Source organism: Saccostrea echinata, unplaced genomic scaffold, assembly GCF_033153115.1.
Source record: "Saccostrea echinata isolate AGI-Se365-2 ecotype Australia unplaced genomic scaffold, CSIRO_AGI_Sech_v1 ptg000009l, whole genome shotgun sequence".
In the NCBI taxonomy this organism is placed as follows: domain Eukaryota; kingdom Metazoa; phylum Mollusca; class Bivalvia; order Ostreida; family Ostreidae; genus Saccostrea; species Saccostrea echinata.
The window spans coordinates 8,264,939-8,409,117 of NW_026889758.1; the positions used below are offsets into that span (position 1 = coordinate 8,264,939).

The 144,179-nt window shown below is 33.8% G+C and overlaps 7 protein-coding genes and 1 pseudogene across 7 annotated transcripts; 1 reads left to right on the top strand and 7 right to left on the bottom strand.

The window, feature by feature from the left end:
- Positions 1-2,910: 2,910 nt before the first annotated feature.
- LOC133181527 (uncharacterized) lies at positions 2,911-4,012 on the bottom strand (annotated as a pseudogene).
- A 7,753-nt stretch (positions 4,013-11,765) lies between these two features.
- LOC133181528 (uncharacterized) lies at positions 11,766-12,889 on the bottom strand. The gene is made up of 3 exons (XM_061316014.1): positions 12,805-12,889; positions 12,305-12,634; positions 11,766-12,189 (listed from the first exon to the last, which is right to left on the bottom strand). The coding sequence occupies exons 1-3, from the start codon at positions 12,887-12,889 to the stop codon at positions 11,789-11,791; spliced, it is 816 nt and encodes a 271-aa protein (XP_061171998.1). The 3' UTR covers positions 11,766-11,788.
- A 14,045-nt stretch (positions 12,890-26,934) lies between these two features.
- On the bottom strand, positions 26,935-28,028 carry LOC133181529 (uncharacterized). The gene is made up of 3 exons (XM_061316015.1): positions 27,944-28,028; positions 27,468-27,797; positions 26,935-27,338 (listed from the first exon to the last, which is right to left on the bottom strand). The coding sequence occupies exons 1-3, from the start codon at positions 28,026-28,028 to the stop codon at positions 26,935-26,937; spliced, it is 819 nt and encodes a 272-aa protein (XP_061171999.1).
- Positions 28,029-42,367: 14,339 nt separating this feature from the next.
- Positions 42,368-43,456, bottom strand: LOC133181531 (uncharacterized). The gene is made up of 3 exons (XM_061316016.1): positions 43,372-43,456; positions 42,901-43,230; positions 42,368-42,771 (listed from the first exon to the last, which is right to left on the bottom strand). Exons 1-3 carry the CDS (start codon positions 43,454-43,456, stop codon positions 42,368-42,370), a joined length of 819 nt encoding a protein of 272 aa, XP_061172000.1.
- Positions 43,457-48,264: 4,808 nt separating this feature from the next.
- LOC133181532 (G-protein coupled receptor 84-like) lies at positions 48,265-49,794 on the bottom strand. The gene has a single exon (XM_061316017.1). It carries the CDS (start codon positions 49,792-49,794, stop codon positions 48,265-48,267), a length of 1,530 nt encoding a protein of 509 aa, XP_061172001.1.
- Positions 49,795-50,673: 879 nt separating this feature from the next.
- Positions 50,674-62,479, bottom strand: LOC133181533 (arrestin domain-containing protein 17-like). The gene is made up of 7 exons (XM_061316018.1): positions 62,362-62,479; positions 62,150-62,284; positions 54,200-54,414; positions 53,664-53,840; positions 51,277-51,459; positions 50,996-51,173; positions 50,674-50,890 (listed from the first exon to the last, which is right to left on the bottom strand). The coding sequence occupies exons 1-7, from the start codon at positions 62,477-62,479 to the stop codon at positions 50,724-50,726; spliced, it is 1,173 nt and encodes a 390-aa protein (XP_061172002.1). The 3' UTR covers positions 50,674-50,723.
- Positions 62,480-63,430: 951 nt separating this feature from the next.
- On the bottom strand, positions 63,431-88,162 carry LOC133181728 (F-box DNA helicase 1-like). Its single transcript, XM_061316301.1, has 19 exons — positions 87,857-88,162; positions 86,674-86,810; positions 85,384-85,516; positions 84,798-84,985; positions 83,921-84,034; positions 83,427-83,524; positions 83,192-83,270; positions 76,164-76,253; positions 75,835-76,057; positions 75,298-75,463; positions 72,901-73,037; positions 67,635-67,731; positions 66,806-66,933; positions 66,628-66,703; positions 65,966-66,154; positions 65,448-65,549; positions 65,143-65,255; positions 64,658-64,783; positions 63,431-64,090 (listed from the first exon to the last, which is right to left on the bottom strand). Exons 1-19 carry the CDS (start codon positions 88,082-88,084, stop codon positions 63,917-63,919), a joined length of 2,598 nt encoding a protein of 865 aa, XP_061172285.1. The 5' UTR covers positions 88,085-88,162; the 3' UTR covers positions 63,431-63,916.
- Positions 88,163-92,296: 4,134 nt separating this feature from the next.
- Positions 92,297-93,162, top strand: LOC133183253 (histone H1-delta-like). Its single transcript, XM_061318214.1, has one exon. It carries the CDS (start codon positions 92,336-92,338, stop codon positions 92,915-92,917), a length of 582 nt encoding a protein of 193 aa, XP_061174198.1. The 5' UTR covers positions 92,297-92,335; the 3' UTR covers positions 92,918-93,162.
- Positions 93,163-144,179: the final 51,017 nt, after the last annotated feature.

Consider the following 144,179-nt stretch of genomic DNA (forward strand, 5'->3'; position numbering starts at 1 on the left):
AAAGTAACTCAAAACAGTTCTGCGGTGCTGATGGCATAAAGGAGTAGACTTTACTGAATTTGAGTATTGTGTTGAACGTTTAATAACATCTATGAATAAATAAAACATTCATGGCTATATTTTCGTCGATAATTTGTTTTGGCAAATGTATTGCAAGGAAGAAAAATGAGGAGCAATTTTTCACGAAATATTTATTGAGTATCTTAAGAAATAAATGAAATTAATTATTTTTATTGACTTTCAAAATATTGCACACTTCATTTTGTAAAAGTATACTAAATCATCTTATCACATAGAATTTATGTTCAATCTTTAGTTTCTCAAGAATCTATAAACCTGTACAATTCCTCTGCACATTCCTAAGATGGGAAATACTAATCTGTTAAATGGCTTTTGAACAGCTCGAGAAATATTTTGGATGCAATGGAATTAGCAATTTATCATGTGTACGTATTTGAGTATTACACCAATTTGCAACATTTTAAACATGTTTTAATTTGAAATATATACATTTGTGGTATCTCTCTATTATATAAACATGCAGAGAGCAAATATCTTCATACCTGTATGAAGTTTTTCGAAGGTCATAGGTCATTACGTGACCTAATCACACAGCGCAGTAATATCTACATAAAAAGACACTCCACTAAGCAATATAGCATGTTTTTCATGCATAAAAATCTACAAAATACGCAAGTAAAATAATAATCATTTTATTTACAATGTAAACGAGTATTTTATACAGTTTTTGATCGGTTTTACATAGAGAATAGAAAACTACATGTTATAAGTTCCATGTCTGAGCTGCATAGTCTCAACGTTTAGCCTTATTTTTCTCGCAGACCTCTGAATGCTATACATTTTTTTTCCTTTAACTTTACTCACAATAAATTTGAAAATCTGTTGAAAAATATCAATGTAATGCAATCACGCCACAAACAGCTGATAAACATTGCACTTTGGAAGTTCGATAGGCACACCTCCATCATCGAGATCGTTGTGACGTTGTCTTAACAATGTAAGCTGTCGCCAGTGTCTCCATGTCAACATAATAAATTAATAAATATGCCTTACTGAAAGCGTAGATTTTATGTTTTTGATCAAATTTTGTACTTGATTTCAAGTTATCTGATCCGGACAAGTGTCTCCATCCATCCCTTTCCGACCGAAATTCCTCCAACTTTTTATTATCAAACATCGGACGTATTTCTTGTGTTTTTTAACATCGAATATGGGTTCTCAAGAATACAAAAATTCCCAGACACCAATATGCTCACTATAATTGATCACAAGTAGCCTTTCACAGAATATTCCCTTCAAAACAGAATCCTTTGCTAGATGAATTTGAAGCGTAACCGCTTTTCAAGCCGACTTACACCTAGCGTAATTTGTCAAAATCTACGACGTACAGTTAGTGCAATATTTATATTCGATTACATTCTATTGTCCATCTCAAATGTATATATAAGTAATAAATAACAAGATTCAAAACTTCAATGGGAATTGAAGTGGGTCGGTGCGTGATCAAATCTTCTGAGAAGGCCTTCGGCCTTCACAGGATTTGATCACGGGACCGACCCACTTCAATTCCCATTGAAGTTTTTAAACTTGTTATTTATTTCTTAAGTAAAAGTCGAGATTTTCACAACTTTCATTTAAATATTTTCTAAGTTTACAGTCTTTAGACCATCTTTTTTTTTTTTTTTTTCTTTTTTTTTTTTTGAGAAAGTATTAAATAATTGTGTTTGTAATTTTTTGTGTTTGACATTTGTAATTGTCAGAAACTGTTATTGAAAACATTAAAACTTACTATGGTTTCATTCTTGCCCCGAGATCATACCTTCAAAAAGTTAACGCAGTATTTATGTACTTTATGTAGGTCTGATCCGAAAGACCCGCAACTTTCACTCCAAAGTGCCGAGCGCTGAACGAAGGAACAGTTGCCACCTACATCTACTTTATCGACTTAGGTCAGTCGCGGCCGTTATTCGAACACACACCCTTCCTATCACGGATCGAGCGCTCTGCCGACTGAGCTACCGTGACGGTTAAAACTATGGATGATCAAAAGCATTCTAAAATGATCACCTGCTTGACTTTTCAAATCCTGATACGGAAAGAATTACAATGGGTTTTTTTTCCTAGGAAAGGTTTAGTCAAGATCGATTAAGACGTTTTCATGTCAAAATATGAACAAGCACTGAAAAAGTGCTTACACTTTAAATAGAATTAAAAAGAAATGCATTTTAGCATTCAGCTTTCTATTAATCAACTAAATTATAAAATTCAACTTTTCCCTTTATCATTTTTCAACATTCCCCTCACAAATACTGTATATCAGAAGCATTAGCTAAATAACTGACAGAATTTACTTCAGATAAGAATTAAATGGTAGGAGATTCTCTGTCATGAAGTCAATCATTGTTAATGAAAATACTGGATAATTAAAATATAATTCAAGTGAAATAACTAAAATTATATCCAACTTGTAGCTGAAAGTTAAAACGCTGCATTGCTCTCCAAAGGTTACTCTGTCCTCTGAAAATACTGATAAACTTCAGTATTATTTTTGATTCATTCAAAATAATTTGTCATTAAAATAAAGGGCTTTGAGCTGACCCGATCATTTCTTGGTTCATTAGAACTTCATTATGTTTTGTTGAGAGAACGATCCATATATAGAACAAAGTCTTGTTTGACACAAAAGGTCTTTTTTATTTAAAATCAAAGTCTTTGAAAAGACATTATTTACATTATTACATTCATATTTTCACAATGAGTTCTCTTGATGGATATACTTTTCTCGAAAATGTGTTCAACTACATGTACTTTAAAATCTTAGCATGTCTCTGTATTTTTTTTCTTCTAAATTTTAGCTTATTGTTCATCAACACACAATATAGTTGGGGTTTATTCGGCTGTTTTTGTAATGAGAAACGGAAACGGTTGTGGACGGAATCTCCCACAATCCGGGCATTCCCAGCGAATTCCAACACGACACACTCCATAACCCCTTCAGCCAGTTCCTCTGATCACGTTGTTGAAGGCCAAATAAAATGTGTTAGCTCTATCGTCGGGTTCCTGTCCATTGAGAGCAAAGAGGCATTTGTGACATGTCGTCATATCAAATCCTTGGTTATTCTTGATCCTGACATAATTGTTGGCAACAAAATGGTGACTTTTGTAACACCTGGTGCCAACAGAATGTCTTTCCATGCTTTTTTCTCATTTTTACAATAATCTGATTTTATTTCCCAGGTGTGGGGATGTAGTCCCATAAGCTCTGCATCGTGTTTAGTGTCACTCGCATCACCACCTATTTTGAGATAAATTCAACCATTAAAACATGACTTATAAATTTGTATATTCCAGAGTAAAAAAAGAAAAGAGAAAAATGAACTGAAACTCTTAACTTTTACACACCAACTTACCCCATCCGTCATTGCTTGGACTGTCTCCAAAGTTGAACATATAACCCCCGCGCTCTTTCCCCAGATACATGTCTATTCTAGGCATGCGTCGTCCACACAACGGGAATTTGAAACAACCATCTTCTTGCCAATCCTGAACGCAGTTTGTCAGATTCTGGAAGTTAGCTCTCAGGTCGACCATAACTCCACATTCCTCGATGTTTGACTGAGGTGTGAATACTGGCTGAGACACGCCCTCTGCTCCATCCCAGACTTAACCATTAGTTAGATCAAGGTACATACCATTACGACGTGGACAACATTGTTTACTAAATACACTTATCTGAGGTTCTGAAAGAAATCAGTTCTTTTATGCTACTTTTTGTAAAAGCAGATTGAGACAAGTTGAATAGGAATTTTAACTTCGAAATGTACATTTGAGGTCACTTAAAGAATTCGTTAAATAATGGTTTAGAAATATTTGTAAAAATGTGAAAAAATTGAGGTTTCCTCTTACTCAGTTTGCGTTCTTCGTTTTCTGATTCTTGACCAAGGCAATTTGACACAATTGCAAACATTCCCAGTACAGCATACACCTTCATCTTTTGTCTTAATGATTTCCTGAGATCGAACGCAAAAATAATAAATACTGTAAATTTTAAATGTTTTCATTATTACAATATATTCTCAAAAACTAATATCATTATTTTATTTTTGAATAATTAACATCACTTATCAAATGTTTGCAAAATTTATCAACTTTAAAATATCCTTCGCATTTATTTTTTATTATAAAAAAAACACTAATAACCTACCTTAATCTTTCTATCCACAGTATATGACTAGCTCCTGCAACTTTGTGCTGAATGTGGGCAAGTAAGTTTACCTTTATATTGTTTAAAAGATATTGTTTGTTTTGACAATTGATATCATACATGTACCTACCAAGTATTAACCAATAGAAACTTCTTCCTTAAATCATTTCCGTGCTCACGCAGATATCATCTATAAAGGATTATTATCAAGCGAAACCAACTTTTAAAATACCTATCATAAATTTTAATATTTTTTTAAAATCAACTTTTATATCTATTTCTTTACAATTATTTACAAAGAGTATGATGAAATAACATATTTCAAAAGATATTTAGTCAACTAATTTCTTAAACGTAGAACCCCTCAAAAGTGCTTTTTACCTAGCTGTTTGTATGCCAAATCAAAGATTGCTTTCACATAGTTGATTATAAGGAAATAGTTAAATAGAATTGAACAAAACTTTCCAAAGCTTTTTAGCCCTCTAGAACATGTTAACTTAGAACAATTTACATTTTTGACCAAAAAAAATCATTTTTTACAGCCCATATATAGCTTTTAATGTCACTTTCTTCCACAAAAAGCAGTCCTTATTTCAAATCTTGCAGTTCTCGTGGCCCAAAAATAGATAAAATTAGAAAAATTGCAAATGCAATCAATAATGTTGTCCTAAATCTGATCTTTTGATTTCCTTTGGAACGATGCACATTTTTAATAATGAATACAAAACTGCAGTTTCTGATTATTTTTACTGTGAAGTTTCATTAAGATTGTCCAAACCTTCTGTGCAGAAGATTAGTTGAAACAACCGATGTTATCTGGCCTGACAAAATAATGCGATTAAAATTCAATATCTTTGTAAAGTGATCAAATATTATCGTGTAATTTTTATAAAAATCAATATTTCAGATATAAGACGTTGAGAAAGAAAATAATGGACTGGATGCTTTCAGAAATTTATTTTGCCATTTACAGGTATTTCCTCTTTCGAAACTGCAGATGTCATACATTAGGACTTTTCTTTTAATACAAGTACGTACATTGTATAACTTATTCATTTATTGAGGGATAGTAAATAATTTTTTTTCATTTTCTTAATCATTAATTGCAAAATAGAATAATAAACTTTATTCGAGAAAAAGGATAAACACCATATTGACATGTCAAAATGAATATTATTCTACCTACTAATAACCAGTTTGCAGTAAAACCCCAAAAGAGGTCCTACTCAATATCATAAGTATGCAAAAAAGTTCGATTAAAATGTTTTCTACAAAACAGGTTTGTTAGTTTTTTACATTGAATTGTTAAGAGACGGAGAACATTTTTCCTCTCCCTTTGAAATTCTAAAAAAAAAAAAATAGAAATGATTTGAATACAATTTGAAATAAAATATAAGATTTTATTTATTTCTTAAGGACATACGCAATGTACCTCACCTACTGATAATTTTTCAAGATATTCTTAATTAGGGCTTTTCGCTTTCAGGCGAAAAGCCCTATTGTTTTCGTCTTGTTTTATTATTATTATTATTATTCTGACACTTTTTATGTCAAGGATTTAAAGAAATCTTTAAGAGATATATTTATTATTTTATAACCAACTAATAGACCATCCAAATGTCTCTAGAATGTAAGGTTTTGGACTTCCGGTTACGTCACTTCCGGTCTTTGGAAGTCAAAACCTATCTTTTTAATAGGAGCCAATATCTTTGTTAATTGGCAGACAATTTCTTTAAAATTTAAGGGATAGATTCTCGATAGTATTTCCTACAAAAAAGTTAGCGACAGTGATTTTTGACAACAGATACTTTTCGAGCTATAAGACTCCAAACATTGAAGAAGGGGGGATGAAAATTTCAAAAGTAATAAATGATGGTCGAAAAGATATACTGAGCATTGCAGATCGTTAAGAATGATAAATACAAGTTACACTGTAAGTTTCATGTCAGTCAGATCAGTACTTCCGGTTTTATGAGCCTTTGAAATTGTCTATGGGAGTTTCTATGTTAAATTTGAAATCACGCATTTCACGTTTTCTCTAAAAGTAAACAAGATATTCTTGTGAAATTCAGAATATAGAATGACTGTGACATTGTTCCGACCTGATTAACTTTTGAAATTGAAATTCGGTAAAGAAAGGGATTTCAAGGGGCCAAACCTAAAAACAGACTTTTCACTGTAACTTTTTTATTTCTTAACCAATTTTTAAACCGTTTTCGGTTTTGGCTTCAGCATTAAGAGTACAACGTAAAAATTATGGTCCGTGGGGTCACTTTTTGACCCCTTATAGGAGTTTCTGAGGACTGAAAAAAACGTAATTTGTATTTGTTAAAATAAATATAAAGTAAGAGTTATCTCTCTTTGCATGGTTGTTAGTACGCTTATTTACTGTACAGGATTCAATTTTGGTGCACATACAAAAAGTACTTCCGGTTTTATGAGTCTTTAAAAATTGTCTATGGGAGTTTCTATGTAAAATTTGAAATCACGCATTTCACGTTTTCTCCAAAAGTAAACAAGATATTCTTGTGAAATTCAGAATATAGAATGACTGTGACATTGTTCCGACCTGATTAAGTTTTGAAATTGAAATTCGGGAAAATAAGGGATTTCAAGAGGCCAAATCTGAAAACAGACTTTTCCCTGTTACTTTTTTATTTCTTACCCAAATTTTAAACCGTTTTCGGTTTTGAGTTTAGTATTAAGGGTACCATGTAAAACGTATGGTCCGTGGGGTCACTTTTTGACTCCTTATAGGAGTTTAAGTGGATTGAAGTACAGTACTTTTTGTTATTTTTTAAAATAGCCATGACAGAGTTATGTCTCTTTGAATAGCCCTTGATGGACATTTATACTTGTTATGTTTCCAGTTCAGTAGGGATCTCAAAGTACCTTTTGGTTTATGAACCCTATACATTTTTTATAATGGAAAATTGATTTCTCTTAAAGCTCCCAAATTTTTTAGGGGTTGAAAAGCCCTCCGTTTTTGTTGAACGACAAAAAAGGTCTAGTTTAAGATTATAATTCTATCAGATGTTCGTAGACAAAAAATCAGCATGCATTACCAAGGGTTTTGAAAAGATATCAACTGATGAAAATTCTTGAATGATTCAAAGAAAAATATATTAAAATTACTAAATACATATTCTAGATTTTTTTAAATCCAAGCTTGATTTCGAAGAAGTGTACAACACCATATATAGACATAAAAATATAGCACACAGTTCCTTCAAGTATTGGAACTCTTCAACTCCGTGGAAAAAGGCAGTAAAGTTCAAACTACGTTGCGTATGTCCTTAATATATGGGTACTTTTCACGGAGCCAGTTTAACTCTAAATATTACCTTACATAAAGCAAAATAATTTAAATCCTTAATTTGTACTAAACCTTGTGTTTATCGCTATTCACGAAAGAGTAAGAGGCAAAAGATCATCCGATATAATGGATTATAATCTAACTGGTCAATAAGGGTGAAGTGGATTACCATCCAACTGGTCAATAAGGGTGAAGACGGATCTGCCAGTATACAGGATTATACAAAACAACACCCTCCTTAACTTGACCACAGTTTAATTGGATATATAAATATAATTATCATGTTATTTATTGTTCCTGTCTTAACTTGTTATTCTGGTATTGTTGTGACAAAATCATTCCTACACTAAAAGATCTGCATAAAAGATAAATGGATGCATGTAAAAAATATGCAAATCTACAATTTTTTGAAAGTATACTTAAATGTTTCCAATATGTAATAGAAATTCTGCTATAAACGTATAAGATATGTCCTTCGCTTTCATGGTAATCAATTGTCTTATAATGTCAGAGATACAATCTTAATATTTTCATAATGTTTTCCCGTATTCTGACTTTCACTTCCCTAAATTTTATTTACAAAAGCGATGTTAAATGAACGGATGGCGTTTATCTAAAAACACCGATTTATTGAAAATGGTGAAAATGAAAGAAAAGTTCTGAATTTGATGGGCTGACAATCCGGCCAATCAATGAGGAAAAAGAAAGATTTATCTTTCACTGGTCCCAAATAAATCTGAATAATTGACTAAAGACAAATGAACTTTTATCTAGACTTGGACATTTGACAAAACGTCTCGTAACGTATCACTTACATACTGGAAACACCAACATAATTTCATAATAAGGGGAAATTCTAATTTCTAATAATAATTTGCCTGAATCATTTCATAATTCACAATACATATATCACTTGTGTTCCAAGCAGCACCTGGTCCAGTAGATGTATACATGTTGCAGACTGTTCTTGAAGAACTGCTTAAATATGCAGTGCGGTGTATTTTAGAAAGTCGGCCATCGTTATATGTCTCAAAAAGCTTCAAGATGAAAATTATTTACTGTTACTTTTTTAAAAGGGAATCCCAATTACATTTTAGGTATAAATGAATGAAAAAAGAAAAATACTTGAAAAGCGGTTCAGGACTTGGTTCGAACATAGCATCAAGTTATGTTACGGCGAAACCCTTTCTCTATTCTCACGAACATCAAAACATTTCAATATATGGTACATGGACGTACATCAGTTTGACCAAGTGTAGCTCTGCTCTTGTAAAAAAAGAACTTTAAATGATTTTCTTTAAATCCCTATGTAAAGTTTGAAACCTTATTTAGAGTCCGCATTGGACCCAGCTTGAAGGGAAAAGACAGACGGCAAAACGGAAATAAATTTTGATCAGAAAATCTCACTTGAGACTTCCACTACTTCCAATTCCATCATTTTTTCACATTGTGTACTTGATATTTTGAATTCTGAAAGCAGCAAGATTTTAATCAAATAACACTATATTCAGTTACAGTCACCCCCCCAAAAAAAATCATCCTCTCTTTCTCTCTCTCTCTCTCTCTCTCTCTCTCTCTCTCTCTCTCTCTCTCTCTCTCTCTCTCTTCAGGACAGATGATACAAATCTTTATAAAAAAAAATCATGAACCTAACAACTAAAGTCATGTTTCTAGAAGTAAAACGAAAAGTTTAACTGCAGAGATTTTAGTTTTTCATTCAAAGTTTCACAATAATGTGATATAAAGTAGCAAAAAGTATCATAGATTAATAATGATGGTTCTATAGAGGTAGAATATTGAACTTCATAGCAAGTTTACAATAACTTAATATTTTATAAATTTAATATTCACATCATTTACAACCAAAATACCTCTAAAAAATATACTCCAATCCAGGCATTCATTTGTTATTTAGTCATATGTCCTTAAAAAGAGAGAAATTCCAAGAATTTGTGACGTCAAAGTGATGAAAAATACAATTTTTCCAAATTTATATATATACATACGTCAAGCCTCAGTGACAACAGAGACGATGCATTAATGATTGCTTATTGAAAGAGAACGATAACCCAGGAAAGAGGTTAGTGCATCTGAGTATCGTGTTTAACGTTTAATACCTTCTATGAATAAATAAAACATACATGTCAATATTTTATTTTCAATATTTTATTTTGGCAAATGTCTTTCAAGAGAGAAAAACGAGGAGCAATCTTTCACGAAATATTTATTGAGTATCTTAAGAAATAGATGAATTTAATTATTTTTATTGACTTTCAAAAAATTGCACACTTCATTTTGTAAAAGTATACTAAATCATCTTATCACATAGAATTTATATTCAATCTTTAGTTTCTCAAAAATATATAAACCTATGCAAACCTTTACAATCCCCCCCCCCCCCCCCGCAAATTCCTGAGATGGGAAATACAAATTTGTAAAATAGTTTCTGAACAGCTTGTGAAATATTTTGGATTCAATGGAATTAGCAATTTATTCCGAAAAAAACACCCCTTGGCCATTTATAAAGATATATAGAGGATGTTATTAATTATTCATTAAACAATTGAACTAGTTTTCGAAATGTTTGAAGCCTAGCTCGAAGACAACAATTTTTAAAAATAAAACAAAATTTCTATCATCTGTACGTATTTGAACATTACACCAACTTGCAACTTTTTAAACATGTTTTTGAAATAAAAGTCAAGATACTCAAAATATTTCAATATTTTCTCACTTTACCGTCTTCGGAACAGCTTTTTTTTTTAAAGAAACTGTTAAATAATTGTGTTCTTAGAGACTGTTATGGAAAACATTAATACTTACTGTGGCTTCATTCCAGCCCTGAAATCATACCTTCAAAAATATTAAACTTCGCTGTATTTATTTACTTTCTTTGTGCTTTGGAAAAAAGCAAATTTGTAGCTTTCTTATATCTTTATGCAAAATTATTGCCACATTGTCCATCGAGTATTTTTCTTTTAATTTGCTTCGCAAAAAGTAAACTCCAGTTTAAAACTATGGATGATTGATAGATAGATTGATTGATTGATTGTGTGTTGTTTTACGTCCCGTTAGAGAATTTTTCATTCATATAGAGACGTCATCATATATCGGTGAAAGGCTTAAAATTTAGACCTTTACTCGGCACTCAGCGCCATTGAGCAGTGAGGGTTCTTTATCGAGCCAACGCCTACCATGACACGGGGTCTCAGTTTTTAAGGTCTCATCCGAAAGATCCGCAACTTTCACTTCAAAGTGCCGAGCGCTGGGCGAAGGAACAGTTGCTACCTATTTTTTTATCGACTCAGTCGCGACCGTGATTCGAACAAACAACCTTCCGTTCACGGAGCGAGCGCTCTACAGACTGACCACAGACTACAGACCGTGACGGTTAAAACTATGAATGATCAAAAGCATTCTAAAATGATAACCTGTTTGTCTTTTCAAAACCTTATGCGGAAAGAATTACAATGTGATTTTTTTTTTCTAGGAAAGATTTAGTCAAGATCGATTAAGACGTTTTTATGTCAAAATATGAACCAGTACTGAAAAAAGTACTTACACTTTCAATAGAATCCAAAAGAAATACATTTAGCATTCAGCTTTCTACTTACCAACTAAATTATAAAATTCAAGTTTTGCCTTGTTCATTTTTCAACATTCCCCTTACAAATATTGTATATCAGAAGCATAAGATAAAAACTGAAAGAATTTACCTCGGAGAAAATTTAAATGGCAGGAGATTCTCTATCATGAAGTCAATAATTGTTAATGAAGGTACTGGATAATTGAAATATAATTCAAGTGAAATAAATAAAATTATATCCAACTTGCTAGATGCTGAAAGTTTAAACACTGTATTGCTCTCCAAAGGTTAGTCTGTCCTCTGACAATACTAATATACTTCTGTATTATTTTTTATTCATTCAGAATAATTTGTCATTAAAATAAAGGGCTTTGAACTGACCCGATCAGTTCTTCGTTCATTAGAACTTCATCAAGTTTTGTTGAGAGAGCGATCCATATATAGAACAAAGTCTTGTGTGACACAAAAGGACTCTTTTTTAAAATAAAAGTCTTTGAAAATACATACTTTACATTATTACATTCATATTTTCACAATGAGTTCTCTTGATGGATATACTTTTCTCGAAAAAGGTTCAACTATATGTACTTAAAAATCTGATCAAGTCAAAGTACTTTTTAAATTTTAACTTATGTTCATCAACACACAATGATGGTTAGGTTTATTCGGCTGTTTTGGTAATGAGAAACGGATGTGGACGGAATCTCTCACAATCCGGGCATTCCCAGCGAATTCCAACACGACACACTCCATAACCCCGTCGGTCACTTCCTCTGATCACGTTGTTGAAGGCCAAATAAAATGTGTTCGCTAAATCGTCGGGGTCCTGTCCATTGAGAGCAAAGAGGCATTTGTGACATGTCGTCATATCAAATCCTTGGTTGTTCTTGATCCTGACGTAATTGTTGGCGACAAAAATGGTGACTTTTGTAACACCTGGTGCCAACAGAATGTCTTTCCATGCTTTTTTCTCATTTTTACAATAATCTGATTTTATTTCCCAGGTGTTGGGATATAGTCCCATGAGCTCTGCATCGTGTTTAGTGTCACTCGCATCACCACCTATTTTGAGATAAATTCAACCATTAAAACATGACTTATAAATTTGTATATTCCAGAGTAAAAAAAGAAAAGAGAAAAAGGTACTGAAAATCCTAATATTTGTACACTAACTTACCCCATCCGTCATTGCTTGGACTGTCTCCAAAGTTGAACATAAAACCCCCGCGCTCTTTCCCCAGATACATATCTATTCTAAGCATGCGTCGTCCACACAACGGGAATTTGAAACAACCATCTTCTTGCCAATCCTGAACGCAGTTTGTCAGATTCTGGAAGTTAGCTCTGAGGTCAGCCATAACTCCACATTCCTCGATGTTTGACTGAGGTGTGAATACTGGCTGAGACACGCCCTCTGCTCCATCCCAGACTTTACCATTAGTTAGATCAAGGTACATACCATTACGACGTGGACAACATTGTTTACTAAATACACTTATCTGAGGGTCTGAAAGAAATCAGTTCTTTTAAGCTACGTTTTGTAAAAGCAGAGTGAGATAAGTTGAAGAGGAATTTTAACTTCGAAATGTACATTTGAGGTCAAATAAAGAATTCATTAAATAATGATTAAGAAATATTTGTAAAAATGTGAGAAAAAAAAATTAGGTTTTCTCTTACTCAGTTTGCGTTCTACATTTTCTGATTCTTGACCAAGGCAACTTGACACAATTGCAAACATTCCCAGTACAGCATACACCTTCATCTTTCGCCTTTATGATTTCCTGAGATCGAACACAAAATTTATAAATACTGTAAATTTTAAATGTTTTCAATATTACACTATATTGTCAAAAAACTAATATCATTATTTTATTTCTGAATAAAAAACACCACTTATCAAATGTTTGTAAAATTTATCAACTTTAAAATATCCTTTGCATTTATTTTTTGTTATAATAAAACATTAGTAACCTACCTTAATCTTTCTATCCACAGTATATGACTAGCTCCTGCAACTTTGTGCTGAATGTGGGCAAGTAAGTACCCTTATATAGTTTCAAAGATAATGTTTGTTTTGACAATTGAGATCATACCTACCGAGTATTAACCAATAAAAACTTTTTCCTTAAATCATTTCCGTGTTCGCATAGATATCATCTATAAAGGATATCAAGCAAAACTAACTTTAAAAATAACTGTCATAAATTTTAATATTTTTAAATCAACTTTTATATCTATTTCTTATAATTTATTTACAAAGAATATGATAAAATAACAAATATCAAAAGATATTTAGTCAAATAATTGCTTAAAGTTAGAACACCTTAAAAGGGCTTTTATTCCAGCTGTTTGTATGCGGTATTCCATGTAAATCAAGGATTGTTTTCACGTAGTTGATTATAAGGAAATAGTAGAAATAGAATTGAACAAAACTTTCAAAAGCTTTTTTAGCCGTTCCAGAACATGTTAACTTAGAACAATTTACATTTATGACCAAAAAATCATTTTCACGGCTTATATGTAGCTTCTAATGTCACTTTCTTCCACAAAAAGCAGTCTTTATTTCAAATCTTGTAGTACTTGTGGCCAAAAAATAGATAAAATTAGAAAATTTGTAATTGCAATCAATAATGTCATCCTAAATCTTATCTTTCGATATCCTTAGGAACTATGACACTTTTTAATTATGAATACAAAACTGAAGTTTCTGATTATTTTTACTGTGAAGTTTCATTAAGATTGTCCAAACCATCTGTGGAGAAAATTAGCTGAAACAACCGATATTATCAGGGGTGACAGAATGATGTGACTAAAATTCAATATTTTTGTAATTTGATCAAATGTTATCGTGTAATTTTTATAAAAATTATAATTTCATAAGACATTGAGGAAAAAAATGGAAAATGGAAATTATTTTGTCATTTACTGGTATTTTCTCCTTTGAAACTGCAGATGTCATACATTAGGACTTTTCTTTTAATACAAGTACGTACATTGTATAACTTATTCATTTACTGAGGGATAGTGAATAAAAAATAGGTTTTTTCATTTTTCTTAATCAACCCCAAAAGAGAAGCTTTTTTCCTACTCAATATCATAAGGATACAATAAAAACTTGGTTAAAAAGTTTTCTAAAAACATGTTTGTTAGTTTTTACATTGAATTGTTTAGGTGGCGTAGAAGATGACCATTCTCCTCTTTAAAAAAAATAGAAAGCATTTGAATATCACTAGAAATAAAAGATAAGATTTTATTTATTTCTTAATATACGAGTACTTTTCAGAGAGCAAGTTTAACTCTAAAAAATTACCTTACATAAAGCAAAATAATTTAAATCCTTAATTAATACTAAACCTTTTGTTTATCACTGTTTACGAAATAGTGAGAGGCAGCCAAGTGAATGATGGTTTTGTTAAAGGACAAAAGATCATCCGATATAATGGATTGCCATCTAACTGGACAATAAGGATGAGGAAGGATGTCCCAGTATACAGGATTATACAAAACAACACCCTCCTTAACTTGACCACAGTTTAATTGGATATATAAATATATATATATATCTTGTTATTTATTGTTTCTGTCTTAACTTGTTATTCTGGTATTGTTGTGGCAAAATCATTCCTACACTGAAAGATCTGAATAAAAGATAAAAGGATATATTTAAAAATTTGCAAATTTCAACCTTTTGAAAGTATATTTAATTGTTTCCAATATATAAAATGATAAAAATTCTGCGATATACGTATAAGATATGTCCTTCGCTTTCATCGTAATCAATTGTCTTATAATGTCAGGAATGTGGTTTCGCTCCAATTACCTGTTCGCGCCGAGTGGTTTCGCGCGAATTCCCTGTTTGCCCTGAATGGGTTCGCCCCGCGTGGTTCAATGTACTTGATGTTTACTCAAGCAAAAGCTGTTTTGATTAGCGGGGGGTTTAATATTAATTATGAGCACTTTAATTACATTCAATTATAACTTGCCGATCAATTATTTCCGACTTTACGACAGTCAGATGATACGAACTTTTTCTTTAAAAAATCTTGAACACAGGGGGAAAATAACCCCTTCTATGTTTAAATATGTTTAAAAAATATGTTTAGTTGAATCGTTTCAATTTTATTCAAAATATATCTCCATTGAAGAATTAATTGTCATAGCAAACTGCCAAAGTACAGAATAATTATTGTAATGTCTTACATTCTGTATATTGTTATTTAGAATTGCAGATTATGCATTTTTAGGTACAGTCGCAAATGTGTCAATTTCTGAATGACTAAATACATTGTTCATTGTTCAAATTGTTTTTATAATCATATTCTCACGCTTGAATTTTGCTGACTGACCATAAAGTCCTGTCTGCTGTTTATGTTAAAGTCAAAATCTGCTGCGTTTTGTTTATTTAACTTTGGAGGGCCTGCAGTTTGATATTTATTTTAATTATGAAACTATGCTGTTTCCTGTGTGGATTTACTATTTAGTCTGTATTTTCACTCACACAATTTATTCTTGTAAAAGACTCAGAAATGTACATGTCCAGACGTTATTAATCTCGGAGAAACTGTGGCCGATCACAATGTAAGTTTTACAAGTTTTCAGTTTATTGTTTTTAAAGCTGCAACTTTAAGGCTAATGTAAAGCGACATTAAATACCTCTGTGAAAGTTCATGTGTACTTTAGGAAGCAAATCTGTGTGTCTAGTTTGTCAGGAATGTAACTTGATCTTGTTCATTTAAACATTGTAACATTTGTATTTGTTTATTATAGCTTTTTACCACTCACACACCTACTGTATATCGTCACCTATTGTAAACAGCGACACCTGCGCATATTAGGATCCGCGCTTCTATGTGAACTGTTGGTCAGGTGGCAATAACAGTGAATAAAGTAACTGGACTTACTGTAATCCGTGATATAATCTTCATGTGTTCCCATATTCTCAATTACACTTTCCTAAATTTTATTTGCAAAAGCGATGTTAAATGATGTCGTTTATTTAAAAACACAGATTTATTTGCGGTCAGAATGTTCTGAATTTGATGAGCTTCAAATCCGACCAATCAAGAAGGAAAAAGAAAGATAAACCTGGCACTGGTCCCAAATAAATCTGAATAATTGTCAAAGTACACATGTACTTTCATCAAGACTTGGACATTGACAAAATGTTTTGTAAAGTATCACATACATGTACATACTGTAAGCATTAACATAATTTCATAATAAGGACAAACTAATTTCTAATAAAAATTTGCCTCAATGATTTCATAATTCACAATACATATATCACTTGTGTTCCGAACAGCACCTGGGGCTCGCAATATAAAGCTTGCTAAGATTTTGACTTAAGTAGGGTCATACGTATGTTTTAGGAACAATCTTAGGACCTGCCTAAGTACTACTTAAGTATGTCTTAAACCGTAGCATAAAACGAACTAAGCCAGGTCTTAGCTAAGTCGAACTTATATTCGAAATATTTCTTAGGAATCACCCTAGTTTTTCACTTTATTTACATACATAGCTATAGTTTTGAATTAAATATATATTAAATTTGACGTCCTCACTTACCGATTTAAGTAACTAAGATAACAGATTTCGTATTAAATATATAATTCTGTTAAAAATTATCGATGTCACAAAGTGGCAAAAGTTGTTCAATGTAAATGATCGAGTTTTGTTTATCACTCGAGACTGCAATGTTTTCCGTTTACCTTTTGTTGTTATTCTTTTGTTTTGAAAAATGTTCACTCGCCTAGTCATTGTCGCAGACCTGGCACGATAACCGAACTTCTATCTGTCTATTTACTTGAAATAAAACTCTGTTAAAGAAGAGGAAACCATTTTCCCCACGATGTATCAGCGAATGTCAGCAGGGAAAGACTGTAGACGCTTTATGATATTTAAACACCCGTTACTATTACTTATTTTCAATTTAATCAAAAATCGAAGAGAATTGATTTCAGAAGATACTTTTTCGTATGTCTTAATCTATAAACATATCTCTCCCTCTCTCTCTCTCTCTCTCTCTCTCTCTCTCTCTCTCTCTAGGAAGGTAGTATGCCCTGCATGCATGTCTGAATCCGCGTTTGTCGGTTTCATATTCAATCTAATTTACAAACACTCTTAGCATTCTAGTCATCATCTTCTAACTCACCAACAATTTCTTTGTCTCTAAAAGTGTATTTCATCTCACATTTTCACAGTGAACATAAAATTCCATGATTTTCTTTGTCCAAGTTACATATAGTAAGTAGTGTTTATAACCTCTTCGATTTTTTCAAAAGTATCCCCAAAAATATAATTTTTCATGGACATAATTATGCCATGTTGAGAGTGTTATTAGAATCAGTGATCAATAAATCTGTTTTCATTTAACCCCCCCACCCACCCACCCCCCCAAAAAAATCTCAAAATCACATACCAGCATTACGCAGCGATAAATTATTTCTTTAATGCATACTATGAATAGAAGAATGTTTTAACGTAGAGATTCAACATTTAATAGTTCTAAATTTGTGTATAAGATAGTTAAGACATACTTAAGTCACCTCCACCGGCCGCCTAAGTTTTGCTAAGATTGTCAAATCTTAGCACGCCTTCAGTTTCGGTCTTAGGTCTAAGACTGTACTTAAGTCCTACTTAAGCATGGCCTTAGACTTAAGTACCCTTTATGTTACGACCCCCTGGTCCAGTAGATGTATATATGTTGCAGACTGTTCGTGAAGAACTGCTTAAATATGCAATGCGGCGTATTTTAGAAAGTCAGTCATCGTAATATGTCTCAAAAAGCTTTACGATAAAAACTTTTTACTGTAACCTTTTTTAAAAAGGGGCATCCCAATTACATTTCAGGTAAAAATAAAATTTAAAAAAATGGGGGGGGGGACACTTGGAGACTTTGGAAAGGCGGTTCTGGACTTGGTTCAAACATGAATCAAGTATCAACTTTTGTTATGGTCAGGATTCTCTTTAAATCCCTATGTTAAGTTTGAAACCTTATTTAGAGTCTGCATTGGACAAAGCTTGAAGGGAAAAAGACAGACGGCAAAACGAAAATTTTGATCTGAAAATCTCACTTGAGACTTCGACTACTTCCGATTCCACCATTTTCTCACATTGTGTACTTGATATTTTGAGGTCTGAAAGCAGTAAAATACTATATTCACTTACAGTCACCCCCTCCCCTCCCCAAAATGAGCATTTATTTTTTTCTCTTAAGGACAGATGATAGAAACCTTTATTAAAAAAAAATCATGAAAATAACAACTAATGTCATGTTTATAGAAGTAAAACGAAGTTTAACCCATAGATTTTAGTTTTTCATTCAATGTTTCACAATAATGTGATTTAAAGTAACAAAAAGTACTATAGATTAATAACGATGGTTGTAGAGAGGTAGAATTTTGAACATCATAGCAAGATTACAATTTCTTAATATTTTATAAATTTAATATTCGCATTATTAACAACCAAAATAGCTCTAAAAATATACACCAATCCAGGCATTCATTTGTTTTTTAATTATATGTCCTTAAAAAAAAGAGAAATTCCAAGATTGTGTGCCGTCAAAGGGATGAAAAATGCAATTTTTCCAAATTTATATATATAAGTCAATTTCGGTGACGACAGAGAAGATGCATGTGTATTGATTGCTTATTGAAGGAAAACGATCACCCGGGAAAGAGGTTAGAGCGATCGGATTGGTCAATTAAGTATAATTATGTTACACATCAGAAAAAAATTTGATTCAACAATCTTTATAACGTCATTGTTGCAGACCGGTTAACCTGTGCCTAAAAATAATGTACTCCATTTTCGTTGCTCCAAAGTTATAAAAATTATGAAACAAAAATACTCAGGATTAAGAAACGTTTTGGTACATACGCTCAAACGTTTATTCACATTGTTTTGTATTTAAAAATCGATTTGCATTCAAATTCGTTATTGGAGGTTTTGCTTTCTTTCAGGAGACCTCTATACATTGTATACTGTCTTATTTCCAACACTGTTGAAATTTACTCAACTTCTAATCTCTTCAAATGTGCTTCTCATTTTAATTGGGTTAAGATAAATCATATGACTACTTTATTTTCACACATTTCCCCCACTTAAGTAAGCCATCATGATTTCTATTCATCAATATTTTAATGTCTAATTTGAACATTTTCCTTTGGGTAAATGCCTGCTACCCTTTGTTGAAAATGAAATTGATAACGCTCAGTATGTGCATTTTAATGCAAAGTCATTTTCTCAATGTCAAGAAACATTTTTATTCACGCATAGAATATCTTTAACAAGAAATTCATTATACAGTGTACTCCTCAATAATGAACATAGTGAAGATAACGAACAGTGACCGATCTAAAAAAAAATCCACAAACGACTCCAATTTGTGAACTGAGAATAATTCTTATGCTGAATATTCCTTTTTTATTGTTATTAAGGTGAGGGTGAGACTATTTTTTCTTTATCGTATACATTTTCTTTTTTGTTCATATTTAGAGTTTTTTATTATTATTATTATTTTTCTTTTTAAACATCGTGTTTGAATTCCATCATTTTAAGATAATATAAACTTGATTTATTCGCAAATAATTTTAACCGATATTAGAAAAACAAAAGTAGAAAATAAAGAATGAAAAACATTGCAAATTAGAAGTTTTTGTCGTTTACTCACGTTTTCAAATGTTATATGCTTAAAATACAGCTATTGTTTGCCAATGTACAAAATAATATAATTCAGCAATAAATGCAATATGATAAACGTCCTTTACTTTCATTGAAGTCGTAAGAGATACAATCTTAATGTTTCTATAATGCATTTGGGTGAATTCAAAAAAAATGACAAAACGCATATTTATCAACCCACACTAAAAATACATGCAATGAAAATAGATTTCTTTGTCTCAGCATATGTCTTTAGATAGTGTCTAAATACCTGCCAAATATCTTGTTGATATCTCAATTAACAAAAAAGTTATGCCCAAAAATGATGCTAAAATTGTCAGGAGTGCAACAACACCTTTTTGTGACATTTTGAAATTTCAATATTTTTTGGAGATCTGAGAAATAAAAAATAATGCTTCATGTTGAAAATAAAGACTTTCCTGATAATATTCAAAGTACTGAGCTTTAAATGTGGGCTGTCATAACTTTTGTTTACTCAAGTTGTGGTCATGGCTGATGTTTAAAAAAATGCTATACCATGTCAGGAGTGCAGCAGAAAAAATGTAGTGTTGCCAAAAAAACATCAATTGTAAAATTCTCATAGAAAATTAAGACAAAAAAGAATTTTGGAAGTGTAAAATAATAACTGATATACATTTTAAAACTTAAAAATGTTATATAAATCACAAGCAGCATTAATGAGAGTAAAGTATATGTGCATACCCAAAAATGTCAGGAGTGCAACATTTGATGTTTTGCTCCCAAGCATGAAAAAACTATTATCATTATATGATTTTCTGATTTTTATTTTGGAAAATAAAGACACTAAGAACATTTTTACCAAATAGATTTATCAATTACAGGATCTGTCTGTGCTTCAGATCCATATTTCTATGGTCAGGAGTGCAACACATTTTTTTAAAGATTCAAGTTGTGTGAAGAAAAGACTTCTATTCATGCTTAGAAGTATTCATTAATTAATAATGATCTTTTTGTATAATTTAATGCTAAATTATTGACAGTTTTATTATTAAAATCCTTCCTTTTTCAATTTTATCAATTCAGATGTGTTTTTATCTTTTTTGTGATTTTTTTAATGAACATTAAAAATAAACACACTAAATCATTGTCCTTAAATTCAAGTAATTCCTCCTCAACTTCACTGAAACAACAGAACAAGTTCTTATGTAATTTTCACTTCACAATTCTACTTTAAAGACCCCACTGCTTTTGGTCAGGAGTGCAACAAATATGTTAGAATTATAAATCATCCAATAAGAATAAAAATAAAGAAAAAATGATCAGTAGAATTTTTCTGGTGGGTTACTGTGTTTGTCCTCTAAAGGAAAATATGCTACAAAAATATATTTTATCTTCTAAAATACATTTAAGCTAGTTTTTTTGGTATAAAATAGGGTATAATTCCAGATAAAATGTGAATTTTAAATACTTTCATCTGTTTAATTATGAAGTATTGGACTATAAGTATTGCACAATTTCATTACCACTTGATGTTGCCAACACTTTATGAATTTTTGTGTTCTATGGTTTTAATTTTAAACTTTACTGCAGTCAGGAGTGCAACAAAACTGGTTCATAATTACCGATGCTTTTTAACTATCTTTACTAAAAAATAAGTTGAAAAAAAATGCTTGATACTATTTGTTGTTCAAAACACTATGTCTATCAACAAATTACAGAAATTTTACAGTCAATTCAGGGAATAGTTTTCATCATTTCACATATATTTTAAATACAATTTATATATATTACACTTTGCAAATAATCATGTTTTAAGGTCTTCAAAATATGAAAAACCTGCTGTAAACGATGAAAAATATCAACACGACAAATTGATTTACAAAGTAAGAATGGGTTATTGTGTGTTATAATTTTTAAAACAATGTTAAATAAAATACATATCAGATGTCAGGAGTGCAACACAATAATGTAACATAGGGTCACTTCAAAATCTAATATTTTTTGTAAGAGAACTCGTATATAACAATTCTTTTTTGGCCTAGATTTAAAGAATTGACTTGAACGGACAAAAAAGTGAACTTTGGGGGATTTTATTGCTTCATATTTTTTTCATATTAAAACTTTTCAAACCAGAATTGAAAAAATAATGTAAAATAACAATCAAAAAACCAATTTTTTGTCACATGTACAAGAGAAGATACTCATTCAATGTCTAGATTTAATCATCTATACCCCTTTTACCATTTTGAAGCATAAAAAAGTATAATTTCTTGTGATTATGTATTTTAGAAAGTCTTTCAAGGTGTAATGATATTTTCTTTTTTCAAAAGAAATTTTACTAATAAAAATTCTGAAACTTTTTAATCCAATTGTCTATTCCATTGCCACTTCAGGATTTTAAACTAGAATGCATTTGCAATATGATGATATAAGTGAAAAATATGTTATAAGTAGTTGAATTTTGCCAAAAAAATTCAGTTTGGTGGTCATTTTTTTTTTAATTCACCCATTTCTGACATTCTCACTATCACTTTCCTTCAGTTCGTTTAGAGAACGAAATAGACGGAGAATGTTTATCTTCAGACGCAGATTCAATTGAGGTGAAATTCTGGAAATGTTTTTAAAAGGCCCATAATTTGATAAGCTACCGCCCTAACCAATCAAAAAGGATAAAAGATACCACAGAGTCTGACACATCTGTTTCATATTTGGATATTTTACTTGAAAAAGACGTTAATGGTAATTTAACAACCAAGCTTTATGATAAACGTGATGACTTTAACTTTTCAATCGTCAACTTCCCTTACTTATGCAGCAATATACCTTCATCACCTGCATACGGGGTATATATCTCTCAGTTGATTCGATACGCAAGAGCATGCTCTACGTATGTACAATTTCTAAAACGAGGTAAATTATTGACAAATAAGTTGATGAAACAAGAATATCAGCTGTCTCGTTTAAAGTCATCATTTCGTAAGTTCTATGGTCGATACAATGACCTTGTCAGCAAATACAATTTATCATTGAGTCAAATGCTGACTGACGTTTTTCATACTAATTGTTAGGCCATTATTAACACAGAATTGTCGACGGATTTTTCCGTTATTTGCCGATCATGACAAGGAGCACACGGCGGGTGTGACCGGTCGGCAGGGGATGCTCACTCCTCCATGGCACCTGATCCCACCTCTTATGTTTTGAGGTCCGTGTTTGCTCTGCTTCTATTTTGTATTGTATAATGGACTTTTGAGCTTGAATACTGTTGGTTATCTCCATATATTTCATAAAGACTATCCTGTCACATACCTCAATATGTTTGAGTGATTAACCAGGGACATGTGTACTTTGTTCTGGACATGGACAGATTATTTTATTTAGGTTGCCTTAGACATTGTAAACCTTAACAAATCTAAAATAGTCCGAATTTAATCATTTATTTTAATGAATGTCAGAGTATAAATACGACAAGTCATGATGCCACTTCTGTTTTGAGGACTAAATGCTGATCCATTAAATGTGTACATGTTGCATATTGTTCAAGATATACAGTCCCTGGAATGCTTTTTAATTTAATTTTTTTTTTTTTTGGTCCGAAAGTTAGCTGGGTTTTTTTTTTTAAACATACGATTTTTTTTAATGTTTATTTTTAAGGATACCTAAATCACATCATACGTATCTATGTAAAAAAGAAATTGCAAATTATTTGATGGCTTACGTAAAAGGCTTTAGTCAAACATATATACGGGTTTGGGGCTATAGATACATGTATCAGCTACCAAAAAACACTCATTTTTCCATTTTTCACATGAACAAGTAAAGCTAAAAATTCAAAGCATCAGAAAGGAACATGAACATCAAAATATCATGCAGATAATTTCAATTATACATATTTTTCATTAATGTTATTGGTTACAATTCAAAACTTTTGAATAAATTAAATACATTGGATACTACAAGTAATCTCAATAAAGCGTACACTGAGTACATTCTGATTGAATAAATAACAACTTGTGTAAAGGAAAAAGATATACTAGATAAAATGGTGTCTTCCATATTTTGAGAAAGAGTGAGAGACAGACAGACAGACAGACAGAGAAGGGGAGAGGGAAAGACGCATTAACTGGCCCAAGATTAGAATTATTTTCTTCATGCCCTGAGAAACTGATCTTTTGAAGTCTGAAAGCATCGATATCTAAATCAGAATATTGGAGACCTTATTTGAAAATGTGAATGAATACCTAGTTTAGATTACCTTCACATCATAAAAGGTAGTCATACCTAAAGTACGTTAAGCCTTGGTGACGACATATTAGATCCATTAATATTGCTTACAAAAAAACAAAAACCAAATAAGAAATTGAAACAATCTGATTGGTCAATTAAGTGAGCAAGGATTTTTATGAGAATACATTTTCTCAAATAATATCATTGTATCAAGATATTATTTTTCAATTTTTAACTACTAACACTGTAAAAAAAATGTAGGACAAAAATTCTCATGATAGGAATTCTTAATTGTACTTGAAATCAAAAGTTTTTTTGTTTTAAAATTTCCTTTCATTTCAAGTTGTATTGATAACTTTTACAAATTCAAAAATACTTTTTGTAGAGTGTGTCAGTATACAGTTTATATTGTTAATATCTTTACAAAATCTTGTTTTTGATGAACCATTAGTTTGACATATGGTGTTTCCTTTTCTATAATTTTTTTTCATAAAGAATAATATTTCACAGAACCTAAGCATCATTATTATATCTTACAAACTTATATAGGATTAGCCCCCCCCCCCCCTCTCTCTCATATATATATATATATATATATATATATATATATATATATATATATATATATATATATATATATATATATATATATATATATATATATATATATATATATATATATATATATATATATATATATATATATATATATAATTTCAAAAACAAAATGAAGAACCGGTACAGTTTTGCTGGGTGTATTAAAAATAAAAATCCAAAAAATCACAAAACATTTTCTGCAAGCGCTTTCGCCATGTTAGGCTCTTCAGGCAGTTATACAAATGTCAGGTAGGTTACCTGGTAACGTCCAAAAGCAAAAGTTCATGGTGACGTCATAATAGATCAAGGTAGCGTAAAGTTGCCGTATTAGATAATGTACAAATATTGCATTAACTTGAACACATAATATGCATAAAATCTTTTGCTTTTGGACGTTACCAGGTAACCTACCTGACATTTGTATAACTGCCTGAAGAGCCTAACATGGCGAAAGCGCTTGCAGAAAATATTTTGTGATTTTTTGGATTTTTATTTTTATATATATATATATATATATATATATATATATATATATATATATATATATATATATATATATATATATATATATATATATATATATATATATATATATATATATATATTTATATTAGGGATGGCAATTTGTAATCAGTTAACCGGTTACTCGGTCGGAACGATGGTAATCGGTTAGAAAATCTGTAATCGGTTAGTCGGCGGAAAAAATTAAAATAGGTGTAAATTTCCTTAAAACACGATTTACAATTTTAAAAAAAAACTTGAAGTTATAACGTTTCCACATTTAATTCGACTGATTTGGAGGTAAATAATTTAATTAAGACTCTCAAGATTGAATTTGCTGGGGGTAATTGGTCACTTTGCGAAGTGTTAATTGCTGTTTAAATACCATGTCGTTACCCAGTCTGTCCTAATTATGATATTAATTAAATCTTTGTTGAGTTCTGTTAAATGATTTAAATGATTGCATTGGGTATCTTACCCCGTCTATCCTTCGCAGTTATCTGTCAAATTACATTTTCAAACAAACATTCTAAATTATTTCAGACTCAGTTTCTGTTTATGGTGCATTGCACAATGACCTTGTGTTGTAACAACATCAATTTTTGCGATATTTAAGAGATGTTTCATGGTTTCCTTATTTTTTCTCGCCGTTCGAAATTGAAATAAAATATAACATATAGCGTACTAATCAAGCATTAACGCCTTTTTCGGTTTTCTTGTGTATATAACTGTAGTCTACTTGAAAAATAAAATATAAGGAAAATGTGTATTTTGATACGATTGACCGGTTAATCGGTCGGAACGTCTTTCGGTTAACCGATTAGCAATTCTGTATTCGATTGCCATCCCTAATATATATATATATATATATATATATATATATATATATATATATATATATATATATATATATATATATATATATATATATATATATAGATGTATATTAGGGATGACAATTTTTAACCAGTTAACCGATTACTCGGTCGGAACGATGTTGATCGGTTAGAAAATATGGAATCGGTTAGTCAGAATAAATAAAATATATGTAAATTTGAATGCAACTTTGTAAAATTTATTTTTTAAAAAATAATTTGTACAAACGGTGATAATTTAGCGCTTTCACATATCTATTTAAGCTGATTTGGAGGTAACAATGGCTCTCCTGATTGAGATTGCATGGGTAATTGGTCAGTCTGTGAAGTGTTCATTACTGTTTAAACAGGCTGTCGGTACCCTAACTGTCCTGTAATTCTTTAATGAAATCAGAGTTGAGCACTGTGAACTATCTTGTGCCGTTATCTATTAAATTATAGCTTTAGACAGACATTGTAAATTAAGTGAAAGTCCAGACTTAGTCTTGCTCATGGTGACAATTCAAGACAAGACAAGTTATTGTCATAAACTGTAACATCAGTATAGAGACGGAGGAAGAATGCAGAATGAACTTGTGTGACATCTGAAAAATTATTAATATCTGATTTCTCAGGCATGTTTCATGATTTTCTTCATCTTTTCTTTCTATAAAGAATTTAACAACATGCTTTTAACACGAGAAATGAAGGAGTGTACTGTTATTTGGTATCAGCAAAATTCCTTTCTTCGAGGATTGAAACGTATCCTAACAATTTTTTCTCAATGATCTTTTTCTTCTGACATCAGTCATCGTAAAGAAAAACTTAAACATTACTCAACAACAAACTAAAAATCATTCATTTATTTCGATAGGAAATTGGCATTTTCATAGACAATGTGCTCGATTTTTCCTTTAAAAAGGGTCATTTATGTCAACAACAAAAATTTATAATTATTTATTATTGTTCATGAAGTTATGAGTTATACACCTCCTTTGATACTGGGATTTATCGGAAACTGAAGACTTCTTTCACAATCCGGACATTCCCAGCGAATACTAACACGACACACTCCATACCCACGTCGATGAGTTCCTCTGATCATGTTGTTAAAAGCCATGTAAAGTGTGTTCGCTCTATCCTCGGGGTCCTGTCCATTGAGAGCAAACAGGCATTTGTGACACCCTTTAACCTCAAATCCTTGGTCGTTCAGGATCCTGACATAATTGTTGGCAACAAAAATAGTGACTTTTGAAACATTTGGGGCCAAAAGAGTGTTTTTCCATTCTGTTTTCTCCGTTTTACAGTAATCTGATTTGAATTCCCAGATATGGGAATAAAGTCCCATTAATTCGGCATCGTGTTTAGTGTCACTTCCATCGCCACCTATTTCAACATAAATTAAACCACTAAAAAATTAATCATATCTTTATTATTTTCAAGTATCTCATTAAATCCAGATAAATACAAAAGTAAAACATACTTAGGAAATTGAACATCTACACAAATGCTTACCCCATCCGTCATTGCTTGGACTGTCTCCAACGTTGAACATATAACCCCCGCGCTCTTTCCCAAGATACATGTCTATTCTGAGCATGCGTCGTCCACACATTGGAAAATCGACACAACCATCTTTATGCCAATCCTGAAGGCAGTTTGTCAGATTCTGGAAGTTAGCTCTCAGGTCGGCCATAACTCCACATTCCTCGATGTTTGACTGTGGTGTGAATACTGGCTGAGACACGCCCTCTGCTCCACCCCAGACTTTACCATTAGTTAGATCAATGTACATACTGTTACGACGTGGACAACATTGTTTTTTCAAGACGTCGATATGGGGACCTGTAATACATCGATTTTATGTATAAAACTATCGTAGAAAAGACAACATAATTTCATAATATCACCATATTCATGTTTAATATTATTTGAAAATATCTAGATTTTTTTAAAGCATTCAAAGGAAAACTAACTAAGAGTTGACTCACTGATCTTTTCTTTTTTAATTTCTGAGGTCAATCCTTGTACGATGCAACTGTATGCAAGAACTGAAAACGTCACCAGAGCATACATCTTCCAAATTTACTTTGATGTCTTCTCAGAAAATACCTCAAAATCTGTACATGTTTAAGAAAAGAGTTAATAAATTGTAAAATATCGTATGAATTCAATTATGCACGTGCATTTATGTTCCAAGAAAGAAAACAAAGACAATACATCATGTCATTATGTTATACTTATTACCATTAATATTATTTCTGAAAACTTCATTAAGCTTGAAAGCAAATTTAAGTTAAAAAGTAGATAGTAGCTTTAGCAAATATGTTAATAACTTCACAGCTTTGTTATTACCTTTACTTCTTTGTTATTATCTTTACTTCTTCGGTCAGTGCTTGAATATTCCTGGAAACTCGGATCCTTTCTTATATAGTTTATCATTTCTGGTTCGGAATGATGACCAGTAACGTTATTTATTCAACAGGAGCCAATGAAAACTTATGAATTTATTTTCCTTTCAGCGTTTCCGCCTGACCATTAAGATTTTAACAGCTTCGTCATGCATTAATTGAAATGGGGACGTAAAAATACCAATAACAATCTTTAAATCACCAGACTCGGGTCATCTTATCGTCAACATTTAAAACAAACAACTTAATACAATTTAAAGGCAATATGTTAAAATGACCCTTACTCTTTCATATCTCTGTCTATTCACTCATCTTACATCTCATAAAGTGTGTTGAATAATTAAGATAAAAGATTATATATATATATATATATATATATATATATATATATATATATATATATATATATATATATATATATATATATATATGACTGCCGTCATGAGAAAAGGGCCCTTAAGGTCAAAATTTCACAAATTGACTTTTTGGTAAATTTTGATAGCATGACTCTTTCTGAATACAAATATACATCAATTTATAAAATATCTCACGTTTTCAATATTTTATGAACATTTTAGTAAGGCTGCTTCAAAACAACGTTGACGTTACTTATTGAAAACGTAATGACATCACGTGCGTCAAATTAAGTTTCCAAACATTCTTTAAAAAACTATATTTTTAAAATAACCTTAATATTTTTGACACATATAAACTGGAGATTTTTTTCTTCCAAGCAACTAGTATGTAATTATTCATGAGGGAAGTCGCATACTATTTACATACTATATTAGAGCAGACCTAGTAATTTCGTAAAGGAAGGGGTGGGGGTCTAGACAGGGTCTAGGAACGATTTTATTCAGTCGAAAAATTAATACTTGTTGAATTCCACACAACGTATTCTTTTTAATACTCTAGCTCAATTTATAAAAGATATCAAGCACTTGTAATATTAAAAGTTCTATATATATGTCCCAGAAGGGCACCTGTGCAATTAAAACGGGGTATCCCCTCGCAAAAGAGCACATCGATCCAATATTAAAAAAAATGTTTTCGGATATAAGCACACATTCACTCATCCACATTTCATCCCCTATAACTTTGTTACGAAGGGATAATAACACCTCATGTCTTTTCTGTATCACCGAAAAATTCAAATGGGAAATAAATTCAGATATACCATGATGTGGGTTTTTTTTTTTTTCATGAAAAAAATCATAATTAATATATAAAAAAAATTCTCTTCACTACTTCCGAGAGGAATTTTTATTGAACTTTTTTTTTGAATACTTTAATAAAAATGTTTAATAATTAAGTTTCTATTGTTTATACAATTCAATTTCTTCGTCTGTCTTAGTTATGGAGTAGAAACATAACAAAGAGGCACATAATGATGTCGAAGGATTAATTTGTCTTATGAACCTTTAGTCCGTACATGAAAATTAAAATTTTTTGTCAACTTCTTACTTTTTTAAACAAAAGCGGTTATAAATGTTTCTGTACATTTTTTTATTTTTATTTTGAGGCACCTTTGCCGTCGACGCTACTGCAGTATCACTTGAACTGAACAATTATCGTTCATCATTTCTTAAAAGGGCCGCTAATCTAAAAAAAAAAAGGGGGGGTTTTGTTTGATCAAAGAAATGGTTGTACTGCTCTTAGCTCTTTTATATATATATATAATTTATATATATACTAAACGGATTTTTCTGAGCGAAATGAAATACAGTTGCATTACGATTTTTATGAAATTTATTTGAAATTGAAACCGATATCATGCGAGACTTAATTGGCCCGTAGAACGCGGGAAGGGAGGGGGGAGGGGCAGAGGGGGCCTGCCCCCACTTTTTCTGAGCATAGTATTTTGCTATACCAAATTTTCCTTTTATAGGTGCTGCCCCCCCCCCTTGGTTTTGTTGTTGTAAGGTGAAGCACTGGCAAATTCCAGGATTTGTACAGATAAGTTTTTTTCCCTTTTGTCTGTTTGTCAGATTATTTTGGGAAGCTGATCCCCCCCCCCCCCCCACTCTTTGGTCGTTATAGGTTTTTGTTTTGTTCTGTTTTTTTTTTTTTTTTTTTTTTTTTTTTTTTTTTTTTGCTTGTCCGAATTATGGAGGAAATTCCCCCCCCCCCCAAATTTTGAAAATGTAGCTATGGACCTGCTTGAATATATGTATTTAAACATGATTAAGGTCATCTTTTCATTTTCCTCTGTGGCATCAGCTAACCAGACACCTAAGCTTCTCATATTTCGATGCGATGAAATGTACATAAAATTATATTCTAAAACAATAATTAAATATTACGTCCAACACCACACATATTTTTGGATATGAGGCGATTCGGTTAAGCAACATCCCATCGAAGGTTTATAACTCTACCACTCTAACCTGACCTTTGTATATGAGGCGATTCGGTTAAGCAATATCCATGTTTATAACTCTACCACTCTAACCTGACCTTCATAGGCGACTTTGTATCTGCTTTTTTCTTAATAGACAAACCATTTTTTCCTAGTTATTGTTTCACAAAATAACAATTTGTCAGAATTTCGAAATTAAAGAACATGACTTATTTTTGCCTGTTACCACACGACTGAAATAAAACTTTTTTTCTTTAAAATCAGAAAGATGACATGTTTGTTTAATCTTTTTCCTTCAGTATCCCGACATCAACGGAACTTTCAAAAAATGTCGAGATATCCGGGGTATCGAGATATCGAAGCTGAGACTCGACGTCCAAGATTTCAACACGAAACGTGACTAATTTATAACATACATATGTACATGAATTAAACTATCAGCCATAAAAAAATGCTTTTTTAACACATATTTTAAGGTTATCAAAGTTTTGCCTGAAACTCCGGGTTTTTTTCCGCTCGAAACACCACCAGTGTTATTTATTTTTATTTTCATCTTTATCAAAGTTTAGATTTCTTGATTGTCTTTTTTGTCTTACGACTGGTGTGCACGTGGTTGATGTTTTTTGAAAATTTTCTTAACATTTGAATATGACACTCATAACCACTTGTTACTATAGTACTAATTCCTCTATCAGTGATTTATTTTCAAAAGATGTCGCCGTATCAACATTCATCAGAAGTTTGTAATTTCTTTACAGCCTAATCTATCGTTTAATCTGTTGTTTCTTCTGTTCCATATATATCTTTTATCCTAATATCACTGTCTATGTAATTGTTATTTTTTTTCCCAACATTGATAAAAATGCTTTTGGAAAAAGTCCACATTAGCTGTATTTATTTCCTAAACATATTGCAATTCAATTTCAAGTCAGTTTTATACAATTTAAGAAAATTGATACAATAGTAATTTTTATCAGAGACTACTTTTTATGTATTATTTATTTGATCAATTCAAAATGTTTTTTATATTAATTTAAATTTTGCAAAATTTCCGTGGCATCCTCCTCTTCCGTTTTTCCCCTCAGCATATTCTCTTCCTGTTAATTTAGCAAAACATTATCTATATAGGGGCCATAGATATAGATACAGTATTTATACTGATATCATAAAAAGGTTCTCTTATATGGATTGAACTTTTGCCGATTGCTTTTTTATTCGGAGATTTTTTTTTTGGCTTTCCAATGATCCTAGCCCCCCCCCCCCCCCCCATCAAACACACATTTGGATATCGACGCTTCACCCTGAGCTGGTCTAACTGCGCATATCGATATCATTAACTATGAATCAAAATTAAAAGGGCTAAATACATTTTACATGAAGGTTTTTTTTTTTTAGAATAAAGAAGTGTATATATACATTGATCTCCCTCTCTCTCTCTGAAAAAAATATACGTGTATGTAGAATACCATTTAATATTTAGACAGTCGACTGAATACGAGTAAATTTAAACATTTGCAGAAAACAAATATCCAGTATCTTTAATTAGTCATGCATCATATATACACATCGCTATAAATCGTAGTAATTAAAATTGAGTTCAATGTCGCGTTTAGCTTAATTATGTGATATCAAGTTCAATACTTAAACAGAATAATTAATAAATGTATGTACTAGTGAGTAATTATATTATTTATTATAAATTTCCGCATCAAATTCCATATGATTTAATGTTTTGCTTGTAACACCTGGAAATCCAATTTTATTTCTTGTTCACAAAACGCAGTCGACAAAAATTACTTTCGTATTTACAATACCGCGACTTTGACGTCGTTTTCTGCATATTGTGACGTCAAAAGATAAGGGCCCTTTTCTCATGACGGCAGTCATATATATATATATATATATATATATATATATATATATATATATATATATATATATATATATATATATATATATATATATATATATATATATATCATAATAAATGTAGATCTGTTTAATTTTTTTACAGTTCAAAACGGTCAATTAAATAGCTCCTAAACACAGAAAACCCCATGAATTTTCCTATTAATCTTGCAAAGAAATTCTTTTTTCAAGTAAGCATGGTCACTACACTGATCTGAAAACTGTTTAAAATGATCTCTGCCAGGAAGTTGAAAATGAGAGTGTATGTGAAAACTGAGCTTCTTTACAAAAATCGCCGAAGAACTAATATTAAAGATATATGTGGAAATGTGGAAAGAATAGTCCTTAACGCTGTATAATTTTTTTAGATTGATTCAAAAAATCAAAAGTAAGAAAGAAGAGTAATAATAAAACAGTCAGACTGGTGTATTGAAATTATAGGGGCACCAAAAATTAGTAATGCTATGTGCAACATGACATCTGAAAAAGTCAGATTCATATCGAAAAACATTGGTTAGACACTAAGCATTTCATTATCACAACATTTATAGAATTCTGAAAACAGAAATGAATATAATAACTAAATATTTCTATCAGATATGTGCCTTGTTTTCTTAAAATTGCCTAAGAGAAAACACGCATTAAATGTACCAACGGTCTATTTATAAACAAATAAAATATGTAATCAAAGAAAAAACTATTGTTCTTATTATTATTAAGATATATAGGTCTCCAAGGATGTTTTATTAGTCTTCATTTTTTTCAAAAGGCCCATTAGAACATGTACATATACCCAAAGGAAGGACCATCAATGGTAACTTCTATGTTCAAGTGCACTGATGAAAAGTAAACAGATTTCCTGCAGAGGAAGTCCAAATACAGCCCCCAGGGTAATTTTTTTGCACATGGCAACGCTGCTACAAATAAGCACTGAGAAATAAATGAAATACTGAACAAAAGAAAGATTACAGAGCTTTGCCATCCCCCATATTCGCTAGATCTCAGCCATTTTGATATCTTTTTATTCCAAAAATGCATGAAAACAATGAATGGAAGATTCTACAGAATTAAATATGTCATGGAAAGTGATATTCATCAGTGTCTTTGGGGCATTCCTAAAGATGAGTATGCTGAGGTTTTCCGCTCATGGGTACAAAGACTTAAGACATGTGTAAAGGGTAACAGGGAATGCTTTGAGAGGTTGAAAATGTTTAGAATATGTATTACATACTTTTCTTACTTTTAGATGACCTATTGAATTATTTATTGAACAACCGTCGTATATATTTATCTGAGCGTACTTCAAAAGCGTGAACAATAAACTCATAATTTTTACATTGAATTGTCTATGGGGTTTTTTTTCGTTTACCCAATCATGACCAGAGCATAAGGGGGTGCTTACTCCTACATGGCACCTGATCCCACATCGGATTTCAGAGGTCCGTGTTGTTGCAATCGCTGATTTTCGTCGTATGATACATGTAAAAGAGTAGAAATTTTTCGGTTTTTTTATATTATCTTCCAATGTCCATTATCTTCTTTTAAAATAAGGTGCCATTACGATTTAAAACAGAATTATTTGAAAAGCTAACTCTAAAGAAATTTGTACAAAACAAAATGAAAGTATATACTAGTATAGTACAAGAATCTTGAAATCAGTTATGCAGTCATCCGTAGATATTGTTTATTGCCCTTTAAGGTAGAGTAAATGGCAGTTATTGTCCACCAGAAAAAGAAGCTGTCAAGTGTGTGAATGTTTATTTCTTGAAGGAAAGCTATTACCGTTCTAGATGAAGGAACAATCTGATTGGTCATTAGTTGTGAAGAGTATCCGGGTATATCAACCAACAAGATTCAATGAACTCTTGTTGTTTGCGGGCTTGATCCATTCACAGATTATCACCATTCACACCTGGTTATTTTATGTATCTACACATTGTATCTATTTAAAATCTATGTTGTCGACATCATAATTTCATAATCAAGAAGGTCAAGTGGGTAACATGAGTTTCTAAAGCCTTGGCCACTTTGGTCCCATAGTTACTGGAACTTTGAAATCATTTGACCAAAGTTTTTAAAGTTAATGAATCATTACCATAATCAGGCAGCGTGTCTCGTAGTAGTTCACTTGAAAGAAGATATAGTGTAAGCTACAAAGTATTATAACCTTCAATATATAACCATTAAACCACCCTGTGAAATGACGGCTACAACTGGGGGTGTGAACTTTGTACAGAAGGCTTACTTCTTATTAATATGCCTGTTAGATACTCATGAGTAAATAAAGCAGATTTTCAGAGATGTAATGTACTTTCAGTATATGACCAATTAATACAATGAGGCGTGAACAGGGGTCGGAGGGGTGGGGTGGAGGGGGGCTTATGATACAAACACTTTGTCATCCACATATCCATGATTTTCAAAGGTGTAATACATTTCTAATATGTGACAATCGTAGCCCCTTCTTGGTACATGAACTATGGGCCTGAGGTCATAAATTTCAAAATGCTTCAAAATATTTATAAAGAACTAATTAAGTATCCCTCATTATCATGGATATAGTTTGCTTGTTTAAATTTTCAAAGATCTATCAATTTCCAAAGTATGCATATGACAAACTGAACACCTACTCGGGCCTGCATCATGGCCCATTAATTCACAATTTTGATAAAAATGTCTTCTACTTAATATATAATAAGAAATAATAATAACGAATAAACTTGAGTTAAATTCTTTCTTAAAAACAAACAGGTTTGGTAGCTTTTGAATTGAAATCCAAAGAGGCATAGAAGATCCCCCCTTTAAAATACCAGAAGAAATTAGAAAGCATTTGAATACTACTTAAAATAAAAAAATAACATATATTTATTCCTTAATATAAATCCTTTCCAGATAGTCAATTTAACTCTGAAGCATCAATAATTAAATCCTATCCCGAGATTTGAGAGATATGCCTGACATTTGCATATTGAACGGATGTATACTTCATAATAAAGAAAGGGAACTTTACAGGGGGTTTATGGGCCACAAGATTCATCTGAGTCTTCTTGGCCATGCTGGACTTGAGAAGAAGATTCTTCATTTTCTGTTTATTTCCATGTATGACTTTTGTTTACAAGTTGTTTCTTTTAAATTTACAAGAACAAAATAGACGGACAATATTTACCTTTAGGCGCAGATTCCAATGAGGTGAAGCTTCTGAAAAGGTTTTTAAAATGCTCAGAATTTGATAAGCTACCGCCCTGACAAATCAAAAAGGATAAAGACTATCCTGTCACATACCTCAATATGTCTGAGTGATTAACGAGGGACATGTGTACTTTGTTCTGAACATGGACATCAACAGAATGTTTATTTAGGTTGACTTACACATTGTAAACCTTAACAAATCTATAAGAATCAGAATTTACTTATGTACTTGACTTTATTTCAGAGTATATCTGACAATTCATTATTTGTTTTGAACATCAACTGGTCCAGTAAATGTGTATATGTTGCATATTGTTCAAGATATAAATTCGAATAAAAAAATTTTTTAAGTTGCAAATTGGTGTATTTTTTGAAAGATAGTCATCAGGAAAATTTTCAAAAAACTAATTAAAAATCAAAGTATAGAATGTACTACTCATGGGAACCGAACTCTCAATCATTTAGAGACAAGCTTTACATTCATACTAATATGTGTTCGGTTTACGTAAACTCAAAATTCACTAAGTCAATATTCTATATACAAGTCTTTATAATAATTATATGCATATTTTACTTTAATTTGTAAAAGGTAAACATAAATACAATGTACTTTGGAATAAACATGTAAAAAAAAATTAAACTCTTGAGACGCGTTGGATTGAATTCGGCATTACTCTTCAACCCCTCTTGTCAGGAATGAACACCTCTCTCCAGTGCCCTCCATCGCATAATATCGCAGTCTTCATTGAAATATAGAGAAAACAAAAGGTATCAGTATCAAGCTCATAGTCCATTTTAATAATACAAATCGTGAGCAGAGCAATCACGGACCTCCACAAACATCTGAGGTGGGATCAGGTGCCATGGAGGAGTCACATCCGCCGTGTGCTCCTTTTCATGATCAGACAAACGGGAAAATCCGTATAAATTTTAGAGTGTAAATAATGGTCTAACAATTAGTATGAAAAACGTTAGTCAGCATTTGGCCTAATGATTGCTTTTGCTGATAACGAATGTCATTGTATCGACCATAAAACTTGCGAAATGACGACTTCAAACGAAACTGTGGATATCCCTGTTTCATCAACTTGTTGGTTAATAGCTTGCTTCGTTTTAAAAATTGCTCGTACATAAAGCATACTCTTGATTATCGAATCAACTGTGAGACATAAATCCCATATGCAGGTTAGAAGGGTATATTGCTACATAAGTAAGGGAAGTGGACGATAGAAAAGTTGAAGACATTACGTTTATCATAAAGTTTTGTTGTTAGGTTACTATTAATGTCTTTTTCTATTAAAATATCCAAATACGAACAGATGTGTTAGACTCTGTGGTGTCTTTTATTTGTATTGTTTGTATTTAATGGACTTTAAGTTTGAATACTCTTATCTCCATATCTCATTCAAGTTCACTGGGGAATAAGGATCGACATATGAATGGAAGTAACTATTGTTAATTGATAATACGTCGTCGATATATCTAAATGTCGAGATGAAGGCCACATGCGTTTTCTTCTCTTGTAGAATTTTTTTAAAATAAATTCTGCTTCATTTGTATACAAAAATAGGTCTGCTTATATTGGGATTAATAATTGGTACCCATGGGAAATCCAACAGATTGTTGGAAGGCCTGGTCTCCAAAACTGCATAGATATTGTCAATCACAAACTCAAGCATCTTTTTTTAATATCAGCGTCAGAGTACTTGTGTGTACAATCAGAATGTTTTTTAACAAAACAATTTTGCAAATGACCAATGACAAGGTAAGTATATTTACGACTTTCATTTTTATTGAAAAAACAGCTCTCCATGATGTCAAAAGCCTGGACTTTAATTTATCGTGGGGAATGGTTGTAGAAAGCGTTGAAAAGTCGTACGTTTCAATGTTATTGATTTTGATAAAATTTTGTGATTTCAAATTTTCTTAAAGTTCCTTCGAGTTTTTTAGTGTCCACATCTGATTTACATCACTTTTCAAATATACTGTTGTACAATACTCCTGAAATTTCTCCTTCATTACTGTAAATATTTTATTGAGGAGTAAAGAAAGAGGCTGGGTAGAGCATTTACTGGAACCCGCTTTGTATCTTTGTTTGTAAGGATTTTTATGGAGTTTTGGAATCCATATCCTTTTTTCATTTATTTTCTTAAAAAATGTTCAATGAAAACCAATGATTATTTAGTGTTTAATTTCTTTGTACCTATGATTTGCCATGGTACACTTCTGAATAAATTAGCTCAACAAAAGGAGTACTATATAACATACAAAAATCGCGTGATTTTTTTCCCGTGAGTAATAGTCTCTACTTTTCTCCAAACAGCCTCTACCGTGAAATAGTTTCTGCTATTTTTTATGTAACATATGACTAATAAACCTCCTATGGGTGAATTAAAAAAAATGACCACCAAACTGAATTTTTTTGGCAAAATTCAACTACTTATAACATATTTTTCACTTATATCATCATATTGCAAATGCAATCTAGTTTAAAATCCTGAAGTGGCAATAGAATAGACAATTGGATTAAAAAGTTTCAGAATTTTTATTAGTAAAATTTCTTTTGAAAAAAGAAAATATCATTACACCTTAAAAGACTTTCTAAAATACACAATCAAAAGAAATTATAGTTTTTTATGCTTCAAAATGGTAAAAGGGGTACAAATTATTAAATCTAGACCTTGAATGAGTATCTTCTCTTGTATGTGTGACAAAAAATTGGCTTTTTGATTGTTATTTTACATTATTTTTTCAATTCTGGTTTGAAAAGTTTTAATATGAAAAAAATATGAAGCAATAAAATTCCCCAAAATTCACTTTTTTGTCCGTTCAAGCCAATTCTTTAAATCTAAGCCAAAAAAGAATTGTTATATACAAGTTCTCTTACAAAAAATACTAGATTTTGAAGTGACCCTATGTTACATTATTGTGTTGCACTCCTGACATCTGATATGTATTTTATTTAACATTGTTTTAAAAATTATAACACACAATAACCCATTCTTACTTTATAAATTAATTTGTCGTGTTGATATTTTTGATCGTTTACGGCAGGTTTTTCATATATTGAAGACCTTGAGACTTGATTATTTGTGAAGTGTAATATATATAAATTGTACATAAAACTATATGTGAAATGATGAAAACTTTTCTCTGAATTGACTGTAAAATTTCTGTAATTTGTTGATAGACATAGTGTTTTGAACATCAAATAGTATCAAGCATTTTTTTTCAACTTAATTTTTAGTAAAGATAGTTAAAAAGCATCGGTAATTATAAAGCAGTTTTGTTGCACTCCTGACTGCAGTAAAATTGAAAATTAAAACCATAGAACACAAAAATTCATAAAGTGTTGGCAACATCAAGTGGTAATGAAATTGTGCAATACTTATAGTCCAATACTTCATAATTAAAACAGATGAAAGTATTTAAAATTCGCATTTTATCTGGAATTATACCCTATTTTAGGCCAAAACACTGGCTTAAATGTATATTTAGAAGATAAAATATATTTTAGAGCATATTTTCCTTTAGAGGACAAACACAGTAACCCACCAGAAAAATTCTACTGATCACTTTTTCTTTATTTTTATTGGATGATTTATAATTCTAACATATTTGTTGCACTCCTGACCAAAAGCATTGGGGCCTTTAAAGTAGAATTGTGAAGTGTAAATTACATAAGAACTTGTTCTGTTGTTTCAGTGAAGTTGAGGAGGAATTACTTGAATTTAATGACAATGTTTTAGTGTGTTTATTTTTAACGTTCTTTAAAAAAATCACAAAAAAGATAAAAACACATCTGAATTGATAAAATTGAAAAAGGAAGGATTTTAATAATAAAATTATCAATAATTTAGCATTAAATTATACAAAAAGATCATTATTAATTAATGAATACTTCTAAGCATGAATAGAAGTCTTTTCGACACACAACTTGAATCTTTTAAAAAATGTGTTGCACTCCTGACCAGAGAAATATGGATCTGAAGCACAGACAGATCCTGTAATTGATAAATCTATTTGGTAAAAATGTTCTTAGTGTCTTTATTTTCCAAAATAAAAATCAGAAAATCATATAATGATAATAGTTTTTTCATGGTTGGGAGCAAAACATCAAATGTTGCACTCCTGACATTTTTGGGTATGCACATATACTTTACTCTCATTAATGCTGCTTGTGATTTATATAACATTTTTAAGTTTTAAAATGTATATCAGTTATTATTTTACACTTCCAAAATTCTTTTTTGTCTTAATTTTCTATCAGAATTTTAAAACTGATGTTTTTTTTGGCACCACTAAATTTTTTCTGTTGCACTCCTGACATGGTATAACATTTTTTTAAACATCAGCCATGACCACAACTTGATTAAACAAAAGTTACTACAGTCCACATTTAAAGCTCAATACTTTGAATATTATCAGGAAAGTCTTTATTTTCAACATGAAGCATTGTTTTTTATTTCACAGATCTCCAAAAAATATTGAAATTTCAAAATGTCACAAAAAGGTGTTGCACTCCTGACAATTTTAGCATCATTTTTGGGCATAACTTTTTTGTTAATTGAGATATCAACGAGATATTTGGCAGGTATTTAGACATTATCTAAAGACATATGCTGAGACATAGAAATCTATTTTCATTGCCTGTATTGTTAGTGTGGGTTGATAAATATGCGTTTGGTCATTTTTTTTTTTTTGAATTCACCCCTATATTTCTCCAAACAGCCTCTATCTTGAAATAGTTTCATGTCATTCGCGCATGATGAAATAGTCATCAAACTACTCAACGGCAGTATTCCATCCCCCCCCCCCCGGTTTATATTTTGAAACTTTTTCCGGTTTTATCCGGATCGTGACGTGATCCTAGCCAATAAGGTGTACTATATGTCTATGCCCCAACAAATATTATACTACTTCGTATTTCCCAATGCCCTGGAAGATGTGAGTATTTTACAATTTTTTGCCAACCCTGCAAATAGCACAAAAACTATTTCACGAAATACTCTTTCGAAAAAATATTAGTAACATTCGGTATATACAGCTGTTTTGCTACAGACTCTAAATTTCTAATTCAGGAATGAATTGAATAGCTACCCACGTTAAACACTGTACTGTAAAACCTGGGTTGGAGCCGTTTACGCTTTATAAACCGCAGAGTTGTAGTGGGAAATACGACATAGCTACATACATGTATTTCATAATTTTAATCGTATTTGTTGGGGTATAGACATGTAGTACACCTTATTGGCGTTTATTGTTTTTTGTTTTTGTTTGTTTGTTTGTTTGTTTTTTTTTTGTTGGATTTTTGTTTGTTTGTTTGTTTGTTGTTGTTGTTTTTTTTGATTTGTTGTTGTTGTTTTTTGCAGAAGCGGTGAACAAATATTTCATTCGTCCGAACGAATTTCTAGTTCATTCAAACAAATTATCTTATTCGTCTGTACAAATATCTAATTCGTCCAGACGAATATCTAATTCATCCGTACAAATATCTGATTTGTCCGAACGAATTTGTAATTTATCCGAACAAATAATTAATTCGACCGAACGAGTATCTTATTTGTCCGTACAAAACATCTCATTTGTCCGAACAAATAATCAATTCGTCCGTACAAATATCTAATTTGTCCGAACGCTTTTCTAATTTGTTCGAACAAATATCTAATTTGTCCGAACGAATATCAAATTTGTTCAAACAAATATCTAATTCATCAGAACGATTTTTTCTGATTTGTCCGAACGTTTTTCGAATTTGTCCGAACAAATAAATTGTTTTTTTTTCTGGCCCTCAAGCGGCGCAGTAAATCATGACTAAAGTGGATACTTTAATTTTTTTTGAATAAAAATTTGTTTGTATCATCTGTCCTTCATAATTATTCACACAGTGGCAACGTCAATCAAGCCTGGAGTGCACTGTTGTTTGCTAACATGTTCGAGGTGTGAAACGTGCACTATATACTAGAGCTGCACAATAATATCGTTATTCGATTCGTTAGCAATAAAATATCGTGCTAGTATTGCAATACGTTTTTCAGTACCAATACACCGCAAAATGCTTTTAGATTTTTAAAACGTTTTCAAACGTGCCAAACAGAAAGGTGGTTGTTGTATGGTTTCATTTTGTTGCAAAACTTTTGTGAAAGCAACAAGAACTTTCTTGTGACAATATATTGTAATAGTTACATGCATTCTGCTGATAAATGGAGGTTAAAAAATTATGGAAAAAAGCATTTTAACTGTTATTGAAAATATTGCAATACATGTCGCAATGCACATAAAAATACATGTTTTGCAATACAAAATTTCAAGACGATAACCAGCCCTATTATATAACAAAGTTTTTCAATCATCTTTTGATTTTGACAACACTTATCGTAATCAATTACTCAAACATAACTCAACAATAAACTCTAAATCATTCATTTATTTCGATAGGAAATTGGCATTTTCATAGACAATGTACTCTATATTTCCTCTAAAAAAAAAAACATTTATGTCAACGACCAAAATTTGTAATTGTTAATTGTAACTCATGAAGTTAAGAGTTAAACACCTCCTTTGATACTGGGATTTGTCGGAAACGGAAGACTCCTTTCACAATCCGGGCATTCCCAGCGAATTCCAACACGACACACTCCATACCCACGTCGATGAGTTCCTCTGATCATGTTGTTAAAAGCCATGTAAAGTGTGTTCGCTCTATCGTTGGGGTCCTGTCCATTGAGAGCAAACAGGCATTTGTGACACCCTTTAACCTCAAATCCTTGGTCGTTCAGGATCCTGACATAATTGTTGGCAACAAAAATAGTGATTTTTGAAACATTTGGGGCCAAAAGAGTGTTTTTCCATTCTGTTTTCTCCGTTTTACAGTAATCTGATTTGAATTCCCAGATGTGGGGATAAAGTCCCATTAATTCTGCATCGTGTTTAGTGTCACTTCCATCGCCACCTTTTTCAACATAAAGTTGACCATTCAAAAATCAATCATATCTTTATTATTTCAAATATCTCATTAAATCCAGATAAAAAGCAAAAGTAAAACATTCTTAGGAAATTGAACATCTACACAAATGCTTACCCCATCCGTCATTGCTTGGACTGTCTCCAACGTTGAACATATAACCCCCGCGCTCTTTCCCAAGATACATGTCTATTCTGAGCATGCGTCGTCCACACATTGGAAAATCGACACAACCATCCTGGTGCCAGTCCTGAAGGCAGTTTGTCAGATTCTGGAAGTTAGCTCTCAGGTCGGCCATAACTCCACATTCCACATTGTTTGACTGTGGTGTGAATACTGGCTGAGACACGCCCTCTGCTCCACCCCAGACTTTACCATTAGTTAGATCTAGGTACATACTGTTACGACGTGGACAACATTGTTTTTTCAAGAGGTCGATATGGGGACCTGTAATACATCGATTTTAAATATTTTATCATCGTAGAAAGACCATAATCTCATTATATGACCATTTTCATTTAAGTATTATTTGAATATATCTGGATTTTTGTCAACTTCATTCAAAAGAAAATGGCGAAGTTGACTCACTGATCTTTTCTTTCTTAATTTCTGAGGTCAATCCTTGTACGTTGCAACTATATGCAAGAACTGCAAACGTCACCAGAGCATACATCTTCCAAATTTACTTTGATGTCTTCTCAGATTTTACCTCAAAGTCTGTACAAGTTTAGAAAGATGTTTAATACATTGTAAAATATCGTATGAATTCAATTATGCACGTGAATTAATCTCTCTACATTTATACATACCAAAAAATAAAACAAAGACATTATATCATATCATTATGTCATACATATAACTCTCAATTTTATTTTTAACAAATGCCTTAAGCTTGAAAGCGAATTTACGTTACAAAGTAGATTAGTAGCTTTAGAAAAATGTAAATACCTTCTCTTTTATGTTATTACCTTTACTTCTTCGTTATTATCTTCACTTCTTTGGTGTGTCCGTGTTTGAATATACCTCGCCACTCGGAACCTTTCTTATATAGTTTATCATTTCTGGTTCGGAACGATGACCAGTAACATTATTTATTCAACAAGAGCCAATGAAAACTTTTAAATTTATTTTTGTTTAAGCGTTTCCGCCTGACCATTAAGATTTAACACCTTTGTCATGCAGTCCTTGAAATGTGGACGTAAAAATACCAATAACAATCTTTAATTCACCAGACACAGGTCATCATATCATCAGCGTTGAAAACAAACTTAATATAATTTAAAAGCAATATGTTAAAAAGACCCAGTCTTTAATAGCTCATCACACATCTTATACCATATAATGTTATGAATTATTAAAATTTAAAATTCATATTTATATATATATATATTTTTCGAATTTCATAGCCTTGCTTTTTTAATGAATGTCACTCTTGGTGTACTTGAGCTCAACAAAAATTACGCCAACCGGGAATTGATCGGACGAAACTTCCATTGATGAGTCCAACTCTCTTGTTCTCAGATTCACCGTAAAATCATAAAGTAGAATTTGCCAATCTATTTTTTAAAAATCCTGGGTTAAAATTTAATGATAATTAGTAGATTAAATAGATTTATTTTATACTATGTTACAATCACTAAAATATATCTGTAATTGTTTTAGAGAAAAAATTTCTATCTCTGGACACAGAGAGCTGGAATAGCTGCCTCTCTTTTTTTCGTATGATACATGTTAAAGCGTAGAAATTAATTTTCATTCCTTTGATATTATTTTTAAATGCTTATTTTCTTGTTTTAAAATAAGGTGCCATCAAGATCTAAAACAGAAACTATTTGAAAAAAAAAATTCACCAAATTTTGTACAAAAAAATGAAAGTATGTACTAGTATATTAGAAAAATCTTAAAACTACTTATGCAGTCATCCGTAGAGATTGTTTACTGTCCTTTACGGTAGAGTAAGTGACAGTCATTAACCACCACAACAAGTAGCAGTCAAGTGTATGAATGATTATTTATTGAAGGAAAACTGAACTACCGTTACTGACGATTGGACAATCTGATTGGTCAATAAATGTGAAGAATATCCGGGTATGTCAATCAACAATAGTCGTTTGCGAGCTTGATCCATTCACAGATTATCACCATTCACACCTGTTTATTTTATGTATCAACACACAGTATCTCTTTAAAATCTATAAATAAATTGTTGACCATATCATAGTTTGGAAGGTCACCTGAGTATCATGAGTTTCTAAAGCTTTGGCCACTAAAATTTACAGTTAAGTTTGGTGTGGACTCTATGTTCATTATCATATAGTCAGACAGCTGTCTCCTAGAAGTTCGGCTGAAAGAAGAAACATTGTAAGCTAGAATGTATGCTAACTTTCAATATATGACCATTAATCCTTAAGTGACTAAATACGGAGCTTACTAATCTCCCCTGAATGATGGATCTATTTGGATCTTCCTCCTTCTTTTGTTTCATGTTTGTAAATCTTTTTTGCTCCTGCGGGGCCCAAATTGGACTAATAAAATCTTGTATCTTTGCATTAGGAACCAGTTTTTGTAAATTATTTACAGTTTTCTTTACTTACCTCATGAAGTCCGACATTAATTAATGGAATTAATATAAAAAAAAAAAGAATTAGTTTCAAAGTGTTTCAGTGCAATTATCCTTCAAAATCTGAAAGTCTTGTGTAAATTAATTAAGCGCTAAAATTAAATGGCAATGTTTTAAGTACGATACGAGGTTTGTCCATAAAGTTCGTGGACAAGCTAAAATAAAAATAAAGGTTGTGTTATAGATATTATTTATGCAGTAATCGTACATGCTAAATACAGATATATTTAAAAATAAAACATTTTTAGGCTCCGTCTGACATTTTTTTTTACAAAACGTATGTATAGGGCATATATCTTATACAGATTAGAGGTACAATATTCGTTATTATTTTAAAAATTCAGGAAATAATGAACTTCAAAGAATAAATACGAAAAACTTACTAAAAGTATATTTTTAAAAATTAGTTAAGGGTTACTCAACTATAACACTTATTAGTTATGCATACATAATCGTCAATTTTAAATATCGCACGAACAGAATTTGTATTATAGTTATACCTCGTATATTCAGTATTGTTCATACCATGAAATTTGATTTTATTTACTGAATTAAAAAAAAAATTGTTATTAGATTGCATGGCCGTGCGTCGTGTCGTTAACATAATGCTGATTTTCACAAATTTGAGAGATAACATAAGTAGAGTCTGTTCTTATTACTATTCATAAATATATTGTATCATTTGAATGATGAAACAAATAGGGAAACCGAAAAATTAAAAAAGAATTATCATTAAGATATGTTGCTTCATATGACGGAAATTTTCAAACAATGAAAACGTATTATGAAAAAACACTGTTTTACAATAAAAAAAAAATAATGCTCTGAAACTATATTTGAGGAGGAAGTCTCGCTATGAAGGGGGAAGACTCGCTATATGGCGAGATTTCCCCCCCAGAAGACTGGCTATATAATGAGACTCCCCCGGGAGAAGTCTTACTATATAGCCAGTCTTCGGGGGGGGGGGGGGGGGGGAAGTATCACTATATAGCCAGTCTTCTGGGGGAAGTTTCACTATATAGCCAGTCTTCCGGGGGGAGGGGGAGTCTCACTATATAGCCAGCCTTCCGGGGGAAGTCTCACTATATAGCGTCTTCCGGGGGGGGGGGGATCTCACTATATAACCAGTTTTCCGGGGGGGGGGGGAATCTCACTATACGACACCGGTCCTTGTTATGATGTATAGTGACGTCACCCGTATCGCACAGAGCGGAATTGGTGTACTTATTACTAAGTATATGATAAAAAATATTATAATAGTAAGGTACGCTTCGGATATGCTGATTTTCTGATAACAAAAGTTGAGCTAAATGACCAAACGTTCAAAGCTCTCAATGATAGTTTTTAGCTCACCTGAGCCGAAGGCTCGAGTGAGCTTTTCTGATCGAAATTTGTCCGTTGTCTGTCGTTGTCGTCGTCGGCGTTGTCGTCGTTGTAAACTTTTCACATTGTCATCTTCTTCTCAAGAACAACTGGGCCAATTTCAACCAAACTTATTACAAAGTATCCTTGTGTAAAGGGGATTCAAGTTTATTCAAATGGGGAGATAATCGCGAATTCATGAAAAATTTATGTCATCTTTTAAAAATCTTCTCAAGAACCACTGTGCTAGAAAATATGAAACTTACGTGGAAGCATCCTCAGGTAGTGTATATTCAAATTTGTTCAAATCATGACCCCCGGGGGTAGGGTGGGGCCACAGCGGGCGATCAAAGTTTTACTTAGGAACACATAGGGAAAATCTTTAAAATCTTCTTTTTAAGAACAGCGGAGCCATGATTGGTCATATTTATATGGAAGCATAATGCCCAGCTAGTGTAGATTCAAGTTTGCTCAAATCATGACCCTCGGGGTTAGGGCGGGGCCACAATGGACGATGAAAGTTTTACATAGGAATATATAGAAAAAAATCTTCTTCTCAAGAACAATGAAGCCACGATTAGTCATATTGATTTGGAATCATCCTCAGGTAGTGTAGATTCACTATATAGCCAGTCTTCTTGGGGAAAGTTTCACTATATAGCCAGTCTTCCAGGGGGAGGGGGGGGGGTCTCACTATATAGCCAGCCTTCCGGGGGAAGTCTCACTATATAGCGTCTTCCGGGGGGAATCTCACAATATAGCCAGTTTTCCGGGGGGGGGGGGGGTCTCACTATACGACACCGGTCCTTGTTATGAGGTATAGTGACGTCACCCGTATCGCACAGAGCGGAATTGGTGTATTTACTACTAAGCATATGATAAAAAATATTATAATAGTAAGGTACGCTTCGGATATGCCGATTTTTTGATAATAAAAGTTGAGCTAAATGACCAAACGTTCAAAGGAAAAATTAATAAAAATTTCTTAAGAACAGCAAAGATATTATAAGTCATGTTTGTTCAAATTATACCCCACCCACCCACCCCCACCCCGGAACCACTTTAATATTAAAACTTTTCAATATTGAACTGATTTCTGCATTTTCCTAGCCAAAGTGCTCAGGTGAACGATGTGACCCATGGGCCTCTTGTTTTCAGAGACAAGTCATTGCAGGTGTAATAGAGATGTCAACACATCACATAAGAGATTAAAGCTCCTCCACATGCATGCAATAGTTCATGATACAAAATATTAAAATACAATTACCCCAGGTATACACATGCACGTATAAGGATTCAGGAATGGACTACCAACGAAGGAAAAACTTTAAAAAGTCCATTTGTTTTGTATGGCAACGAATGTCTCACTTAAGTAATCAAATGAAAACATTTTATTTGTGCATAATATACAACATTTTGTACCTTTTACTTCAGACTAATTAGTCTAAAATGACATTGTTCAAAACTCAAACATTAAACATTGTTTATTTTTCCAAAAGTTATTTTTGGCTCGAGGAAGGACTGTTAATTATAGGAACTTCAGACATGTCGGCACTGTTCGGATGGAAGTCCTTCTCTTGGGATTCCCTGGTTTCTTCAGGTCCTCTATCAGATTCAGATCTGACTACGTTGTTATCATCACATTCTTCTTGTATAATTGGTGTGTTATCAGGTTTTCGTACCTTCTTAATCCAAGTCTTCGCCGCTTTGTTGGTCGCAACTGCTGTTGCAAAGTTGTTTTCTGTTTTAGGGGACACAAAAACAGCTTTGTCGAGTTTGTCTACTGCAGTGGAAATTGAATTTCGAATCCTAGCAACTTTGACAGTCACTGACTCCGGCAATGCCATCTTTGAATTTTGTCGAAAATGTCTGTTGTGCGCCATATAAATGATTGGCTTAGCTATAAAGCTCAACACGGCAAAAATCATTGTTAGAGAGTACCAGCCGCGCCAAATTGAGTCATCAAAGCCGTTAGCAAGAGCCAAAATGAGAGAAGGAAGCCAGCATATAGAGAGGAAGCAGTAAACAATCATGTATGTCACGGCCAAGTGGTGGTCTTCGTCTTTGTGGTCATCGGAGAACAGGTCGTAGCTTTGAACGGCACTTACTACGGACTGCAGACGGCTCGGACGATGTTTGGTGGAATTTTGCAATTTCCTCCAATAACGACTGCGGTTGTTAGCGGTTTCCTGATCTGACATTGTCATTTCTGCCAGAGTGTCTCGCCTAGCACTGATATCCCTTGGAGTCTCTTCCACTGCTGGCACGATGCCAGTGGTTGATACCGTGCTTTTCTCGCTTCTGTTGGTAATCTGTGGTGAGGTTACAGTGTTGTCTTGCTCTCGGGAGGGCTTCAAAAGTTCAATCATGTCACTTTTCTTCTTTTTTAATTCATTTCGATGATGGTTGAAAATAAGACAAGAAGTAACAAGGAAAATCAGCAAAGACACAACAAAAGTCAGAGAGAAAACAGTTGTGACGTAGATCAGACTTGATGAATGAAAGACGACACAAGATGCTTGGTAAACATCGTATGCTATGTGGGAAATTCCAAATACTGGTAAAATGGCAACACCAAGGTCTATAGCCCAAATCATAACGGACGTTATGCTTACACCCAGGTTAGAATCAAACACCGCGTGGTGAAGTTTTGGATTCTTTTGTTTAACTGCTCGTTCTATTAAACAAAAACACACCAACCCAAAGGACACGAGCATCAGCCATGTTGACATTACAGCATGGATGTAACATACGGGCTCGGACATTATCCAGCTTTTGGCAAGAGCTGTCACACAGGATGGAATAAGGGCAAAACCACACGCCAAAAAGTCCACAATAATTAGTTGTAACAGGTATCTATTGGTTGGAAGGAGAATTAATTTCCGCCGCTTCAACATAAAAATCAGGAATATATTGAGCAAACAACTTACGATAATGACGACACTACAGGTTCCGAAGAGAATGTAGGGTATGACGTCACTGCGTAACCAAACGATGAATGTCCCTCCAACAGATTCAATAAACGACATATTCGGAGATTTTGTGCCAAATAAATGAAAAGAATTTTAAGTCTTCAACAAATGATCAATCTCAGAACGATCAAAGGACACTCGGTAACAGTTATTCCATAATCGAAAATAATTTTATCTAGTTCTCTCTTCATGATTCTCAGCACAAAAATTAAAATATTTACATTCATTTTTGGACATGGTTCTTAATTCATAACAGAGCTATAACTATTTGCAGTGACAGAAATTTGCCAAACGATTTATAAGGGCACAATTGCAGATTTACACTCTATTCGAACCAGATTATGAATGCAGATAAACTTGAGTGCAATCGCAGATTAACAGTAATTAACTAAGACAGTAGGTTATTAGGTGAATATTGTGTCAGTCTTACCCTCTGTTTAACTTTTAAGCGTATAATCGTCTTATCGGTTAATATTCTGTAACATATACATATATGTCTTACATTTAATTGTCAAAATAAGACAGTTCTGCATATTTTCATAATTTAAATGTAGCTATAATGGAGATATATAATCATGCAGGAATGGAAATGCTTTTACCATTCCTTCACCTTTATTGTAAAGTCATGTTGACTTATGTTTTTCACGTGAACGTGACATCTAGTCGGACATCTAGTAGTCTGCTACAAGTTCAGTCCAATAATTTCCGTGCCTCCTTGAGGTGTGTATATATATGATATGTATATTATACATGTATAATATACATCTGAAGTTTAAAAAATTATTGATGTTTCTATCGGTAGTTGACTGTGATACGTAAAAAAAAGGCCATGAGTTTGTGATTCAATTTTTAAAAGTAGTCATCTTTACTGCTAACTGAAAAAGATGTATCTACATCATTTGTAAAAAAAAAAAAAAATGTTTATAGTTCGTCATAAATTCCGCCAGTAATGTCATCCATAGGATGGTCACGTTATGAAATGCAAATCATTTTTTGGTTTTTTCAACGAAGCATAAATATGACGGGTGCCATTGAATTCCAGGGCATTGTAAGGGAACTGGCACATGGTGATTGTTTACATGTTCATCAGATAAAGGGAAATGGTGATCCAAGGTTACAGAAAATATGCCGCTATTTCGAAATGCAGGAACACCTGTGAAAAAAGAAATTCAAAATTGTGACAAAATCTTAATTTTGTTATTAAATCAAATTTTGTTTATAATCAACTTATTTGAAAAACTATGAAAACAATACTTACATGAAGTCTTCCTTACTAAGCTCCTTAGATTTTCTGGAAGTTGAGCTTCGATGGAACCAATGTCATCTGTGTCCTCTTGCTCCGCAAATTGACTATTGCCAAGTTCTAACGGCAAATTCCCAATTATAAGACCTACGGACACTTTACAACAAACCCCAGAAGATACTTTTGCTGTTAGCTGTAAAAAAAAACCAATTACTTGTCAACAAGTATTTCATATTCTTTATTATCGAAACCGCTAGCAATAACAGTTACAATGAGTTTAACTATGGTGGTATTACTTGCAAACAATAGTGAACATCGATGTTGTTGCAGAATCTGGATCCTGATGGAGGTAATGGCGGAACAACAAGCTGGATGTTGTCCAGGGACAGAGTTGTGTTTCCTTGGATCTCATGCAGATGCCAGGTCTTCACGCTTCTCTGTACAGAGTGTTCTTTGTTGGTCGCCTTTAGTGTGACATTCTACATGACAAATTATTAAGTCCATTAGGCCAAAATAAAAAACACCTTTGTTTCCCCTAACGCGACCGACCCATTTAAATCGTGCCGACTGAAAAGTTTTTTTATTAAGATTATTTAAATATTTTTTTTTATTGTTTATCAAATTTATATAATACAATTTCATCAAAATCCGTTTTTTATCAGAACGGCGGCTTTTGTTTTACTCTCATTTGGTGCCGACAACATGTGGCCACAGAGGGTTAGTTCGTGTTATAAAACAATGGTGACGTATCAATCTTATTATATCTTTGACTTATTAGAATCCTACACTCTTGAGACATCTCGTGAATTAATGTACCATGACTAAGGAGTGTTAAGATGGTATTTAAAAATGTGTCTTCTAAAATTAACGTGCGTAGTACGCATAGCGAAGCCTGCCTCATGAGCAGATGAGGGGCGCTCTTTGTGAATACATATCAATAAATTTCACTGCATTTGATTCGTTTCGATCTAATAAACAGTTCATTTATGATCCTATTTTTACTATATAGGACCATAGGAGTTGTAAATATGTCTTTGTATGATTATTTCATTTGATAAATATAATTCAGATGTCGTTTCTTTATTCCTTTTATTTATGGTGTATTGTCTCCGTGACTATAAAATTAGATATATGAAACTTAAATCATTTTAGATATGGTTTGGTTGAATTATATATTGTTTACATGTACACTATTTCCAAATAGTGTTGAAATCTTAAAATTTGCTTATGGTACGGCTTCCTGAGACGTCCAGTTTATTTTTCTTTAGTTATCTCTTGAAAACGGGTTGTTTCTTTGCTTTAAAATACCTTTAAAATTTGTTGGGCCGGTGGAGGGCTCCTAATTTAGACTTTTACTCGGCACTTATGGCCTTTGATCATTAAGCATCAGTAATGGGATCTTTTACGTGCCATCTACATGTATACTCCGACACTGGACCTACGTTTTTTATGGTCTTATTCGACTGACCGGTCTGCAAGTCCCACGTCGGGACCTGTGACTTAGAATAAGCTCCCGAATTACGTCGTGACTATAAAACGAAACACTAGAATTACTGTGCCACGCAAGGCCCTTGACATTTTGTCTGTGTAAGTACTCGAAGATGATAGTAGGTTTGAAAAATGTACTCGAATGTCCCATGGTTCTGTATTTGCGAATCTTGTGTTTTTTGTAAATATTCGATTTCAATAAATTTACGCGGCCTGAGATATTTTACAAGTTCAAATGAATAATATTTGCGATTTAATTTACCATACATGTTGCTTCATTTGTATGATATTCGGTTTAAAAATTGGTTTCTTTTGTTCTTTATTTATAAAGATATTATTCAATTTTTCAGAATGTATTCCCAAACCTGCTGTCAGAAAAAAAATAATTTACCTACCTACCGACCCAACTTGAGATTTTTGGGTCGGGTTAGGGGAAACAAAGATATTTTTAATGATGGCCTTAGCTTGTTATTAAAAGTGTCCAAATGAAATGGAAAACTAAATGCAAGTTTTTTATGTAAAAGGTGAAGATAACGAACATTGATCAATTTCATAAATCCAGTAAACAAAACGAATCGTGAATAGCAAGGGCAAAAACAATGAACTCTGAAAACACCAGAGATGGGATCAGAAGCTTAGGAGGAATAAGCATCCCTTGTCGACCGGTCACACCCGTCGTTAGCCCTAAGTTTTGAGACGAAGTAGTCCGTTGTCAAATTTAGTATAAAAGAAATGACCTAACAAATGGTATGAAACATGTCAGACAAAATACGACTCATTGATAGGTTGTATTTACAAACAAAGCCATCATAACGACTGTAGAATTTGCAAAAAGCTTATTGAAATCCTTGTAACATCAACTTATTTGTCAGTAGCTTCCCTCGGTTTGAAAATTAATCGCACTCAGAGCATACTATTGTGTATCGAAGCATTAGGGAGACATAAAACACCATATGCAAGTAATATTGGAATATCACTACACAAAAAAGGGAAGCTGACGGTGAGAAAGCTGAAGTCATCCGATTTGTCACACAGTTTAGTTATTTGTCGGTCACTATTGTGAACAGTCAATATATCCTCAAAATATGAAACGGATGTTGCAGACTTTATATATATAATTATAGTGTCCACTGGGATATATGGATTGAAACATTGAGAAAACCTTAGCATCATGAAACTGTTACTCTAATCTTACCATTATGAGATCCAAGAATACAGTTTTAAGTGCATTCTGAGATTGGTTATCACATTCTCCGTCTAACTGAATTATCTCCCCTGGAACATAGCCGATTTTGCTGAGTTTCAGCTTCGTTTTAACTGAACCGGAAGTACAACAACTAACCATCTGTACATCTTCTGCTTCCTCTGACCTCTATAAGAATATATATTAAGAGTCACTTCTAGGAGGTCTTGCTCCTATTCAGAGGAAAATCTTTTCTTCTTGGTCTTGCATAAAAGATAAGCTGAAGAACTTGACACTTTTTGTTATTCATTTTGTATGAAGTTCATGATGGATCATCAACATGTCGTAGCAATTAAAAAAGATCAACAAGGCTTGCATTTTCTTAATCATTGATAAAAAAAAAAAAATCGATTCTCCTACAAAGCCTTACGATGTCTTTTATTCCACAGTCTTTTTACGTGAGATGTGATGAAATGATGATGTCTCTGTGCAAGAAAAGAAAGTATGTGGTCCAACCTGAAAATACAAATGTTTAGTCCATAACTTACCATTGCGTAGGGTGATTCATTTAGGTTGAAGACTGAGATAATAGTGAAGGGGAGAAGAAATTCCAGCTGGCCCTGGGACTCACGTAATATGTACGCTCGTAAATAATAACGTGTACACCCATTCTCACCCTCAAATGACGTAGGCAGCTCATCCGGAAGTTGTGTTGCGAAGGGATATTGGTAAGTTCCAGTAGTTAATGGAAAAGCAGCGCCACCTACTTATAAAAGTACTTCATAAATTTAGGACCAACATAAATGTACATGTACATTACTTCTCTTTTTGAAATTTTGAATCGATAGATCAGTCAATCACACATCATTGCAGTCTTAAGATTGCTGAATTCGGTCTTCTGTTTGAAATTCTTCCTTATTTCCTGTATGCCTGAGTTTGCTTTACCTGAATACTGTATGTTAAAGTACATTTTATCAGTTTAATTTCTTTTAATTTGTCCAATATCTATGAAAATACAAAATTATGGAGCGTCATGTTAACATAAATTCGAATAATTGAGGATATCTCTATTTATGTTAAACTTTTTTGTTAGAGGACAACAAGAATTCAATTTCAGAGATCATTATTTAAATTACGGTATGTTGAATTAAAGATATCAATTAAATGTTGCTGTCGTTGTGCTCATAAATTGTATTGATATCATTAATTCCATTGATGATTGTATGCATGTTGTTTTACGTCCCGTTCGAGAATTTTTCACTCATAGAGAGACGTCACCATATACCGGTGAAAGGCTTCAAATTTTGACCTTTACTCGGCACTCAGGGCCATTGAGCAGTGAAGGTTCTTAATCGTGCCAACGCCTTCCGTAACACGGGGCTTCGGTTTTTAAAGTCTCATCAAAAGAACCCGCAACTTTCACTTCAAAGTGCAGAGCGCTTGACGAAGGGACAGTTGCTACCTATTTTTCACCGACTTAGGTCAGTCGCGGTCGTGATTCGAACATACAACCTTCCGATAAAGAAGCGAGCGCTCTACCGACTGAGCTACCGTGACGGCATTAATTCCACTGAAGAGAGCAGTTATTCAAGTGAAGAGAGCAATAATTGAATTATTGTGTGCAACAATACAATTATAATATTGCTCCGTTCGTTTGATTTATTGAGCGGTCCAATTCAATTGCTTCTATTATTACTTCATTTAAAAATAACAATTCAAGTAACCCAACAATTAATGCGCTCGACAATTTAGAACTGAAGCTCTCTTTAATTTTCTGAACGTCAAATGAATTAATAATATTTTCAAATAATGAAAGATATCTTCAATTACTTATTGCTCCTTGTGACGGTACATTTGTCGTTTTGTACTATTGTCGTCGGCGACAATATGCACCCACCCTCACTGCACATATTGTCGTCCATCGGTACATATTGTCGCCGGGGTAAATATTGTCGCCGGTGACAATATGTACCGAGACGAGCCTTTTAATAGACGACAAAACGTACAGTCACGCATCGGCACATTTTGTCGTCTGCGACAATATGTAAATGTAAACATTTGCACATTTTGTCGCCGATATATTGTGTTGAAGAATATTTACTAAGAGAGAAAGAGAGATTCACACACAAACACACACAAGACTTTGACTGGGCTAACTATCGTAAAATTAGGAACAAAGTTTTATAATATGAAAAAAGCATGCGCTGTCAAATTTCTATGACAATATTGATATACAAATCTTTAAAATCTTTTTTTTTAAAAAAATCCTTTGTCCCAGAGGTAATTAACAACTGGAATTCTCTCAATCTGGAAGTGAGGGAATTAAAGTCCATCAATCAATTCAAGAAAAGTATTTGTACACCCTCCTCTAAACCTCCTTATTTTTCATATGGAAAACGTTTTTGGAATATAATTCACACTAAATTAAGACATAATCGTATCCTAAATAGCGGCCAATATCGGAGAAATATAATTTCTTCCCCCAAATGTACTTGCGGCCAAACTAAAGACGTTTATCATTTTTTCTTTGTATGCAAGAAATATGAACGTCCAAGAAATGACGTAATAAACACTTTTCTTCAACTTAACCTGCAAATTGTAATAGACACTCATTTTTTTTATGTGGAAACGAATCTTTGCCTACCGATGTAAATATTAAAATTTTCTGTAGTGTCCAGAAATTTATTCGAGAATCAGATAGATTTTAATTCAAAACAGTGTCTTTGATTTTTGTACATGCAGAATGAAAATTTTAAATGTTTTAGCAAATATGAAAGCTTCTTGTTCAATAAACATTGTAATCAGTGTCTATGTAACATTAGAGCTCAGGTAGATTACTCAGAGTATGTGTCTTTATAATTTTCATATATATCACATGTACAACATATTTTTTTGTAAATTATCTCAATTTATTTATTATGACAATCATATTGTATTCATTGTTTGTATAACAAGGAGAGGATTTATTAAGTTGAAAGAGCTTGTACGGCGGGTGTGACCGGTCGGCAGGGGATGCTCACTCCTTCATGGCACCTGATCCCACCTCTGATGTTTGGAGGTCCGTGTTTGCTCTGCTCCTACTTTGTATTGTATAATGGATTTTTGAGCTTGAATACTGTTCGTTATCTCCATATATTTCATTTTAACCACCGAACATGTATCTCTGCTGGTGGACAGTCTGTCCCCGAGGATACTTGTCGTTCGGTACCTATTCATTCATGAGTACACAGAATAACGAAATGATACTGGCAGACGCGTCGCCCAGTATAAAAAGGCGTCACTCTTTTGAGTCTATAAGGGACACAGACTCAAGGAATTCATTCGGTGCCCCTCGGATAATCCTCAGGGATATTAAACATATGTCATATGTACAGTCTTCAGATTCCCAGTTTTGGTATAAAACCAATAGTTCATACAAACAATTGAAAGAATGTAAAGTTTCTATTAAAGATATATTCGAAGACTCCTTTTCCGATCCCATGTCTTCTATTTCAAAATGTTCTGCGAAAAACTGTAAAACCTGTGACATTTTGATAACTAACACTTCTTTCACCAGTAATCTTACTGGACAGAGCTTCTGTACCAAAACTTGGGAAAATCTGAACTGCAAATCTTCTAATGTTGTCTACGGAATAGAATGTAATCTTTGTGGACTTGTTTATGTTGGTGAAACCAAGGGATCACTGAATAAAAGAACATCAGGTCATAGATTTCAGATAAATAATGGGGGTCAGCAACTTTTATACAAACATTTTAATTTACCTGATCATTCTATTTTGTCAATGAAAGTTAGAATTCTGGAAAAGATTTACCACCACACAAACAGTCCATCACTGAGTACACCTTTCCGTAGACAACGAGAAGAATTTTGGATAAGAAAGCTAGGGACAGCCTTTCCCTATGGATGTAATGACAATGTCGATAGTGTTGGAAATCTTTCCAGTCCACAGTGTAACAATGTAAATGTGATGGGACTTTTTAACCATACACAGAGACGTAAGCGTAGTCATGGGCATCGGTCTTACAATAAACCTTTAATACACGATGTCTCTTTTGATTCATTACTACCTTACGTAAATCAACAGTTAGGTCTACATCATATTCGCACCAAACTTTACTCTGTCCCTTTGAAACTTTTAAAAAGTCTTCTTGAAAAGGTCAAGGAAAGTCCATTTTTTGATTCCTCGACACCAGAATATAGGCTCGGATCTGTAGTTATGGATATTGCCAATCATAGGCTTTTTAAACCCCCGCGTTTTACTGAAGAAAATGCAGCTAAAACAATCCGTTTTTTCCTTAAACTTCAATATGCCAACAAAGGAATTGACGCGGTTAATATAAGTAATATTCTTAATCACAAAAGAGTCCAGTCTTGTATTCCACCATATTTCAAGTTAAAGACTACACTTTGTATTTCCTACAAATATACATCGACTGTTGCTTCCAAACTTTTTAATTACAAGAAAACTTTACAGGGCCTGGATATCGAATATCTGAAACATAATCCTCCATCGTGTTCATGTTCTTCTTCGCCCTATAACTATAGTCCTGCTGGACACGTTATTACTGGTGACGTAAATATAGTTAATAATGAGGACCTTAGATCACTAATTTTAAAAGGTCCTAAATTTAGGGAACCGAGATCCTTCAACTGGCGTAAGAATTTCATAAATATCATGGATTCTGTAGAGGACTACGCCTGGCGATGGGCCAGACATGAAAAAGAAGACCTTGACACTTTGTCAGAATGGATTAAATGTATCAGATGTATGTTAAAATCGCGCTTTAAAAAATTAAGATGCAATATGAAAACCATCTATCCTTCTGTATTCAATAATCCAGAAGTGAAAAAAGAATTAGATAGATTACATGATCAGTACGTACTGGTCCCTGCTGACAAAGCAGGTAACAACATTGTCTTTGTTTGTAAGGCTCATTATATTAAATGTATTTTAGAGGAACTTGGATTTAATTCTACAAGTGGTAATCCAACTTATACTCATAGTTCCCTTTCTAAGGAAGAAATTCTTCAAAATCATATGTCAGTTTTGAATATTTTTAATATTCCAAACAACCAAAATGAATTCGAATTACCATATTTATATTGGATTCCGAAACTTCATTAAAATCCTTACAAACAAAGATACAAAGCGGGTTCCAGTAAATGTTCAACCAAGCCTCTATCTTTACTCCTCACTAAGATATTAACAGTGGTGAAGGAGAAACTTCAAGAGTACTGTGCAACAATATATTCGAGAAGTGGTGTAAATCAGATGTGGATACTTAAAAATTCCAAGGAACTTTTGGAAAATTTGAAATCATCAGATTTTACCAAAATCAACACCTTAAAAACTTACGACTTTTCAACTTTATACACAACCATTCCCCACGATAAATTAAAGTCCAGGCTTTTTGATATCATTGACAGCTGCTTTTTCAATAAAAATGGAACTCGTAAATATACTTACCTTGTCATTGGTCATTTGCAAAATTATTTTGTTAAAAAACATTCTGATTGTACACACAAGTACTCTGAAGTTGACATTAAAATGATGCTTGAGTTTCTGATTGACAATATCTATGTGGTTTTTGGAGACCAGGTCTTCTAACAATCTATTGGAATTTCTATGGGTACCAATTGCGCCCCGTTATTAGCAGACCTTTTTTTGTATTCATATGAAGCAGAATTTGTCCAAAATCTTGTACGTGAAAAGAAGAAAACACTTGCTGTGGCGTTTAACTCGACACTTAGATATATCGACGACGTACTGTCAATCAACAATGACTATTTTCATTCTTATGTCGATACGATATATCCTGGTGAACTTGAGATAAAAGATACCACAGAGTCTGACACATCTGTTTCATATTTGGATATTTTACTTGAAAAAGACGTTAATGGTAATTTAACAACCAAGCTTTATGATAAACGTGATGACTTTAACTTTTCAATCGTCAACTTCCCTTACTTATGCAGCAATATACCTTCATCACCTGCATACGGGGTATATATCTCTCAGTTGATTCGATACGCAAGAGCATGCTCTACGTATGTACAATTTCTAAAACGAGGTAAATTATTGACAAATAAGTTGATGAAACAAGAATATCAGCTGTCTCGTTTAAAGTCATCATTTCGTAAGTTCTTTGGTCGATACAATGACCTTGTCAGCAAATACAATTTATCATTGAGTCAAATGCTGACTGACGTTTTTCATACTAATTGTTAGGCCATTATTTACACACTGAATTGTCGACGGATTTTTCCGTTATTTCCCGATCATGACAAGGAGCACACGGCGGGTGTGACCGGTCGGCAGGGGATGCTCACTCCTCCATGGCACCTGATCCCACCTCTGATGTTTGGAGGTCCGTGTTTGCTCTGCTCCTACTTTGTATTGTATAATGGACTTTTGAGCTTGAATACTGTTCGTTATCTCCATATATTTCATGCAATCCTTTTGTATGCATTATTACAATAAAATATGTTCAAATCAAACACACACACATACCCTCTCACACACAGAGACAAACAGACAGAAGGATAGATAAAAGATAGAAAAGGTGTATTGTAGATTAATAAGTAAACAAGATGTATATATTTAGCATTACTCGCAATACTGTATGGAGAAAAAGGTTTTGGTCAGAAATTGTGTCCAGGATTGGTGTACATCACAACAATGTACATGTGTATGTCTCAAGATACCGTAATTCCTCAGAGATCTGATAAATCTGCCTTTTTTTCTCGTTATATATACTTGGAGATTGATTTTTTGTTGTTTTTGTTGTTCAGTAGTAATGATTATCTGGAAATTATTTTTTGCATTATTTTTTTTACATGTGCCTATATAATTGGTGTTGGGGTTGACATTTTAAGCTCACCTGAGCTTAAAGCTCAAGTGAGATTTTCTGATCACATTTTGTCTGTCGTCCGTCCGTCCGTCACTTTTCACATTTTCAGCTTCTTCTCAAGAACTACAAGGCCATTTTCAGCCAAACGTACCACTAAAGGGATTCAAGTTTTTTTTTCAAATGAAAGGCCATGCCCTCTTTCAAGGGAAGTAGTTAAGAATTAGTGAAAATTTAGTGATATCTTTTAAAAATCTTCTCAAGAACCATTGTGTCAGAAAAGTTGAAATAAAGTGTCCATCGGGGGAAGGGCGGGGCTACAATATGTGATCAAAGTTTTTCATAGAATATATAGGAAATTTTCTTTCAAAATCTTCTCAAGAACTATTGGGTCAGAAGAGATGATACTTATGTGAAAGCTTCAATACATAGTGTACGATCAGTTTTGTAGGATGCTGGCACGAAAAAGATCCCTCACTGCTCATTGGCCTTGAGTGCCGAATATAGGTCTAAATTTGCATCTCTCCATCGGCAAGTGGAGACGTCTCCATTTGAGTACAAATACTCGAGAGGGACGTTAAAACAATAAACAAAAAACAAAAACAAAATAAATCAATTTTGCTCAAATCAGGACCCCCATGGGTAGAGTGGGAACACAATGGATGATCAAAGTTTTACAAAAGAATATATACAGATTTTTTTTTTTTAACTTCTGAAGAACCAAAGGCGGATCTAGCATCGGCGCACCCCCCCCCCCCCCCACCTGCTTTATGAAAAATTTTCTGAAATTTTTGGATCCACCACTGAGAACAGCGGTAGGCCAGTGATTGATGATGTTTATATAGAAGCATCCACAGTGTAGATTCAAGTATCTTCAAATCATGACCACCACCCCCCTCCCGGCCTAGAGTGGGGCCACAATGGGGTATCAAAGTTTTACATAGGAAAATTCTTTTAAAAAATTTCTTCTCAAAAACAGCAAAGCAACGATTAGTCATATTTATATGGAAGCATTAGTCTACCATGCATTGTCATGCGACATATACTGATGGACGACAATTTGCGCAGTGAGGGTTGGTACACATTGTCGCCGGCGACAATATGAACAGGAAAACAAAATGTACCGTCACAAAAGCATACGAGACACGTCAGTGTGATTTACACATCAATTACGTTTAAAAAAACCACCAAAAAACAAAAAAAAATCTTTAAGAAAAAATATCTGTGTGGCGACAGTATGTGCAGTGAGGGTAAGGCACATAATGTCGCCCGCGACAATATGTACAATACGACAATATGTACCGTCATATTTCTCCACATAAAACGAAATTTGAGTCAGTTAACAATACTTTCTTTTGCCAAGTTCTTCATTAACTTTGAGCTTTTCAGCTCATCAGTACAAATAAAACATGACGAGTGAGTTACCAGTAGAATGTAATAACAGTGTACATATTCAAAATTAAGACTAATTGGGTTTTTTTTAGTGTTTTAAACTAAAGCAGATAACCTAGGTTACAAAATTCTTTTACATTTTCAGTATTAAACAATACCAACACCTTTCATATTTAGGGGTTTTCCAGTATTAAATAAGACTTTCTTTTGCTCAGTGTGTGTTATTCATTCAGTGTCATCCAACATCACAGACATACCTTTGGTGGCCAGGTCTATCTTGGTGTGGCAGTACCTCTCCAGTGACGTGTGCTGACTGACTACCCCATTCCTAGATTTACCGTGCTTTTCCTCAACAACGACGTAAGAGAGGCCCGTCACCTCCAAGAACACGCCTAAAAATCGAGGCACAAGTACATCAGAAAACTAGTCTACTTAGAGCTGGGAAGAATAGAGAGATGGAGACGCTTACCCGTAGTTTCGAACTTCTCAACGATGTTAAACTGCACAATTCCTTCCACACTTTGTTCGGGAAGGAAGACCGCTTGAGATTTAGTTAAAATAATCCTAAAATTCTTTATTATTGTCATATTATTTAGTTTGTATTTCGTTTCATATTTATCTTGACTCAATTTATACAGGTATACATGTTAATCTGTGTATTAAGATTATGGAGGATTATAAAGTTCAATTACACGTGGATTACCATAATCTATACAGTATATCAATTCATTAGCAAGGACATTGACAAAAGATGAGTATGCTGTAATTTTTGAAAAAGCGAAAAGAGTTTTAAAAAATCGACATAAACATGTATCCCTAGAGAGGATAAAGTATTCATAATAATTCTGATCGTCGCCAAGTAATTAAACTAATTTTAAAAATGAAATTGACATCTTCGCTCGCCAAGAGTTTTTGATTCGCTAGCCAAGAGTTTCTGATTCGATACTCTTCTCACAATCCTTGGCCTGTTCATCTTCGCTAGCCAAGGATTTCTGATCCACTTAATAGAAACCCTAGATGGCAATCCACATCTAAATTGAGATTTTATGAAGGGGGAGAGAGAGTGTGTGTGTGAGAGATTCCCCCCTTCTTAAAAATTTGTTTTGCAACGGATATGTACTTAATTACTTGACATGTATGTATTACCATGTCTATTGAAGTTGCAACAACATGTGTATCGATAAAACACGTTTACCCAGTGTTGTTAATGTAACCTGCCGATCTGATTGGCTATTGTACATTGTGTTTATAGAATACCTCTTTAATAACTATTCGAATGAAGCATCTGTGAAAATTTACATCAATCCAAGACTCTCTCTCTCTCTCTCTCTCTCTCTCAGTGTTTCCCCACCTACTAGCCCCTACAATATACTGTTTTCTCCTTGCTAAAGAAATTGGTGTGTCATTATGTAACAACCACTGTTCAAAGGGATGCTCATTTCATTCAAAAGGAAAATTTTGCCACTTCAATGCACATCACTTCATTGTCGTATCTATACCAAACTGAATATTCTTATAAATCTATTGAAATAAAGAAAAAAAATGCTACAAAATTATTATTTCCAAAAAATACTGGCACAGGCACATGCACATACAGTTACACCATGGACAAGGTTTGGTCCAGAAATATCAGTGATGGTAATGACCAGTGATAATGGACAAGATGTATGAAATGTACAACTAACAAATAAAGAACCGGGTAGGTTAAACTAAAACTGCATCACTGTATATTGGTTTCTCAGTTTTAGTTTCTCAGCACCTTCTTTAAAAAGTTATTTCTCATCACTATTATACATCATCACTTGTACTCAGTTTGAAAATAGTACAAGGACAAGAGACATTACTCTTCTCTTATTGGGAACCCTGCAGTTCATTCCATCGACTTCAGTTCTTCAGTTCAGTTCAGTTCTTCATCGACTTGCCCATTTATCCTTGCCTTCATGTTTCATGGATTCTGAAACATTAAATCTGCTTATTTTCCTTTTCACATAGATTCCTATCAGTCATCAAACTTGAAAAATGCCCTATAAATAGTCTTCAATATCTATTATAATGCCAAGTTCCCCATTCTCAAATGACACCTCCTCTGCCTGTGTTTCCTGATGGTTGGGGTCCCCTAGTAATTCACTGAACTGGTGACTCTCCTCTTTTAAAATCTTTGGTCCATACAACCCTCCCTCCAACACCTCTCCATCACTCTAGGAGCAAATGATAAGCAAAGTTACTAATAAATATCTGGCATACACTGTATGTTACTTATTTATTGTATGTATCTACAAATTATTTTAAACAGCTGCTTTGTGAGATGATTTATCTCCAAGATATTTTAAACAGCCACTTTTGTGAGATGATACAAATAATGCCTTTGTGTTTAACTGCACCATACCAAGACTGCATTCAGATTGTAGTGGTTATCTTAGTTAGTAAGTGCTAACTCTATTGAATGGACCACACAACTAGCCACTAAGTGTCAGATATTTGATAAAAATGTCTCCGTAAAATATAATTTTCTGTACAAAGTGAGGCAAAATCAAAAATCAAGGGTACATGTATACTATACATAAACATTTAATTCCCTAAGAGTGAGAAAACAACCCCATTTTATGTTTGTGTTTCATGTCCTCATCTTTGATTTAGCATCAAATATTCCCTATGTATTGCTTGGCTTGTACATTGTTAAAAATTAAAGCTGTATGTGGAGCTAAAATACTTAGCCACTACAACCTGAAGTCACTTCTGACCATAATAAAAAGCTGAAGACTTACTGTAACTATTGTCTTTTTCTGAAGAGTTAGAGCAAAGGGAGAGAACTCTTCATCAGTCTCTTTACATTTCATCACCACACCAGAGTTAGCCAAATGGGAACTTAGCACAGGAAACTCATATCGCTCCTGGAAAATGACAAGATGTTTTTACTGCTCCCAACTAATTTTTGGCAATAACAATTCTCAGACAGGTTGCTAAAATTTGCAATAATAAAAATAGTTTTTTCATAATATTTTTTTACAACTATAAACACAATACTTAAATTTCACCTTGAGGTTCACCATTTTTTTGTGATATTAACTGTGAAAATGCTAAAAAATAATTAACACCATGCGTGATAGATACAGAACTAATGTTCCACAAACTTCCAAATGAATGCTTTTTTTCTTATGAGTCTTAAATTCCAATTCACAACTACTGGTTCTTTTCAGACATTTTTTACATTTTTGTTGACAACTTTTTTAAGTTTGTGTTGATGTCTTACCCCTGCCTTCTTCATGAGATCCACCAGAGTGGGGGTCATCAGAAGTGACCGTTTGGCTCTGCTTACAGCAACATAAAGTAGGTTATACTCATCAGCACTGACCGGCACTGTTCCTATAGACAGAAAATAACAATACGTGTACTTCATATCCTTACAGTTTCAATAAAATTATTACACACAAAAATCATATAAAATGTACTGATATAATTTTTCTTCTAATAATGCTTCTAAACTTTTTTTTTAATATTGAAAAAAGGGAAATGTTAATACTGGATTCATCATCAGGATAGTATGGAGTGACTTACTAATTATCCCTGGTACATCCTGTCCTACATTGAAATCATCAGTCAGTCTGACCGTGTTAAACTCCAGACCCTTAGCTTTGTGAACTGTACTGAAGATCATGTCTATAAAACATAATAAGGAAAGCCCATTCAATAATAAATATATACTAAGCATACCTGTAGATTTACATTTCTATTTAACAGGTATCAATACTTCAATTTTCCAAAGCAATTTATTACTGTAAACTAAGGAATTTTGTCTCACCCTTTTTTTCTCATGTTTGCCTGTTTTATCCCCAATGAGCAAATTCAAAATTGTTAAGATGATAAAATAACTAAACTCTGAAGTACCTAGATATCTATTTACATCTGTGAGAAGTAATTTGTACAAAAATGACAAAAAATAAAACCAAAATTTCCAAGAACACTGTTTTAACTTTTTTGTTTATTATGTACATGTAAGTCATGCATATTTTTAGGCCTCTGTTAATAATATCTAATAATTTGATTATTAATATGATTTATTAAAAACTTTTTACCAGCAATATTGAGATCTCTGACGGTATGGGCAAGGATTTTGCGAATAGTGACAGGAAGGTTATGGTGGTATGTTTTAACAATTCTAATTTTCCCCAAGAGTTCCACATCATTGGTCTTTGTTGCAAATTGCTCAAACTCAGCAAAACTACTGAACTTCTTCACTAGCTTGTTCTCAATTACTCTGTTTTCTGAAAATAAATTCATCACAGTCAGCTTAATAATGCTCTAACAAAAAAGGACGCAGTATGATATACTGGTCAAACTCAAAAAGTTTTTTTTTTTTTCCAGAAAATGGCCCTGCTCATTAGCATGCAGGCTCTTTTTGTTCTGAGAGTAGAAATATGTGTACCAGCTGACTACCAGTAGATAGCAAACTAAATACAAAAATTTACTAAAATGACCAATAAAACTGGCAAATGTCATTCTGACAACTCTAAAAAGGAAGACTATAGTGCTGGTACTAAAAATTAAGAAGGTGCAATTTCATAGTGTTGAGAAAAATAAACAAAAAAATTACATTAGTTCATAACATTCAGAGAGGGGTTGTAACAAACTAACAATTTAATTATCATAAGAGTAAGTACCTTATGATTAACATTTGCAGTATGAAATTATTAAATACTTGTTAAAAATTCATTTAATTTAATTTTGGAATCCTTACGTTTAGCTCTTTCTTCAGGAGACAGCATGAGAGTATAGAGATCTTGTAACATTGGAAAACCAAAGCCATCAGTTCCCTATCAAAAACATACAAGAACCATTGATTAAATATCATAAAACAGCAGTCTGTAGGTGTAATATAGATTTACTAAGTCAGAGTTAGAAATTATCACTCCTACCCCAACAAAAGCCACTTTAATGTTGGTTTCTCCAGCATAACAGCATTTCTTCACGGCTTCAGAAAACACGGTAAAGTTACAACGACACAGCACTGCTATCTGTCCACTAACTTCTCCATATACATTGCCTGTCAACAAAATAATACAAGAAAAATCTAATACTAACATCCAAATGTAATCTAATTAACACACATGTATGTAGAAGTACATTTAAAATAGTTCTAGCAGCCATGTTTTTAGAAGCTACTTGCTTTTAACAACCCTGCTTCAGGTGTATACTTGTAAGACATCAATGTGGATGGAGAAATAAGGTTATATACATACATGTGCTCTAAGTGTAGATTTTTATTTGCTATAATCTATTAGAAAACTTGATATAAGGAATGAAAAAACCTTCAAGGTTACTTGTTACCATGTTTGTTGTACTTTTTACCATGTTTGTTGTACTTTATACCGTGTTTGTTGTACTTTTTACCATGTTTGTTGTACTTGTTACCATGTTTGTTGTACTTTATACCATGATTGTTGTACTCGTTACCATGTTTGTTGTACTTGTTACCATGTTTGTTGTACTTTTTACCATGTTTGTTGTACTTTATACCATGTTTGTTGTACTTGTTACCATGTTTGTTGTACTTTATACCGCATTTGTTGTACTTGTTACCATGTTTGTTGTACTTTTTACCATGTTTGTTGTACTTTATACCATGTTTGTTGTACTTTTATCCATGTTTGTTGTACTTTATACCGCATTTGTTGTACTTTTTACCATGTTTGTTGTACTTTTTACCATGTTTGTTGTACTTGTTACCATGTTTGTTATACTTACAAGGAGTTCCGTTGCCCACCAATGTTTTTTTCTCATGTTTAAGCTCTTCAATACAGCAAGCTGCCACCTCAGCTATCTCTGGGCCAAAGCGGAAAGACTTAAAAAAAAATACCACCAAGTGACTTCACATTGCAAGATAAATGTGATCCAATTCATTTCAAAAAATTTTCTCCTATTATTACAAATAATAATAGTACTTGCATTGTATACATTCCTGTATACCTGCATGAGGAAATACCTATTGCCACCTGTTAATTACATCTTTTGATGAAATATTTTATGAGGTAGCAATGTATGCCTTCTAGCCTGTAAAAATTTTCTGACCTGTTGAGGTAATAGTAAATCCAATGATACCTCAAAAACTGTATTACTTACCTGTGCCAAAAACCATATCACCATATAACCCTAAATTACTTATGTAAGGTCAAGGTAAATCCAACAATATAACTTTTCAACATCAGTGCAAATACAGCAATCTAGTGACTGAATGTATTGATCAGTTTCCTTTATGAGTCATCTAATCCATTTCAAATGACTTATAATCTATTATATTATCAGCCAGATATTGACAAGCCATTTAAACAAGTGCTGGAAACAGAGCTTGGATGTATTCCTTTAATTAAGGATTAAAATAAGTAAATCTGTATCTAGAATCAAAACCTAATGCATATACACCTGTGACGCTCAAAGTTCCGACTGACCAAATGAAGTACTGCTATGGATATTCACTTTAAAAATTGAGACCTCTGGCTCTACAAATGTAATTTCACTTATTGAAACATTGCGTCATCAATTCTTCAGTCATATTATTTTGTATTCCTAGAAAAAGGACTATATTCGGTTATGGCCAATATTTACCCCCAAAATCAAACTTTGCAGAGAAATATATAATAATGTTCTAAAACAGGGGGATATCTGCAGACTTCAAAGCACTGAATATTTTCATAAGCCATGACACCATACAGTACCGACCGGACACAACCTAACACCAGAGCGAACCCAAAGCGCACCCCGGGTTCGCTTCCTGGGTTCGCTCGGGGTCCGCTGCGGGTTCGCTTTCAGAAAATTTGGGACCGCTCTGGGTGCGCTTCGGGTTCGCTCTGCGTTCGCTCGGGGTCAGCTCTGGGTCCGCTAGAGCGAACCCGGCGTTCGCTTTCCGGGTTCGCTTTACGCACTCATGCGTGAAGCGGACCCCGCTTTAATCTTGCCGCCAGTAAGCCCCGCCCCTTGTATATTCCAAATACAGTGGTGAAATCGATCATTACTGTTTTAATGGCGATCGAAACATGTACATGTAAGTGACAATATGGAGAACGTTGATAATTTTTCAAGAATTTCACCGTACATTCGACGTAGAATTATCACCTTTATTTTTCTTTACTTAAAAGCTAAGTATATCTCGAAAGAAAAAAAAAGAAAAGGTGTTAAATTTATTTTCGATGTATCGGATGGAGTGAATTTGATAAGAGTATCTTAATAAAAAAAGCTTTCAAATTCATTTGTTTATAATTAAATATTATTCATGCGTTTTAAAATAAGTTTGAACTTCCAATTGTAATTGCAATTGCTAAATCGTAATTTAAATGTTTGAAAGACAAACAACTGAATTAAGATCTTATCTATAAAATAGCTGTGACATACTGTACACGTAAAATGCTAAGTTTTCATATTTAGCAGTTTATATTTAAGCTATAGGTTGTCGTCCATTACATGTATATGTATAGGTCGTGATAATCACTAAAAATTCTCATACAGTGTAACTTGAGTTTCGTTTTACAAATCATTTATAATTTACTTCCATGCTATAAATCATTGTTTTATAAGGCGAGTTTAACGGAAGACTTATAAAAAAACCAACAACAATCAAAAAACCAAAACAAACAAACAAAAACTAATAACTGGTCCACTGATAAGAATATATATATTTATTTTTTTAAGTTGTTTTCAAATACATGTAAATGATCACTTGAATAGTTTGTGTTCCTTACTGGTTCATGATCCCCCGCCCCACTACATACATGTACATACTGGAGCGGCATGTTAACAAACAAAATTCTAAATGTTTAAAAATAAATAAATACAAGAAAGAAAACAAACAAAACAAGAATTCAATAACTGTAAACTCGCATGATTAAGTAGATGAAATTAAGATAATAACGCCCGATGTTTGTTTTTTTTTTATTATTGTTTTATTTCGATGAGCCCCCCCACCCCTCTCCGTACTTGAACTGTTTTCTATGGGCCGGTTGTAGCGATTTTAATTTCAAATAATATACAGTGTTTTCTCTCTCTCTCTCTCTCCCTCTGTTTCTCTCTCTGTCTCTCGTAAAGCTATTTTACTGATTTTCAGCATTCAGGTTGCAGCAAATTACATGCATGAACATGTACTCTTAATGCAACGTACCAAAGAACTATGACGTTTCCAAATTCAAAAATCAAAAAAAAAAAGGAATAATAATTGTATTTCTCATTGATAACGTGCCCAGACGAGGTACATGTAACTTAAGGGGCATCGAATGTAGGGGGAGTATATACTCAGGTATACCGTGACCATGGAGACAGTATACATCCAGCTAGCAAGTGTCAATTAAAAAAACCCACAGCAATTGCTCTTAATACCCGCAATATTTTTGAAACAGGTGGATGATTACCGATACGTGATGACCTTGGCTTCACTTTGAAACTGCAATTATTAAAGTGTTGAAATTAAATAATTATGACAATTACAAAGTTCAAATACAGGTACCTATGTAATGAAAAAATATATTTACGTTTTCGTATTAAGGTATCTTTGCAAGTTCAATTTACTAATGTTGGAATTACATGTACTTTTCATGCACAAGTACAAAACGTACCCGTCTAGTATATTTTTTATGTTCATGTAAAGTATTTCGAAAATTACATGTAGTACATGTAAGAGGTTCGTGAACATGTAAACCTGTATATACATATCGACGCGAAGGAAAGTGATAAGCATTTTTGCGTTTTTTTTTTTTGAACTGACTTGCAAGTAGTTACAAAAATTCAAAAACATACAATGTAAGGTCTACATGTAGGATAATTAAAATTGACAAAATAATCTTTTCCTATGTACATGTATTTAAATCAAGCTATTTATTAAATTTTGGTGAAAGATTAATTTAAAAAAATATCATAATAGTTAAATGAGATTTTTTTTTCCTCCAATTTATGTATTGACATAATGCACATTAAATTTATTCTGTACAATGTACATTTAATTTTTTTTCATGATCAATTATTAAGATCGATAATTTCGAAGTTGATCTGGATAAATTAAAACGTGCATGTAAACTGAAATAATTAATAAGAATAATTAAATTAAAGCACGTACATGTTCTTATACTAAATGTTCTTAAACTAATGTTCTTATACTGTATCTTGAGATAATAAAATTCTATAATTTATCGAAGACCATTTTTTTTCTTTTTTTTCTTAGTAACATATGTTATAACCATTATTATCTTCCTTTTTTCTATTATAAATTAAAGTACTTATTGTCTGATAAATTTACGCAATATATATTTATATATTAATTTACGCAATATATATTTATATATTAATGGATTTTAAAAACATAAAGAAAATAAATATTTAACTATACATGTAACATGCTACCTGGAAAATAAAAATATATAATGTATCAATAGATTTTAAAAATAAAAAATAATGAAAATAGATGTGTAAATATTGCATGTTGTCTGGAGAATTAAAGTATATAAATGTAAAATCAGGTTTAAAAATCATATTAATAATATTTTTAGACTGTACATTCACACGCTTTGCTTGTACAATGTTTAGATTATAAACTGGCATGTTGACTGGTCGATGCACTGAAGGTCAACGCATTTTATCACTTTTCCTGATTGACAGACCTGTTCGGCATGTTGATTGGTCGAAGCGCTGATGAGTTATTCGATAATCCTGATTGACAGCTCTGTTACGCAATACCAAACGCGCGTTCGCTTTCTGGGACCGCTACTGAATTTGGGGTTCGCTTTCCGCGTTCGCTCTGGGTTCGCTGCGGGTTCGCTACGGGTGCGCCCCGAGTTCGCTCGGGGTCAGCACTAGCGGACCCCAAGCGAACCCGAAGCGAACCCAGAGAGCGAACCCGGGGTGCGCTCTGGGTTCGCTTTCTGTTAGGTTGTGTCTGGTCGGTATTGTATGTTAGATATGACTTTAGGAAAATGATGTAAATCAAATTTTCCATGATTTATTCAGAAAAAGGTGTATATTTCATTGATATTTTGAGTAAAAGTCATGGAGCACAGGTCTGCTCCAACTCAATATTTTGATATAATGTGTAGAATGATAATACATGTATCAATGAAATACGTAAATATTGTTGTGGAGCAGGCCTGTGCTCTTTAAATTTTGTAGTAAAAATTGAACAAATTTTGTCCATTTTTCCTCTTTCTGAAAAATAACACAAAATCTGAATAGTTTGCGACGTCATAGAAATAAAAATTGTCAATAACCTACTTTAAAAGTACTGTATAAGTTGAAATTTTAGTGAGACGCAAATTTAGTGATTTGTCCTTAAAAATTGGTATTTTATTTTAAGTGAGAAGTAATTTTAACAATTTTAAAATGCTCACTGAAGAAGCTATTACAAATAAAACGCAATAAATTGTTAGCAATATTCAATCTCAGCACCCTCGCTAATAATGCCAAAATTAAATCCTCGCTAAAAATTCTGCTTATACAGTATTTTATTTTTTGTTAATTTAGATTTCTCATACAATATATGCAATTTATCACATTTCAAGAAATTTTCAAAATATGACTTTTGTGGGGGCAAAAATATGCATATACCGCATATAGTTTTTAAATTATGAATTCACTACTGAAGTATATTTAGAAAGAAAATACAACATGTTTTATTTTAGATGATCAATACTGGTATAAGGAAAAGAAGTGCATGGCCACAAATCTTCCCCTATGAGGTATCCTGGTGGGATATATCAGTCATTTACTGAAGTTGTTATCATTAATTGCCCTAAGATGTTAAAATTACACATTACTTACATTTTATAGTTGTTGGGTTTTTTTTTACATTTATCTACAACTTGTCAGCAATTTCCCTTGTATTTCAAGCTTGATTGAATCACTGGATGGTTGCTTTTGCAGCATTTACAAAGGCCCTACCTGCGTGATGAATAAAGAAACAAGATTCCTTTGGCCCCTGCACAACCTTGTATTGCTTACCTCAGGTCCTCACAAACCCATTGTCCTAGATATGACTTACCTGAGTCAGGTAGAAGATGACTGACGCACTGATCCTGTGTAGAGCATTGACAGCCCCTCGGAAGGAGTAGATTTGTTGGTGGGGGTCTCCCACCAGTATCTTGGCCTGTTGTTGTCCCAGGAGGAGGTCAGACAAAGCTGTAAACAATGACAGGATCTTGGCTTTGTCAAAAATAGCACAAACCAAAATTTATATCTCTCATAATCTTTCATATTCAAATGTGTGGAAAATATACAGTTGTGTTAATCTATACACAGCAAAACAAGAGGCCCATGGGCCACATCGCTCACCTGAGCACACTGGCTAGGCAAAAGCACAAATCAGTTCGGTATTAAAAAGATTACCGAGGGGGGGGGGGGGGGGTTGAATTTTTAACTACCTGATGATGCTTCCATGTCAATATAACAAATGGCTTTGTTGTACTTGAGAAGATTTTTTAAAAATTTTGCCATATATTCCTTTGTAAAAATTTGATCCCCCATTGTGGCTCCTGCCAGGGGTCATCATTTGAACAAACTTGAATCTACACTACCTGAGCATGCTTCCATATCAATATAACTAAACATAGCTTTTCTGTTCTTGAGAAGAAATATTTTTTCTATATGTTCTTATGTAAAACTTTTGACCCCCCACTGGGCCCCACCCTACCCCCGGGGGTCATCATTTGAACAAAATTGAATTTACACTACCTGAGCATGTTTTTCATATCAAAATGACTAAACATGATTTTCAGTTCTTGAGAAAAAGATATTTTCCTATATGTTCCTATGTAAAATTTTCGATCCCCCATTGTGGCCCGACCCTATCCCCGGGGGTCATGATTTGAACAAACTTGAATCTACACTACCTGAGGATGCTTCCATATAAATATGATTCATCATGGCTTTGCTATTCTTGAGAAGAAGATTTTTATAGATTTTTCCTTTATATTTCTAAGTAGAACTTTGATCCTCCATTGTGGCCCCACCCTCCCCCTGGGATCATGATTTGATAAAACTTGAATCTACACTATCTGAGGATGCTTCCATATAAATATGACTCATCATGGCTTTGCTGTTCTTGAGAAGAAGATTTTTAAAGATTTTTCCTATATATTTCTATCTAAAACTTTGATCCTCCATTGTGGCCCCACCCTCCCCCCTGGGATCATGATTTGAACAAACTTGAATCTACACTATCTGAGGATGCTTCCATATAAATATGACTCATCATGTCTTTGCTGTTCTTGAGAAGAAGATTTTTAAAGATTTTTCCTATATATCACTATGTAAAACTTTGATCCTCCATTGTGGCCCCGCCCTACCCCCAGGGTCATGATTTGAAAAAAATTGAATCTACACTACCTGAGGATGCTTCCATATAAATATGACCCATCATGTCTTTGCTGTTCTTGAGAAGAAGATTTTTAAAGGTTTTTCCTATATATTTCTATGTAAAACTTTGATCCTCCATTGTGGCCCCGCCCTACTCCTGGGGGTCATGATTTGAACAAACTTGAATCTACACAACCTGAGGATGCTTCCATATAAAAATGACTCATCAAGGCTTTGCTGTTCTTGAGAAGAAGATTTTTAAAGATTTTTCCTATATATCACTATGTAAAACTTTGATCCTCCATTGTGGCCCCACCCTAACCCCGGGGGTCATGATTTGAACAAACTTGAATCTACACTACCTGAGGATGCTTCCACATGAGTTTCATCTTTCCTGGCCCTGTGGTTCTTGAGAATAAGATTTTTAAAAGATGCTATTAATTTTTCACTAATTCTTTATTATCTCCCCTTGAAAGAGGGTGTGGCCCTTCATTTGAAAAAACTTGAATCCCCTTCACCCAAGGATACTTTGTGGCAAGTTTGGTTGAAATTGGCCCAGTGGTTCTTGAGAAGAAGTCGAAAATGTTAAAAGTTTACAGACAGACAGACAGACGGACGCCGGACAAAAAGTGATCAGAAAAGCTCACTTGAGCCTTCGGCTCAGGTGAGCTAAAAACCATAGGTACACAATTTCCCCTAAATCAAGTACATCCATTCCTAAATGTCTGGAGTGCATATATTTATATCTAACACATTCAATTATGCACTTAATCAAATTTACACTAATTTGTTGAAATATCAGTATCTGCCAAATATTGTACATGCTAAATATTATACATTTACAGTATTCTACTTCTTAATCAAATGTAGCAGCTAAATGCTATCTTTACATGTGAAAAAATATGTGCAGCATCTTGTTAATTTTTGGAGCAGTGCTCCAGGAGCAATTGTTTGTTAAATAACTCTAAAACTGTATTCCAGTATTCTGACGTCAGTGATTATTTTCTTCTGAATATTATCTACAGTATCCTCATTAGAATTGCAAGGAAAATAGGTTTATATTCAAAAAAAGACGAAGCATCACCTGGTGTGAGATCCTGAGCTTCGTCTATCAGGATACAGTTGTAGTTCCGGAGCTGGGGCCGGTATAACTGATACAGCTTCAGATAGCCATCATGGGGCATAGGTACTTCCTTATTTCTCAGATCCTTCATACGTTCCCAGAGATACTTGGCATCATTAACATAACCCTGGCATCAGGCAAAAATAAACAATCATCTACCCAGCTGTTCGTTTTTATTTAAAAAACTGTAAATCACTTTTTAATTTTATTTTAACCTAATTATGCAATACCTTCTGATCGTGAAAATTTGTACTATAAAAGATTACATGAAACAATTCTCAAAATTCATGAAAATTTTGACTCGCTTATTAATACCCAATAAGTATCTTGCGAAAATAATGCATCATGAAAATTTGGTGATCTACAGTTCACATTTAGTACGTGAAATAAATAGACCATAAGCCCAGCAGATCATTGAAATCTACTTATAAATTTCAAACACCTCATTAAAAAAAGATTCCTACCACCGTCACTCTTTTTCCCCTGTGACCTACTTACCTGCCTTTTATCTGGATCAATTATGATTCTCCCTCCTTTGTCATTCGTGCTGTAGGTTGGGACATGCTCCAGGGAGATGTTCTGGTCCGCAGAGGAAAAGAATGTCTTCAAGGTGTCCTGTACAAGTTTGGCTCGGATGAACAGGTTGTCTCCCTTTCGTGATGGCAGAATTTGAGTAATTGCATACACTGACAGATCACGTAGCTTATTGGCATCTTTGTACCTGAAATTTAAGGAATAATGTTCAAGGAACATTTTTGTCCTATCAACATGTTAAATGATCAGTGTCTAAAATGATTAGATCTTCAAGAAAACAAAATTTTCCTTACTTTCTTCCCACTGCTTTGAAAGCTAATGAATGTCCAGTCTGGCACTCTACATTTTTAGGAAATATTGTTTTGGCATGATCACAAACAGACCTAAACATAATAAAATAATTCTATAGTATTCATGTTTTATTATTAAAGTAAAATAAATATAAGTCATCTACAAATGTGGTATCAGACTTGCTCTGTATGCATACAAATTTTTTGCATCAGTTTACTGTTAAACTGTCTTGCCATTAACTACAGAAATACAATACATTCAAAGTCACCTTAAATAGAGGCACATAATGTATGAACATGTAATATGAACATCTACTGAGAAGTCACAAAAACTTAAACCATTTTAAGTAGTATTTTTGCATTGTAAACCTGACTGAACATGCCACAATGCATTATAATGAAAATGTTGTATATTTTTTATGTTATTTCACAACTACATAAAATATTGTGCATTCCTTTATTCTGAAGCTGATTACCAAAATACATGTACTTATTGTGTGATCTTTTACAATGAATCTGACTACCAAATGACATATTGTGAGATCTTTTACAATGAATCTGACTACCAAATGACATACTGTGTGATCTTTTACAATGAATCTGACTACCAAATGACATATTGTGTGATCTTTTACAATGAATCTTTACAATGAATCTGACTACCAAATGACATATTGTGAGATCTTTTACATTGAATCTGTCTACCAAATGACATATTGTGAGATCTTTTACAATGAATCTGTCTACCAAATGACATATTGTGAGATCTTTTACATTGAATCTGACTACCAAATGACATATTGTGAGATCTTTTACAATGAATCTGACTACCAAATGACATATTGTGAGATCTTTTACAATGAATCTGACTACCAAATGACATACTGTGTGATCTTTTACAATGAATCTGACTACCAAATGCAGTGTTCCAGCTAGGGTGAAATGGAGGGGAGCCGCGCCCCGCCCCGCCCTCAAATCAGTGCGCCCCTCTGCCCCCACAGCTGCCCCTGTGTCCCCTATTAGTGTCTTGTAACATTCTGATTGTCCTTTTCCCTCATTAGAATAATTAGTGTGTTCTAAAGTAGATTACCTAAAGACAATCAGCAGTTCACACCTCCTGCCACGGGCGATTACGTAATGAAACTCACATTACGGTACCTATGTACTATACAGGTGCCCTTTTTCAATTACAGGTGATTAGGTAATTACTTTGATTACTTGACAGTCTGAATAGGGGTTAAAAGCTGAAATACTTTGATTATGTTCAAGCTATCTGTTTTAATATAAAACAATAGTCTTGTCTTATAGCGTTCTAAAAATAAATCACGAAAGTGAAAGTAGCATTAACTTTGACCTTTAATACTAATTATAAATTGTTGACCTTTTTTCTGAAAAATGAAGGAATTTAATATCCAAATAGCACAGAAACAAGTATAAAATTTTTCAATTATTTTCTCCTTAATTAGGATTCTTGACACTCTGAAAGGATTTTTTAAACATTACAGATAATATGTAATTGTGTTCCATTTCATTGCAGAAGTTTAAAATTAATTCAGTTAATTAATTATCTGCCACCAACGTAATCAATTTGAAAAAAAAAAAAACAAGCAATATAACCTACAAATACTGAATCTATTTAATACATTTGCCAGAAACATGCATACATACTCATTTAGCTCTAGTACATGTATAGACCTACATGTACTGCAATAATATGAGACACCAGCTCAGTTTATATGAATTGTGGTGCTATTCTTGAAAATAGGAATCAAGAATAGAAGATGATTTAAAAAGAGAAAGAAAAGTAACATTTATCCTAAGATGATCTTTAAAATTCTTTTTTACATCTTTACATACTAGCTATAAATTAGTATATGTTTATGCATCTTTCAAATCAATAAGGTTAAATAAATTAATAATATTTGAAGGAGTTCAGTAACAAGGTAAAATAAATAAATAATATTTGTAGGGGTTTATTATTATGAGGGTGAAGTAATGAGATACGACTATGTAACAAAAGTTCGCGACAACGGTAAGTCGCAAAAAAAGTGCCCTTCTCTTGCACCTCTCCATTTTCAGATCCTAGCTGGAACACTGAAATGACATATTGTGAGATCTTTTACATTGAATCTGACTACCAAATGATGTATTGTGTGATCCTTTACATTGAATCTGTCTACCAAATGACATATTGTGTGATCTTTTACAATGAATCTGACTACCAAATGACATATTGTGAGATCTTTTACAATGAATCTGACAAACAAATGACATATTGTGTGATCTTTTACATTGAATTTGACTACCAAATGACATATTGTGAGATCTTTTACAATGAATCTGACTACCAAATGACATATTGTGAGATCTTTTACAATGAATCTGACTACCAAATGACATACTGTGTGATCTTTTACATTGAATCTGACTACCAAATGACATATTGCAAGATCTTTTACATTGAATCTGACTACCAAATGACATACTGTGTGATCTTTTACATTGAATCTGACTACCAAATGACATACTGTGTGATCTTTTACATTGAATCTGACTACCAAATGACATATTGTGAGATCTTTTACAATGAATCTGACTACCAAATGACATATTGTGTGATCTTTTACAATGAATCTGACAAACAAATGACATATTGTGTGATCTTTTACAATGAATCTGACTACCAAATGACATATTGTGAGATCTTTTACATTGAATCTGACTACCAAATGATGTATTGTGTGATCTTTTACATTGAATCTGTCTACCAAATGACATACTGTGTGATCTTTTACATTGAATCTGTCTACCAAATGACATACTGTGTGATCTTTTACATTGAATCTGTCTACCAAATGACATATTGTGTGATCTTTTACATTGAATCTGACTACCAAATGACATACTGTGTGATCTTTTACATTGAATCTGACTACCAAATGACATACTGTGTGATCTTTTACATTGAATCTGACTACCAAATGACATATTGTGAGATCTTTTACATTGAATCTGACAAACAAATGTCATATTGTGAGATCTTTTATGTTGAATCTGACAAACAAATGACACATTGTGAGATCTTTTACAATGAATCTGACTACCAAATGACATATTGTGTGATCTTTTACAATGAATCTGACTACCAAACGACATATTGTGAGATCTTTTACATTGAATCTGACAAACAAATGACATATTGTGGGATCTTTTACGTTGAATCTGACAAACAAATGACACATTGTGAGATCTTTTACAATGAATCTGACTACCAAATGACATATTGTGAGATCTTTTACGTTGAATCTGACTACCAAATGACATATTGTGTGATCTTTTACATTGAATCTGACTACCAAATGACGTATTGTGTGATCTTTTACATTGAATCTGACTACCAAATGACATACTGTGTGATCTTTTACTTTGAATCTGACTACCAAATGACATACTGTGTGATCTTTTACGTTGAATCTGACTACCAAATGACATACTGTGTGATCTTTTACATTGAATCTGTCCACCAAATGACATATTGTGTGATCTTTTACATTGAATCTGACTACCAAATGACACATTGTGTGATCTTTTACAATGAATCTGACTACCAAATGACATATTGTGTGATCTTTTACAATGAATCTGACTACCAAATGACATACTGTGTGATCTTTTACAATGAATCTGACTACCAAATGACATATTGTGAGATCTTTTACATTGAATCTGACTACTAAATGACATATTGTGAGATCTTTTACGTTGAATCTGACTACCAAATGACATACTGTGTGATCTTTTACATTGAATCTGACTACCAAATGACATATTGTGTGATCTTTTACAATGAATCTGACTACCAAAAGACATATTGAGTGATCTTTTACAATGAATCTGACTACCAAATGACATATTGCGAGATCTTTTACGTTGAATCTGACTACCAAATGACATATTGCGAGATCTTTTACGTTGAATCTGACTACCAAATGACATATTGCGAGATCTTTTACATTGAATCTGACTACCAAATGACATGTTGTGTGATCTTTTACATTGAATTTGACTACCAAATGACATACAGGTGACTCTCGATCTCTCGAAGTTCAAGGGACCGCAAGAAAAGTTCGAGAGATCGAGGGGTTCGAGAGATAGAAAGTGAATAAAATCCGGAATTTTCTGTTCCGATCATCATTGTTCTACTATTATAAATACCGGAAGTATATGTTGATAATGTCGTTGCACGTTTTCATTCGTATTTTACAGGTAATTCACTTGATTTCAACAACAATGATCGTATTTTGAATAAATAAAACGATCTCTTTAAGTTTCAGTATTTATTTGTTCTCATTTCATAATTACATGAAACCTGAATAGCAATCGTCGGCGTGGCTACCCCCAGGGCTTCATCGGCTCCTTCAACAGATTTCTCGTATTAAATGGGTATTCAATTCTTCAGATAGGATTTCTTGTGTAGTGTTTGTCATGCTGGGTTATGTAAACTCTAATAAAACTTCATAATCTATGAAAAATTATTGACACGTCTCTTAAATTATTTTCTAAAAATTATCGTCTCGCTGTCAAGTCAAAATAAGTTGTGAAGCAATTCGTTTATAGTTTACCAATTGTAACCAATTAATTATATCAACACTCGGATGCTCACAGGTATTGTGTCATCTATGTAAACACCCAATTAACACCTCCATGCCAGCCCGAGGGGTTCACTGTTATCCAGGTAAGTCTAAGCTGCATTAATTTTATGCTTGATCGGCGTGTGCACACGCGCAATCAAAACTTCGAGAGATAGAGAGTAAAAAACAATGAAATGTGTGTAACGGGACCCAGGTCTTGGTTCGAGAGATAGAGAACTTCGAGAGATCGGAAGTTCGAGAGATAGGAAGTAAATTTGCTTAGTTATATAGAAGAAAAAAACGGGACCGGAGGTTCACTTCGAGAGATCGAGAACTTCGAGAGATCGGAGTTCGAGCCATCGAGAGTCACCTGTATTGTGTGATCTTTTACAATGAATCTGACTACCAAATGACATATTGTGTGATCTTTTACGTTGAATCTGACTACCAAATGACATATTGTGAGATCTTTTACATTGAATCTGACTACCAAATGATGTATTGTGTGATCTTTTACATTGAATCTGTCTACCAAATGACATACTGTGTGATCTTTTACATTGAATCTGTCTACCAAATGACATACTGTGTGATCTTTTACATTGAATCTGTCTACCAAATGACATATTGTGTGATCTTTTACATTGAATCTGACTACCAAATGACATACTGTGTGATCTTTTACATTGAATCTGACTACCAAATGACATACTGTGTGATCTTTTACATTGAATCTGACTACCAAATGACATATTGTGAGATCTTTTACATTGAATCTGACAAACAAATGTCATATTGTGAGATCTTTTATGTTGAATCTGACAAACAAATGACACATTGTGAGATCTTTTACAATGAATCTGACTACCAAATGACATATTGTGTGATCTTTTACAATGAATCTGACTACCAAACGACATATTGTGAGATCTTTTACATTGAATCTGACAAACAAATGACATATTGTGGGATCTTTTACGTTGAATCTGACAAACAAATGACACATTGTGAGATCTTTTACAATGAATCTGACTACCAAATGACATATTGTGAGATCTTTTACGTTGAATCTGACTACCAAATGACATATTGTGTGATCTTTTACATTGAATCTGACTACCAAATGACGTATTGTGTGATCTTTTACATTGAATCTGACTACCAAATGACATACTGTGTGATCTTTTACTTTGAATCTGACTACCAAATGACATACTGTGTGATCTTTTACGTTGAATCTGACTACCAAATGACATACTGTGTGATCTTTTACATTGAATCTGTCCACCAAATGACATATTGTGTGATCTTTTACATTGAATCTGACTACCAAATGACACATTGTGTGATCTTTTACAATGAATCTGACTACCAAATGACATATTGTGTGATCTTTTACAATGAATCTGACTACCAAATGACATACTGTGTGATCTTTTACAATGAATCTGACTACCAAATGACTTATTGTGAGATCTTTTACATTGAATCTGACTACCAAATGACATATTGTGAGATCTTTTACGTTGAATCTGACTACCAAATGACATATTGTGAGATCTTTTACGTTGAATCTGACTACCAAATGACATATTGTGAGATCTTTTACGTTGAATCTGACTACCAAATGACATACTGTGTGATCTTTTACATTGAATCTGACTACCAAATGACATATTGTGAGATCTTTTACATTCAATCTGACTACCAAATGACATATTGTGTGATCTTTTACAATGAATCTGACTACCAAATGACATATTGTGTGATCTTTTACAATGAATCTGACTACCAAATGACATACTGTGCAATCTTTTATTCTGCACCTGATTGCTATATCTTTTCTCTGAACATGGTTACCACATTATGTATTGCCAGATCTTTTACCCTGAACCTGATTACCAATTGACATGTTCTGAGATCTTTTACCCTGAACCTGATTACCAAATGACATGGTCTGAGGTTTTTTACCCTGAACCTGATTACCAATTGACATATTCTGAGATCTTTTACTCTGAACCTGACTTCTACATTATACACCTCATAAAGATGATTATTAGTAAAACAGAACCTGATTAGTCAAGAATAGCCCTACCTGTTATAAACCACTCATACAGCCCTTCCTGTTATAAACCACTCACATAGCCCTACCTGTTATAAACCATTCACATAGCCCTACCTGCTATAAACCATTCACACAGCCCTACCTGTTATAAACCATTCACATAGCCCTACCAGTTATAAAACACTCACATAGCCCTACCTGTTATAAACCACTCATATAGCCCTACCTGTTAAACACTAACATAGCCCTACCTGTCACAAACCATTCACACAGCCCTACCTGATATAAACAATTCACATAGCCCTACCTGTTATAAACCACTCACATAGCCCTACCTGTTATAAACCACTAACAGAAACTTGATGTTTGGCCGTAGCTGAGTGTAGCGGACTAACGTTGACGTTTTACCAGTTCCTAGAAAAAAAGTAAGGCTTACATAATTTTGCTTAACAAATACCAAAGTATCTCCTAGGACAATGTGCTTATTATGATCAATATTGTAACAAAAACCTGCAAATGCAAAAATATTAAGATATTCATAAGAAAAGTTTATTAGGATAGAACACAAACCTGCAAATGCCATGATCTTGATAACTTCCCCTGGCAGTACATTGTGATTTACAATTCTAAGTTGTTCATGCGTTAATTTTACAACAGTATCTGCTCGACTGCAAATAAAAACAAAGATCATTTCTGTCACTGGTTAATTTATTGCTAACCTGTATTTCCTTGCCAACTTATCATTCATTACTTATCTGTAATTTATTGGTAACCTATTACCTACCTGTCTAGTACCTGAATTAATTATTAACTTGTTATCAATCGCTTTCCTGTAATTCATGGCTTACATGTAATTCATTGCTTACCTGTAATTCATTGCTTACCTGTTGTTCATTACTAACCTGTAAATCATTGCTTACCTGTAATTCACTGCTTACCTGCAAATCATTGCTTACCTATAATTCTTCACTAACCTGTAAATAATTGCTTACCTGTAATTCATTACTAACTTGTAATTCATTACTAACCTGTAATTCATTGCTTACCTGTAAGCCATTGCTTACCTGTAAGTCATGATGCTTTGCTGACCTCCCCTGACTGCTGGTCTCAGATCACCGCAATAAGACACAGATGTATTCTCAAACAAATACAGTGCATAGAACAATCGGTAATGCATTCTGTAAAAGCATGATCAATATTTCTTGTGAATATACTTGATTTAAAATTTAAGAGTCTAGCCTATTTAAAGAGGCTCAACACCAAAAATTTTATTAAGTGGATCTCAGTATCTCTTGAAATATAATTTCACCATTGAAAAGCTGATACAAGCTCTTAATCATTTTACCTTTTTTTTAACTTCAAAGAAAATGAAAATTGTATTTTGCTTGCAAATAAGAGATTTTAGAGCTTAAAATTCACAAAACAACCCTTGCAAAGTTAGATCTGCAGACTAACTTGTAAGAACAAAGAACTGACATCTGAACATTCAGGAGAAAATTTTTATTTGCAAGTATTTGAGAATTCTTTCACTACAATAATGGTGGACAAAAATATGGCCGCCAAGATTTAGTTCTTGTAGATCAAGAGCTATTAAAACAAAAAAGAATTTTGCATCTTCTCTTAAAAGTTGTATCAATGCCTTTTGTTAAAAATTTGCACTGATTAGACTCCATTATGAAAGTGAAACTAACATAAAAGATAAAAGATGTGATGGCACAGTCTAGACTGAGTGTGACCTTTAACCAATGTATCATAAGGCTCGAAGAGGTGGAACTAAGTTAAACAAGAGCATGTGAATACAAAAGTATTTGAAGGTATCCAGAAATAATTACACCCCAAATGTGGTATTCACAGGAATGATTATGTCAAATATCTTGTATAGTTCTGGATAGAACTTCAATAAATTTATTTCTACATGATCATAAATGTACTTTTACTCACCCATTCCATACAGCTTTTCTTTTAAGGAATTTCATCACCAGCAAAATGGAGGCACAGCAGTATAACATCTCCAGAATGTCCTCTGTCAGACATGTAGAACGAGCCATACAACTAATAACTTCTTGTACGTCTCCTACCGTCTCCGAGATGACCACCAGGGTCACAATCATACTCCAGGGGTTTGGAACCTATAAAAATCAGTCTGTCTTCTTACATTACATGTCAGGTATTTTAAATTATAGAACACTGATTATCATCTTGCCAAATTTTGGTGATTCAATGGCAGCCAGGCTTCCAAGCATCATGTTATTGTATACATGCGTAAATTTTATGTACATCAAAAATATCATTACAGGATAGGTTTAACTTTTCAGTTTCTGTTTATCTAATTATAAGCTTCATTTTCACTTTCCATGTGTTTATTATAGTTAACAACACAATTTTTTTTCCAAAAATTCTTACTGAATTCATTCATATGCATAAAAAATATATATATTCTTCTGTAAATTCAATTTTTAATTTTAAACATTAGAGAAATGTAAATAATCTGTTTATGTTAATGTCTCTGATTTCCTGTATATTTTACCCTATCTATAATGAGTTCCGGCATCCTCTCCTCCAGAAGAGCTTTAGCCCATGTGTATTTTTTGTGAGCCTCTAACTTCTCCACAATGTCTCTGTACACAGACATAGGGAACGAATAGAATGATTTGAAATACCTGTAAAATTATCACTGATTATAAACTCTTATACACTCATCTCTAAAGCTTCTCCAGAAAAAATTCCTTGTATTGTATTTAAATCTACTGAGAACAAAAAAAAGACTTGTATTTAAATCTACTTAGAACAAAAATTACTGATCAATTGTTTATAATAATTTATAGATCTGTATCACTGAAAATACGGACATGGAAATGTACATAATGTAAAACATGGACAAAAATGGTGAATAACTAATAATTGTCAATATTACCAATTCTTAAATTTCTCACTTTCCTTGAAAAGCAATATTGCATTAAGCCTTAAGACGTTAAAATGTACAATATTTGCTTGTTATATCTTAATTTTGTAGACAATGGAAGCAACCAGGGTAACTGCTGGACATTAGACCTTTTCAGCACTCAATCAACAGAGACCTCCTCACCTGATGAGTCCAGTAAGATGCTCACCTGATGAGTTCAGTAAGATACCTACCTGATGAGTCCAGTAAGATGCTCACCTGATGACCCCAGTAAGAAGCTTACATGATGAGTTCAGTAAGATACCTACCTGATGAGTCCAGTAAGATGCTCACCTGATGAGTCCAGTAAGATGCTCACCTGATGAGCCCAGTAAGATGCTCACATGATGAGTTCAGTAAGATACCTACCTGATGAGTCCAGTAAGATACTCACCTGATGTATTTCAGAAAAATACCAGATGAGTCCAGTAAGATGCTCACCTGCTGAGTCCAGTAAGATACTCACATGATGAGGCCAGTTAAATACTCCCTGATGAGTCCAGTAAGATACTCCCTGATCAGTAAGATGGTCACCTGATGAGCCCAGTAAGATGCTCACCTGATGATCCCAGTAAGATGCTCACCAGAGGAGTCCAGTAAGATACTCACCTGATGAGCCCAGTAAGATGCTCACCAGATTAATTCAGTAAGATACCTACCTGATGAGTCCAGTAAGATACTCACCTGATATATTTCAGAAAAATATCAGATGAGTCCAGTAAGATGCTCACCTGTTGAGTTCAGTAAGATACTCACCTGATGAGTCCAGTAAGATACTCCCTGATGAGTCCAGTAAGATACTCACCTGATGAGTCCAGTAAGATACTTGATGAGTCCATTAAGATGCTCACCTCAAGAGTCCTGAAAGATGCTCACCTGATTAGTCCAGTAAGATACTCGGATGTATTCACCATTCCGTTCTCCCTCATGATCGTCCTGATGGCATGCTTGGATTCATGGGAATTCTGATTGTCTTTCTTCAGCTTATAGTAAATTTTCTTCCACCTCATAAACTAAACAGATTATAAAATGGTACATTGTATTTACCACTTGGACTCAATCCAAAAAAAATGAAACTGAAACTTTGGAACTTCATTAACAAATAACATTGGACATGTTGGGCTCAATAAATAGATATATAATTATTACCCCTTTGTTTATATGCTTCTTACAAGACTCTCTTCATTCACATTGGAGTGTAATTTTTTGTATTGAGTTCATCATCTGTTCAATACATTAATTTAAGCCAACTTTACTTTATGACTACATGTACTTTCTTCAGCCACCTTCTCAATCAAAAATATCCTTTTATTTCCTCTTTTTTCCCACAATTTTTAATGTCAAGATCTCTTATTTTTTCTCAAGAAAATTAACACAGAATATGGTATAGTTTTTTCTCACATGTCTTTAGCAATCCTCAAAAACATGCAAACATCTGTCACATGTGTGAAAAAAAGGTTTTTATTATTTGTAGAGGTGATTGATTTGCAAGAATATTACCTTAGTAAGCAATATTAACTTTGCATTACTTACTATAGTGACAATGAGATACTTTGGTTCTAGGGCTGAAATGATACATCCCCTCCACGATACGGTATGTATCGCAATACGTGTGTTACAATTCAATTTTTTCAATACGACACAAAAAGAAACAAATCATAAGGTTAAAGAAAACATGTATTCAGATTTCAAAAGGCAAGTAAAAGGTGGTGATACAATAAAGAGCACTACTTGTGCTTCTGTCGATTAAAAGAGCACATTGTTTGTGTCAATACTAGCAGTGGCAGCTTACTCTGAAACTTTCTCCGTCACAATTTTTTCCCTCGTGTGTGTCAAACTATTAAAATGAGGTCGAACCCAATCTATTTCAAGGAGTAACCAAACCCGATTAAAAAAAAAAACAATTACCGAACCGAAAATCAAGATGGTGAATCGAACATTGAACAGAGCAGTAATATTGAACAACATGGATATTTCAGTGAATCGTTTCTGCCCTAAATGATTCATCATTTACATGGAAAGTTTACATTATCTAGGAAAGGTAAACAATAAAATGTACCTTTTCTTGTGAAATGACCTGATTCCACCTAACACAAACTCTGTTGCAATTCAAACAAAGATCCAAAATAGGCAACTGACAAAATATTTTTTGCAGCAGTTCATCTGGAAGCTTCTCAAAGTAATTTATTTTCTCTGCAGGCTGGTACCCAAGAAGACCAAATTTTGAATCGGTATCCACTTCAGCTGTACATAAAACATCATCATCTGATGAGTTCATTTCTTCCATTTCCTTTGAAAACAAAGCTGCTGTTGTTTTTGGCACTTTAGATAGGATAGACCAAGTTTTCCCTCCTTCATTTCTTTTTCTTTTTCTCTGCTGGGGATTTTTTGCCAGATTCTTTTGTCCCTCAAACAAGGCTTTCACAACATCAGTCCTTTCAATATTTTTTACTTTTTGTTCACTGTTGGAGTTTTGACTAGAAGTAGGTGAATCTGCATCTATGCTATATATTGATGATGAGTTTCCTAACAATTTGATGGGAGAAAACATTTTTGATGGTGTTCTACTTTGACTGCCTGACGGTTGATCAGAAGTTGCTGGTGACCTGCTTGTAGAATCAGAGTCACTGATATAAATGGCAGTAGTGGAAGACTCCCCTGATAACTGAATGGATCTCGGTGATGCTAAATTCAACTGGTATTTTCCATAAAGGTTATCTTCATTTGTAGAAAAGTAAGAAGTGAGGCTCTTCTGGTTTGAAGGTATATTTGATTTCAACTTTCTAGATGTTTTCCTTGGTGTTTCTATGCCTTCAGTAGTGATTTTCTTTGGTGTTTCTGTGCCATCATGCCTGGGCAGCTCTGGACAAGTCTCTTGTTGGTGAAATTCTGAGGCTGACTGAAATCCAAAGGCACGATCTGATGAATTCTTATTAAAATTATCCATGCTGTTCCTATGAGTTCTATAAATTGGAAGCAACTGTCGATTTCTCCCTCTTCTTATGTCATTCAAGAGAGGATCTGAAAGACTGGAACTCCCCTCAGCTGTCCTCGCAAGGGAAAAACAGTCCACTCTGTCCAGATGAATTTTTCGCCGCTTTGGAAATGCTCTTTGGTCTTTTATTTCTACGCTTTCATAACCATTTAGCATCATTTTCCGTCATGGTCCATAATGTTGAAAAAATATATACTTTTAAAGTTTTATTTTTCCTCACATTCAAAACTTCCGGTTAGCGAGATTCCATTAACTCGTACGTTATTATTTCGAGAATCTTTTTCATACTGTACACAACGTGAGAGCGCATCCACATATATCAGGACCTATATACTATTAGTATATAGGTCTCTGCATATATATTACAAGGAATTCAATATTCTGGAAGAATTATCGGGGAATGATCAGAGAGATTTTTTTTTTACATGAAAGGTTGCCAAAACAATGGCAATTGTTTATATTCAAACCGAAAACCATTGAAAATGTGAATGTCCTAAAAGAAAAATATATTTCTTGTTTGGTTATTTTTAAAAAGTGAAAAAAAAATCATGTCTGATCAAGAAATTTTTATTCATGTCGGTTACGATTCAATCAAATTAACATGCAACGAAACAGAAAAGAGTAGCTTCAACAATAGAGGAATTCGGTAATTGAAATGAATTCAACAATCAACAGATATTCGAAGTAATAATGAGAAACCTTAAAAATAAAGAAAGAAAACTAAACCGAAACAATTTATCTCATTTTAGACCCGATAGAAAAAAAAAACATGAAAATTTGCGGCATTTTTCAGTTTTTATCTTGAGATGGAAAAACGGTTCAAAAATAAAACTGTAAGATCAAATTACGCAAGTTCAAAATACAATAAATTGTAGAGTTCTATCTTTAAAATATTTAAAAGAAGAAAGGGAGAGGAGGATCCTGAACAAAGAGATTATGGCTCCTTATCTGCACTGGCCAGTTATAAACAAGTATATGAAAAAAAACTAGAAGACCAAAACATATGCAACTGGGTTTTTTTTTCCTGCAGTGTGCATCCATTTAAAATGCATTGATACAAATAAAAACACAAACGCACAAATGTTTCATTTAATGATGAAGTTAATATAAGAGACATCAAAATTTTTGACAGAAAAAAATTTGAGTTTTCCATGGAAGTCAACTTTTTGTAATCAATGTACAATGATCACTATATGTGCAAAATATTTATTGCATTTGACGATATAAAATAAATTAATATATAACAGATGTTCTAAATGCATGATGCGCATTAAAATCACATGTATGAAATCTTTCTATTTTTCATCAAATTCAAATTGCACCCAGTGTTTATAATACCTTCGTAGGAGTGAGCCCTAAGGCCTGTATACATGTATGATAAGATAAGATAAGATAAGATATGTTTTATTACTAATTCAGTGCCCAAATGAGCATAAAGAGAACAAACTTACAAGAGAAAGGCCTAAAATATAGTTGAAAGAAAAAAAAAATCATTTAGACATACATGCACCTATATAAACATGTACATAAAATAGACATATGACTCTTCAATGTATATATACATATATATACACATATACATACATACACACACATACACACACACACATATACATATATATATACATATATATACATACATATACACATATACATATACATACATATATATATATATATATATATATATATATATATATATATATATATATATATATATATATATATATATATATATATATATATATATACATACATACATACACATACATACACATACACACATACACATATATACACACATTGTGGTAGGGGGCATCAACATAAAATGACAATTAATGCACATGCATTTTCAGACTTAATGTTTATAAGATAGAATATTAAAAAAAATGCAAAGTATATTAGTAGTAAAGACTGAAGTACACATGAATTGAAAAATTATGTATTTTCTAACATTTTTACTTTTATTATTTTTTTATGAGGTTTTTTCTCTTAATAAAAGATTTGGATAAAAAGTCACATAGTTTAAATAATATATTGTGATCTTCATTTGTCATAATCCATAAAAATTTTTGATTGTTGGACAGAGTGTTGAAATTTTTATAATTGTCACTTAAAAAGTTGAACAAAACTTTCCTTTCTTCATTATATAAAAAACAATTTGTAAGGAAATGGATTTCATCTTCAATACAATTTGAATTACAAAGAGTGTGTATCATGCATGTATTTATCCAAGATCACATTGCTTCTCATCAAGACTAAATATAAGTTCTTCGTTATCATTCTATTCTATAATCTGATCATTTTCTAATGAGAAGAATTCTGTGATAACTATATATATTAAATTACTTTTTGGTAAAATATTAAGGATTCAAGATTGTCTTTTTCCAAAGAATGATCCGTTAATTCTTTTTATTACGCGTGCACATCACTTTCATGAATGAGAAAACATGAATGCGCTCTAAAATTTAATCAAATGTAAAAAGGAATTAAATTACATGTAAAATATATCATAATATTGTAGGATTTCTTAGTCAACGTCAAGAAAGTCAAAGTATATATCAGTGGTTCAAAAAAATTTTTTTTACTATTTTGCTTTAAAAAAAAAATTGGACGCCATGACATATATAAACTTCGCCGAACTCTGAATGATGTAGTATGTCGATGTAAAAAAGAATTTGAGGAAAACCTAATTTCATTACATTCAAAAGACGTCATTCAATTAATATCAGATAACCATGTTTGTTTCCCTCTTTACTTTTCAGCTTAATCGAAATCCATTTCACAACAAACTTCTCTGATGATAAAATGGAGGCCATTTTTACTAATAAAGTCCGACAACATGCGATCAGAAATTTGCCACAAACACAAGTAAACGACCTCTCTGAGCCAAAACTTTGACAGAAAACATTTCTAAATATTTCAAAGAGTATATTAGTGAATAATTCATGCTTCACAACAAATTGTTACTTTAGAAAACACTTCGACCTTTTTATCATGCAAAACAGTAATGAAATGCCTGTGCTCCATTTTGTGTTTGGAAGCTGTGCTTAAATTGAATAAACCCATTAACCTCAGCGCATTAAAATGATACCCATGTCAAAAACTTAAAAAAGGATATCATATCTTTCTTTTCCAATTAATATGTCAATTTAAAACTTTTAATTACAAATTTACTACTTAATTTTAATGCACTCATGCGAGAATTCAGTTGTCATCTTTCGCATAAAATCTTCTTTTTCTGGAAGAAAAGATAATTATATTTGTTTCTAAATTCATTTTATATATTTTTTTGAATATGATAAATCTAATGTCAATCTTCCTAAATTTTACAATTGTCGCATTCGTAAGAAAACTGCCCAAGAACACAACCTTAAAACACAATTCATGTAGATTTCCTTGTCAGCCATGCAACTCTGTGTTTATTGATTGGGTGCTCTCCACGACGTCCGCGCTACACTAATATATTGCGGCGCACATGTTTAAACGTCATACTACTTCTTGTTCAGTGAACGGACTAGAAGCGGAAAAATTACAACAAAAATGGCAGACGTAACTGACGTTCCAGTTAAGAAGACCCCCAAAAAGAAGACTGCAGCCAAGCCAAAGAAACATGCGGACCATCCTAAATATTTGGACATGGTCATTACAGCGATCAAGGCCCTGAAAGAAAGGAAAGGATCCTCCAGACATGCCATTGTCAAGTATGTACAAAGTAACAACAAGGTTGGAGATGACAAAGCAAAGGTTAACACGAGGGTGAAAGCAGCACTAAGAAACGGAGTGAGAAGTGGCGCCCTGAAACAGACAAAAGGCGTTGGAGCCCAAGGTCGATTTAGTCTTGGAGAGAAAAAAGCCGCAGTCAAGAAACCCAAGGCAGCTAAGAAACAGAAATCCCCCGTCAAGAAGCCCAAAGTAAAGAAACCTAAGGCAGCTAAGAAACCGGCGGGTGAGAAGAAGACGAAGAAGGTAAAGAAAGCTTCGCCAAAGAAAGTCAAGGCAGCTAAACCAAAAGCTGCCAAACCCAAGGCAGCCAAAAAATCGCCGAAGAAGGCTAAGGCAGCAAAACCTAAGAAGGCCAAGTCTCCAAAGAAAACCGGAGCTAAGAAAGTCGCAAAGAAGTGAAGGACAGACCAGTGCCCGTTGTCTTAGTACAACGCAGTGACATTTAAAGCCCTTTTAAGGGCTTACAAATTTTTCGAAAAGATGCTTTCAGTAGCGACGTTATAAGAAACGAATACTGTAGAAAACCTGAATCGCTAACCAACGGGTTTAATTCGCTCTTGCTCCTGTAAGCAGTGGGAGACGGATTCTAACCCAATGGCTGCGACACGGACACTTGATTGTTTTTGTGATAAATTTTTAAGCTATATAGTATTATTATACTATGAGTTAAAATTTTATAACAGATGCAATTGCCAGCTGTGGGCTGCGACAATGACAGGACAGTTTTGTACTAGTGTTTGGGAAGGTAAAAGTTGATGGGGGGGGGGGGGTGTTCTGTATTAGACTAGGGGCAAATTGAAAAGGGAGTACACGTGAGAAGTACATAAATGTGTTATATATACCTCTTTTAGTTGGTTTAAATTGCAATTTTATTAATTTGTTATATACATTGACATACAGTGTATTTCGGGTGAGAGACCAGTTGTACATTAAATATTGTTAGTAAGGTCAGCACTTACTGCATTCTGAGAAACGGACAATTCGGAACTAACAAAAGCGTTTTCCCCCTATCAGAGTTGTTGTTGTTTTGTTTTTTTATTTTTTGTTTTTTTTTTTTTTTTTTGAGGTGATCTGAATTAGAGTTATTCCTCTTTGTATGCTTAATAACAGTTGCGCTAACCATGCAAAAGATTTATATAGGGGTGAGAAGTTTAAAAAGTACTTTTACACTAATTCAAAAACTAAATGCTATGAACACATTCAACATCTAACTTTGTATAATATGGAAATTATGGAGTATTAAATTTCAGTTTTGTTAGATTTTGAGAAGTTGTAGAGCATTGTGATTGTTGTTTAGATTGCCGTTTGATTTTTTAATCCTACAATAGATAAATTATCCACTATGAATACTTGTATCTTGCCTTTGACTTATAAAGTTTTTAACACCGATTTTCAGAGTATATAGTGTCAATAAGCTTTAAATGATATACAGTGTTTTAAGGAATATAACATTTCAAAGAATTTTTATTTTCTGTCAGTCATATAAGTCATTTTGATTAAAATACCATAGGCGTCAGAATCGGGGGAGGGGAGGGGGTGCTTAGCCCCCCCCCGCCACTTCTTTGGCAAAGATAGACAAACATGTAATATAGGCATTGAATATTGGGGCGTGGTTTAGCCCCCCCCCCCCACTTTCAACAGGCACATTGTCGTGTAATCAAAGAAGGGTAAGTGGTAGCGTTTAAAAAAAAATTGGTACTGAAAGAAGTTCGATCCTACCCCCACCCCACCCCCCATGAAATAGGATTTTTCGGGTTTGGACAATTTTCAATTTTCCTTTTATTTTTTTCATTATTATTTTTATTTATTTATTTATTTATTTATTTATTTATTTATTTATTTATTTATTTATTTATTTATTTATTTATTTATTTATTTATTTATTTATTTATTTTGCTTGTCAAGTTTTTCCAGGCTTGAAATTTTTTGTCTTTCAATTACCCCCCCCCCTTTTCAATTTGCTTCCGACGCCTATGAATACATTTGTTTGTCGTAACTTCAATGTCTTAGAAGAAAATCAGATTTTATAGTAGAAATCGATATTTACGCTAATATAGCCGATCACTGTGTAGTTTTTATGTTGAATTAAGAAGCTTGAAATCGTCCACATATCTCTTTCTTTCATTGTTGCATTGTCCAACATTTAAGCTACATATGCATATTATCCGAATATCACACCCTTCACAATACGTATGACAATTTTTACAATAATTTTAATATAATTATCGAATTTTGATGTCGATCGCCACAAAACAAAAACAAATACTTTGCCATCCGTATATACTGAAATGAACTTGTAGCTTTGCTGAAAAATGTGATTAAGTTAAACTTTTTTTTTAATATCAAGAACAATTATGCTATTATAAATGGAATGGTATAAAACAAAAACTGTTTTTCTGTATTTATCAAATATTGCCCCACTTTTATTATAAATCTAGTGATTATATATTTATCAAATATTGCCCCACTTTTATTATAAATCTAGTGATTATATATTTATCAAATATTGCCCCACTTTTATTATAAATCTAGTGATTATATATTTATCAAATATTGCCCCACTTTTATTATAAATCTAGTGATTATATATAAATTTTTCACAAAAATATGTAGGAGAACAAGACTGTTTCTTTAGAATTAAAGTGACCTACAAGTCAAGCAGTAAATATACCTTTAATTAACATTGAGATAATTAAGTAACAACAATACAATATGACGACAAATTTCAGACAAATATTTATGCTACCGATGTTTACGTTACCATGTTTTAAATCTGAACTGAAATTAAATTCTAAAGCTTTTTGAACAGATTTGAGGGTGAAACATTATTATGTTTTATAAAAAAAAAAAAAAAAAAAAAAAAAAAAAGATAAATACAGGTATTGTTTAATTTCTCATTGGGTTTTTTTTTTCTGAAAAAGAAGTGCAGAGGTGCAAATGGAAGTGCAAATGTGAGGAACATTTACTTTAATATTCTTTTTTGCAGCTGTATGATTTCAAAATATTATTCGCAGGTAGAGTAGTGGTTTAAAATCTGAATGTTTCCATTTTGAGCAATTTGTTTACTTTGTACAGTTTCAAGTGCGAAGTATTTATACGTTACCAGTCGTACTGTAAATATAAAACAAAACTGTTTGTGCTTCTAAGAGTTTGTATTTGTTGCTTGTTTGGTGTGTAAAGGGTAGAGATAACGAACAGCACTTGATCAACTCATAAAGATTTATCATTATATAGTCTTGAGAAAGAAGATGGGCGAACAAGGTGACCGAAATGCCTATAGTGCGACAAACGTGAAGGTGAAAAAATTAAATCTTAATTATTTATAACAAAATTTTCTTCTAAATTTCATCTAACATTAAAGTATACTTTATGAAAAATCTCCACAGTTTGCAAAAATCTCACAAAGATTGAAATCATTTGCCTATGAAATAGCAGACACACACTAAAAAAGGATCATTTTCTCATACTTTAATACAATTTTTCGATATGAATGGGTCTTCGCTCCATTTTTTGAAAGTTTATCCTCAAAGTTTGCGTAAAAATGTACATCTTTTTGTTAGTAAAAATATGGAGCAAAGACCCACTATACCTTAAAAATACACTTTTATGACACAACATTCGCATCTTTCCGAGAAATAATTGGTCCATTTATTCAAGGGTCATGTCACAAACATGATTTAAATGCCACTATTCATCAAGAGTTATGTAGCAAGGTGGTTAGCGTGATGGTCTCAAAGGAAAATGATACTCAGGATTTTTATTGCTAGGGTTCGAACCCCGCAAGTAACACATCATTTTTATGGCCCCGTAATCGAAGATTCGGGGGTATATAGTTTTTGCCATGTCCGTCTATCTGTCTGTTTGTCTGTTTATCCGTTCGTCTGATTGTCCGCAAAAACTTTAACATTTGCCTATAACTTTTGATTGGTTGGCGCTATGTTTTTCATATTTCACATGTGTATTTCTTGTGACAAGACCTTCCTTTGGGTAGCAACATATTTAACCTCTTGAACTTGACCTTAGTGTTTGACCCACTTTTGCCAAAATTTTCCCAACTTTAACCGTGGCCATGACGTTTGATCAGTTGGTGATATATAGCTTTTATATTTCTCATGTGTATTCATCTTGACAAGACATTCCCATGATATATGTAAATATTTTTCACTTTTTGACCTTGAAGTTTGACCTACTTTTGAAAAATTTTAACTTTGGCCATAACTTTTGAGCAGTTAGTACTAGGGCTTTCAAATTTCACAGGTATATTCCTTGTGACAAGACCTTTCTTTGGATACCAACAATTTTGACCTTGACCTTCAGGTTTGTCCTACTTTTGAAAAACTTTAACTTTGGCCATGACTTTTGAGCATTTGGGACTAGGCCTTTCAAATTTCACTTTCGTATATTCCTTGTGACAAGACCTTCCTTTGAATACCAACACTTTTGACCTTTTGACATTGACCTTGGAGTTTGACCTACTTTTGAAAAACTTCAACCTTCGCCATAACTTTTGAAAGTTGGTGCCAGGGCTTTTATATTTTGCATGTGTATTTTATATGACAAGGTCTTCCCCTGCATACCATTAATTTTGACCCTTTCATCTATACCTTGGAGTTTGACGCACTATTAGAAAGCATTAACCTTGACCATAACTTTTCAATATTTGGTGTTTGGGCTTTCATATTTACCAGGTTTATCCACTGACACAAGTCCTTTCTTTGGATAACAACATTTTTGATCTCTTGACCTTGGAGTTTACCTTGTATTTAAGAAACTTTGACCTTTGCCATAAGCTGCCATACGGGGCATCAGTGTTTCACACTACTTGTTTAATTAATATCAATAAATTTTTGCCAAGAAAATTTTCCTCAGAAAAGTGTTAATCTATTTTAAGTTATGATCCTTGAAGTGTGCTTCGAACAATTACTGGCTCAAGGTAAAAGGGTCCACAGGGCTATTATATACGGCCATAAAATTTAGGCTGAAGTGGTACCACCAAGTGGTGCCAAGGGCGGGTTACGTATTTCAAGCAGCTATTATACCTCTTATCTTATAAGTGTGCTTTAAATCATTACTGTGCAAGATAGAAGATTTCTAGGACTATCTTTCCCGCAATCGGTTTGAGGCTGTAACGGCACCACCAAGTGGTGCCAACGGTGGGGAACATCTTTCATGCTTTCATTTTTCAACCATCAATGACCACTAGAACAAACTAACACTAAACTGGAAAAAAGTTAAGGGCCTTAGGGAGTATCCTTTGTCAACTTTTTGACAGGTTCCAATGACTAGAAAAGGCCAGTTAGGTAACCTGAACTTTGTTGTTTTTCACATTGTCTATTGATATACAGATTAAAAGTCAGATGTTATACCCCTTATCTTTGAAGTGTGCTTCAAATCATTACTGGGGCAAGGTAGAGGGCCCCTAGGACTATCATTTCCCGCTATCAGAATGTTGCTGTAGTGGTACCACCAAGTGGTGCCATGGGTGGGGGACGTATTTCAAGCATTCATTTTGAAAGCATCTTTGACTACTAGAACAAAGTAACACTAGTGAAAGGTTAAGGACCTTAGGGAGAACCACTTGCCAGGTTTTGGAAGTGTCCCTAGGAAAGGAAGGGGCCAGTAAGCCAACCTGAAATTTGTTGGTTTTCACTTTGTGTTTTAATATACGGGTTAAAGGTCAGCTATTATACCTCTTATCTTTGAAGTGTGCTTCAAATCATTATTGGGGCAAGGTAGAGGGTCCCTTGGACTATCATTTCCCGCTATCAGAATGTTGCTGTAGTGGTACCACCAAGTGGTGCCATGGGTGGGGTACGTATTTCAAGCATTCATATTGAAAGCATTTTTGGCTACCAGAACAAAGTAACACTAGTGAAAGGTTAAGGACCTTAGGGAGAACCACTTGCCAGGTTTTCGAAGGGTCGTGTTGAAGAAAAAGGGCCAGTAAGCTAACCTGAACTTTGTTATTTTTCACTTTGTGTTTTAATATACGGGTTAAAGGTCAGCTATTATACCCCCTTAACTTTGAAGTGTGCTTCAAATCATTACTGGGGCAAGGTAGAGGGCCCCTACGACTATCATTTCCCGCTATCAGAATGTTGCTGTAGTGGTACCACCAAGTGGTGCCATGGGTGGGGCACGTATTTCAAGCATTCATTTTGAAAGCATCTTTGGCTACTAGAACAAAGTAACACGAGTGAAAGGTTGAGGACCTTAGAGAGAACAACTTCCCAGGTTTCTGAAGGGTCCCGACAAAGAAAAAGGGCCAGTAAGCTAACCTGAAATTTGTTGTTTTTCGTTTGTGTTTTAATATACGGGTTAAAGGTCAGCTATTATACCCCTTATCTTTGAAGTGTGCTTCAAATCATTATTGGGGCAAGGTAGAGGGCCCCTAGGACTATCATTTCTTGCTATTAAAATGTTGCTGTAGTGGTACCACCAAGTGGTGCCATGGGTGGGGTACGTATTTCAAGCATTCATTTTGAAAGCATCTTTGACTACTAGAACAAAGTAACACTAGTGAAAGGTTAAGGACCTTAGGGAGAACCACTTGCCAGGTTTAGGGTCCTGTTGAAGAAAAAGGGCCAGTAAGCTAACCAGAACTTTGTTGTTTTTCACTTTTTATTTTGATATACGGGTTAAGGGACAGCAATTACACCCCTTATCTTTGAAGTGTGCTTCAAATCATTACTAGGGCAAGGTAGAAGGCCCCTACGACTATCATTTCCCGCTATCAGAATGTTGCTGTAGTGGTACCACCAAGTGGTGCCATGAGTGGGGGACGTATTTCAAGCATTCATTTTGAAAGCATCTTTGACTACTAGAACAAAGTAACACTAGTGAAAGGTTGAGGACCTTAGGGAGAACCATTTGCCAGGTTTTCGAAGGGTCCTGTTGAAGAAAAAGGGCCAGTTAGCTAACCTGAACTTTGTTGTTTTTCACTTTGTGTTTTAATATACGGGTTAAAGGTCAGTTAATATACCCTTTATCTTTGAAGTGTGCTTCAAATCATTACTGGGGCAATGTAGAGGGCCCCTAGGACTATCATTTCCTGCTATCAGAATGTTGCTGTAGTGGTACCACCAAGTGGTGCCATGGGTGGGGTACGTATTTCAAGCATTCATTTTGAAAGCATCTTTGGTTACTAGAACAAAGTAACACTAGTGAAAGGTTAAGGACCTTAGGGAGAACCACTTGCCAGGTTTTGGAAGTGTCCCTGGGAAAAGAAGGGGCCAGTTAGCTAACCTGAACTTTGTTGTTTTTCACTTTGTGTTTTAATATACGGGTTAAAGGTCAGTTAATATACCCTTTATCTTTGAAGCGTGCTTCAAATCATTACTGGGGCAATGTAGAGGGCCCCTAGGACTATCATTTCCTGCTATCAGAATGTTTCTGTAGTGGTACCACCAAGTGGTGCCATGGGTGGGGTACGTATTTCAAGCATTCTTTTTGAAAGCATCTTTGGCTACTAGAACAAAGTAACACTAGTGAAAGGTTAAGGACCTTAGGGAAAACCACTTGCCAGGTTTTGGAAGTGTCCTGTTGAAGGAAAAGGGCCAGTAAGCTAACCTGAACTTTGTTGTTTTTACACTTCAAAGGTAAGGGAGGTAGTAGTCTTTCTTTAACTTCATCTCACAATGCAATGTAAAGAAAAGTTTGGTTTAGTCTACTGGTCCCTTCCAGGTCCAGAGAGCCGGAGATCCCTCAAAAAGTTGACAAGATATACTAAATGAGAATACTTACCCATAGCAGTGCTATTTTAAATGTTGTCCAAAGATGACAAAGAGAAAATTGCTAACAATTTGGTCCCAAACCTTAACACTACTTAATGGCACCCCTACAACCCAAATGTGACAGTGGGAAACGATAGCCCTATTTTGCCTCAGTCTTGGTTGAATGCACTATTCAAAGGCAAGGTTGATAATTGCTGATATTTAACTCTTTCAAACAATAGATCGTCCTTGGGTGGAGGGTATGCAGTGACCTTGAATCAATTTTTTAGATGAAAGATCAACGTCAGTAAATAGCTTTGCATAAGAAAACTTTGTTCAGAGTATGTCTTCTCTCTCCTTGGCCTTACCTGGCTCAAACTTTACTCACAGAGTATCCATTGGCGAAGGGTGTTCAAGGACTTGAGCCATTTTTTTCAAACAAATGTCAAGGTAAAGAAAACCTCCTTGTGTAAAATCCTTGTTCAGAGCATATTTTCTCCCCGCTTGGCTCTTTTGAGCTCATACTTTATACTTAGAGTCCTCTCGGGTAGAGGGTTTGCGGTGACATTGAGCCAATTTTCTAGATGAAAGGTGAAGGTAAGAAAATCTCTTTGCATAAACATATACTTGTCTAGAGCAAACGTTCTTTCTAATTTTTATAGATGAAAGGTCAAAGTCAGTAAACTCTTTGTGTACAATCCTTGTCCAGGGTTTATTTTTTTCTCTCGTTTGCCCTACCTGGATGAAACATTTATTTTCTAGGATGGTTGTCAAGTTTATAGAAAACTTCTGCAAATAAATTTCTTTTTCATTTTTCCTTCCATCCAGGTCACAAAGAAAACTACAACTGAGTTCAAGGCTTAAATCCATTACAAAATACATGACTGTTTTCATATTTTGAGTATGCAAAAATGAACCAAATTATGTTCGAAAATTACTCACATAGACCCTCACCAGACTTGTTTCAGACCGGTAAACGGGTAAACAGGGTACAAATACCATAATTACTATATGGGCCTGTACAAAATTGGACTAGGCAGCAATTAATCATCATTATTCTAATCAAAATAACAAGAAACACACTAGAGGTGTGATAAAATATATAGAGAAACAAAGGGTTAATTTCTATTGTAAAACGTTATATTTTGTATGTTGTTAAACCATTCCCTCACGTTGATTTGGTCCCTCCCTTCGACAAGAACCAAATATCATGGCACTTTGGAAAAGTTTGCTAACATAAACTCACCCTATGAATGCAAAATTTTGGGAACAGCTTTATATTGAGTATTTTGTTAGGCAAGTGTTCCACCCCACCCCCACCCCCCACCCCAACCACCACCAGCCTTTATTTTTAGCTCATTTGATCTGACGGATCAAATAAACTTTTATTTCTGATTATAATCTCTGTTGTTGTTGTTGTCTTTGGCGTAAAATTTTTACAATATTATCTTCTCAAGAACTGCTGGACCAGTTTAAACAAAATTGCCTAAAAGTTTCCTCGGGTAAAGGGGATTTAAGTTTGTTCAAATAAGGGTAAAGCTCATTTTAAGGAGATATAAGATGACTGAAAATTTCAAAAGTCTTATTCTCAAGAACCACTGAGTCAGAAAAGTTTGATTTATTTGAAAGCTTCATAACATAGTGTAGATTTAATTTGTCCACACATGACCCCCAGGGATAGAGTGGGGCCATAAGAGGCAATTAAAGTTTTATAATGGAACGTATAAGAAATACAAACTTTTCAAGACCCACTTGGCAAGAGCAATGGAATCTTATTGCGATAGCTTCATTACATATTATGGAATCAAAATTGTTTTTACAAAGCACTACTCCTCCTACCGTTTTATCTAATTTGAATGAGACTGTACAAGTAGATTATACTAAGATACATTATTCTGTTAATCTTCTTTAAAGAGATTTAGTTGAACAGTGTTGTCATGGTTAGTAAGGTAGATACAGTCAAACCTCATTATCTCAAACTAGATGGGGCCACTATTAAAGTTTGAGATATCCGATGATTCGAGACAACCTTGAATTTATACATGTTATAGGTGGATTCATGAATCCCTATTTGACCCCCAGGGTGAAAATGAAAACTCCAAAACATTATTGCACATCTACAGGACACCACCCTCCATTTTCCATAAGATGATTAGGCTACTGTGTACAAGAGGCCCAGCGGCCACATCGCTAACTTGAGCACTGTGGCTAGGAAAAAAGCAAAAATCAGTTTAGTATTGAAAAGCTTAAATGCATAAGTGGTCCCAAACTACCCCTAAAAGGGAGTGGGGATATGATTTGAACAAATTAAGATCTACACTAACTCAGGATGCTTACATAATTTTTTGACTGTGACTTTTTTCTCTACAAGTTTGAACTTTTATTGTGGCCCCACCCTACCGCTGGAGGTCATGATTTGAATAAACTTGAATCTATACCACCTGCAGATGCTTCCATATATATTTGACAAAAGATTTTTCCTATATATTCCTATGTAAAACTTTGATCGTTCATTGTGGCCCCACCCTTACCTGGGGGTCATGATTTGAACAAACTTGAATCTAAACCACCTGAGGATGCTTCCACATAATTTTGACCAATCATAGCTTTGCTGTTCTTGAGAAGAAGATTTTTGAAGATTTTTCCTATATACTTTATGAAAACTTTGATCTTCCATTGTGGCCCCACCCTACCTCCGGGGGTCATGATTTGAACAAATTTGAATCTATACCACCTGCAGATGCTTCCATATATATTTGACCAATTATAGCTTTGCTGTTCTTGAGAAGAAGTTTTTTCCTATATACTCCTATGTTAAACTTTGATCGACCATTGTGGCCCCACCCTACCCCGGGGATCATGATTTGAACAAACTTGAATCTACACCACCTGAGAATGCTTCCATATAAATATGACCAATAATAGCTTTGCTATTCTTGAGAAAAAGATTTCTGAAGATGTTTCCTATATATTCCTATGTAAAACTTTGATTGTCCATTGTGGCCCCACCCTACCCCCGGGGTTCATGATTTGAACAAACTTCAATCTACACTATCTGACACTAATTCCATATGAGTTTCATCTTTCCTGGCCCATTGGTTCTTGAGAAGAAGATTTTTCAATAATGCCATTAATCCCCTTCACCCAAGGATACTTTGTGCCAAGTTTGATTGAAATTGGTCCAGTAGTTCTGGAGAAGAAGATGAAAATGTGAAAAGTTTACGACAACGACAACGCCAACGACAACGACGACAGACAACGGACAAATTTTGATCAGAAAAGTTCACTTGAGCCTTCGGCTCAGGTGAGCTAAAAATGTAAGAGGGGTTCTGGGAACCAGGGGCTTTTTGTATAAAAGGTCATTTTTCGACCCCATATGACCCTAAGGGTAAAAATGAAAATTCCAAAACCTTATTGCACATCTACGGGACACCATCAATCATCTTCCATAAGATGATTAGGCTACTGTGTAAAATGTAAGAGGAGTTCTAGGAACCAGGAATTTTTTGCATTTTTACCTCCATTTGACCCCAGGGTAAAAATGAAAATTCAGAAACCTGAATGCTCATATACAGGACACCACCAATCATGTTCCAAAAGATGATTAGGATACTATTTTAAATGTAAGAGGAGTTCTGAGAACGAGGTTTTAGTAGAATGAAATATGAAGATAAAACGGTATTCAATCTCAGAAGTCCAATGAAACGATACAAATTTGAAGCAGAGCAAACGCGGACCTCAAAAATTAGAGGTGGGCTCAGGTGCCATGGAGGAGTAAGCATCCTCTCCCGACCGGTCACATCCGTCGTCTGCTCCTTGTCATGATCGGGAAACAAAAACCAGATAAATCCGCAGACAGTTCAGTGTATAAATAATATCATAACAATTAGTATGAGAAACGTCAGTCAGCATTTGACTCAATAATAGGTTGTATGTGCTGACAAGGTCATTGTATCGACCTAAAAACTTGCGAAGAGATGACTTCAAACGACACTGTTGATACCCTTGTTTCGTCAACTTGTTTGTCAATAGCTTGCCTCGTTTTAGAAATTGTTCATACGTAGAGCATGCTGTTGCGTATCGAATCAACTGAGAGACATAAACACCATATTCAGGTGATAAGGGTAAAATTAAAAATTCCAAAGCCTTATTGCAAACCTTCAGGACACCGCCTATCATATTCCAAAAGACTGATTGGTTACTGCGTAAAATATAAGAGGAGTTTGAGGAAGAAGCAAATGTGACAGACAGACGGACGGAATAGGGTAACAACATTACAAGAAAACTGTACAGGACCTGGATATCGAATATCTGAAACATAATCCTCCACCGTGTTCATGTTCTTCTTCACCCTATAAATAGTCCTGCTGGACACATAATTACTGGTGACGTAAATATAGTTAATAATGAGGACCTTAGATAATTAATTTTAAAAGGTCCTAAATATAGGGAACCCAGATCCTTCAACTGGCGTCGAAATTTCTTAAATATTATGGATTCTGTAGAGGATTACGCCAGGCGATGGGCCAGATATGAAAAAGAACACCTTGACACTTTGTCAGAATGGATTAAATGTATCAGATGTCTGTTAAAATTGCGCATTAAAAGATTGAGGCGCAATATGAGAACCATCTATCCTTCTGTATTCAATAATCCAGAAGTGAAAAAAGAAATAGATAAATTATATGATTAGTACGTACTGGTCCCTGCTGACAGCTCAGGTAACAACATTGTCTTTGTTTGTAAGGCTCATTATATTAAATGTATTTTAGAGGAACTTGGATTTAATTCTACAAGTGGTAATCCAAATTATACTCATAGTTCCTTTTCTAAAGAAGACATTCTTCAAAATCATGTCAGTTTTGAATATTTTTAATATTGCAAACAACCAAAATGAATTTGAATTACCATATCTATATTGGATTCCGAAACTTCACAAAAATCCTTACAAACAAAGATACATAGCGGGTTCCAGTAAATGTTCAACCAAGCCTCTTTCTTTACTCCTCACTAAGATATTAACAGTAGTGAAGGAGAAACTTCAAGAGTACTGTGCAACAATATATTCGAGAAATGGTGTAAATCAGATGTGGATACATAAAAATTCTAAGGAACTTTATGAAAATTTGAAATCACAAGAATTTACCAAAATCAACAGCTTAAAAACTTTTCAACTTCATACACAACCATTCCCCACGATAAATTAAGCTGTATGCTTTCGGATATAAGTCAAAGAGTAAGACAATGTATTTTGTCAAAGCCAATTAATATTCTCTATGTTGCGAGCTTACAGCTATTAGCTCGTCTTATTTTGTTGTACAAGATGGAATTCCCATGGGTACGAATTGCGCCCCGTTATTAGCAGACCTTTTTTATATTCATATGAAGCAGAATTTGTCCAAAATCTTATACATGAAAAGAAGAGAACACTTGACGTGGCCTTCAACTCGACATTTAGATATATCGACGACGTATTGTCAATTAACAATGGTTATTTCCATTCTTATGTCGATACGATATATCCCGGTGAGCTTGAGATAAAAGATACCACAGAGTCTGACACATCTGTTTCATATTTGGATATTTTACTTGAAAAAGACGTTAATGGTAATCTAACAACCAAGCTTTCTGATAAACGTGATGACTTTAACTTTTCAATCGTCAACTTCCCTTACTTATGCAGCAATATACCTTCATCACCTGCATACGGGGTTTATATCTCTCACTTGATTCGATACGCAAGAGCATGATCTACGTATATACAATTTCTAAAACGAGGTAAATTACTGACAAACAAGTTGATGAAACAAGAATATCAGCAGTCTCGTTTAAAGTCATTATTTCCCAAGCTCTATGGTCGATACAATGACCTTGTCAGCAAATACAATTTATCACTGAGTCAAATACTGACTGACGTTTTTCATAGTAATTGTTAGACCATTATTTACACACTGAATTGTCGACGGATTTTTCCGTTATTTCCCGATCATGACAAGGAGCACACGGCGGGTGTGACCAGTCGGCAGGGGATGCTCACTCCTCCATGCACCTGATCCCACCTCTGATGTTTCGGAGGTCCGTGTTTGCTCTGCTCCTATTTTGTAATGTTTAATGGACTTTTGAGCTTGAATACTGTTCGTTGTCTCCATATATTTCATTTAGAAAGTGCGGGTATAAAAAATGAATTTTATTAAGTATTCGATTGTTTTCTAGTGTACAGTCTCATAAATCCAATATGAAAGTGCAAATTATAGAGATTTTAAATGTCATAAGATTTGATCAAATTCGTTGTGCAAATGTTTCAATATTTTGTGTGACTACCAAGCGCTAATACAACAGCATGACAATGCCTCAGAGAACTCCGAATAAGAGTTCTAATCATTTACAATGGGATCTTGCTTAGTTCTTCACAGAGAGCATTTTCCAATTCCTGTACATTTGTTGGAGACACATCAGTCGTACACATCGCTGAAGGACATCCCCAGTTTGTTCTACTGGGTTTAAGTCTGGCAAACATGAAGGTCATTGCATTCGTTCAATTGTTTCATTAGAAATATATTGTTCAACAACTCGAGCCCTGTTTGGTATTGCGTTATTATCCATGAGATCAAAATCTTGACCAAAACTAGTAGCAGCTGTAAAAGGACAAACAATGTTGTGGAAAATCTCATCCTGTATTTAAGACCAGTTAACGGACCATTCCGAATGAAATACTGTCCGAATGAAAATCTATCGGAACATAACCCACTCCAACCATGACAGAAAGCGGTTATGCTTAGCAACACAATAGTTATGGTACTGTTAATTCTTTTGGCGCCGCACACAGAAACGACCATATGGAAGTCCACACAAAACTTGGATTCATATGTGAACAGAATCGGTCTCGTAATTGCCAATGTTCATGGTTATTACTAACTCAAGACAAGCATTGCGAGATATTACAGTCAAACATGGACGGATATGCTGGCTTGTAAACATGCAAAGAGCCAGAGCCACTTAGGGCCCTTTTTAGCCCTGAGAATTTCTAAAAAATAGAAATTGCTCAGTTTTGGTTTTGAAATGCAGTATTTATAACTTGGATCCTTGACTGTGTATCTATTGAACATGACGTAATTTTCTCTCTAGTCAATGCATTATGACGTCATAAAATGCGTCATGTTTCCCATATTCAGTAAAAAAAAAAAACCCATAAAAATGGCCAAAAATTGAGGTATTATTTCAATATTTCATATAGAGCACAACCTCTGATCCAAAATATGCAATAACATAATGAACGATCGGTTTCTGAAGATCACAAAACATGTTTTAATTTTTGGATCGTGAGCTGTGCTCATATTTTAATTCTTTGCTGAAGGTAGTCAAATACGCATGTTTTCTGCAAAATTCAAGAACATTGCATTTTCTCAAAGCCTGTTTACCAGTACCTGAATTCTCAAAAAGAAATTTTATTATAGGAAATGAAAGCACTACGTCTCTACTCTATTTTGATATATGAAATGGGACAGAAGGTGATAGTCAATTAATTGATATAAGGACAGGGCCATTTGATGCAAAAAATGAATCTAGCTCTTTGCTGCAGGTATCCTATTTCTTAACGTCTGAGTGGGTTTTTGCAACCCATGATCATTCCTATACTTTCTATTCAAGATTTCGGCAGACATGAACCGATGCGTTTTGCCAAGAGCAAATTTCACACTGCTGACGGGCTGTCGTACTTTTTGGCCTGTCACTTCAGTCTTTGTTGCACCCCCCCCCCCCCCGCTCTCCTGTATTCTGGGACCTTTCCCTTTACCTCCTTGATACGCTTTGGCTGACGTTTAACTGTCGAACCAGTTGACGTTAAGCATACCCAATTGCAACATGCCTTTGGCACAACCGTTGTGCTGTACATTCATATGTCGCCTCTGCGGTATGCTGTCATTAGTTAAGGTCAACAATTGTCAAATTTCAAAGTCTAAAGTAATTTTTAGCTCACCTGAGCTGAAAGCTCAAGTGAGCTTTTCGGATCACCCGTTGTCCGTCGTCCGTTCGTCTGTAAACTTTTCACATTTTCAATTTCTTCTCAAGAACCACTGGGCCAATTTTAGCCAAACCTGGTACAAAGAATCCTTGGGTTAGGGGAGTTTAAAATGTTAAAATGAAGGGCCAAGTCCCCTTCAAAGGGGAGATAATCAAGAAAAGACAAAAATTGAGTGGGGTGATTAAAAAATCTTCTTCTCAAGAACCACTGGGCCAGAAAAGCTGAAATTTATGTGGAAGCATCCTGGGATAGTGTAGATTCTAATTGTTCAAATCATGACCCCTGGGGGTAGGGCGGGGCCACAATAGGGAATCCAAGTTTTACATTGAAATATGCAGAAAAAAAAACTTTAAAAATCTTCTTCTCAAGAACGACTGGGCCAGAAAAGCTGAAAAAATATGTGGAAGCATCCTGGGGTAGTGTAGATTCTAATTGTTCAAATCATGACCCCTGGGTGTAGGGCGGGGCCACAATAAGTACTACAGGGGATGGGGGATCAGGTGAAAAACAGCAAGGCCAAAGTTACTCAGGTGAGCGTTGTGGCCCATGGGCCTCTTGTTGAAAATTAAAGTCTTACACAAAATTTCTTTCACTTGACCTTTGACAGCGTTTCTCATTTTGGGAGGGGGATATTGTAAATGTGCACATGGTTTCGGTTACTCGGTAATCGAACTTGTGCAAATAAAAAGCAGTATGTACGACAGCCACATAAATATTATTCCTAAAAACAAAACTCTTGTATTAAAAAATAATTGTGGACTTAATTCCATGACCCGTTACTTTTTTGTTGAGTATACATTAATTTTTTATTTTTTATTTTTATTGATCTATCAATTTCAGTATTTACAGTGATTAATTATCATAACTGAATAAACAAAAGAAACTGACTTCTATCAGTTTACTCATAAGATCAATGGTACCCTGCTCAGAACCAGAACACTTGATCCATTGGACCAGTTTCAGAATTTTGGAAAGGTCACCCTTCCTTGTTTCTTTTCATAACCATGCACTTAGTTTGTCTGCTCAATACACAGGAACAGAGAAGATTTTCAAAGAATTGAAGCAATTTCACTATACATGTATGACCAATAAAGCCCCACCTTAACAAAATAACCATGACCAAGAGGCCTTAATTCAAAATTTTGGAAGAGGCACACTTGCTTATCATTTCTGTGCATTTAGTTTGTCTCCTAAATATACAGCTGAGAGAAGAAGACTTTAAAGAATATTACTTTACTTATATGATCTATAAAGCCCAACTCTTACATCAAAACTCCAAATCTAAGGACCAAGAATTTCACAGTTTGCTTTTGAGGTATCATTGCTTATTGGAAAAAAAATAAGCAAGCATTTAACGAATAAGTTGATTATACAAGGATATAAAGAATCTCGTTTACACACAATATTTTGCAAATTCTATGGTTGAAACAAGGGCTATGATTGCAACTACAATCTCTCGTTAAGTCCGTTACTTTTACATTGAATTGTCTACTGAATTCTCCAGTTTACCGGTAATGACAAAGAGCAAACAACGGATGTGACCGGACAACAGGGGATGCACACTCATTTAAGGTACCTGGTCCCTCCTCTGTTTTCAGAGGTCCTTGTGGCTCTGCTAACAATTTTGTATTGTTTGCTTTGACTGTTCGCAATTCTCATATCTTATAAATGCTTAAAGTCTGACTGCTTGATGTCTAAGACTTTTAAAAGTTACATTAAATTTGATAGTTTGAACCCCACCCCTCAGGTTCCAACAAATTCTATGTCGATATAGACAATATAACATCGATATTGTAATGCTATCGATCCTGATCATTACTATGGAATTGGAAATACTGGATAAATATTAAACTTAGTTTTATTTCGACACCGTTGCTATCGACAATATCATCGATATCGATACAGATCTGTACAATTTATTTCCAAATTGAGGAAGAAACATATTTATAGAAGGTCGCAAGTATGATGTCAATGTGCATTCATTATTTGGTACAAATTAGCTGCAATAATGTAGCCCTCTCCGATTTTTTTTAACATGATATTCTCAGGAGAGGGCTACAATTCCACTGCATCTCCATAATGGTGCAAATTTATATTTTTGATACGGGCGTCTGCAGGCAAAATAAACTGTTTTTGCATTTAACTTACTTCCAATAAGAATTTTTATTCACTATCAACAACATAGCCCATTATACGCGAAAACCAAGTAAAGTAAATCTGCGTGTTTACCAGTCGTTCTCTTCAGCAGCCATGACAGTTCTCTCGTGATGTACTGAAACTTGCGCTTTATATTTAGAATCACTTGATAAAGTAAATGTCGGTGTTGATAAATGTTTGTGTTGTTTGGTATCACTAAACATCGATAAATAAAAGCATTCCATGTGATATTTTTTCATAAACCGTAATATTTATGCTTAAAATAAGGGAAATCCAATATAGATCCGCTCCCGTAGATCCAGAATTCTCATTGGTTGTTCCAAAATAAAATCGATCAAAGTCAGTAAACATGGCGGACAAATTCAAGTTATGATGTTGACATACACGAAAAATAACCGATCTACGAATTGTTCGTTATATTTTTGGACCAATTCATGTCTTGCATAGCTACATTTTATGAGTTCAGTTAAGATATGATAATAAAATACCCACTTTCTGATAATTTGAACCAAAAACTGTGCGGTAGTGAATTACTCCCGCACTTGCACCATTACGGAGATCCTAAGGAGTTGTAGCCGTCTCCCCCCCAAAAAATCGGAGAGGGTTACATTATTGCAGCTAGGTATAAATATCTAAATAAAATTAAGGATGACAAATAAAGGGCAAGGGTTGTTTTTATTTTTAAGGAGGTTGGGGTTAGGGTAAGGTTTTGTGTAAGGGTGAGCGTTGGTAAAAATATTATGGTTTGCGGAATCATAGTTCAATATCGGTACGAGATCGACATTAGGACAAACTTAATAATCAGAAAGAACGTACTCATAACTGTTGCATAAAGAAATACAGCCACAAGAATGATGTCGAAAATGATTTGATATCCATACGATATCGTCGATATCGACAATATCGATAGCAAGTACAATCTTCCTAAATTTAAAGTATTTAAACAAAGACATACATGCACAATGGCAAGGACAGCAGTTTGAAATGCTTGAGCAGACATGAATCGACATCGAAATGATATCGACACTATGAAAATGATAGCATTCAGGTAATATAACATTGAGGGAGGTAACCAACATCCATTGAATAATCATGATTCAATATCAATGCGATATCGTGGATACGTACAGTAAGAAAAACTTTGTAAATATTGAGTATTGTAACATACGAACAAGAAAAAAGAAATATTGTAGCAAACTATGAAAAAATAATCTGTCGATATCGTAACTACATCTTGTCTTTGGCATAACTCGACTCAAAAGAGCCAGGAACATGAAATTCACAACTTTCCTCTCCTTTTACTCACAGATGCTATATACGAAAATTGATTAAAATTGATATAAAGGTCACATAGAAAAAGCTGAATATGTTTAAATATAACATACGATGGACGACAAATGACAACAGACGAAAACATATAGCAATAAGTCACCTGAGTAAATGAACAACCTCATCTCAAAATGTAATGTTAAAATGTGACAATGTTTGGATGAGATGATTGTCTCAAAGACTCTCTTAAAACATAACAAGGGGCACTTTCTATGATCCCTTTCCCTTGCCTAGTGTTGGTTTGTTACATTATTCAAAGATGGCGAAGAAAAAAATGCTTGAAACAACCCACTTGGCGGAACCCCTACAGTGAAAATGATAAGCCAGCCCCCCCCCCCCCCCATTCTGCCACAAAAGTGCTTTCATGCACACTTAAAAAATAATGGGATAATAGACGAATCCTAAATTTTCTTAAAAACTGAACAAGGAAAAAATAAAGTTTCTATCAGAATATTGGCAATAAAGACCCTCCAAAAACTGAAAAGGAATACTCCTTATGATCCCTTACCTTTCCCTTGTGTTGGTTTCTTATGGTGTTCAAATATTGCGAAAATTAAATACTTCAAAAAGGGCTTTCAACCAAAGCACAACTAGGTGGTTCCCCTAAAGTCTTAATCTGATATCGGCAAATGATAGCCCGATACGCCACCTCCTATACCCTACTAAGGAATGATGCATATCCACTTTCAAAAAATAATAACTGATCTTTATCCGTGTTTCAATATTCAATGTAAATAAACGACAAAGTTGAACTGGCCCCCATCAAGTCCGAGAGAACCCGAAAGTTTCCAATGATACTCAACCAGTATTAGTTTCTTCTAGGGGCCTAAGGTGATTTGAAAATGAAAGTTTGAATTACGCCCCCACCCATGGCACCACTTGGTGGTACCACTACAGCAACATTCTGATAGCGGGAAATGATAGTCCTAGGGGCCCTCTACCTTGCCCCAGTTATGATTTGAAGCACACTTCAAAGATAAGGGGTATAATAGCTGACCTTTAACCCGTATATTAAAACACAAAGTGAAAAACAACAAAGTTCAGGTTAGTTTACTGGCCCTTTTTCTTCAACAGGACCCTTCGAAAACCTGGCAAATGGTTCTCCCTAAGGTCCTCAACCTTTCACTAGTGTTACTTTGTTCTAGTAGCCAAAGATGCTTTCAAAATGAATGCTTGAAATACGTGCCCCACCCATGGCACCACTTGGTGGTACCACTACAGCAACATTCTGATAGTGGGAAATGATAGTCCTAGGGGCCCTCTACCTTGCCCCAGTAATGATTTGAAGCACACTTCAAAGATAAAGGGTATATTAACTGACCTTTAACCCGTATATTAAAACACAAAGTGAAAAACAACAAAGTTCAGGTTAGCTAACTGGCCCTTTTTCTTCAACAGGACCCTTCGAAAACCTGGCAAGTGGTTCTCCCTAAGGTCTTTAACCCTTCACTAGTGTTACTTTGTTCTAGTAGCCAAAGATGCTTTCAAAATGAATGCTTGAAATACATGCCCCACCCATGGCACCACTTGGTGGTACCACTACAGCAACATTCTGATAGCGGGAAATGATAGTCGTAGGGGCCTTCTACCTTGCCCTAGTAATGATTTGAAGCACACTTCAAAGTTAAGGGGGTATAATAGCTGACCTTTAACCCGTATATTAAAATACAAAGTGAAAAACAACAAAGTTCTGGTTAGCTTACTGGCCCTTTTTCTTCAACAGGACCCTTCGAAAACCTGGCAAGTGGTTCTCCCTAAGGTCCTTAACCTTTCACTAGTGTTACTTTGTTCTAGTAGTCAAAGATGCTTTCAAAATGAATGCTTGAAATACGTCCCCCACCCATGGCACCACTTGGTGGTACCACTACAGCAACATTCTGATAGCGGGAAATGATAGTCCTAGGGGCCCTCTACCTTGCCCCAGTAATGATTTGAAGCACACTTCAAAGATAAGGGGTATAACATCTGACTTTTAATCTGTATATCAATAGACAATGTGAAAAACAACAAAGTTCAGGTTACCTAACTGGCCTTTTCTAGTCATTGGAACCTGTCAAAAAGTTGACAAAGGATACTCCCTAAGGCCCTTAAATTTTTTCCAGTTTAGTGTTAGTTTGTTCTAGTGGTCATTGATGGTTGAAAAATGAAAGCATGAAAGATGTTCCCCACCGTTGGCACCACTTGGTGGTGCCGTTACAGCCTCAAACCGATTGCGGGAAAGATAGTCCTAGAAATCTTCTATCTTGCACAGTAATGATTTAAAGCACACTTATAAGATAAGAGGTATAATAGCTGCTTGAAATACGTAACCCGCCCTTGGCACCACTTGGTGGTACCACTTCAGCCTAAATTTTATGGCCGTATATAATAGCCCTGTGGACCCTTTTACCTTGAGCCAGTAATTGTTCGAAGCACACTTCAAGGATCATAACTTAAAATAGATTAAATTACCTTCAAACCCTTATCAATGTAAATTTTAGGAGTAAGCAAATTTCAGGTTAGCCTCTTGGCACCATCATGTTCCTGAGACCCGTAAAAGAGTCTAAAAGGGATTCTCCCGGAAGTACTTAACCTATCCAATGCTGTTTTATTCTTAAGCGGTCAAAGATGGTGACATTTTTTTCTTTTTGTTTGTTTGTTTGTTTGTTGTGAAACCGCATAATTTTCCTTATGCAGGTGAGCTTAACTGCCTCCAAGTGTTTGAATTATTAATTAATAATTAAGTGTTGCATTAATTATCTAATTATTAATTATAAATTGTCGAAAATGAGGCATTAAACAGTATTGCGTCAGAGTACTCTCAGTCCTTTGATGAATTTCCTTAGTGGCTGCTAGCTTCTACGGGCTTAATGGCTGCTGTTATTGGCTGCTAGCTTCAGTCTAGTCATAATTTGTGAGCTATGGGCATACCAAGTGCAATTAATTAGCCCTCAAGAAACTGTATATATTTTTATTGACCGCATGTATATGTGTATCCTCTCGGCAAATGTTTGGCATTAAAAAAAAACTATCCCCTGCAACCTTAGAGCAAACAACTTCCTATTCAAACTGGGAGGTGAAGCGATGCGCCCCGAGGTCAAACTCACAATGTGCTAAATGTTGGCGATGTTTTATTTTATTGATGAGTTTGTCAAACAGGAGAACAGAAGCTAGCTTAGAATCTGTATCGACTAATTTTACCGAAGACTAAATATTATAAATCATATTTTTATTCATTTTTTTTTTTACCAACAGGCCATAAAGTAAAGCACTCCTGCAGAGGTAATTTTTTGTTGATTGTAGGGAGTTTTAAATGTATGAAATGTGTTTTACATGAAAATTCCTCTACCTTTCTTTCCTCAATGTTTCTAAGAATATCAAGGTAATTTGTCTTAAATCTTTTGTTTAATCCCCTTACCTTAGTCACACGGGTGCTGTGTCCATAAATACACGCTGTAGTTTTGTCCTAAGTTATATTTTAGACTGATTTTTTCTACAGTTGATGCGTTACATCTACTCATAAAGATTCCATGATTGATGTGTCTCTCGTGTGTTATAGACTTTAATATTAAAGGTGTCAATATCAAAAAATATTAACCTGCCCCCCTCCCCCAGTTTAGAACAGAGACATAAATAACATTTGTTACATAATGTTATTTATGTCTCTATTTACAATAAAGCTCCTTAAATGCTCTCTCTCTCTCTCTCTCTCTCCACACGTTAATCAACAATAAGAACAAGCTTGTTTTATATGTATTGAATTAGAAACAATCATCTAACACGAACGTAAAGTGAGTGAATGATAAGAGAAAGATGTTCGTCTTTAATATTTACTTTAACAGTTGATGTTATCGCCTTCCATATGCACCTGCAGTTTATAACAGAGAACAATTGGAATTTACCAAGTTGAAGGTGGAGCCTAAAGGTGGAATGCCGGTGACGGTGAGCAGTTGGCAGTAAAAAGGTAAAACTGAGCGGTAAGCAGTTGGCAGTAAAAAGGTCAAACTGAGCAGTAATCAGTTGGCTGTCGTATATGGAATTGAATTAGATCAACACTTTAGTTTTTATAATAAAGAATTATTTACGAATATAAAAAATATAATTTTTTAATATATTCAAAATCTATGGATGAAATCTTCAGGAAAGGTTTTACATATGAAAAACAATATTAGGCAATCATAATATCGAAAGAAATTGAAATGAAATTGTGGAATTACAGAAAAATTGCTAATTTTCAAAAACCCAATTGAAACAAACCCGATCCTGACAAAAATTAATTAATTAAAAAAAATAATAAAACAAGTTACTGTGAATCTGCTGCAGTTGCCAGGGAGAAATCAACTTGCTTGATAATTTCAATTATCAATTCAGTTTAATCTAGATCGGGATAAGCTCAAGTTTAAAAATTATCAATTTTTCTTAGATTTCGTAATTTTGGTTCATTTTCTTTTTAAAATATACATGTAATTGTATAATATTTCCTTTATATGTAAAACGTTTCTTGAAGATTTTGTCCATATAGATTTTAAAAAATATTAATTATGATTTTCATTTTCATAATTTTTTTATTAAAATAAAATGTCTAACTGACCCTTCTTTACATGTTTTATTAGATATTCATATCTTGCATACATTAACAGCAGATTTGAAACTCTCAAGTGTCTTACTTGCAACAAAAATAATTTTCCATTTTCTCTGGAAAAAATACAACAAAAATCTATTAAATAATTGGTTTGATGATGAAATAATATTTCTAAAGAGATACTTTAAACATCCTTTAAATAAAAGTTTGGTGTGGCATACCAGCAACTCCTTAAACTTTAGAAGTCATGGAGGCAATCGTCTGCACTTGTTAAATAGATAAAGAATTCGGATTATTGATCAGGGTTTGATGAGAGGTTGATTGTATAAGATTGTAAGCATCATGGTTAAAACAGAACGTTGACGTACAGTTCGCACCAACAGCCCTGAGTAGATTTCGGTTTGTAACCTTTAAAGAATATTTAGACGAGATTTTTTATTACTTTTCGCTTATTTTTAACGTTTGACGTAAACACTACAGTCAAATTGGTTCTTTAACATTCGTTAATTAGGTTAAAGTTACAATAAAAATGTAAAATTATTCCACAAAAGCCCTGACCGAGTTATTTAGTAAGAGTTGAACAGAGTTGTATTTTTATTCCACGAATAATGACCACTTCATTCTTCAGTCTTAAAAGTCGATATGTTCCTACTATTTTTATTTATTTATTTTAATCCCTTACCTTGATTTTCAGACATATAAATTATACAGTAAAGTAGCCAAAAATTGTTCTTGCACCTTCCTTAGGAGGTACGCACTCTTCGTATATTGGTAAAGAAATTCATAAATATGAAGGAAGACTTGTCCATATGAAAACCACCACCACGGATTTTCTTCCTGTTTCCAATTTTTTCCTAATTTGACAATGTTAAATTCTTCTCTTTTTTGAGTGGGGGAGGACCATCCACCCCAGGAAAATTCCTGGAATCATCACCAGATTTCCGGAAAGGGGTGTGGGGGAGGGGTACCCCGGCCTTGCCATAAGCCAGAGAATTTTAATAAATAGGATTTCTTGGGTTCTTGCTTTGCTACATCGTCTTTGAAAATTTACTTACTTGCCTGAATAGTGTCAATATCTTTCTTAAGCAACTTTTTAAAGTGATTTAAAGGTAGATTCAAATTTTCATTTATTTATTTTATTTTTTAACAATCCAAAAAGATGATCGTTTCCCTATGTTATTTCATCATTCACTCCTTTGGTCTTTTTCAGATATTATGTTTAATGATCTTTTGTCATAGTTGAGTTTTTTTTTTTGTCCCCCGCTTTCGCTAAAAACAGAAGATATTAATTTGCGTCTGCCTGCCTGTCTCTATCTCTGTCCGTCATTCTGTCTGTAACTTTCGTTTCCAAATGATATCTCTATAAATCCATCATCTTTTGCAATGAAATACATCGTAATTCCCTTTGCTTGAAAAAGACCCCTATTTTGAATTTGATTTTGAAGACAAAGAGTCAAATGTAAAGGTAAGACATTTATATATTGCACAAAATGGTTTACAGATGGTGTCTTCAGGTCTCTTTGAGCTTTTGCAATGAAATTAAGATGATGACTCTCTATAACTTCAGGAAAACCCCTGACGATTTTGAGGTTTGGGTTGAAAAGTCAAGCACATATTATATGGTATGAATTGTTTCCAGGTTCACGTCAATACTGCCTATAACTGAAACATGATCCTTATCGATTTTGAGGGAAAATATTATCGTCAAAGTTACAAACTTTTATTTTGTCACAAATAGTTTAATCTGGATAATATCTCAAATGAAGGCACGTCATTAAACATAAATTACCTGGATTACATATAGATTGTTTTTAAGGTATGTGTGGGCGGAATTTGCACTGTGTTTAAAATGCATATTGCAGCAAACTCTATTTTAAAAGTCATCAACATTTTTTGCAATGGCTTAAACCAGCTAATTAAAAGCTACTTATATATAGATGCAAAGATGCAAAGTTATTTTTGTCAAAAAAAAAGTTTCTCCGCGTCTTCCAAATTATTCACACATCAACTTCTAAATATTTTAGAAGAGATAAATGTATAAATTTGTGTACATCTTAACAATAAATCAAACTTTTTTGGTATCAATTTAGTGCGAAAATACCGGAAGCGTCTCTTTGGCTCCGGTGCCTGATTTGTATGCGCGGTAGATCAGATAGGTGACCTCTGCATCGTATATTACCGAGAACAATAAGTAAGATCTAATTTTATCTAGTGTTTTGTTATAAAAGGCTTGGGTTTTTTTGTCATTCCGATATCAATATCTCTGTGTGGTTTTTGAAAATTGTGATTAGCGAGAATAAGGTTACACGTGCCAATACATTCTGTTTGATTCAAATGCATAAAATATTTTCTGGCGTTTAACGGCGTAATAAGCGAACTTAATTAAGGTAGGTCCGGGCTTACAAAAATATCTGTCAATCATTTTTTTTAAATTGACAATTCATAAATTAACTACATGTAAAAAGCACATATAAGACGTATTCACGAAACCGAGGGAAAGTCGAGGGAAACTGGAATCTTGCTAACTCCCTCAATGATATGCTTTTTAACTGTTTCATTATACCGATACAAATATGACAGCAAGGATTAGCTCACTTGATGGGGCAAAACGGGGATTCGTCCATTCACTGCGATTTCTAGGGAATTATTCAAATCTAGCAATCTAATTTTATATAGGGGAAAATCAGAATCTTGAGATATAATAATATGTTTTGGTGCGAAATATAATAAAATATGAGATCATACATCTTTGGGTAAAAATTTGGCTGTTGAATATTGTTCAAGTATGGTTTATATTAGTCTTAGTAGTTCTGGAGAAGAAGTAAAAATTGTGAAAAGTTTAATAGGAAGGACAGAAGACGGACAAAGCTCACTCAGTTGAGCTCAGGTTAGCCAAAAATCATTAAAATGCTATGATAGAATTGCCTTACAAGACCATAAAAGACCATAAAACTTCTTCAAAAAAAAAAAACATAATTAATAATTGATAATTGGTAAAACTTGGATATTTAAAAAAAAATCCCTTCAAGAACCAATTGGTCCGAAAAAGAAACAAAAAATTCATGTGAAAGCTCCATTATATACAACACAGATAAAGGTTTGTTAAAAAAAATAGACACCGGCGCTATGATGTCGCATGATTGCATAGAACTGCATTGGAAAATCTTCAAAATGTACAGGGAACAACTCAGCCACAATTTGTCAATTAATATTCAAGCATCCATATTTTATTGTAGATCCAATCATTTTAGAATTATGGTTCCCAGGGATAAAATGGACCACAAAAGGGGTCAAAGTTTTGTTTGGAAAAAAAGGAGGTGTTACATCTTTAGAAACATTTACAAAAAAGCAAGACTACAGTTCGTAAAATTTATTGAAAAATACGGGATTTTAAGTTGATAGCTACAACGACGAATTTTAATTATCAGCAAGTTTTAAAAGGGTTTGGATATTCAGTTTGGCACAAAAGCTCAACTTCAGACTGGTTTCTGATAACAACAATTGTACAATTGGTTTTTGATATCAACAGATGTACGACTGGTCCTGGTCACAACAGGTGTATGACTCGTTTCTGGTAACAACAGATGTATATCACTGGTTTCTGAAAACATCAGGTGTATGACTGGTTTATGAAAACAATGGGTGTGTGACTGGTAACATTTAAAAAGTGTAACAAGTGTATGACTGGTTGCTCGTGGTTTCTGGTAACGTCAGGTGTATGACTGGTTTCTGGTAACGTCAGATGTATGACTGGTTTCTGGTAACGTCAGGTGTAGGACTGGTTTCTGGTGACAATTGACATGTGTATCAAGGAAGAAATACTGGTAAATATTAGATTGGAAAAACACCAGTAGCATATTTAAAAAAAATCTCAAAACATCTAGAAATCAGGAAAAAATTCAAGGAAAACTAATGAAAGAACACATGCTGTAGAGACCTGAAGGAGAAACAAGGATATAAAAAAACAGACTTCAAGGGTTTAAGGGCAGATGCTTAAGGCGAATAGTAGGCATTAAATGCCAGGATCTGGAAGACCCAAGGGCACGTGGAGGAGGACCACGGGGGTGGAAAGGATAGGCTACAAACCAGAGTAAGGATAGGCTACAAACCAGAGTAAGGATAAGCTACAAACCAGAGTAAGCATAGGCTACAAACCAGAGTAAGGATAGGCTACAAAACCAGAGTAAGGATAGGCTACAAACCAGAGTAAGGATAAGCTACAAACCAGAGTAAGCATAGGCTACAAACCAGAGTAAGGATAGGCTACAAAACCAGAGTAAGGATAGGCTACAAAACCAGAGTAAGGATAGGCTACAAACCAGAGTAAGGATAGGCTACAAACCAGAGTAGGGATAGGCTACAAACCAGAGTAAGCATAGGCTACAAACCAGAGTAAGGATAGGCTACAAAACCAGAGTAAGGATAGGCTACAAACCAGAGTAAGGATAGGCTACAAAACCAGAGTAAGGATAGGCTACAAAACCAGAGTAAGGATAGGCTACAAACTAGAGTAAGGATAGGCTACAAACCAGAGTAAGGATAGGCTACAAACCAGAGTAACAAATGACAAGAGTCAATTGCTGAGGAAATGGATGAAGAGGATTTAGTAAGTTACCTTCTTAATAGTTCACGCTTTTTTTTTCTGGCGGAAGTAAAGTATATGTTAAAAAAAGTAAATGAGGGGACAACTCTTCCCAATCTTACAATAATTCACTTTGTCGAATTTCAATACTGAAAGCCGGGATACTATTTTATAAGATTATACTTTCTGAACAGAACACTTATTTGTATACACTATATACCTTGTATATTCCTTTGTTTCACTTGCTAAAGTTTCAATGCATTTCATTAATTAATTTAGTACGATCGAGGCAATATACTACGAGACACCAGTCTAGTTAATATATTTTGTAACAATAAAAGCGTGTGTTCCTGTAGATGACTCTGTGTCAAAACATGGAGATCACAGAAGTATTTGGAAACCTCAATCTTCCTTAAACTATGATAGGCTTTCCCTGCAGCATAATTTGTCAAAAATCCCAATCGATGAAAATAAGATCCTTTGATCCCCTTATGCATGTATATTGTAGCTCGATACTTTTGTGGCGATCTCCGTGAGCGGATTTAAGAATTTAATCTTAATTAGATCACGTCAGAATTACATACAGTGTATCAAAAATCGCAACTGAATGGCAATATGTCTTCACTATTACAAGGGGAAAAAAGCATACCATTATATATATATATATATATATATATATATATATATATATATATATATATATATATATATATATATATATATATATATATATATATATATATATATATATATATATAGACAATTATTATTGTTCGTGTCGTTGGTCATTTTTAGTGCTTTATATAAATTTCCATCCGTGACCTTGTATCTACTAAGTAGATCCGACACTTAGGATATACAGTGTTGTTGGTTTTTAGTGCTTTATATATATATATATATATATATATATATATATATATATATATATATATATATATATATATATATATATATATATATATATATATATATACTCAATTTAAAAAGTTAATAGTCGTTATTATCTATCATTATCTTGAGTCAGAAATTAAAAAGGTTTCATCTCCATGTAGGTGGTTAACATTAACGCATGTCAGAATCTGTTTAAAGGACAAGTTGCCCAAATACCTGTCGTTGATAAATTGCTGATCATGAACAATTAACAAAACGCAATTTATATATTTGTTCGGAGAGAATTACAATAAAGTAGATATTTATCTTATTTTTCTCTATCGAAATATAAGTTATTGGAATGCAATTTAACATACACTTTGCTATTTAAAGCCAATTTAGCGGATGTTGGTGCTGTAATTAACCAACAATGTGGGTGGTACGTGAAGGTTCAGAGTAAAGGGCAACAATATAGAGGATTCTGTCATGAGGCATCAAGCCATGCTGTTATGTAACAATACACTAAGATCTTTAAGTCAGCTTGACACATTCCTTGTTGCCATCATATGAGCTTAAATTTTATTATGGTTTTTGGAATGTGAGTACATTTCAAATTGAAATACAACACGCAAAGTACGTAGGAGATTGCATTGTATCTTTGACATAAAACCAGTTAGAAATAGGCGTAAACATGTAAATTCAATTATCTCTTAAATATTAATTTTTACAAGAAAAATTAAACATATAGAATTTAGATTTTTAGAGGAAGTATGTTCTATGTTTTATTAAATGGGAGAAAGGGGAAGTAAAAAGAAATATCTGTTTTATGAAATCTGTTTTCAGAAATTATCTAAGACTGTACTATTGTTCTTTATAATTTAATCCAATGTTACCTTTACAATAAGCAGGTATAACCGATACTTCCATTCAATCACATCCGCCCCGTATCTTTGAGCTGTGTTGGACAAAATAATATGCTTCTTCCATTCGATGACATGTTACCTGCTCAACACATAGTAACAGATTTTTTTCAGATGTTTGATAACTCTGTGCGAAAACACCCATTTTTCAAAACAATGCTTACTGTCAAACAATGTATGATATAAGAGATTTTAAGAAGGAAGTCGGATTCAAAATCGTTTATATGGAACAACAGATATTTTAAGAAACAAGTGGGCCCATGGGCCACATTGCTAACCTGAGCACAATGGCTAGGAAAAAGCACAATCAATTCAGTATTGAAAAGTTAACATGGGGGGGGGGGGGGCTTGAATTTTAAACTACCTGAGGATGCTTCCATGTTAATATAACAAATGACTTTGCTGTTCTTGAGCGAAAGATTTTTAGAGATTTTTTTTCTATATATTCCTTTGTAAAAGTTTGATCCCCCCTTGTGGCTCCACTTCCCCCAGGGGTCATGATTTGAAGAAAAAAACTTGAATCTATACTGCCTGAGGATTCTTACATATAAATATAACTAAACAAGGCTTTGCTGTTCTTGAGAAGAAGATTTTAAAGTTTTTTCCTATATCTTTCTATGTAAAACTTTGATCCCCCATTGTGACCCCACCCCCGGGGGTCATGATTTGAACAAACTTGAATCTACACTACCTGAGGATGCTTACATATCAATATGACTAAACAAGGTTTTGCTGTTCTTGAGAAGGTTTTTAAAGTTGTTTCCTATATATTTCTCTGTAAAACTTTGTTCCCCATTGTGACCCCACCCCACCCCCAGGGGTCATGAATTGAACAAACTTGAATCTACACTACCTGAGGATGCTTCCATATCAATACGACTAAACATGGTTCTGCTGTTCTTGAGAAGATTTTTAAAGATTTTTTCCGATATATTCCTATATAAAACTTCGATCCCCCATTGTTGCCCCACCCTACCCCCAGGGGTCATGATTTGAACAAACTTGAATCTACACTATGTAACAAAGATTTCCCATAAGTTTCAACTTTTTGGGGCCAACGGTTCTTGAGAAGAAGATTTTTAAAATATTCCACCAAATTTTCACTATTTCTGAATTGTCTCCCCTTGAATGAGAGTGTGGCCCTTCATTTGAACAAACTTGAATCCCCTTCACCCAAGGATGCTTTGTGGCAAGTTTGGTTGAAATTGGCCCAGTGGTTCTGGAGAAGAAGTCGAAAAAGTGAGAAGTTTACAGCCGGACGGACAGCTAGACAGACGGACTACAGAAAAAATGTGATCAGAAAAGCTCACTTGAGCTTTCAGCTCAGGTGAGCTAAAAGCTGTTCATCTTGTGAGAGATGCAGAATATCTAGGGCCTACGAGACCCTCACTCCTCTTATAACACGGGCATTCTTCAACTTAATCAAAACGCAATAATCAAGGAAAATAACATCGTCGGAGCTCTAAATGCATCGGGAAATTTGGACGGGATAGACTAAGACCCCTTTATGGTCCCTGGTTTTGGGTGTCTAAAAGAACGATGCAATAGTTCATCATCAAAAACCTGTTGTCATCCCTGTTACAAAATGAACATTGATTTTAAGTGATATAATACAAAGAGGTCACAAGAAGGTCACAAAATGTGTCAATTTCCAAATTTTCTTATTATCATTTAAATTTTCGTCAATATTAGAGCACATTTTGTTTCAGAAAACACACAGTACAAGCTTGTCTATATACCAAATTTATATATTTCATACACTACTGTCAGATGCATCTTTTGTATTAAAATATCAGATAGGCAAGCTTATGTTTTATGTTTCCCCAAGAGAATTGTAGAGAGAGAAGGGGGGACCCTTTCCTTTAAATCCGTAGAAATGGTGATAAAGCGAGTGTATTTTCTTCATGCGTGCACTCGGAACAGTAAGAAAACATGCACTTTGCATGCAAGTGATGCATGCGCATGATGGATTGATCATTTGTATTTCATGTTTATTTATATATTTCTTAATTAAAGCTTAATTTTTTTGTTTAGATGACAGTCTCAGATTCATGCAATCTTAAACTTACGTAGCAATATTCAAACATCACCTGCACATCTGTATATAGTGATTCTGTGTCCCAATTGATCCGATACTCAAATGCATGCTCTTAATACGATAAATCTAAAAACTGAGGCAAGCTACTAACAAACAAGTTGATGTTACAAGGATTTCAAAAGCCCCGTTTAAGTCAGCTTTTCACATATTCTACAGACGTTATAATGACATTGTTTGTAAATATGACCTCTCGTTTAGTCGTATCTTGTCTGACATGCTTCATACCATTTGTTTGGTCATTCTTTTAATATTAAATACTCCGTCTATCTGATCAATACACAGGGCTCACGGTGGGTGTGACGGTCGATAGGAGATGTTTGCTCCTCCAAGGCACCTGATCAATACACAGGGCTCACGGTGGGTGTGACGGTCGATAGGAGATGTTTGCTCCTCCAAGGCACCTGATCAATACACAGGGCTCACGGCGGTAGTGACGGTCGACAGGAGATGTTTGCTCCTCCTAGGCACCTGATCAATACACAGGGCTCACGGCGGTAGTGACCGGTCGATAGGAGATACTTACTCCTCCAAGGCACCTGATCAATACACAGGGCTCACGGCGGTAGTGACCGGTCGATAGGAGATACTTACTCCTCCAAGGCACCTGATCAATACACAGGGCTCACGGCGGTAGTGTCCGTTCGATAGGAGATACTTGCTCCTCCAAGGCACCTGATCAATACACAGGGCTCACGGCGGTAGTGACCGGTCGATAGGAGATACTTACTCCTCCAAGGCACCTGATCAATACACAGGGCTCACGGCGGTAGTGACCGGTCGATAGGAGATACTTACTCCTCCTAGGAAGCTGATTACACCCCTGGTGTTTTCCAGGGGGTCCGTGTTTTTGCCCTCTTCACAATTCGTTTTGTTTACTGGATTTATGAAATTAATCACTGTTCGTTATCTTCACCTTTTACATTTCAACACTTTCAGAACACAGTACCACTTTTCCGTAAATCGGCATTGCTATACCAAAAAATACCGCTTTTCCGCGATTTTTTATCCGGGCTCATTGCTGGTAGAGCAATAGCCAGCTATTGTCAGCCTGTTTAAACCGGAAGCTGAATTAACAACCTCTTTATTAAATTTTTGTGTAAAAATATAGTAACTATTCACTATCAACCACTTTTTGAGACAATACAAACGCTAAATATAAAAACGAAATAAGATGAATTCTACATCGATAAACATCAATATTATAATGATTTTGACAACTGAAGTCTTTTATATGAGTAAGGTTTTTTGATAGTCAGTGTTGTTGTATCCTGCCTCTGACGAAGAAAAACAGTCAGGAAACCAGGCTGATCCATTTGTATATTTTCGGCTGTGTCAGGTTAACTCGAAATCCGATTAATTATGACAATTTTGACTGTGGTTTAAGATCCCAGATAAATTTGAAATTTCATTTACAATACTCTCTCTCTCTCTCTCTCTCTCTCTCTCTCGTTTTCATACGACTTTTTTTTAATTGTCTTACGAAACGTCACTGAAGCCCCTCCCCCTCCCTTTTTTAGCTCACCTAAACGAAGTGGCGGGGGAGCTTATGTGATACCCTCGGCGTCTGTGTCGGCGTTGGCGTCCCAGGTTAAAGTTTTTGGTGCAGTTTTCTTTTTAAGTACTTTTATGCCCTAATCAGAGATGCATGTAGGATGCTTTTAGTGTGTTTCATTGTACCAGTCAAGGTTTCAGATGCTGCTATTTCAGCTAAAGAATGACCAGGTTAATGTTTTTGGAGCAGGTTGTTTTTTGTGCAGGTTAAAGTTTTTGGCGCAGGTCTCATTTCCAACTAAGTAACTATAAGACCTATATTGACCAAACTTGCATGGATGATACATCTAAGGATGCACACTACCAGACTTGCATCGGATGCTGGATCTGACATACATTTTTCAGATGAGTGAACAGGTTAAAGTTTTTTGGAGCAGGTTCATTCTAAACTAACTTTAAACCCAAGACATATTATGTTATCCAAACTTGCATGGATGATACTTCTAAGTATGTTCACCACCAGGCTTGCTTTGGATGATGCTGGATCTAACCAACATTTTCCGGATGAGTGAACAGGTTAAAGTTCTTGAAGCAGGTTCATTCTAAAGTAACTACAAGCCCTATGTTGACCAAACTTGCATGGAAGATACACTAATGGACTTGCTTCGGATGCTGGATATACATTTTCCAGATATGGACCAGGTTAATGTTTTGGGTGCAGGTCTATTACAAAGAAACTGTAAGGTCTATCTAAAACAAACTTGCATGGATGTTGCATCAAGGGATGAACACTCTCAAACTTGCTTCAGATGCTGAATTTGAATTACATTTTCTGGATGAGTGACTAGTTTGAAGTTTTTGGATAAGATTATTTCCAAGTAACTGCAAGCCCTATCAGATCAAAATTGCATAAATTTTGCATCTTGGGATGTACACTACTAGATTATTAGTTTAATGTGGGACTTTGCCTTCCTTAAGGACAACATCCGTTGAGGTGAGCTCTGTAATCTCTGATTACCTATGTTTATTATTACCGCTATTATTTTGTTTAATAAGCCCAGCTTATTATACTATGAGTACTTTGATTTGATTTTTCAAGGCACCTCTTCCGTCAGCCAAGCATTGCGGTGCATCACGTTTCCGCAAATTGGTATTATCTTAATATATTGCGTAATTATTTAGATCTTAAGGTCAGTCGATATGTTCATCATTAATATACAATTTTTCCCGATAATTTGTGATTGTTCATGGGTGCTTTAAAAAGTGCCCCCGTAAAATATTGAGATACATTTTTCTGTAAGATTCAGATGATGGTTTTTCCTATGTACAATCCTATTAGAAATAATGTAACTTGAATTCTTTTTATCACTGTCTTTGGTTAATGAATATTTTTTAAGACATTTTAAAAACAGTTCAGAAATCACAGGATAATAAGTGTTCTAAATAATTTTGGTATACAAAACGAAGAGATACAAAAACATAATTATATTTCAGAAACTTGCCGTCAGACGTAATGCAGAGAATTATTTTCACTCGTGGAGTTAAACATCTGCAATAAAAGTAGGCAATCAAAACGTCAGAGAATGCCGACATTTATAATGCACAATATTTATATTCTGTTCAGTATACATGTGAATATAGACTATAATTTAAAAAAACACTCATTGTTTCATAATAAAATTTTCATATGTTACATCATGACAAAAACCGAAGATATATTGTCTTATAAAATGGCCATTCCATTTTTGATAGAACTTTGCAAGTAAAATATCGTTATGAAGGTTCTTTTTTTTTTAGATTTTTTTAACGGTTAATTATGCATAAAACATGCATGTATGCTATAGGGTTAAAAGAGTTGTAAATATTTCCTCTCTTTATGCAGATATTTCAACTTCAGGAACCAAAGCAATATATTTTATCGCATTTTTGCATATATTTGGAGACCATGTCCACAGGCACTTATGTCTGTAATAAAAGTTTATCCAATAGTATAATAATAACATAAAATATCTAACTCCGAATTTCATTGCGTACCCCCTCCCACGAATTGCGTCATTTTCGCTTTGAACAAAAAAAAACGCAGTGAAAAAAAGTGTCTCCACCCAACTAAATCAGCCGCAAAACCTATGACACACTTGCCTTTGTTTTCTGCGTAAACCGCGTCAAATCATTGCTCGCCGAGAGGAAAAATCAAATTTTATGTGATAAAAGTTACCTTATAATCATAGAAGAATAATATGTGATAAAAGTTTACCATAGTCACATTAAAAGTGCCTTTGAATGTCTGGAAAGAGAGAGAAAAAGGGAGAAAGAGAGTTTCTATACAGAAAATTTTTTAACCAAAGACATGGCTTGTTCCAATATCTTTGATCGTTACGTTTTTTTTTTTTTTTTTTTGTTTTTTTTTTTTTTGTTTTTTTTTTTTTTTTACAATTGTGAGATTTAAAACCCTGTTTCCTGGTCATGATTGTACGCTGATCGGGCACAACTTTTGACACATTAATACGTGGTTACACGATCTGAAGCAATCTCCTCTATCAAAGATAAACCCAGAGATAGAACAGAGAATAAAAGTCCAGGTACGTTGGAAGTCTGTATTCTGTGTGTAACAAGTGTTCTCTGTGGGAGGTACATTCCTTGTCTTGTTATAAAGGTTCGGAACACCTGTAGTATTAAACTTAAACCCCCCCCCCTCTCAACTTCCTCTTTCTAATCAGTATCTACATGTACCACATTGAAAACTTACGAGTTGAGAAACGCTATATATAGAAAATGATACAGTATACGTACAATGCAAAGTAGGGAAATTCGGGGGGGGGGGGGGATATAGATAAAATGTTTTAAAGATATTGTTAAAGAATATATATACACACACACACACACACAGAGATATATATATATATATATAAGCGCTTACGTTTTACTAACATTGTTGCCTTGTTATTTTTAATTTTCATATTAATTACCGGACACTGTGATATTTCTTTTCATTTTTTGGATATATATATATATATATATATATATATATATATATATATATATATATATATATATATATATATATATATATATATATATATATATATATATAAGCTGATTGATAAAATGAAAGAAAACAAATCTCATTTTCCCTGTCCTTTTTTACTTAGTTTTTACACACTTACACTGTGAAATATTTCTATTGTTTGAGGTTATGATTATGCAGAAATCAATTTTCACTTGATGTCATGAATAATTTGATATAAATTACAAGGTTTTCATTCGAATGCCTGGTTTATATCACGTTTTTGTTTGTATGATTTTTGTTTTGTTTTGTTTTTAAAGTTTTTTAGAAAGGATATACAGTGTAAGATGTGAATAAGTTCAGGATGAGCACGATAAAAGTTTAAATTTTGTTCATATTAAGATTTATTTAATCAGAGGAGGTGATACTCAGACTGACAGCCCTATATTGTACTATAGTAAATACTCTCTAATAGTCTCTGTATTCTATTATATGAATCAATTCTTCTATAAAAAGACATACTTATTAACGCTGAGTCCGCCATTCTTCTAATGTTTCATTAAATGAAGATAAAAATAGATTCTCTTACATCTGAATCAGGAGGATTTTTTTTCAAAAGCTCGACCATATTATTAAATTAATATAGATCTACTCATATTTTGGATGGTTGCACTAAAAGCACTTCATTTGAAAATGGACGATACCTTATTTTAATCCAATCATTTGTAGTCATCAACGGATATTGGTTCTGTCAAATAACAAGCTGCCAGTTCTAGATATTCCGTATCTGTCATATTAAATTCTGATCCGCCTATATTTTTGCTCCACTTTAACTTTTTCGGGACATGGCAGTGAGTTCACACAGTTCTGAAGAATTTACATAATCGTCATATCATCAAAAGATGACGGCGATTTTAATGCCAAATGTTTATGATCGTGATATACTTCTGGAAAGATTTGATTTTATTTTGTCCAAACTGCTTTAATTATGATAATTATAATATTGATACAGGGGATCTTTTACAGTGATCCTTTGGCAATCTATTGCGCTCAAGTCGAACGACGCGCCAGACGGGCGAACAACTGACAAAACCCTGACAACATTTTATAATTTCTTCTCACTTTAGAATTCATGTATTCCTGATTTGCTTACATCTCTGTAATAATGGTAACACTTGGCATTCCTTCCTCGAGATTTATAGGGCCTCATCTACCTTCTACCGAGCAACCAATTCCAGGGTGCAAATGTTAATTCATGTATAAATGTACACAAGTCTTTGTCAAACTGGTCGTTAACTGCACCGTAGAATTTTAAATGGAACATATCAAAGAAAGCTTAAATGCAAATAAGAACGTTTCAAATAAAATGCCACGCGTCTTGTCTACTTCAGAAAAATGCGCTACGTCCAGACTTTGTCAGCATGCTTTATCATTCTAAGTGACCTCGAGCAGTCTGAAAACCCACAAAGGTCAAGGCTACTCATATACCATGGCATACATTGCACTACTGTTCTAAATTTGGCAGGCATTAAAAATATTTTGATTTTGAGAAGAAAAACAGGCATAAAAAGACCTGCTATATACAGTCTAATTCGTCCAAAGGAAAACAAAAATTGTAAATCGGTCTTGTTGAGTAGGTGTAAATCTTTCCCTCAGGAAAACTGGCTCTAGATTAAGATTTACCCCCAAAAATATAGACTCTAGAGTAAGATTTTTTCCACGGAAATTCAACATCAGATTCTATTCGGGGAGGTGGGTGGGAGGGGAGGGTGGAGAGGGGGTAGTCTGTAAATAACTTAAGTGCGATTTCCCCCCAGAACCAATTCCCGCCCACTAAAATATTATTGTTTTCTTCTTTATTACTTAAATGCAAAGCGAAACTGATCTAAGGAATAATAATAATATATCTCCGTCTGTCTGTCTGGGCCAACGTAAAATACCAGTGGTTATTTGAAGGTATCTTTAATTCAATTGATGCGCACATCATTTTAATTCAGCTGAATTGATAAATATTCAAATTATTTATGTTATCTTCAATTCTGAATTATTTTGCACATCAATTCCATTAATATTGTTGAAAGAAATAATTTATTTGCTGAATTATTGCGAGTAATAACTGAATTAATGCACACACTAGTTATCAATTGATGCGCACATAGAATCAATTAATGCGCTCAAAGAATCAGTGCAAACAATCTTATTTATCCATACAAATATCTAATTCCCCCACCCCCTTCACTTTTTTCTGAGTATAGTATTTTGCTTTGGTAAATTTTGTTTTATTATTCTTTCTTTTTAATTTTTGCTTGTCAGATAATTTTGGGAAGTTGGCTTCCCCATTGTGGCAACGCACTTTGAAAAAATTACGCACTTTGAAAAAAATTTTCCAAGTGCGTTAAAATTGGGACAAAATCAGCGCACTTTGAAAAAGGTTTTCAAGGTGCGTTAAGAGTGTACATCAACATTTTTTACCATGGAGACACTTAACGCACTTTGAAAAAAAATACGTACAAAACAAAAATTCTGGACTTAGATTTTAATAATAAACAACATTAATTTGTTATATCTCTTGAGATGAAGATTTTTAAATGATACCATTAAATTTTCACTAGTTCTTCATTATCTCCCCATGAAAAGGGCCTTTCATTTGTATAGATTTTAATCTCCTTTACACAAGGATGCTTTGAGGCAAGTTTGCTTATAAAGGGCCGATTGGTTCTTGAGAAGAAGTCGAAAATGTGAAAAGCTTATTAACGGACAGACGAACGCCGGACAAAATGTGATCACTTAAGCTCATTTAAGCTTTCAGTTAAAGTGAGCTAAAAATTTGATAAGCATTGACCTATCTGTACTTTTGATGTAATATCCTTATGCATATTTCTGATAAATCTATAACATTTTACATCTATTCCACTTTTTAAGATTTTGGTCCATAGTCCATATCTCCAGACCGTATCAAAAACCTGCTTGAAATCTTTGAAGATGCAGAATAATTTCTTCTTTTTGTTCAAAACCGGTCACAGTAGCTTATTGGTAGGGCATTCGCTTCGTGACCAGGAGAATTCGATTCTCGCTCGCCACGCCGCGCCAAACCTAAGACATAGGTATTGACTGTTACTACGGTAAGTGTAGCCGTCAAGCAAGCTCAGTCGGTAGAGCGCTCGCTCCGTGATCGGAAGGTCGTGTGTTCGAATCATGGCCGCGACTGACCTAAGTCGATAAAAAAATAGGTAGCAGCTGTTCCCTCACCAAGCGCTCGGCACTTTGAAGTGAAAGTTGCGGGTCCTTTGGATGAGAACTTAAAAACTGAGGCCCCGTGTCACGGTAGGTGTTGGCACGATAAAGAACCCTCACTGCTCAATGGCCCTGAGTGCCGAGTTAAGCCCCTTCATCGGTATATGGTGACGTCTCTATATGAGTGAAAAATTCTCGAACGGGAGGTAAAAACAATCAATCAATCGCCAAGCGTCCGGCATTAGAAGTGAAAGTCACGCGTCTTTCGGATGAGACCTTAAAAACCGAGGTCACGGTGGGTGTTTGAACCCTCACTGCTTAATGACCCATAGGCTTTCACCGGTATAGATCGTAACCGGTCACAATTGTCAACCGGTTAATCGATAGTTTTTGCAGTTTATTTACTTTTTAAATAATATTTCCATGACTTAAAATTAAAACTCTTCAGTTCTTTATTCCGTGGGACGTACATCCCATAGGCATAACAGTACAATATAATATATTTATCAGTTACATACATAGTACAAAATCATGATATACATTTACAAACTTGTGGTACATACATTCTATTATTTAGCTAACTGTTTTAAACATTCTAATCGTAATTTATTAGCATGATATATATATTTCCCTAACTGATTTACATCTTTGGTATTTGTACTACAAAATAGTTGTATTAGTTTAAAGACACTTGGTCTTCTGGAGGAGTAATGTTTGATGAATTTGTCTCTTAAATCATGGAAAACTGGACAAATGAATAAAAATGAAATTCATCTTAAATATCATTTAAATTACATAAATCACATTTCCTATTACTCCTTATAAAATTATCATACCTTCCCGTTTCTATCTTTAAATTATGTGCTGAGAGTCTAAAACATGTAATTGCTTTTCTGTATTTTACATGTATAGGTTTCTTTAAATAACCTTGCAAACAAAAATAGTCAACTAAATGCTTATATAACATGCATTTTGGTGATCTACATATAAGTAACATCTTTAAATCTCAAATGCGTCAATTGGTCAGTTAAATAATTCAGAAGACGCCGGCGCTGCCAAAACATCTCCCCGTAACTTAATCATTGTATTTAATCATGTAATAAGCGAGAATACTATAATCTTCCCGACTGATTAGTCGTTTAACCGCTTAATTGTTGCCATCCCTAAAAAAGTAACATGGAAGCAAATTCCGTATCCAATTTAAATGGGTTTTCTTAGGTTTTGTTTTTTATAAGCTTGATATCCGTTGTCTTTTTCTTTCTTTTTTTAAGACGGTGATGTGGGAAACAAAATTAGTGTTTTTTTCATTCTTGGTCAACCAGGTAAAATTTTATATGAAATATCAAATACGAAGACATTTAGAAAAATATCCGTACAATTTAATTAATCATTTTTTATTTAATTATTTGTGAATAGGGTTAAAGTTGCAGGTAGATTAAACACAAATTGAATTTTATTTAAACCGCCATCAAAATCAACTCCCATCAGTATTTTCAGTACTTTGATAAAGTCCGTAACTAAGCATCAACTGATAACGTTCTGAATTGATTCATTTGTCAATCCCCCCAAAAAAGATCGAGGACGTGCAGAATTTATGTAATACTTGTATGTTATATAAATTTATCTCGGGTGTTATAAATCTTCCAATATGACACTAATAACACTTTAAGTGGTATATAAGAGCTGGGAAACACCCTATACTCATGGACCGACTTTAGGCGGGAAGGCGATTACCTGTCGAGAATTGTTGCCTCTGCTTTCAAAATCGCATCTGTTTTTCGAATTTTTCATTGGTCAATTGAAAATAACAAATTAATCTGCTTAATAAAAGAAAACATTACAGTTTTTTAATCTCCTACCCAGTGGCGAAGTTCTGTTTTCTTCGCCATTTGAGAATTTTGGAGGTCGGTAATAGAAGCCCTGGTTGTTAGATCTGAATTCTCAGGTTTACTGCGTCACTGGCCCATACTGGTATGCATGACAATTTTCTTTATAGATATGAACATCATATCACCAAGTATACAGAATTCCTGTCCTGGTTTGTACTACCGCTGTAAATAGGTTGGCATGTACACCTGATATTTCAGAGGAGGTAATGAGTTGGCTATACAAAGCTCTTACTCCTTTTAAGGAATGTGAGTGCGATGGTCAGCAAAATTACTGCAACCTCCCTAGTTACACCGTGTTCTATTCGGACAACTTAGCAAATGGACACGAGAGCTGCATAAGAACTACCATTTAAAGACTCACCGTGTGTACCAGCCTATTTAGCTTGCCCGATATGTATAAGGTTCCTTTGTAAGATTTCTATTTTAGCGGATTAAATTATCACTCTCTTTACCTAGTCTAAGAGATACCGTAGTGAAATGGAGTTAACTAAGCACGTACTCGTATTATTACGTATTAAACACATCCATACACAATTCAGACATAAGCATTAAATTTGTTTAGCTGTAGCACGATTATTAATTAATGGGTATCCCTCAAAACAATGTTGTCTTCAGTTCACAATCACCTTTTAAAGTTTAGATAAAGTTTAGATAAAATACAAATCTTAATACAGTATACATGTAAATATATACAAGAAAATGTACAAGATCAACAATAATTCCATAAAGGAACAGCCCCGTAGCAACGGTTTCAAAAGTGGCGGGGGGGGGGGGGGGGCAACCTCCCAAAAAATCTGACAAGAAAAAAAAACACACCTAAATTAAAAGTGTCAAATAACTAGAATTTGCCACTGCTCGACCTTACTGAAACAAAAAAGTGTGTGTATGTGTGTGTGTGTGGGGGGGGGGGGGACCAGTATCTATCATGTAAATGAAAAATTACTATAGCAGAACACTATACTCAGAAAAAAATGGGGCGGGCCCCCTGCCCCCCCCCCCTCCCCCGCGTTCTACGGACCTCAGGATAGGGACATAAATGCATATAGTGAAAAAATTGCTAGTATTAAGTTAATGAGAGCATTAACGAAATTTAGGGATTCTCATTGTTTCGATATGAGTTGATTCCGAGTTGATTCCGAGTGCCCCTGTGTGAAGACGCTTTGATTATCCAAAAGAAATGTAACAGGTAGGGAAAAAATAAAACTGACCAACCTAGGATTCAAACCCAGGCCCCATGAACTAAAGAGAGATGCTCTAATTGAGCTATCAGGCCATCGCCGAACAACCTTACAACCACATTCCTCCCCCATTCAATGTCTACAATCCAAGCTCATCCCTGGCAAGTCTTTCATCTTTAATGCTCACGGCACCAAATTGATAAAACCACAAAGGAGAAACTCCAACCGACTCGAACAGGATTCGAACCCAGGTCCTATGAACTCTACCAACTAAGCTATCAAACCAACTGCTTACAAACCTGGCAGACTGCTACACATTCCTCCTAAATGTCTCTAAATGTCTCTGTTCCAGACTTGAACCTCTGCAATTTACTAGCGGGTCTTTCACTTTCGTAATAAGAAGGATTCGAACCAGGCTCTATAGGTGATCTACTAACTGTGCTGTCTGGGTATTGAAGCACAAACCTGCAAAAACTTCCTGTCTGTTCGGCCTGATTGGAGAGGTTTTCATTAGCCAAGTATGAGAAGATTCTAACTTTTCCGATAGGTGACGTTTAAATTCTGATCTTCAGGTTTATGGGGTTCCGTTTGCTGTGGTAATTTGATTGTTATGGTAGGCTAACTAAAGGCTTCTGACTTTTGCGATATGTCTGATTCTTTGGCGTGTAGAAATTCTTACTGTGAAGCCAGGTAAGACCTCTACAAGGAACCCATGTCTAAAAACGGAATAGATTGCTTGGTTGAAAAGAATAAAATTTGAATGTGATTATATTTGATTAAAATTTATCTTATTCTAAAAATAAACTGGATTACTTGCTGGCAATCCTAGTGGGCCGCGAGATTTATCTTCTGACACAAATCCTACCTGTTGTAAATGCGTACACTCTGTCTCATATCTTTGGTTAGCCAGGACATTGTACTAAAATCTCTTTATAAAAGTGTCATGCTGTAATACCCGATTCTTTTAAGACTTTGCAATTGTTTACATCGATTGCTCTATACACTTGGCAACTTTCAATGCAATATTCAGGCTGTGGATTATATTGCCAAAACATGCAGTTCCTTATCAGCTATTTGTATTTAATGAGGTGCAGGTTTTTTACGTGCTTTATTAAAGTTAAAATACAATATATAGTTTTTAACAATATTTTCAGCTTTTATATATATATATATATATATATATATATATATATATATATATATATATATATATATATATATATATATATACATACATACATACATACATACATACATACATACATATATATATATATATATATATATATATATATATATATATATATATATATATATATATATATATATATATATATATATATATATATATATATATATATATATATATATATATATATATATATATATATATATATATATATACACTCTGGGATAGTCATTTTTGCTTTATTGGTCAATATTTGTATGGCTTTACTGTTGATCTCAGCATACAAAGCGTGGCCTGCTTCCAAGTCAACCATCTGCTGGGTGTGTTCCATATAATTATACCTCTGGCAATCAACCTGGATACTAGCGAATCTTTAGACTGATCTTTTCATAATCCCTGGAAATTTCTCCGTATATTAATTTATTATTATCCATTAATAAGCTTATACAGAAATAATCATAATCATTGAATTATAAAGCTCAGTATTCTGGCTGATCCCGGGTTTTCTTTTTTCGCTCCTGATGATCATTGATTTTCTCCTGTAAATGTATAATGGCATCGCAAGCTGTGTGATCGCCTGTTATTGGCTTATTTTTTTTTTTTTTTTACTAAAACATTTTTTTCTATTCTGTTCTTGTCAAAATAAATTATTAATTACTGTAGTTTGTTTTGTTTTGTTTTTCAATGAGATGTCCGAAACTATTGTCATTTAGCATTATTTTTAAGTCGAATGTTCGAAACTAAACCAAGATTTTCAATGTAACGTCTTGTCATGAGCAATAATTTCCTCTACACTAAAAACTAAAAAAAAAAAAAAATCAAGTGCACAGAATGCCGAAATCGGTGTTTACAACGAACAAGGTACCGCACCGACATCAAATGACTTTCCTAGTTCGTATTCATTCGCTACTAGATAAAAATTTCTTTCTTTTTCCAACAAAGTTCCTAATTTTGACAAGGAGACTTGTCATTTATTTTCATTTGACATGAATTAGATTGTCTTTGATGTTTTCCGTAAGTTGAAATGTTAATTTTGTAGTGATTTCCCTTTTTTGACAGCTGTCTATTCTGCTGTTTAACTTTTAATTAATTATCAAGTATATAAGAATCATATAATTTTCTACACAGTATGTCGATCGTCTGTCTAATTTTCTTGCGCAATAAGTGTGTTTTTGTCCTTGTTTACTTTTTCCGAAGTCTGGCCGAAAAAAAAATATTCTGCTTTGTCTGTGAACGAATAATAGTTTATAAAGGTCCACTAGCTCTTTTCTCCATTTGTCACTAAAAGCTATAAGTTGATATTATCATCTTTGTGGTAAAAAAAAATGTATAGTTGCAAAATAATTTTTTTTCAAATAGCAATAAATAAAGTCTTTTATTGTGAAGGAGAAAGCAATTGATTTTAGGAGAAAGAGTAAACTCAAAAACTGATGAAACATCTAAAAAAGAAAACCATTTTTATACAATTTGTTTATGGTTAGATGGAGATACCCCTCGTTTCACTAGCTCTGTCATAATAGGAACCAGTTAATATTTATCACTAAGCTGGAACCGGTGCAAAGTATGATGGGAAAGGTACTTTTGGGGCATTCATTAGGGTGGTACAGGCAATTTTAGCTCACCTGAGCTCAAAGCCCAAGAGATCTTTTCTGATCACCCTTTCTCCGGCGTCCGTCCGTTCATCTGCAAACTTTTCACATTTTCGACTTTTTCTCGAAAACAACTGAACCAATTTCAACCAAAGTTGGCTCAATTAAAGCATTCTTGGATAAAGGGGAATTTAATTGAATTGTTCAAATGAAGGACCAAGTCTTATTCAAATGGGGAGATTATCAAGAAAAGACAAAAAATAGGGTTGGGTCATTAAAAAAAAAATCCTCTCAAGAACCACTTGGCTAGAAGAGATGGAACTCGTGTGAAAGCTTTATGGGATAGTGTAGATTTTAAATTATTCAAATTATGGTCCCCGGGGATTGGGTGGGGCCTCAATAAGGGATCAAAGTTTTACCTTGAAATATGTAAAATTCTTTAAAAATCTTCTGAAGAACCACTGGGCCAGAAGAAATTAAACGTATGTAAAAGCTTCTGGAGATAGTATAGATTTGAAATTGTTCAAATCATGACCACTGGGTTTAGGTAGGACCATAATAGGGGGTCATTTTCATTGGAATAAAGAAATCTTTTTTGGAAATCTTCTGAAGAACTGCAGGACTAAAGCTACTCAGTTGTGCGTTTTGGCCCATGGACCTCTTGTACTTTTTTTTTTTTTTTGATTGCAATAATGTAGATGGTACATTCATATTTTTCATCCATAACACTGTATGAATCAAAAATTGTAACTTTAAACAAATTACCAAATCATAATATATATATGCAAAAACATAACTATGGAACCTAATATTACTTGTTGAATATGAATATGAATGTATATTATAATTAAGTAAGAGAACTCTTTTAGAACCATGCGCGGATCTAGCAGGGGGGGGGGAGGCTCAGAGGGTTCGGACCCCTGGGATTTTCAGAGTTTTCAAATTTGTAAAGTAAGGAAAATGTTACCTTGGACCTCCTTAGAAAACACTGACATCCCCTAGAAAACATGAACCCCCGGTAAAATGGTAAGGAGATGTGAATGAAGGAAAGCGTAAAGAGAATTGCCTTGCTTGTTTTTGTTTGTTGTTGTTTTTTTTAATTAATTTATTCATTTTGTCGTTGTTTTTCCTTTTTCCATTTTTTGGGGGGGTTGCTCGTTAATATATTTCTGAGATGGCCTTCTTTTAATTGGTTTGGATCCCCCTGGAAATTTACTTACGTCTTCACAATAGGTAAATCCGTGCTTGATTACGGACCCACATACTAACCACTTGTGTGCTGCATAGAGTTTTAAGTGGTACTATTTATAAAATGTTATTTATTATAATTAAGTGAACACCAAACCCAACTAGCAGCAGGAGTATCCCAACTTGGGATGTCAGTCACTCAGTTCTGATCCACTGAATTTACTGATAGTGGCATTTGCAGAAATGTCTTGCAGAAAGAATGACATCCTGAAACGATAAATTTTTTAAGGTGGTGTCACAAAAGTGCGTGATTCCTTGATCTCCAACCTAGAACGACTTACAATGGAAACAGAAAATGAATTACTGCAACTGAAACCGATAATCTGCAGATGAAAAATGATCGGACCAGATCGACCACTATTAATGAAACAAGGTTGCACCCCAAAATGTGTAGGTATGGATAATTTAGCTACTACGAGATATTGAAAAATTTAAGTGAAAACCTAATACTTCATACTGTTTATCCTGTGCCTCAACCGGGTAATAGTCCCCAATAATTGGAGCAGAAGCATCATATGCCCGATATCAAAACAAAAAAAAACAAGATGTGTTTGTGAAACACTGATGCACCCGTATGGCAGCTTATGGCGATGGATAAAGTTTTTCAAATGCGAGTCAAAATCCAGGCCGAAAGATAAAAAATGTTGGTACACAAAGAAAGGTCTTGTCTCGCGGAATATACCTGTGAAATTTGAAAGCCCTACCTGCAACTGTTCAAAAGTTATGGCGAAGGTAAAAGTGTTTTAAAAATAAGTAAAACGTCAAGGTCAAAGTTGTTCGTATCCAAAGGAAGGTCTTGTCACAAGGATTACATATGTGAAGTATGAAAGCCCTAGCACCAACCATTCAAAAGTTATGGCCAAGGTTAAAGTTTTTCGAAAGTAGGTCAAACTCCTATGTCAAGGTCAAAGGGTCAAAGTGGTTGGTATCCAAAGGAAGGTCCTGTCACAAGGATTGCATGTGTGAAATATGAAAGCCATAGCATCAACCATTCAAAAGTTATGACAAAGGTTAAAGTTTTTCAAAACTAGGTCAAACTCCTAGGTCAAGGTCAAAAGGTGAAAGTGGTTGGTATCCAAAGGAAGGTCTTGTCACAAGGATAACATATGTGAAGTATGAAAGCCCTAGCTCCAACCGTTCAAAAGTTATGGCCAAGGTTAAAGTTTTTCAAAAGTAGGTCAAACTCCTATGTCAAGGTCAAAGAGGTTGATATCCAGAGGAAGGTCTTGTCACAAGAATAACATATGTAACGTATGAAAGCCAATCACTTTATAGAATATTACAGTGAAACGTTGGATGGTATCCAAAGAAAGGTCTTGTCACAAGGAATACACAAGTGAAATATGAAAGTCATAGCTCAAACCAATCAAAAGTTATGGGCAAGGTTAAAGTTGACAACAAACAGACAAACAGAGAGACAGGACAAAAACAATATACCCCCGGGATCTTTCGATCCGGGGGGCATAAAAATCAACATGGATAAAAAGTTAGCATAAACCTAATGTCCACGGTAGCCAGGACATTTAGTTTGATTTCTAACATGAGGATAATGGATTTCAGGAACATTGTCCGTGAAGAACTAAATGCATTCCGTTAATTCCAGTCATAACCAATCACATTTTCAAACTTTCTAGAAATACAAAATCCAAGAAACTTGATATTCGTGTGTGTTCTTCGATTTCTCTAAAGTGTGTGACTGTGGATAACAAATGATTAGCGTTGTCATTTAGTAGCGGTTACTAGTCTACTTCTCCGATTGAGAATCCGATCTTACTTAAAAATATCTCAATGATTTTGATGCTTGAGTTGCCATCTTGTTTAAAAGGTGATCGATAAAGTAATTATTTACTCAAAACTTCAAAAATGATGCAAAAAAAGAATAATAGAAGTTTCGACTGATATACATTTTGGACTTATTTTGGTTGTAAATGATACAAATATCAAATTTCTAAAATACATGTATTCAGAAATTGTTTACTTTCCATAATAGTCAAATTTCTACCTTTTTCTTTTCACCTTTATAAATCTATACAACTTTTATCACTTTATAGAATATTACAGTGAAACGTTGGATGAAAAAATCAAATATATGCGGTAAAGTACTTTATTTAAATTATATAAACATGTTTTTAGTAATGAATTTTCATGATTATTTTAAAGTCTGTTTGTACCATCTGCCCTTTAAGTAGGACTGCCTTCATTTATAGAATGACACATACACAAAATTATTAGACTATTTTGTTCCGGGTAAGAGAATATGCTTCAGGGGTTCGAGGATTCGACTTGAAACAAATACCATATAGAGACAATGTTCATGGAAATGCATAAAAATCCAGAGTACCAATAAATGTTATTTAATCTGTAATCCAAAAATATAACAACTTCCATTTATCAATTTGTAAAATATAGATCCCCGAAAAAATTTGTCACGTGTAATTTAAAAGACACACTTGATTTTATTCCTCATCTTTGTATTTTGTAAATCAATGCTTTCAACATGCAAATAAGTCTACGTAATCAAACCATGCGGATCGATTTTTTTTAATGAAGAATCGATACAAAATTAAAGACAAGAAACCAGAAATATTTTTAAAAGACAATTCAGTAATACTTCTGTCAAAAATGACCATGTGACCTTAACGGGCCAATAATTCTGATATTGGACCAGTATCGGCATCACAACCAATCCAATATTAAAACCAGAGGCCCACGGGCCATAATGCACATCTAATTCAGTTTGAAACTTCTGTTCTTCATCAGCAGATTCTTTTAAAACTTTTCTTCTTTAATTTCATTAGATGAAAAAGACTCCATATTGAGGACCAAAATCTTGTCCTAAGAGAGCTATGATTTATTCAAAGTTGAATCCACACAACATTGGGATGTTAATATCAGTACAATCAACATGGCCCTGCTGTTCTGGAGATTTTTTTCCCCGGTACACATGCATTGTATAAAATTTGGATCCCTGATTTTGGCCCAATCTTAAGCCCGGGGCTCATGATTTAAAAAAAAATCTGATCTACACAATTTAGGAATTTTTTGCTTATCAATTCCATTTAGTGTTGTCTTGCAACTCCTGAAAAAAAAACTTCTTTCTATATACTCCTTTGTAAAACTCTCCTATTGTGATCTCAGTTCCTCAGGCCTAATCTGAACAAACTTGAATCTTAACTACCTGAGGATGCTTGCATATCAGTACGACTTCTTATGGCTATGATTAGAGAAATAATTTTAGATTTTTTTTTCTTATATATATATTGCCATGTAAAACTCAGATCACATATGAAATCTCACCATAAGCCGGTGGTCATGATTTAAAAAAAAAAAAACTCTACATTATCTGAGGACGCTTCCTTAAGTAAAACCATGACTTTATTATTAATTTTAGTAATGAAATATGAAAATAATCAAGCTCAAAAGTCCATTGGAACAATACGAATTGGGAGCAGAGCAGCACGGACCCCTAAAGGACATCAGAGGTAGGATCAGGCGCCATGGAGGAGTAAGAATACCCTGTCGACCGGTCACACCCACAGTGTGCTCCTTGACATGTTCGGGTAAACGGGAAAAATCCGTGCAAATCGGTAGAAATAATGCCCTTACAATTTGTATGAAAAATGTCAGTCAACATTTGACTTAACGATAGATAATATATCCTAACAAGGTCATTGTATCAATCATATATAGAATTTGTGAAATGATGACTTTAAACGAGGTTGTTGATACCCTTGTATCATCAACTTATTTGTTAATAGCCTGTCTCGTTTAAAAAAAATCTTCTTACCTAGAGCATATTCTTGCTTATCGAATCAACTGTGATACGTAAACTCCATATACTGGTTTTAATGGCATATTGCTATGTAATCAAGGGATGTTGACGATAGCAATTTTGTTGGTAGTTTGCCATTAATGTTTCCTTTAGTAAAATATCCAAATATGAAACAGATGTGTCAGATTTTGTGTTGTCTTTATTTTGAGTTCAAAGGGATATATTGAATCAGCATAGGAATGAAAATGAATTTTGTTAATTGATAAAATGTCGTCGATATATCTAAATGTCGAATTGAAGGCCACAGCAAGAGACTTTTCTTCATTTTATGTAGAAATTTTTGAATAAATTCTGCTTCATATGAATACAAACATAGGTCTACTAATAACTGGGCGAAATTAGTACCCATAGGAGTTCCAACAGATTGTTGGAAGACTTGATCTTCAAAAACAACATAGATGAAACTTTATCATCTTTTTAAAATTAACTACGGAGTACTTGTGTGTAGAATCGAAATGTTTTTAACAAAATAAATTGACAAGGTATTTAAATTTATGAGCTCCCTTTTTATTATTTCACCTGCCAAAGCTTTTCAGATCGAAGGGTGTCCGGCGTCTGTCTGTTGTCAGTAAACTTTTCACATTTTCGACTTCTCAGGAACCACTGAGCAAATTTCAACCAAACTTACCATAAAGCATCCTTGGGTGAAGGGAATTTAAATTTATTCACAGGAAGTGCCACGCCCTCTTTCAAGGGGAGATAATTAAGAATTTGTGAAAATTCGTTGGCACCTTTTAAAATCTTCTCATGAACCACTG

Coding starts and splice junctions, on each gene's coding strand:
- LOC133181528 (XM_061316014.1), bottom strand. CDS start 12,889: ATGAAGGTGTATGCTGTACTGGGAATGTTTGCAATTGTGTCAAGTTGC. Junction 12,635..12,804: donor AAATGTAGAACGCAAACTGA/GTAAGAGAAAAC, acceptor GATTTCTTTCAG/ACCCTCAGATAAGTGTATTT. Junction 12,190..12,304: donor TCCAAGCAATGACGGATGGG/GTAAGTTAGTGT, acceptor ATCTCAAAATAG/GTGGTGATGCGAGTGACACT.
- LOC133181529 (XM_061316015.1), bottom strand. CDS start 28,028: ATGTATGCTCTGGTGACGTTTTCAGTTCTTGCATACAGTTGCATCGTA. Junction 27,798..27,943: donor AATTAAAAAAGAAAAGATCA/GTGAGTCAACTC, acceptor GATGTATTACAG/GTCCCCATATCGACGTCTTG. Junction 27,339..27,467: donor TCCAAGCAATGACGGATGGG/GTAAGCATTTGT, acceptor ATGTTGAAATAG/GTGGCGATGGAAGTGACACT.
- LOC133181531 (XM_061316016.1), bottom strand. CDS start 43,456: ATGTATGCTCTGGTGACGTTTGCAGTTCTTGCATATAGTTGCAACGTA. Junction 43,231..43,371: donor AATTAAGAAAGAAAAGATCA/GTGAGTCAACTT, acceptor GATGTATTACAG/GTCCCCATATCGACCTCTTG. Junction 42,772..42,900: donor TCCAAGCAATGACGGATGGG/GTAAGCATTTGT, acceptor ATGTTGAAAAAG/GTGGCGATGGAAGTGACACT.
- LOC133181532 (XM_061316017.1), bottom strand. CDS start 49,794: ATGTCGTTTATTGAATCTGTTGGAGGGACATTCATCGTTTGGTTACGC.
- LOC133181533 (XM_061316018.1), bottom strand. CDS start 62,479: ATGACAATAATAAAGAATTTTAGGATTATTTTAACTAAATCTCAAGCG. Junction 54,415..62,149: donor GATAGACCTGGCCACCAAAG/GTATGTCTGTGA, acceptor TTTTATAAGTAG/GTGGCGCTGCTTTTCCATTA. Junction 51,174..51,276: donor ATGTTCACTATTGTTTGCAA/GTAATACCACCA, acceptor TTTTTTTTACAG/CTAACAGCAAAAGTATCTTC.
- LOC133181728 (XM_061316301.1), bottom strand. CDS start 88,084: ATGGAAGAAATGAACTCATCAGATGATGATGTTTTATGTACAGCTGAA. Junction 75,464..75,834: donor TTGATCCAGATAAAAGGCAG/GTAAGTAGGTCA, acceptor GCCTGATGCCAG/GGTTATGTTAATGATGCCAA. Junction 66,934..67,634: donor GGTGGGCAACGGAACTCCTT/GTAAGTATAACA, acceptor TTTTGTTGACAG/GCAATGTATATGGAGAAGTT.
- LOC133183253 (XM_061318214.1), top strand. CDS start 92,336: ATGGCAGACGTAACTGACGTTCCAGTTAAGAAGACCCCCAAAAAGAAG.